Source organism: Mya arenaria, chromosome 1, assembly GCF_026914265.1.
Source record: "Mya arenaria isolate MELC-2E11 chromosome 1, ASM2691426v1".
Classification (NCBI taxonomy): domain Eukaryota; kingdom Metazoa; phylum Mollusca; class Bivalvia; order Myida; family Myidae; genus Mya; species Mya arenaria.
In genome coordinates, this window is record NC_069122.1 from 17,276,414 (window position 1) to 17,420,592 (window position 144,179).

The 144,179-nt window shown below is 34.8% G+C and overlaps 5 protein-coding genes, 1 long non-coding RNA gene and 2 other non-coding genes across 10 annotated transcripts; 4 read left to right on the forward strand and 4 right to left on the reverse strand.

Annotated features, from left to right (window-relative positions):
• Nucleotides 1–799: 799 nt before the first annotated feature.
• On the reverse strand, nt 800–12,146 carry LOC128235029 (radical S-adenosyl methionine domain-containing protein 2-like). The gene is made up of 7 exons (XM_052949716.1): nt 11,572–12,146; nt 11,031–11,192; nt 6,612–6,748; nt 5,909–6,001; nt 3,258–3,407; nt 2,876–2,908; nt 800–2,334 (listed from the first exon to the last, which is right to left on the reverse strand). Exons 1-7 carry the CDS (start codon nt 11,960–11,962, stop codon nt 2,170–2,172), a joined length of 1,131 nt encoding a protein of 376 aa, XP_052805676.1. The 5' UTR covers nt 11,963–12,146; the 3' UTR covers nt 800–2,169.
• A 1,114-nt stretch (nt 12,147–13,260) lies between these two features.
• LOC128245451 (uncharacterized) lies at nt 13,261–26,675 on the reverse strand. Its single transcript, XM_052963652.1, has 7 exons — nt 26,527–26,675; nt 24,234–24,339; nt 22,997–23,592; nt 21,897–22,086; nt 19,431–19,606; nt 16,686–16,850; nt 13,261–13,724 (listed from the first exon to the last, which is right to left on the reverse strand). The coding sequence occupies exons 1-7, from the start codon at nt 26,563–26,565 to the stop codon at nt 13,701–13,703; spliced, it is 1,296 nt and encodes a 431-aa protein (XP_052819612.1). The 5' UTR covers nt 26,566–26,675; the 3' UTR covers nt 13,261–13,700.
• Nucleotides 26,676–32,735: 6,060 nt separating this feature from the next.
• Nucleotides 32,736–42,190, reverse strand: LOC128239966 (integumentary mucin C.1-like). Of its 2 annotated transcripts, none has more exons than XM_052956444.1 (7): nt 42,103–42,190; nt 37,945–38,088; nt 36,926–37,005; nt 36,155–36,232; nt 35,585–35,690; nt 33,716–34,109; nt 32,736–33,103 (listed from the first exon to the last, which is right to left on the reverse strand). In XM_052956444.1, the coding sequence occupies exons 1-7, from the start codon at nt 42,119–42,121 to the stop codon at nt 33,028–33,030; spliced, it is 897 nt and encodes a 298-aa protein (XP_052812404.1). In that variant the 5' UTR covers nt 42,122–42,190; the 3' UTR covers nt 32,736–33,027. The 2 variants fall into 2 exon arrangements, with proteins under 2 accessions (XP_052812404.1, XP_052812396.1); XM_052956436.1 differs by having other exon boundaries at nt 37,936–38,088.
• Nucleotides 42,191–46,885: 4,695 nt separating this feature from the next.
• LOC128240339 (F-box only protein 47-like) lies at nt 46,886–71,151 on the reverse strand. The gene is made up of 9 exons (XM_052956949.1): nt 70,969–71,151; nt 68,333–68,512; nt 60,595–60,671; nt 57,811–58,000; nt 57,169–57,339; nt 56,009–56,167; nt 54,996–55,138; nt 51,799–51,949; nt 46,886–46,986 (listed from the first exon to the last, which is right to left on the reverse strand). The coding sequence occupies exons 1-9, from the start codon at nt 71,132–71,134 to the stop codon at nt 46,886–46,888; spliced, it is 1,338 nt and encodes a 445-aa protein (XP_052812909.1). The 5' UTR covers nt 71,135–71,151.
• On the forward strand, nt 63,844–64,798 carry LOC128240346 (uncharacterized). Its single transcript, XR_008262159.1, has 3 exons — nt 63,844–63,885; nt 64,274–64,371; nt 64,703–64,798. It is a non-coding gene; the product is annotated as an uncharacterized LOC128240346 (long non-coding RNA).
• A 2,761-nt stretch (nt 71,152–73,912) lies between the features above and the next one.
• Trnat-agu (transfer RNA threonine (anticodon AGU)) lies at nt 73,913–73,986 on the forward strand. Its single transcript has one exon. It is a non-coding gene; the product is annotated as a tRNA-Thr (tRNA).
• Nucleotides 73,987–74,290: 304 nt separating this feature from the next.
• Trnat-agu (transfer RNA threonine (anticodon AGU)) lies at nt 74,291–74,364 on the forward strand. The gene has a single exon. It is a non-coding gene; the product is annotated as a tRNA-Thr (tRNA).
• A 5,997-nt stretch (nt 74,365–80,361) lies between these two features.
• On the forward strand, nt 80,362–89,096 carry LOC128233657 (leucine-rich repeat and immunoglobulin-like domain-containing nogo receptor-interacting protein 1). Of its 2 annotated transcripts, XM_052947452.1 has the most exons (3): nt 80,362–80,497; nt 82,705–83,603; nt 87,307–89,096. In XM_052947452.1, the coding sequence occupies exons 2-3, from the start codon at nt 82,763–82,765 to the stop codon at nt 87,576–87,578; spliced, it is 1,113 nt and encodes a 370-aa protein (XP_052803412.1). In that variant the 5' UTR covers nt 80,362–80,497; nt 82,705–82,762; the 3' UTR covers nt 87,579–89,096. The 2 variants fall into 2 exon arrangements, with proteins under 2 accessions (XP_052803412.1, XP_052803404.1); XM_052947444.1 differs by lacking the exon at nt 80,362–80,497 and having other exon boundaries at nt 82,650–83,603.
• Nucleotides 89,097–144,179: the final 55,083 nt, after the last annotated feature.

Consider the following 144,179-nt stretch of genomic DNA (forward strand, 5'->3'; position numbering starts at 1 on the left):
CAAGCGCGCTAAACCACCAAAGATGGCCGCGGAATTCCTCTTTTTACATTACTAAGAATAAAACAAAACTGCCCAAAACATCGCGATATGAAATCGTTGGTGGACGCGACCTCCCCACTCCCATTTACCACCCAAGTGCCCGTGTACTACGAGTAATCAAATACGCCGGCGTAAAAAAAAAAAAAAAGGTTCACTATTTACGAAAAGAAAGATTAACATTTAATTCAATGTTTTATTTTCATTAACGTGTATAATATATTTAAACAGAAAAAAAACAACAACAACATAGCTTAATTTTTTTAAAGAAAACACCTTAAAATAACACTTAAGAAACATCAATGTTAAAACATACTAATTTGTAATTAAACAATAAACCATAAGATTTGTGTTTTATTACAGACATTATGCAAATATCCTTGCGTTCAAAACTTGAACTTGCAATGAGGTTCGTAATTCAGTACAGCAATAATTGAAACGTTTAAAGAATAGAGTTTGACAAAATAATGTTTTGTTTTATGCTTTTCAAGAGATTACCATTTGATAATAATATACAATTTATATCTATGTTATCATAGGTTTTTATAAGGCTGTGTATATATATGCATTCTAAAATGTATACAAGAACGCCGCGGAGCGAACACAAAACCTCGAGTTATTGGCCTTACCATACATGTGCGTTTTGTCTCTTGCAACATGAGAACCAGGTTTCAATACAAAATTGCACTGTTTTTGCGTTTAGGCAAGGGATATGCACGACGACGACGACATCTGTAGTCTTCGAAAAAAAACAACAGACAACTTTAAGCTAAAACGGACTACTTTGTTTCTGAAATCAATAATCACTTTTATGTAACAATATGATGATAGCTGCCGTAGGCATATTACTATTATATAACTGTTTATCGACAACAAGCCGTTAAACAAGCTAAAGTTCAATGTCTCTGATTGCGATAGGCACAATCTCTAGCATATATATGATAATGTAATGACAACTACTGTCTCTCAGGCTAAAACTGAATGATACTGGTCGTGATTATATAGGCGCAATAGCTAGTGTTTAACAATATAATGGAAGCTGCCGTTTCAGAATGTTTTAGTAATGTATACAGCAACAAACCAAACACGAGAAGAAAGAGCAATAATATCAATGAAACAATGAAAATGATCACGAAGTAATAAAGTCAATACATTTAAAAGAAGCTAATAAAAAACGAAATTCATAGGAAGAATAATACATATATCTCATGTTGATAACAATTATAATTATTTTGTCAAAAACAGACATTTTCACATGGGACTGTTATGAAAGTCAACGTTTTGGGATTTTTATATACATATCTTACATGTGTATAATAAAAAAAATATGTACATATATCTGACTTAGTTTGGTCGTGTTTGCATAAAAGCTAGTATATAACAATATTATGATAGCTGCCGTTTAACAATATTTTAGTAATGTATACAGCAACCAACCATACATAAACATGTACGTAATCCGATCTATGCGAATTATACTATAAAAAGAGAAAGCAATAATATCTAGACGTAAAGAATCGATATAGATATATAAAAGCCACACCCAATTTGATATAAAGAAATAACACCGAAAAGAGACCACGAAGTAACAATGTCAATACATTTTAAGGAAGCCAACAAAAACGAAACATTATTCGTATGCTGCATCTTGATAATATAGATAGTTATTTTGTCTTAATCAAAGGTTTTAAAAAACAGACACTTTCACACAAAACCGTTATGACAGACAACGAATTTTCTTTTTAAGGTTTTTCAAGGTTATATCTTGAGTATATTAAAACATATGTACATATTGACACAAGATCTCAGTTCATTGGCAAGGATGACTTCTCAACACCACATAAGATGTATATATCTTAACATATACATTAAAATTCATCGGACTTAAATTATGTCAACGGAGACTACCCCTGAAGCCTTTTTTCGGCATACAATGTTTATCTATTTGTATATACACTGAATAATCTCTTGCATGGGTGACTACCTTTCAAGCTTTATAACGGCATACATTGTTTATCTATTTGTATACACACGGAATACTATCTTGCAAGGGAGACAACCTCTCAAGTTTTATAACAGTAAAAACAGTGTTTATCTCTTTGTATAACACAGAATGATCTCTTGTAAGGGCGACTACCACTCAAGTCTCATATCTGCCTTGCTCCAAACGTATTGTCCCCCTCTCTTGAAGAACATCCTCTCATCGAATCCACTGAACAATAAGGCGTTATCTACGCCGACGTCCAGAAGCGACTTTGATGGCTGCTTGCTGCCTTTGGTACAGTCCAGGAATCGCATCTGAAATATTTACATCACGATTCATTGCCTTACAAATCCATGTATGTAGTTTTCATTGTATTATTTTTAATATGCAGCAAATTTAAATAGTATTATGCTATTTTGTATTTATGCATGCCTGTTTCAAACTAAAGATTGAGTGTTTCAGTAGACCTGTCCAACGTTGTAACATTTGATCAGTGCACGGTTTGGTAAGTCCGCACACTGTCCAAATGTTTGCATACGCATATGAACCCTAATTCTATGCTAAAACACTAAATGCCTTATTCGATGGTAATCCATCATGCTGGAACATGTCTTCAAAGACAACCGAACGTAGCAAAATCTCGTACTTTTGAACATTGTTTGCTTGAATGACGTCAATTGCTTAATTGATGGCATATACATTTTACCGCAAAAAATGTCATCTGACCGATCACTAACGCTGTTTGTGATAGATCAGATACATTTCGAAGATGTTGCGTTAAAAGAATATGCGTTAATATGATAAAGATATTTGACAAACGATTTTAAGTAAAAAGGGTAAATTGTGATGACTTACATATTCGTCCAAAATCAAATACGAGTTTTGCATCTGAAAAATAAACACACGCATTCAAAACATTTGTCGAGTTAACAAAAGAACTACAAAGCAAATTTTGTTTTCTTCCAAGAAACAACACAAACTGATTTCTGTTTTTCAAGTACGTATCGAAAGTTACCATTGAAAAATCAAGAAAACAAAGACAATATGTCTTTAACAGAGAGTGTTTGAATTCGGTTTCGAAATGTAACACAGCAAAACTATGGCAATACCTTTTCATTAGATTACCTTTTCATTAGATTCAGGTACCAGACAAAAGGCAAAACAAAGGCAAAACGTCTACAACAGAGATTGTTTGAATTCGGTTTCGAAATGTAACACAGCAAAACTATGGCAATACCTTTTCATTAGATTCAGGTACCAGACACTCAACATCCCGATGCCTCTCAAGGAAAGATTGAAACTCCTCGTCCGATATGACAAACGTCTGGGCATTCCTGATGGCATCTGCCCCGGCATTTTCTCCGTCTATCAAAAGACACTGGAAGACCTAAAATGATAGAAATGGTCTTGAATTTCTATCGACGTTCATTCGACCTGTGGATTTTATAAAAAAGTAGACATGCAAGTTATCGTTAAACGCAAAAAAAAATTTTTTTATAAAGGGCAACAACGATATAATGCCGATATAATGCCGATATAATGCCGATATAATGTCGATATAATGTCGATATAATGTCGATATAATGTCGATATAATGTCGATATAATGCCGATATAATGCCGATATAATGTCCATATAATGCCGATATAATGCCGATATAATGTCGGTTGCAGGCAAATGTTCAAATCATCGATACCATGATAATTGTTGTTGTTTTTCATACAGCCAAAGAGCCCTTTCACTCATTAGTATTTCTAAAAGAAGATGCGATCCAGGGCTTTTAGGCAAACTTACGACATATGAAACAGAAATGTAATGCGAATGGACCAACTATAGTTTCTAAGTTCTGAATTCACAAAATGCATTGAATATTTTCATTGAAGTATCCTGTATTTTACAATTAGAATGTTGTGAGAAGTTTCTCTTATACGTTTTCAAATATCTTAACACAATATAATAACATAAACATTTCGTATTTTGTGCTATGTATTACAAAGTCTATATTGAATGTGTACTCAATCATTCAAGCGAACAATAAAAAACATCAATAAACATCATTAGTCAGAATGTTTCCCTCAGAGAAAGATCTATAAAGAACAATATGAGCTTTTGCACATGGTTTCAATTTTATTTCTTTTAATAAAAATTGTACAAGTGAGAAATGACAAGCATTAAGAACGACCTAGCAAATACAATAGATAACAATAATAGCATGATAAAAATGAATACTTTTACGTACGGTATGTCAGACAAAATTAAGCAGAGAGCTTTAAAGATGCACTCTTAATCCGAAATAAGATGTACCAGAAGTAATACAAATGTTTTAATTTACCGAAAAAGATGAACAAATATCAAAAACAATGGTTCTTGTGGTGGAAACTGTGTTTCACTTGATAGAAAGGTGCAGTAAACACGGTATTTCTACCGTATGAGATGATCGTTTATCACTGTAGAGCATTTAGCGCTCACCAATCATTTAATATGTGTGCGTTTCCAGCTATTAAATACACGGTTACAATCTTGTTATCAGTTATTAATATTCTCCATAAATGCATTATTTAGTAAGTAATGAAAGGTTTATTACTCACTATTTATGAGTGTTATACATGTGAATGTATTGATTTTAAATACGAGTGTCACTTTAATTTCTCACTTCTATCATTCATCCAAACCGCTTGTGAAGATATCGTGGTGTGTGTAAACAAAAATAAGAATTTGATACCTGCATGATGAAATATAAATACAAACATATTGCAAATAGGCTTCTGGCTGCTCGGATTATTTTTAAAGTTTGATTCGCTTTAATGATACACAAATAAATGGCTTATAACAACTAAACAAGACCGCCATGTGTCCCACGCCAAAGCTCATTTGTTGTTTTTTATCGAAAACAACCTTGGATGTATGCCGGTACATCGGTAGAAGTAGTTCGTTATTTTTTTAATTTTATCATTAATTAATTGTCGTGTTTAAGCTTGTATTATTGATCTTGGTTTAAATTGATTGCCAGTGAAGTGTATTATTGCATACATAATTGAGATATCCAAGAGTTAAGTCATTATGTTTAACTGCTAAATTAAATTACTACGCGATCTTCTTGCAGCGGACTTAAACATACCGATTTCTGAGTATGTAAACCGTCCAAATACATCCGAGGTTGTTTTCGATAACAATAGCCGAGGAGCTCCGTATGATTTTAGTACACAATTATTGGATTCAGTTATTCGCCGTGCTGTACATGTTCTCATAGTCTCCGGTAAATGCGTACCTAGTTGCATTTGATTATCTTACTTTTTTTAGATATGGCTAAGGTTTGAAGGGGCTGTACTCCGTATGATAAAATAGCGAAAAAAAAAGGAGAAAATTGTCGAAAACTGACATAAACTTGGCATCTATGTGTACAATGCATTGAAACTTACTAACTTAAGTACCACATAGTTCACAATTTGTTTAAGTTTAGCAGTTATTTCGTATTTTTCCATTAAAAAAGATTACTGGGTATGTCTACCAGGTAGAATTCATTCCTTATGCGTGATTGGCTAGTCGGTGTTATCACGTGATATTACCGAGGTAGGTGTATAGCTTAATTATGTCACCCATTGTGTAAGCCGTCGTGGCTCAGTGGATACGACGCTGGACTGCAATTTTGGCGAAACAGGTTCGAACCCGGTCTCCGACACAATTTTTTTTACATTTTGTACTTTTTTTACAATTATGATATCAAAGCGTAACACATTCTATTAGGTAATTGTCCTGAGATTCGTTACAGAAAAAAACTTTTTTGGTGCCAATCTGGTGTACAGTCCCTTTAAGTTTTTGCAGAACGACAACGCAGACAAAACTATCACAAAATGCCGACTTTCTTCATCGGAAAACATTTATTTATACCTTCCATCTGCACGGGTTAAGTTGTTTCACCTCTTCAACCATGTTTTCATCCTTGTTGTAAGTGTTCACCACTGAGTTCAGCTTAAACGCCACCTAAAGCAGGTCATTTTATATAGAGTACTGTCTGTAACATAAATAAATGTTATCTACATACAAGAACAAGTGTGCACTTCATTCAGAGTTTCGCCTATTTGTTACAGGTTTATAATTGTTTTCAACTTGTAACCTAGAAATGACAATTAAATCTACTTCCATTTCAACTAAAAACATAAAATTTGTATTTTACTCATACTTATAAACGTTATTTCGGAAATGTAAACTTCATGAGGCTTCACGTGGGGAACCGCATGTATTTTAATAACTTTAAAATCACTACTGGTTTGATTTTGTGATTCCAGTTGATTTCAGTTATGAAATCTGATAAAAAAATATTTTCCTAAGAAGTATTTTGATCATTAAACAATTGAAATACACTTGCCAACTACAGATTTGGTGAGGGGGGAGGGGGGAGGGGGGTGGGTGCTCAAGAAGAACATGATGCCCTAGATATATCTTTTTTATAATGTTTACACAAAAAAGTGATTCTCTTATCGTCATCATCATTGATTTTCAATTCGTCTAGTCAGATACAATTAATGAAGTTTGCACATGAAAGTAACCAAATGCATTCCAAAAAGTAAGTTTAAACTAAACTTTTTCATACCTGGTATTCCGCACAGAGTCTTCTGACGGACCTTAATGAGCTCAAATGGTTTTTCTGTCCCTGCTGTCGACCAATTTTCTCGTTTGTGTCCGGATCAAAACTGTCGCAAGAAACAGCCAGAATATCTAGATAGGCACCTGACAAAAAACATATTACGTCTGATTAATACCTTAATTAACTATGAATGCCAATGGTTCTTAATATATGCATTATATAAAAAAACACATTTCCTGAAACTATCTAGATATATACATGACAATAATAATGGCCTGTTGTAGACTGATCGATCGACATGTACAAAGCGTATTGCCTCCCCTTTTTTGAAGGGGGGGGGGGTCATAAAAAAATAAATAGCGCAATTCTGTGACAATACAATTAGGTTAAAGAGTGGCATTTGATTGAAAGAAGGAAGGTATTTTCTAAAATCAACCGGCAAATCTGATGTACTTAAATTGTAATATAACATTATACAGACTATGGAGTAACAATGTCAAGGTGGATCAATGAACTAAGCATAACATGATATACCAGTTCTATAACCTTAACAAAGAAGTGCAATGCAGAAATGATACACGCATGTTAAAGAATGGCATTTGCTTGCGAAAAGGGCGGTATTTTTTAAAAATTATGACCTGAAGTCTTTCAGCAGGTTTCTTTTTCTTTACTCAAAGAACCCATTTAACAGTTTTTTTCAAAAATGCCAAAGAATGTCACTCTGACATTTATATCAGGGTTCAGCTAGGAAGGTTAAATGATATACTGTCTGAAGATAGTGTTACGTTTATCAGTTACTGATAATCAATAACTCGTCGCGCCAATGTTAACTTTTTGTCGTGCTTAAGAAATATGTTTACAAGACCGTACAGAAAAAAAACATTCAAAAGAAAATTGAACAAAGAAAACAATAATACAAAAGAAATAGTTTTCCACCTCATAACCAAATCATTTATCGAATATACTTCCTCCACTTTTGGAATGGAAAGTTGCTTTGATATGGATTGCTACAAATGCTACGAACAATCATCCTAAACTGCTCCATTACTATACTTCACTACTAACAATCATCCTTCACTACTCCAACATTATTCTTTACGCGTCATCAACCCCACTAATCGAACGTAAGCATTCACTACTCCAGAATTATCCTATAAACGTCATCAACCCCCTCTTATTCAACATCATCCTACTCTACTCCGCAATTATCCTATAAACGTCATCAACCTCCTCTAATCCAACATCATCCTACTCTACTCCGCAATTATCCTATAAACGTTATCAACCCCCTCTAATCCAACATCATCCTACACTACTCCGCAATTATCCTATAAACGTCATCAACCCCCACTAATCCAACATCATCCTACTCTACTCCGCAATTATCCTATAAACGTTATCAACCCTCTCTAATCCAACATCATCCTACTTAACTCCGCAATTATCCTGTAAACGTCTTTAACCCCATATAATCCAACATAATCCTACTCTACTCCGCAATTATCCTATAAATGCCATCAATCCCCACTTATCCAACATCATCCTACACTACTCCGCAATTAGCCTATAAACGTTATAAACCCCCTCTTATCCAACATCATCCTACTCTACTCCGCAATTATCCTATAAACGTTATCATCCCCCACTAATCCAAGTTTATCCTACACTACTCCGCAATTATCCTATAAATGTCATCAACCCCCACTTATCCAACATCATCCTACACTACTCCGAAATTGTCCTATAAACGTCATCAACCCCCACTAATCCAACAACATCCTACACTACTCCGCAATTATCCTATATACTTCATCAACCCCCACTAATCCAACATCATCCTACACTACTCCGCAATTATCCTATATACTTCATCAACCCCCACTAATCCAACATCATCCTACACTACTCCGAAATTATCCTATAAACGTCATCAACCCCCACTAATCCAACAACATCCTACACTACTCCGCAATTATCCTATAAACGTCATCAACCCCCACTAGTCCAACATCATCCTACTCTACTCCGCAATTATCCTATAAACGTCATCAACCCCCACTAATCCAACAACATCCTACACTACTCCGCAATTATCCTATAAACGTCATCAACCCCCACTAATACAACATCATCCTACTCTACTCCGCAATTATCCTATAAACTTCATCAACCCCCACTTATCCAACATCATCCTACTCTACTCCGCAATTATCCTATACACTCCATCAACCCTCACTAACCCAACATCATCCTATCCTACTCCGCAATTATCCTATAAACTTCATCAACCCCCACTAACCCAACATCATCCTACTCTACTCCGCAATTATCCTATAAACTTCATCAACCCCCACTAATACAACATCATCCTATCCTACTCCGCAATTATCCTATAAACTTCATCAACCCCCACTAATACAACATCATCCTATCCTACTCCGCAATTATCCTATAAACTTCATCAACCCCCACTAATACAACATCATCCTATCCTACTCCGCAATTATCCTATAAACTTCATCAACCCCCACTAATACAACATCATCCTACACTACTCCGCAATTATCCCATAAACTTCATCAACCCCCACTAACCCAACATCATCCTATCCTACTCCGCAATTATCCTATAAACTTCATCAACCCCCACTAATCCAACATCATCCTACTCTACTCCGCAATTATCCTATAAACTTCATCAACCCCCACTAATCCAACAGCATCCTACTCTACTCCGCAATTATCCTATAAACTTCATCAACCCCCTCTAATCCAACATCATCCTAATCTACTCCGCAATTATCCTATAAACGTCCTCAACCCCCTCTTATTCAACATCATCCTACTCTACTCCGCAATTATCCTATAAACGTCATCAACCCCCTCTAATCCAACATCATCCTACACTACTCCGCAATTATCCTATAAACTTCATCAACCCCCACTAATCCAACATCATCCTACTCTACTCCGCAATTATCCTATAAACGTCATCAACCCCCACTAATCCAACATCATCCTAGACTACTCCGCAATTGTCCTATAAACGTCATCAATCGCCACTTATCCAACATCATCCTACTCTACTCCGCAATTATCCTATAAACTTCATCAACCCCCTCTAATTCAACATCATCCTAGACTACTCCGCAATTATCCTATAAACTTCATCAACCCCCACTAATCCAACATCATCCTACTCTACTCCGCAATTATCCTATTAACTTCATCAACCCCCTCTAATCCAACATCATCCTACACTACTCCGCAATTATCCTATAAACTTCATCAACCCCCACTAATCCAACAGCATCCTACTCTACTCCGCAATTATCCCATAAACGTCATCAACCCCCTCTAATCCAACATCATCCTAATCTACTCCGCAATTATCCTATAAACGTCCTCAACCCCCTCTTATTCAACATCATCCTACTCTACTCCGCAATTATCCTATAAACGTCATCAACCCCCACTAATCCAACATCATCCTAGACTACTCCACAATTATCCTATAAACGTCATCAACCCCCACTAATCCAACATCATCCTACTCTACTCCGCAATTATCCTATAAACGTTATCACCCCCCTCTAATTTAACATCATCTTACTCTACTCCGCAATTATCCCATAAACGTCATCGACCCCCTCTAATCCAACATCATCCTACTCTACTCCGCAATTATCCTATAAACGTCCTCAACCCCCTCTTATTCAACATCATCCTACTCTACTCCGCAATTATCCTATAAACGTTATCAACCCCCTCTAATCCAACATCATCCTACTCTACTCCGCAATTATCCTATAAACTTAATCAACCCCCACCTACTCCAACATCATCCTACTCTACTCCGCAATTATCCTATAAACGTAATCAACCCCCACCTACTCCAACATCATCCTACACTACTCCGCAATTATCCTACATCCTACACTGCCCACTATAGCCATTCGTTGCTCAACCATCTACCTACACTTGTCCACCATCAGCATACTCTAGTCACCACACTTCCGGAACAAACCCTCTGCGGCAATGCTCCTATTTGTACTATTATGAAACAGACTATATAGATCTATATTAATACTTGTACCCTTGCTTAACCACTGGAAATCACTTGTAGAGTAAACTTAGTAGCAGACTCGCGTCTTCTGTTTGCCTTTCACTCTAGCTACAATAATGAGCGATCAGTGATACTTTTTTATTATTTTGACATTTCATGTGTATCCCTGTAACCAGTCTGCCATAGTCTAAAAATCGTCAAAAGACTCGTTGACGGCCATTTAGGTGGACTATCTTTCACTCCTATAGATTGAATACTTGTCAACCAAAACATACAACATTATTGCTAACAACCGTAATATTCAATGAATGTAGTATATATCAATTGTTATCTAAAACAAAGCTAACATGCACTTCTCACCGTATGTTTTGAACCAATTCTCCGTAACGAGACTTCCGTTGCTCACAATAGTGACACTCGGTAGTTGTAAAGACTCCTTGCAGAACCTAACTAGTTCACCAACGAACGCCCCTCTTTTCACGATAAACGGCTCTCCGCCAGAAAAGTTGATCTTTTCCATGCCTTAAACATTAACTGGAATTTTTGAATTCATGAATAATCAAGTTTAAAAAAAGAATGTCAAGAACATTATACAATAAATTTAACAGTTTGTTCTGGAATAAATTTTAATTATTGCTCTTTTATTCAGTAGTACAAGTAAAAAACAACAACAAATCATTACCAATCATTTAGTTAATTTTGTATGTACTGAGCAAGATCTACGCTCTGAATTGTTAGTTAATGGGTTTCAAATGCAACTGTAATGACCATTGTTGAGAATGTTGCACACATTCACTATTGTATGAATGGTGCTCTGACACTTTACTCGACTAAGGCAAGACAAAAGCTTACAATAATGCATTACAATCATGCAGATTACCCACAATGATACATTACTTACCGGCATCCTTTAGCAGTGACAGTCCACGTTTAGCATCCTCAAGAGGCAAAACGAATGATGTTTTAGCTGTGTGAAAGCAAAATCCACATTGATAATTGCATTTCCGCGTGAAATGGTAATTGACGCTCAATGGAACTACCTTTTCTTGCACCGGAAGCACACTTGGTACCAATCCGATCCTTCCGGAAGGTAAGTTTGTACTTTTCCGCTGTCGTACAGTCGGCAAATGTAGTCTTCTATTTTCATTCTTCCTTTCAATTGTGTCAGTTAGAATAATATCTTCACCGGATAGAAACGTCGAACTCATATGATGTTTTAGTTTTGCATAGTTAAAAATAACAAATGCAACAACTACGGAACTAAATACTAATACAGTAAACACAGGCTCCATTCTATATAATAGCGTTTAAATGATAAATAATTAAATAACCATCAAGTCAATACAATCACACAGAACGTGTTTATAAATCTAATTCGAATATTATTTCCAATTTCTCGAAAACCTCAACTTAAATACAGCGCGCCAGAGAAAACAGACGCTTAGAATAGATATGAAGCAATTGATATTTTCGATGGAAATTCCGCTCGACCTGACCTATTTTCTACTTTCGCTTTTCCACTACGAATAGCAAGACGCTATTTTCGAAAAATGATAGCAAGTAACAAATGACATTGACCTATTTTTAGATATACTTAGTGGGCTTAGATAAACTACGACTGCCTATTGTAAAGAATGCATACAAAATGCAGATCAATATAGCGTATATGTAATATTGGTTTTCCATGTAATGAAGCGACCTTGGCTGGTTTCAAAAACCTTGTTTTCTTCTGCTTGTTTACTTTCATAGTTTCAGAAAAATCCACGAAGGCCGTTTTCATTAAATAATGAGTAGTAGTACAGACGTGTTTTTTTATTTACCTGTAAAGATAATTACACTGAACTAATTCAACGATGACAATTTATGAATAAAAAAACCTAGATGCGTGATTCATGCTCATTCAATCCAATGTTATCTGCTGATAAAAGTAGCTATCTAGACTTCACTTAAATTGGTCTCTTTTCTTATAGCCATGAAACATTCGCACATGTAGAACTTTAATTTCGAGCAATTGAGGTTATATATATAATAATATTTATGGTGGCAAATTACTGCCGTAAGATAACCTGTTCACGTTCGCGAATTGTTTCGTGATATAGACTTAATTTTTTTCGATAATTATCCGGCTATCTAGTTTAAATTCGCGAAACTTTTAACCTAAGACTAAAACTGGCTTGAAAAAGTCTAGTGTCTTATTAATTGAAATTTGCAAACAATCACTAGATAAGCTGTAATTGTTGTACAGCATGAAAAGATATTAGGTGACAGTCCTGAGCACTTTTACTAGTTTTAGGCCTGTTCTGGGTCTTTTGATATTTATTTTACGGACGAAGGTTCGCCAATATAAACTAGATAGCTAGATAATTATCGCGAAAATCAAGTGGTTAACACGAAACAAAATCGTAAACCCTATCAGGTTATATTACGGCAGTAATATGCGCACCATACATATCCAATCGATAATTCATGTGCATTAATGTTCCTTTAAGGAAGATTATGATCATATGTGCGACGGGAGATTTCGGTTACTGTATTCTTTAACTTGTAGTACATTTTGAAAGCAGCAATTTATGCAAAACTGTTACTGGAGTCGATAAAAAATGATGTATTTGAGTGTTTTATTTCACACTATGAATATAATGTTATGATTTATTCAAACGTGATACTAAAAGTGCATGTGCATTGCATATCTAGAGCTTAAATCATAAGAAACACGGATACAATTTAAGTGTCACAGACAAAGTATATGTACCACAAAAAAGTGTCACAGACAAAACATTAGTGTCACCAACAGAAACCTATTTTTATCACAGACAGAACATATAAGTATTCCAGACTAACAATTAGAAACACCGACGAAACATAAGTGTCACAGACAAAACACAAGTATGACGGTGTCAAGCCATAATGAAGCCATTATAGGGCGCGGGAAGACCTTGTAAAACTCAACAACAACAACAACATAAGTATCACAGACACTAAACAAGTATCACTGATAAAACATCAGTGTCACTGGCTCCAGCTTCTCTGTCATTCTCCAGCCAACATTTTCACCTGAAACAAAGAAATAAAAATAATAAACATGTATTGTGCAAAGGTATTTGTATATGTATATCAACTATCAAACAAGTCAAGGTTGTCTATTTGACCATCTTAAGAATTTTATTCGCAAAAAAAAATGTATCTAAATGCTTATGGAATACAATAATATAAGTCAAGAGCTGTCTTAAGATGTCGTTCTCGACTATACGCGACCTTGTCTTAAAAAAGATCACAGTAATGATGTTATGTGTGCCTGTCAAAGCATTAAAAAGTAAACAAGAAACGCCGCAATGCGACCAAGTGTTCATTGATTGACAGGAAAACTTCAGCCTTCGTTATGAAATTCAGTTTCAACTGATTGTTAATAGTGTGCCTGTCAAAACCCTTAAAAAATGAAAGTCAATCAAGGGTCATAATTTGTACTAAGGGTTAATATGCAGTAATGTAACCTAAGGCCTAAAAAAATAATTGTTTGGTTAGGGTTACATCCTTTTCAAAAATAGGTAGGGTAGGTAGGCTTTTTCTTTTTTTTTATAAGGTTTGTATAAGAATGTCATTTTCATCATAGCGGAATGGTGTTAAACTAATATTTTAGATTATAATTTTTTTAAAGATTACTTTAAAACCATTATCCAATGATGAAAATGACATTCTTATATAAAGCCTAATAAAAAAAAGCCTACCTACCTACCTATTTTTGATAAGGATGTAACCCTAACCAAACTATTTTTTTAGGCCTAAGTACGCTCTATTAATTATTTATTGCATCGAAACAATGGTATTTTCTTTCACACAAAAAAAACGTACACTAAAACTGATTATATTATAAAGACACACCTTACTATGTGTTGGCCGGGACGCGGAATCACTTAATCTTATTAACAATTACCAATTCACGTAAAGGGGATAACATTTAGTGCTGAATCTAAATGTATGAAAAAATGTATTAAAAACATATACATAATCATGTTTACTTGAAAACATTTCGAGAGAAATATATATTTTATATATATAACTTCTAATTCAAATCCTAAGACAGCACATATTGTGTCATTCTATTAAACATTGTGATAATAAATAAATGCTTTCGTTCATAAAAAAACAACATTTTTACCTAGATTAAAAACACTACATCCAATTGACATTCTTATCTCATGCGAACCTCAAGTTGAGAGAGGCCAGGTCATACGACCTGTATCAGTAACTTGGCAATGAGCTTATCAGTAAATCTCTTTATAGCATATGGACGGATTAAAATCCCTCCTATACAAAAAACTCGAGATAAAAGTGTCATATAATATTGGTTAAGTTAGCATTTAAGACACGTATAACTTTCCAGGGTAGAGTTGAATAATAATAATTTACAATACAGTTTATACCGTACTAAAATAAGTATACTTTGTTGAACCCAAATAAACAGCATGTGATTGTTGCTGAATTAAGATATTTAGCAATTTTTGACTCTACCTGAGGATAATGAGCAACACACGAATACTTTCGGGGGACATCTTAAATACAAATTAAAAAAGGGCCATCTAATCAACGAGGGCCATTTAATCAACGAGGGCCATATACTCAAGCAGGGACATCTAATCAATCAGGGCTATCTTATCAACGAGGGCCAACTTATCAACGAGGGCTATCTTATCAACGAGGGCTATCTAATCAACGAGGCCCATCTTATCAACGAGGGCTATTTTATCAACAAGGGCTATCTTATCAACAAGGGGCATTAAATCAACAAGGGCCATCTTATCAACGAGGGCTATCTAATCAACGAGGGCTATCTTATCAACAAGGGGCATTAAATCAACGAGGGCTATCTTATCAACGAGGGTTATCTTATTAATGAGGGCTATCTAATCGACGAGGGCTATCTTATCAACAAGGGGCATTAAATCAACGAGGGCTATCTAATCAACGAGGGTTATCTAATCAACTAGGGATGTCTAATCAAGGAGGGCTATCTTATAAACGAAGGCCATCTAATCAACGAGGGCTATCTTATCAACGACGCCTATCTTATTAACACCGGTTATCTTATCAACAAGAAGCATTAAATCAACGAGGGCTGTCTTATCAACAAGGGGCATTAAATCAACGAGGGCCATCTTATCAACAAGGGCTATCTAATCAACGACGGCCATCTTATCAACGAGGGTAATCTAATCAACGAGGGCTATCTTATCAACGAGGGCTATCTTATCAACGAGTGATATCTTACTAGTGAGGGCTATCTTATCAACAAGGGCTATCTTATCAACAAGGGACATTAAATCTACGAGGGCTATCTAATCAACGAGGGCTATCTAATCAACTAGGGCCATCTTATCAGCGATGGCTATCTAATCAACAAGGGCCATCTAATTAACGAGGGCCATAACAGTCCCAAGGATGGCTATATCCCCCGCCGTTGTTTTTTAAAACATTTAGTTTTTCTAAATACTTACATAATGTAATTGATGCGATCCAGGAGAAATGTTTTTGTTGTCACAACAAAAGTTGCAAATAAATATGTCACCCAATGAGATCCATTTGAACCAAGTTATATGGTAATCCTTGAACGCATTTATAAGTTATAGCGCGGACACAAGCATGTGTTCTCTGACCTATAAATGGCTCGTGTGACCTTGACCTTTGAGGTATGGACCCGGATCAAGATCACTACCCATCGTCTCAATGAGGACAACATATGTACAAAGTTATGTGATAATCCATCAATACATGAGTAAGTTATAGCCCAGACATGAAATGTTACGGACCGACAGACAGATAGCCAGACAGACAGACAGACTGACAGACAGACGAAGTGCATTCCTATAATACCCTCCCCACTCCGTGGCGGTGTTAAATTACTCAGATATGTTAATTCAAAAAAGCTATCTAACTATACGTTCGTTGATTGGACGGTCCCATTTATGTTATACCATTATTATATATTACTCAGCATTGCATCAGCATCTAGATATTCACCTTTTCTATCTGTTGATGTACAGACGTTAAAGAATCGTGAACCATTGTTAATCTATTTTTCTCTTGTCTGGCCTGTATAGCAAGTTCATCATAACTCCGCTCAAAGTCCTTCTTGTGAGTAACAAGATCCTGTAGCTGTCTTTGGAGTTCAGTTATTTCTGATTCCTGTCGAAAAGAACATGAATTGTACATTAGTGTTAAGTACAGTGAAGTAGTGTAAACAAATAATACATATATACTATAAAAGAGTTTCTGCGGAAGGCCAAAGCATATTCAAATTAAGAATACAACAGTCTCAGTTTTGATGACAGCAGTGCCAGCACGGCAACACCCCTAACACACATGTAATCAGCATTCTATTTTAGAGTATGGTCCAGTGTGGGTGTTTTCAACTTTTGAGGGAATGGTGGAGTAACTTCAGCAAAAGGGGGAATAAATAATACTAACATGATTCATATAATGTTAAACCTGTTTTCATCCCTTTTATTCAACAAACCTATCGTAATATTCATGAATGTCACTATACATGTATTTCTATTATTGCTTAATGTTAAGAGGTCAATGCTCTTTCAAAAAACAAAATTTTAATGGTAATTATTCACCTGAGAAGAAGAAAATATATACTTTTTCGTGAGAGGAATGGAGCGGAATTCCAGCCATAAGAAGGCCGAAAAACACTGTATGTAGTAATTAATTTCCCATGCGCATACTGAGTTATATACCCACTATTCATGAGGACCCATTATTCCTAAATATGTGCATCCCTCACTGCGATTGTTTTTTAATATATTACTTATGCACAAGGTTATGCGTGGGACTCTCAGATTGTCGCTCAGGACCATGGTTGTGAAATAAGAGAGTCCAAAGTAATGCTCTCAAGCAGATTTGAAAAAAAGATTACTCTCCAAACAAAAACAAAACAAAAGCTGTCACAGAGACAGCACGATCGACTATTCCTATTTAGTTTAAGGACTTCAAAGTTTGGAAAAGCATGCATGGATCACTGTTAAGTTCAATTAAATAAAAAACCTTAACCAGAATTTCTAAATCGAATAATCAAGGGCCATAATTTGCATTACAATAAATGTAAAATAGAGTTATTTAACTTATTTAAGTAGATTGTATTGTTTGGCATACCTGTCTTATTCTTAAGACCTATTAAGTTTCATTGCAATACATGTTGTATTTCCTGTGACATTGACTTACATGCAAAATCGTAACCAGAATTTCCAGTTGACCAGTTAAATAACAAAGGGTCATGATTAGCATCTTATGCAAAACACAGTAATCTTACTTGATTTTTTGGGTAGGTTTGTTGGTGGATTACCAATGACTGTGGTCTCAATGAAATAAATCAAGTAGTTTCTGAGATGTTAATGAATGTGTGCTTACATGCAAAAACTTAACGAATTGTCTAAGGCGGATAATTAAGGACCATTTATATGCAAAAAAGAGTAATCTAACTTGATTATTAAGTAGGTCGTATAGTTGGGAACACATGGGTAAAGTGTCACAGAGTTCTAAAACAGTTCATTATTTTAAATATCAAAATTGATTATTTATATTTTTCTCAAATTGATTGAATGAGGATTTCTCTACAAGTCCACATGAGGAAATCATAGTTACTAATTACTATATTTTGTTATGGTCTAGTACTAATTCAAAGTCTTTGAAATACTAGTTACAGACATCTGCTTGTCTTGTTCTTAAAGATGCACTCTTACTCCCAAATATGATTTACTACAATTAATAATATTGTTTTAATATTCCAAAAAAGATGAATAAATGTAAAAAAAAATAGTTCTTCTAAAGGATATCGAGTTCAATTTGAAAGAAATTAGCATAAAACACAGTACTTCTACCTTATTAGACTATAGTAAACCACGGTAAATATTTTAGCATTCACCAATCATTTAATATTTTTTAGCTTTCTGCTATTAAATTCACAATTACAATCTTATTATCAGTAGTTAATATTTTCCATAAATGCATTATTTAGTTAGTAGATTAAGTTTTATCAATCAAAATTTATGTTTGTTAAACATGTGTATGTATTGATTTTGAATAAGAGTGTCACTTTAATTACTGGACATACTGTATCTTCCATAATCAATTGAATGAAACTTGGTAAGCAGTTGTCATTACTTAGATCAAAGCATATAACATGAAGGTGTGAATTAGATTCTTATGAGTTCTGGTCTGAAGGTAAAGACAATAGTAGGTTACATAAGGGGCTGGTATGAATGAAGTTTGATAAGTGTTTTTGTATGGTTGGTTTATAATTATATGGGCGTGGCCTAATGAGAAATTGTATGTTGTATTGTAAGTTTTAATCAGTTCTTGTTAGGGAGTGGATAGAAAAGGTTAAGAGACCTCTCACAACTTAGCGAGTGTATTATATATGAATAAAATATGGAGAATATATTTGGAGTTACGTGTTAATAAGCAATAGTTTGGGGACGAGAACCCCACCCGGTGACATAAATTTCCAATGCAATACATATTGTATTTGCCAAAATACTGACTTCATTGTGATCATATGCAAAACCTTAGCCAGATTTTGCTTAATCAAATTTGCATTATATGCAAAATACACTTATCAAACTGGATGTATTAAGTACGTTGGACAGTTTGGAACACATTAATGCAATATATGAACCATTTGCTGAGATGATAAATTAGACTGCTTACATGAAAATTAAGTTAGAACTCACTCAGGGCTATAATCTAATTTTTAGAACATACCAGATGCCTTTCTTTCTTTTCAATATTTTGGACCTGTGTTTCTTCTTGTTTGAGTTTCCTCGACAACCTGCTGATATTTCTTTGTATATTTTCTGCCTCTTCATTCAGTATTTCCTCTCTGGTGACAAGATTCTGATATTCTTCTCTATAGTCCTTCTTTGGCATTGGCTTTATTTCTAAAAAATACCAACATATGTAGTGGAATGGTGAACTGGAACATAAAGGTAGAAAAGACTCCTGAAAATAGCCCAGATTATTTTTCATTAAAGCAAGTAAGGAAACCTTACTTTAAGTCTCAATTGAAAGTACTGGTGAATAGTTAAAAAAAAAATGAAAACTAAAAGAACCAGCCAAGCAAGCAGCCTTATATTAATCAGATTTTTATTTAAAGCTGCACTCGCACAGATATACCATTTTTACATTTTTTTTATCTTTTGTCTTGGAAAGAGTAAATTTTTGCTTAAATATCTGTAAACCAATGATATAAGATTGCTGACAAAACTTCAGATCGTAGATTTTCATATTTCCATTTGAAAATTTATGTTTTATGGCTTAAACCGTTGCTAACCGTACCAGAAACACATGCTGGCACGTTGCTAACGGTTTAAGAACAAGAGCCGTCATAAGACAGCGCGCTCGACTACGCCGCTTTGACTTAGAATACAGTAACGATGTAATAATACCAAGTTTGGTCTCTTTATATCAAACCTAACTAAAATTATTCGATACATAAGGTGACGTTGATGCTGCCCTCCCACCAGCCCACCCAAACAATGACGCAAGTCATTCAAATAACTTGATTTCCCATTATGAAAATGTGGTTAAGAATATATACAAATATGCCTTTCAAACGAAATTAAAAAAAAAAATCAAGGGCCATAATTTGTATTTAGGCTTAAAACGGAGTTATGTTTCTTGTTGTAAGATGGTCGTAAATAATTTTGAATTTTATTAAGTGCATATTTAATGAACGGTATAGAAGTTTTATTTATTAAAATCCCAACTTGCCCTTAACCTTTACTTGCCTTAACACTAGTCAATCAGGGGCCATAACTTGTATTAAGGATATGGAGTTACGTAACCTAATTGGGTGATGGTCCTGAACAATTGTGTGAAGTATTAAGTCAATTGAATGAAGGGTATACAGAAGTTATTAATCAATATCCCAACCTGCCCTAAAACTTTAACCTAAGTTCCATAGTCAATCAGGGTCCCTAATTTGTATAAAGATAATATGGAGTTATCTAACCTCATTATGTGATGGCTCTGAACATCTGTGTGAAGTATTAAGTCAATTGAATGAATGGTATTGGAGTTTTAAGTGAAAATCCCAACTTGCCCTAAAACTTTAACCTGCCCTAAAACTTTAACCTAAGTCAATCAGGGACCATAACTTGTATTAAGGATAATATGGAGTTATGTAACCTCATTGGGTGATGGTCCTGAACAACTGTGTGAAGTATTAAGTCAATTGAACAAAGGATATAGAAGTTATTGATAAATATTCCAACTTGTCCTAAAACTTTAACCTAAGTTCCATAGTCAATCAGGGGCCATAATCTGTGTAAAGAATAATATGGAGTTATCTAACCTCATCATGTGATGGCCCTGAACAACTGCGTGAAGTATCAAGTCAATTGAATGTAGGGTATTGGACTTAGAAGTGAAAATCCCTACTGGTTTCCATAGATTTTCCCAAAAACTAGCTCGTTTCAAAACAAAAAATAAAAAAAGTTGTCAAAACGTTCAATCTGTGAGAGTGCAGCTTTAAGGTGCTAGGATCAAAGCCAAACAAACACCTAACAAGAAACAAAAGGCTACAAGACAATAAACATTGAACAAGTATCACTATATTGTTATTGGTAGATGATGGGGCTAATACCTTGGCATGGTCAGTGAAAACCAAGTTTTACAAAGAATTCACTGTTGTTTGAAATTAGTTTATGAGCAACATTTCCACATTTGACAAATTGACAGTATGTATCATGTGTTTCTGGAACGGATAAAAAAATCTGACCTGAGGGCACACGCGTCAGCCGGGTTTTGATTTAGACCGGAAAAACATGATTGATATTTTTCCTCGCACATCTAAAATAATCAATTTGTGGGAAAATTGACATAAGAAAGGACTTTTGTACCTTTCACTAAACAGCACGTGCAACCTAGATTACTGACGACATAAGCGCAGTCATTTTAAATCACTATTGATGTCAAATACTTCCTCTAAAAATTGCGTTTTTACGATTATTTATTTTCAATTTTAATTAAAAATCCTGCATACTTATATATTTGAACACGCTTTTTGAAATGGCATATAATGAACCTTTGCAATAAAAGAAATAAGTGGCGCGTTGTTGCGCCGGACTCATCTAACGTGTGGGTGTAAGACGGGTTTTTCCCGCACTGGTCACATGACCGGAAACACATGTCCGGTATGGAAGAATACCAATTGCCGTATGTAGATACCTGTTTTGCTTCTATGTCTGTGTGTCTGTTTGGTATGGAAGTTTGTGATGATCTGTTCCAGCATGATGTTAGTGGTACAGGACTGTACAGCACAGCCGCAAGAGGGACAGAACTTGGTCCTTTTAGCGCAGGAAGAGCACTGGGTGTGGCCACAAGGAATAAGCAGCATCGGAGACGCAGATGGAGCCATCTGAATATATATACATGTTTGTGTATAGAAAGTATTCTTTGAATGTCCTTTAAAACTGAATAGAATCGTTTCTGATCTATTCATAATATGAAGTATTTGAAGATTTGTACTTCATAGGAAGTACACTGGGTATGTATACACAGACAAGAAATAAGCAGCAGTTGGAGCAATCTGAATAAAAGAAGTTAAAAATGTAATGAAAATGTTAGTCATAATTAATAACATGTGTGTTGTTAGTTTAAACATTATATATTTTACATGGATTGTGAAGAAAGTTATGATAAGTTATACTAAGTCACTCTCGTTGGAACGATGTTGCATGAGAGTGTGGTCTTGTGTTGTCAGGGATGTGATTGACCTGGCAGCTGGAGGGCTGAAACCATTTCGGCCATGGGTTCTTATGGCACTTTTGGGGTCAAAAACACACTGCCTTAGAGGAAAAACTGGCTTTTTAGAAACTCTTTTGAGGGTTCTTATGACTTGAAATTTAAAGCACACAGGAATATCAACTCTAACAACCAAAAGTAACTCTAGTAACTTTTTTAATCAGCTAAAAAAAATGGGGCATTAGATCCAAGGAATTCCGCAAATCCGCGGACAAATCATATCCCTGGAACTTGTGGGGGAAACCAGAGTACCCTGAGAAAACCTAATTGTCCGACTTGGTGACCACTAACTAAACACACATGCGCCCAGGCCGGGAAATCGAACCCGGGTCGCAATGGGACAGCATGTGTGTTGTTAAAAAGCTTTCTTCTAAAAATATATCTGGATCAAGACCATGGGAATAAGACCAGCTGAGTAATTATTGGGTTCAAAAGTTGTAATTAAAAAATCATATATAATAATTACAAAAATTATATCAATTTCCTAAAATAAATGAGTATTCTTAAATTATATTCCATCTCACCATAAGTTTGTCGCATGTTGGGCATACATGACTGGAAAGGTTGCTATCTTGAGAATCTAGGCTGTCCATCTTATTATTCACAGCAGACACGCTCTTTCTAACCTCCTCATAAACAGATGTAGGATGAGTGGACAGTTTGAGGTCACCTTTAACTTTTGCAATAATATCATCAGCCCTTGAGTCAAAGTCTTCAGGCGACATCAGAGTAGCAGCAGTTATCTCTCCTGTTTCATCTTCAGAGTCCCAGCCTTGTTCAGGGGAGGTTACTTTGGATGTTCTTTCACTTGGGACTCTAAGTGTAGTTGCCCCGCCTGATCCTTTGTGATCTCTGTAATCAACATCTTTGTAATAGTTGTCCGAGTATTTATTACTGTTGTATTCAGATTTATGGATGAACGTTGATTCATTTTCCAAGCTTAGCCCTTCATCTTCAGCTGGTACTTCCTTTGCCTTGAGCCAACTTGCAAATTTTGCATTTGATTTGTGTGATGCTAATAGTCTTTCTGTCGAGTTATTGTTTCTGTCATTGGAAGATGATGATCGTACACCTCTTTCTATGTTATCGACTGGCTTTGACTTCTTGGTTGTGACATCATCTTAAAGAATAATAGCATGAAGCATAAAATAATTGATATTTCATTGTTGATATAATCATGTTGTTTAATAAAATTGTTTAATAAAAGTGAACATTATTTCAATTTTCAAATTATATTAATTCAATTATAAAACTATCTGTCATCATGGGATATTAATTCAATTATAAAACTATCTGTCATCATGGGCTGCTGTATCAACCAGAGATGGTGATTTTAATCCTTACATAATAACAACTGATTATCTACAAAAAAAATATATACCCGGTATGCGTTTCACCATCTCTACTCAATACAGACACCTCATGTCTGTGATGGTACTGACTGGTACAGGCTGGAGGACATTAAGTTATACAGGCCCGATAGCTACATTGGAGTAGCCCCTTACTTGCAAGCAAGGGTCGAGGGACAGTGGGGTGATTGCCTTGAGTCTGTGACATATACAACCATTTGACGTAGGCACCAAACCTATCAGACTGTACAGATTGCTTAGTATTCACAAGGCATATACATGTGGTGGATATTGAACTCAGAACACCTCAAACGGCACAACCACAAGCAGCTTAATGTGAGCTTTAGAAGATACCAAGTTACACACAGTCAACCAAAGTATCAATTTATTTCAAGAAAGTGTAGAACTGTACCTGGTGATCTCTGCACTGGGGAAGATGAATTTCCATTTGAAGACTTGCTTTCAAACTCAGCTTTTTGCTTCATCCAGTTTTGCTGTCGCATTTTCATCTCCTTAACCTTGAGAAATAGATACAAAGACACACTTAACATGTGCATTATCCAAAAATAGTTTATTTTGCTCACACAAACCTATATAAACATCCCTTTTTTAAACGAATAAGTGTCCTGGTGTTATGGAACCTGTATGAACAAATGTGCAAGCAGATACTATACAGAACTTTGAAGGGACTCTTTCACAGGAATGACCCAAATTCCCAGGTATTTGCTTTCGTAACTAGTTTCATAGAACCCCTGTACTATCACAATAATTGAGAGGAGATCCCTGAATATCCGGACTAGTAACCCAGTCATCGAAATTAGAATTTTGGATGAACAAGCCCGAACTCTTGTTTTATTGCATGGAATCATATTTATAAACAAGCCCTGCTAAATAAAATTTAGAATTTGAGCAAGCCCTGAAGACATTTTACCAGAGCAGGGCTTACGGGCTTGTGCTAATTTCGACCACTGGTAACCTTTGCCTTAACCATGATGACCCACCAGATTCCTTCTAACCATCCACACACAACAAACAGACTCGATCCCACTCCAACAGAGTTCCAATTCAGACTAACATCTCACAGTAAAACTGGCCTTATATACCTAAGGACAAGCTCAATTAAATACTATGTTAGGAACATCACTAACATTTTTTCTCTATTTTTGATTCCTTATGACCATAAGACCCTAAATTATCTCAAATGATGAACCTAAATAAAATGTAATTCTCAAAACTAAAAACACTAAAAATAATCTGACTTATTCTCATAAAATTAATATGATTTTACCAAATTGCATTCCCTATTAGAAAAAAGTGACTATTCCACAAGATCTTACTTTCTTATAAGCGTCTTGAACAATAAAAAAATAAATAAGAAAAATATAATTTTTAGGTTTTCTAAATAATTGAGATCTGTTGTAAATAAATTTATCTTATATGACTGATTTGAAGGCATTGCTACCGAAATTTGCTGATTCTGAGACAAAAACCTTAAAAAATGTCAAAACAGTCAATCTGTGAGAGTGCACCTTTATGCGCAGATATGAGATTTAAACATTCACCTGAAGAACCATAAAAAATAATACTTTTTAAACAAGCAATCTTAACAAATTTTGATTTAATTCATTGTTTGACCTTTTGCTGTTGTCCAATTTATAGCGCAATATAGTTATTTACTAACTGGAAAATGGTCTGTTGTCGTAATACTTGGGATCCCAGCATGTACGCTTTGTAATGAAAGTGTTTGCGTGCAAACCTGTATTGGTTTCATTGTTTTACTAGATTACACAATAAATTACACAATGAACAAAATGGCTTTTAAACCTACAATCTCGCAGATTTACCGTTTTGACAACTTTTTTATTTTTTATCTTGGAATGAGCCATTTTTTGTTTAATATCTGAAAATGAGAGATATAAGACTGCTGATGAAAGTTCAGATAGCAGTTCTTCATATTTCAGTTAAAAAATTGAATGTTTTATGGCTAAAAGCATGAAGAAAAATGCATAAAACATACAATATGCAATAATTGGCTTGTTCCAAGACAAAAATTAACAGAAGTTGTCAAAACGGTCATTCTGTGGGAGTGCAGCTTTAAATGAAGAAATACACATGCCCATCATGCTATAACATAAGTAATATGCACCAGTTAATTGTAACCACTGCCCCCCCAGGTGTGGGGGGATAGCGGGGAAATGGGCCGTGTGTTCCAGGTAGCCCCGCAGTGCCGGGTGAATGCAGTTTTTTTTTCTTTGTGCCAAAAATAGTGGGGAATGGACATACCTAGGGTCCCTTGGATGCGGGGGCATTTGGCGGGGATTTTACCAGCAGTTCATCTCCGCAGGGCGGGAATTTTACCCGGGCTTGGCTGGACCAAAAATCAAAGTACCCACTATTCCCCGGACATGGGTCGGCCTTGGTTACAATTGACTGGTGCATTACAACATTGAGAATTTGGCAATTGTGCATCCAAAAGTCTCGATGTAAATACATCGTAAATACATCAGTCAACGTGTGCTTCATGTCTAAATTCTGAAAGATCACAAAGATGTGCAGTCCCTGAAGTCGGTATCCGAATACTTGATTGTCCGAATATAATCCTATTTGCATTTTTAACAAAATAAAATTCGGTTTTATTTTGATTTTTTTTCGAAATTAAGCTTGCATATTATATTATAATTATGATCGGAATAAAAGTAATATACCTTTTCTCTTATTTCTTGCTTTCGTTTTGCGTTATTCATCTTTTTTTCTGTCGGTAACCTCGCTGGAATGTAAACAAACGAACGGTAACTCTGAACACGCGAACAAGAAAACCGCTACCCTAATGTCAGGTCAATAAACAAACAAATCGTCCAGAAACGGAACAAGTTTAAATTCGGGAAATATTGGATCGAGGGCACAAATTGAAAACGCTTCTTTCACATATAGGCCTTAACGTTCTGATGTGTTTTAGAATAATTAATATAAGGAATACATACATGTATGATTTAGACTAAAAAAGTCGTTTCAAAATAACCATATTACCTCCCTTATTTCCTAATTTCCATTCACCTTTTACTACTCATGAATTATGAACGGAAAGCAAAAACAGGTATTTACGTACATTTTTTTATAAATAATTAACTTACATGTTATTGTTTCAATCCTCTACAGAGTTTATTCATTTCCTTAACTTATGACTGTACATGTTTATTTATATAATCAACCTATAGACTCCAGACTCGTGTTTTCATACATGTACATCATACATGCAGTATCCAGGAATAGTTTGATAGTCAGACGATTATGTTTGCTTTTTGTTACTTTCGTGGTCAAAAGCAGCAAAGGCACAAAGATGATCTTAGATCTCTTTATAATTTCATGTTTATTTCATCATGTTTATTATAAATACTGACTAAAGTTTAATCAACTCACGCATTAGTTTAATACTGTTTTATTGCATGAATGTAAATACAATGTAACAATCAATACGACATAAACAGGTTAACATAGAACTTGAGATAAATAATCAATTATTAAGCATGCAAAGGAATTGGGCCACGAGTTATACCAACATCAGAACTTTACGGCCCTCTCCCCAAACATCAAATTAGTTACCAAGCAAAGGTTGGTCTTTTTTTAAGTAAGACAGACTAGTAATGTTTAAATCAAAGTATATTATTGAACACTTCTTAGTTCTTAATACAAGCATATATTGACATACTAATTATGCTAGATTCGTATTTAAATAAATCAAAATTAAGACAACAAGTTTTATACAAAAATGTTTGCCCACAGCTTTTTTTTAGGAACTAATTGACGTAAACTGTAAACATTTGAGCAGTTTAAACCTTCGCATTTAATGTTACACTAAATCGGATTTGCCGTTCCAGATCGAAAACACATGAACTTAACTTATATTATGAAAATCAAAGTATGTATTATTTATTTCGTAGGTTCATGAACAGAAAGTCTTAGAGCAGGAGTTAAAGTCTATTCGTAAAGGAGCCGTAAGTACTAGTACCTTTATGTGTATAAACGTTTTGCCCCTTCCAGTGGACAGTGTATGCTGAGTTTAAAAATATTGGTTTACCTCTAGTATACTTAACCGTTTGTTATCCGAGGGCCATGTTTAAAAATTATAAAGGATTTTAGTCATTACAACCAAAACTCTATAATTGTCTAAATATAGTGGGCAACTAGTTGTTGCTTTTCGGTTTCCTAAAAATGTTTTTAAATCATTCTGGCTAAAGTTACAAATATTGATAAAAAAAAACTTAATTATGACCTAAGATCCTTTTACTCGACGACTAAGATCTGACTTACGTTTACATATTACAGCATTACATACTTTAAAGTGTTACTTTTTTTTAAAAGGGCATTCTCTTGTGCCTCATGTTGGCAAACATCATTGGTAAACATACAAAGGAAAATGGATTCAAGAGCATAAATTGCACTTGTGTAATAATTTAAATACGATAAATTTGGTTTGAGATTGAGAATTAATGTAGTTTTGTGATAATGGGACGTGGTCCCTTTAGAATTCTTCATCGGTATAATCATATTGGCATTTGAAGGCCAAGCATAAACAGTCAATGCCTTTGCTTGTCCTATTTTCTTACCTACTTTACATGTATTTTTTCAGGATGTTTACAAGCAACAGAGAAACAGCCAAATCTTTTTCAAAACAACTAAAGAAAAGATGATGGCAGAATGCAAACGTATGTTCGACTTGATTTCTGAAATGTTCTACATATAAATTACATTACCATACCTTATCCTTCACTGTGAATTGTTACTATCATCACTACCCAAAATACTATCATTACTACCCAAAAAACTGCAAAAGGTAGTGAGTTAAGTTACATGTATTTCCTTTAATCATATGTAAGCCCTACTGTATTGATTACATATACTAATGTACACTTTAATAGGACTTGTTAATCAGACTTCATTTAGTACACATGTAATTAAAAAGTTGTGTCTTTGATTTATCAGACACCCATCCAAAGGAATACAGCTAGCACTACATGTATTAGTTTAGTTTCTGCTGGAAAACAGCCTTGTGAATTTAAACTGGGACTTTGTGACATGTTTTCTTACATAGCTAGTCCCTGTAGTCTTCATTGTTTTCAATTCAACTCAAAACATATTACATGTGTTATAGATTTTTTTACTTTTGTACCTCTTGTTATTGTCTATATCTTGCCTTTGAAACTTTGAGTCATTAAACATGATCACAGTGATGTATCTGGTGCCGCGGTTGTTTCTTCCGTTGTTATAGGTTATGGTGCTTGTTGTTTCGGTTACAATTGTAGTGTTTGTTTCTATGGTTCGGTTTGTGTTATAGATTATTGTAATTGTTTCGTTGGCTTCTACTGCACTATATATTATAGCTTGGCATATAGGGTTAAACCATCTGCCAAAATTTTTCATCGTGAGTGTTTATTTTCCAGACACAATGGACGACTTAATTGCGGAATACAAAGCTGCCGAGGAGCCAAAGATGGATCGAGAAGATGGCTAAATCAAAATATATTTAAACAAACATTAATCTCATTATTATAATTATTGAATAAATATGAAATTCGTTATGCGTCGGTTGACATGTTTAAAAAAACACACAATATGCTAATGGATACATACATACTTATTTAGAAAAAGAGTATAATGATGTTCAAACATCATTTAATACAAACACATATTTATGTAGTACGCTGCGCTAAAATGAGCCATATTTAAAAGGTGTACTTGTCATTTGAAGATATGTGTCTAACAAGCAAGGCAGATTTTTGCTGCTGAACATTTTTCACAGGTGTTTCTTTTCTTTTGGCAGAATAATAATGTTATGACTATACCAGTGGTGAAGGGGGTATATAGGAATCACCTTGAACCGTCCGTCCGTAGGTCCGTCCATCCTTCCTAGGACATCGGGACAAGTCTACGAGTTTCAAAAATTCCATATGGTTTTTAGGTATTGACTTAAAACGCGAAATACAATTATAATTATTGACTGTGTTGAGGATAAGCGCTGTACAAAAGAAACTTTATTTCGTGTATTGTCTGTTAAGAGTAATTGCCCACTGATTATTCTTATTCTTATTGTTTTACTCGTCTCCATATCTCCATATGTCTTAGGTATTGACTTCAAACTCCATACACTTATTGGCTGTTATGAGGAGAAGTGCTGTGCAAAAGAAACATTAGTTTGTGTTAGGTATATTTAGAGTAATTGCCCTTTGATTAATTTTAAACTTGTATTGTACTGTGACAAGTCTATTTTTCTTCACATTTCAATACGTTATTGAAATATTGATAACGCAATTCATACACATATTGACGGTGTTGAGGAGAAGTGCTGTGCGTAGAAAACATTAGTTTGTGTATGGTATCTTAAGGGTTATTGCCCTTTGATTATCTTATTACTAGTGTGTTACTTCTCTCCATAACTCTATATGCTTTTGAGGAAGTGAGTTGCAACTTTGGCTGCATAGAAAATGTTATCCGGAAAATAATGCGGATCGGCTAATCCTCCGCAACGCATTATGGGTGCAATTTAAAAAAAGGTCAATGCTGTGCGTAAAATGTTCAGGGGGCTATCCGCATTTCTTGAAAATGCAACTGCATTAGCAATGTAACCTGGAATAAAGTCAAGTGTGGGTCAGGTGTCCCTCTGCAGCGTGTTAGAAATGTTATTCGAAGAAAATGGTCAATGCTGTGCGTGAACAGTTCAAGGGACTATCCGCATTGGTTAAAAATGCAACCAGAGCTGCATCAACAATGTCATCCAAAAGATATATTTGGGGATCGGCTGACCCTCTGGATAGCATAAGGGGTCTAATTTAAAGAAAATAGTAAATATTGTGCGTAAAATGTTCAGGGGGCTATCCGCATTGATTTAAAATGTAGCTCTGGCTGCATAAGCATTGTACTCCTGTATAAAACAATTGGGGGTCGGGTGACCCTCCGCATTGCGTTAGGGATGTACTTCAAAAAAAAAGGGTCAATGTTATTCGTAAAACGTCCCGGGGACTAGCTTAATAATGTATTTTAGGCTGCATTGTCAATATCGTCCGGGATATACATTTTGGGGTCAGGTACGAAAATCGTCAATGTTTTGCGTAAAATGTTATGTGGCCTATCTGCATTGCATTAAAGTGCAATATTGGCTATATATGCAATGTAATCCTGAGTAAAACAGTTTGGAACTAGTGACCCTCCGCAGTGCGTTAGGGATGTAATTCAAAGAAAATTGTTAATGATGTGTGTAAAATGTTTAGGGGACTATCCTCATTGATTTAGAATGCAATTTTGGCTGCATTATCAATGTCATCCGGAGTATTTATTTATTTTGGCCAGTTGACCCTCCGCAGCGCTTTAGATGTGTATTTCAAAGAATATCTTAAATTTTGTACATACAATGTTCAGGGAGACATAACCGCGTTGCTTTAAAATGCAACTTTGGCTGCATTAGCAATGGCATTCGGAATCAAATATTTGGTGGACGAGTGACCTTCCGTAGCGCGTGAGGGCTGTAATTCACAAACAAATATGGATAATGATGTGTTTAAACTTTGGCTACATTAACAATGGAATCCGGAAATAAAAGTATGGGCGTCGGGTGGGTAAATTGGGGTTTTGGAAAGCCTGTGCCATGCGTCAGGGTGTAATTCAGAGCCCGTTGTCTGAGCTGTGCATTAAATGTTCAATATCGGCATTGCTTTAGAATGCAACTCTTGGTGCATGGCAAATGTTTTCCGGAATCAAAAAGGAAAAGAGTAAGCCTGTGCTTCGCGTTAGTATGCAATTCATTGTCAGAACTGTGCGTAAAATGTGCAGGGGAATTTCTGCGTTGCTTTGGAATGCAACTCTGTGTACATTTGTAGCAATTAATACCGGAATAAAACAGTTGGCGTTGTGCTTATTGAAAGAGCTGTGCGAAAACTGTTCAGGATTCTATCCGCAATGCATTAGAATGCAACTCGGAGTGCATAAGCAATGAAATGCTTAAGAGTGGAACTCAGTGCTCGTTGTCATTTGCAACTATTATTGTATTGGCAACCTAATACGGAATAGAGCATTTTGTGGTTATATGACGAATTGCATTGCTTTAGAATGCAATTTTGAGTGCATGACCAACAGAAAACGGGAAAGATATTTGGGTCAGTTGACCATCCGCAGAGCTTTTGAGTTAACACTGCCAATATTGCCAATGTATTGCGTAAAGTGAACAGGAAACTACCAGCATTGCTTTAGGGGTGCATAATTAGCGGCAAACTACGGGGAAAAGATTTTGAGTTGGTGTGACAATTCGCAGTGCTTAAGAATGGAACTCTCTCTCTCTCTCTCTCTCTCTCTCTCTCAAAATACGGGAAGAAACATTATGGTGTTCGTATGACCATCCGCAGTGCGTAAGAGAGCAACTCAATGCCGATTGTCTATGGTGTGAATAAACTGCGGTTGGCTAGCTGCAGTGTTTTAGAATGCAACTCTGATTGTTTAAGCGACACAATAAGGAGTATAATAAATTTGGGGCGGTTGACCATCTGGCGTGCATTGTTTTAAGCAGGAATTCAGTGTTCATTGTAGATATGTGCGTATACTGCAACTCAGCAACAAAATACGGGATACAATCAAAGCGCGAGGCGCTGAAAGACTATCTGCGGGCAAATATGTGAGAGTAGGCAAATTTTATCTGAAATATGGGAATAGGTGAAAGGCACATAGATAAAAGTGAAAAATGTGCCGAGGGCCAAGAGCGCTTGTGTCCACACTGGGCGACGAAACAACAATATCTATATCTATTTTATGGCGACTTGTGTCATTTTGTTTATATAAATGTCACTTCAATCGTCGTAATCCCACATCCCCATGTATTTAAAGTTATAATGCATGCCGTTATAATGCAAACTGTAGTGTGTCTTATCTGTTATCTAGTGAAATAGTAGTTTACAATTTGTTAGTTATAATTTCATTCCTATGAGTTTTCCTTCAGATAATGGTGTCACTTTTAGTCCTTAGTACTAGCTACAAGTTACTATTGCTTGATGGGATGAGCTTATGGTCTTATGAGTTATTAATAAATGTATTCAAGTCCAGAATTGACAGTGAGTCATCAGAATGTGTATACTTTTCAGGTTTGTGACTTTTTCCCAATTATAGTTTTAATACCGTAAATTCAGAAGCGAAACAAAACAAAGGAACAAACATCCAACGTGTTGAACTTATGGTTGATTGCAGGCATCCATTGCAGCATGGGAGATCGAAGGATTATCACACAGTGCCAAGTTGTACAGACACCTGAAATCAAAATGACAAAACAGCGTAAAAACTGTATTGAATGTGCAATTTCATGTCCAATATGTAAATATAGTTGTTTAACAGCAAGGCGACAATAATAAATACATGATGATCATATGCATAAATAATTTGTTTGCTTGAATACTTTTGTATGACCATTAAGATTAAGACAGCGATCAACTAAATTCAACTCTCATCTCAATGCTGTGTTAGATATCCAACGAATCGGACATGAACGTGATGCAAACGTCTTTGTTAGTAGTTTAACTTTTTCTCCATTGTTTTAAAGTTAATAATTATTGATGTATGGACAAGTGTGATGTTATATGCATCGTTACTAGTTAAACCTCGAGTTAAATCTTGTTTCAGCGAACTAGTGTTTCACTGACGGTTATACCACCATTTGTTAATCAAGCTATTTGATGCATGTGTGATGATTATATGTTTTAGTCTCTGCGTCGTTGTCGTTATAGGCTCTTTCATTCTGCTTCTCAACAAGGCTTATATTGATGTTTATTCTCTTTTGTTAGTCCCTGTAGTTTACATAGTGTATTGACATACACAATTATATGTCTTCATAAATTCATGAAAAAAACTAAAAAAATGTCTTACAAATTGTTGTAAAGCACGCCATCTGATCCGCACTGGGGATTTGACTGCTCTGTAGGACAGGAAAACGAATCTCGAATTTGGCAGAACTGCATCAACTCCGGTGATAATGTGGCTGGTGATGATGTTGTTGTTGCAGCTGTTTGTATGTATGTTGTTGTCGTGGCTGTTGAGGTCGTTGTTGTAGGAGGTGTTGTTACTTTAATTGTTGTTGTTGATATTGTTGTTGCCTTAGAGGTAGTTGGTGTTGTAGTAGTTGTTGGTGAAGAAGTGATTGTTGTCGGTGTTGTTTGCGATGACGTTGCACTAAGGGGTTCTGTGTGTGTTGTTGAGAATGTTGTTTCCGAAGTTGCAGTAGCAGGATGGGTTGGTATTTTAAAGACCATTGTAGTTGTTTCTGGAAAAAAAACTAAGCATACTCAGTTTTTATATGTAGAAACTAACCACAATTCTTACTTTAGTCAGAAAGAAAGGAAATAAACAGAAAACTGCGATCGCTCGAGGTCACCGGGGACGAGCCTAAACCTCGAGGGAACCGATGTTTCAAACGACCCGATTTTCAATTCTCCAGTCTGTCATGAAATATAATTCAGTGTATTTCAAGTATGAAGACATCGATTATGTGTTGCGTTGTGGAAATCGCTCATATGTTCAAAGGCTGTCGCTTACTATATGTATACTAAATATAAAATGTAAAAGAAATATCAATAGATCGACTTTTTTTTTCAAAAATATACTGAAAATGCGTTACTTTATATTTAAGGGTTACGTGAAAGTATAAAATGTACGGATAGTTTAAATCGTTGGCATTCTGATTGACTTCTGGTTTTTGAATCGTGACATACACGTAGTGATGATACTAGTCTTTAAAAATATATATATATAGAAAATAAATCGCAGTATTTAACTGATGGCCCTTGTCTTGAAACCAAATGCACTTGTGAGTAACTAAAAGAATGCTTTTGCAAAGCACCAAATGTATATGCGCGTGTTTAAAAAGAAAACTCAAATAGTTTGGCTGTCAGCATGGGTAAGTGTCACCCTGCTTGTGCCGTTTTACAATAATTCTAGTTTCCGAAAAAGAGCACTAATAAACTAATGAATAGGACAGAGACAAGTCCTGTTTTAGGGCCAAGTCCTGTTTTATGGCCAAGTCCTGTTTTAGGGACAAGTCCTGTTTTAGGGCCAAGTTTTTAGAACGGGGGCGGAATTTAATAAGAAACTAAGATTGAACTTAAATATAAAATTTGAATCCATACTGTGTGAATGAACTGTAAAACAAATTGACCAATAGACTGAATAGAGTTTGTAAGATATAACGAAGGATACGGATACGCGTTATACTGTATATGGCCCTTGAACAGAAAGATGATTTATTTGGGTTCAAGCAATGGAAGCGTTTCTCATACATGCACATAAATACCAAAGTAAAATAGACACATATGATCGACATTGCAATAGTTGGTTTGAAAGACCCAAACAGAAAATATTTCATATTTTATTTTTGATTAATTTCGAGTTTCAATATTTACCAAAAACAATATTAAAACATGTTTAGGTGTAATTAGGAGTTGAGAAAGAATCGAATTCAAAGATTTTATCACATTCTTGCTCACAAATCATTTACATTTCTTTCGAAGGGGGGTCTTTTAACCCAATGATCATGGTTTTGTGCGAAAATATTCAACACTACCCAATAAACAATGTATTGTGGATTGGCGAAAGCCATTCCGGTGAAATCGGGCGTGCTGAAATGCGCCACTTAGTATTCCTTTACTGCCACTGCCATCGGCTTACGCGCATACCTTCGGGTCTGATAATTTGATCGAAACCGGAAACCCATGCTCGATATGGTTAAAATTAATAAATTACCTGCAAATGGAAAGTTGCAACGATCTGTACCGCAACACGATATGTCAATGTTTCTAGTCAGCATACTGCGTCGACCAAGGACAAACAGTCCACTTCCGTCACATGTCTGAAAAAAAACATAAGTTTTATCTGAAATGATTCCACTTGTACATTGTTTGGAACCAAATTTATATTTTAATTAAATGGATGATCATTTTCCATAGCAATGAAACGCGGATAATAACCCGCTAGCCAATACAGTATATAGTTGAATTACTTTGTCTTGATAGTTGTGTAATATGTGTAGTCTTGTAGAGTTGTTTCCCTTCTTTGGTGTGTCTTGACCTTGATCCTTCGCCCTTTAAACCGCATTATTTTAACTTGTTTTATGGACTATCTATAGTATTTCTATTATTATTACATGTATATACAGGTGTCTCAAATGTTTGCAATGATTTTTGTCGTATTAGTATCCGTCGTAAGAAATGTTTGCATTAAGGTATGAAAACATATATTAAACTTTTTCAGTTCAATCAATAATTACAGGGACAAGCCGAGTAAACCAAACTCTAACACTCTATAGAGTCAAACCTTTTTAGTGGCGCATCCGAGTTTGTAATAGTGACTATGTCCATCCGTTGTTGAAGCTAGCTTTGCTGTCATACAATACTGAAAAATAGGTGGCATCGTAGATTAAGCGGGGTTTATTTCAAATGTTCTCATGTTAAAGTTTAAACTCCTTTTTCGGATACTGCAGTCCATTTTTTTGTTTTCATAACAGTTATAGAAAAACATTTTTATCGCATATTAAACCCTTGGTTTGAATGGGTCCTTGGGAAGTTGAAGAAATTGAACTGAAGCCAGTGAAGGGTTAGTAATCCTATTTTTTTGCGAAAGACCTTTATTTCTGCTATTGTGAGTACATTCTTTAAATCTACTCTAATTAATATTCCAGTTTGAAAAAAAAGCAATATTCAAAATGGCATATTTTGACATAGAAATGATAAGTATCGTGTGTTTGTTTGTTTTTTTAGAGTTTAAGGTCTACCCGTGCCCATTTGCTGCTTTATTACTCGACACCGTGTGTCACCACGACTAAGTGTTTAAATGCCATAAGTGTTACAATATATATTACCAGAGTTGTAAAAACAGTGTGATAAAGCACCGATGCGCTATAGACAAGTCTACGGGTGTAAACAGTACTGAGTACAACTGGTTTTGACGTATTTTGGTATGACAAGGTCGGATATTGAACCCGCTAATGGACACCAAAAGTTTAATTTTGACTAACTTGTAAGGGTATTATTTCCCTTGAATGGAAAAGGTTTCATCAATGAAAAGTACAACCAAGTGATTGTTTACCTCACCGATTCTGCATAACGAGGTTTCTGTACACTGTGATTCTGTGATAATTGACGTATCACAATTGTAACACTCAAGGTCTGAAACGAAAACAATTTGTGCAGAAGGTGGTCAATGAACACAATTTTCAATGATTTTATTTTTTACCAGAAGCCGTTTAGGTTATATTTTCAACTTAGTTGAACATTTCCTTTTTGACTTAAAACAAACTCAATATGTATTTTTACAAACCAAATATACGAAAATAATCACGACAGTGGTCTATATGATAAATGCAATATTTAATTAAATACTATGAAAACATATATGTGTAAGTGAATAGCGTTGTAACTTATCCGCAATAAATAATTCATGCACGGCTTGTAACCGTTCTAATATTGAAGTTAATCCATCGACGAAATCTAGGAAAACTCTCTCCAGCATTGTTCAAGTAGAAGAAGCAGTGTTTAGTTTTCTTTGAAGTCAGAGCGCTAAAAGGCTTTATTCTAAGGCTAACTTTAGTTGCTTTATAAATACAGCTTTATAAAATGTAACAAATAGCCCAGCTCTTTTATTGACTTCTCGATTTGGTCATGACTTATCGAGCTATAAGACAATACCGCATTCAGTTGTTTGGCATGAAATGGACTAGAAGGCATTATTGACCACTTGCCAGTGAAAAATACATATCTTTGCCATATGTACAGCATACTTATACATTTGCATCTTCATAAATTATGAAAAAGTCAATAATTTCTACATTTTATGTTACGAGTATATAAATTTTTAAAATAATTGTTTTATTACCTTACCTTCTTCAAAATGCAGTTTCTTTCCTATATTTTGATTCTTGAAAAATAATGTAAGTTTTTATGTTCGAAATCGACTTAAAACATAGAACCAGCACGGTTAACGAAAAATAAACATTTCTGTCTAACAGTCTGATAACCATAGAATCATTTAACACGGCTTTACTTAAAGAAGATAAAATTTCGTGAGCCTCATTATGTAAACAAAAAGTATCCACTTACGACAGATACCACATGACTTTTGACAATATCGCAACGCATAATGTCGGTCGTGACAGAGTGTGGCGTTTTGATGCAGCATGAGCTGACACGCCTCGTGGTTGAAGTCAACACATTCCTCAGCACAACTATGATATGCCCACAAGCATAGGATAACTGCAATATTGGAAGATAAATTCCTCAAGTTTGACACACAGAGACACACTATCTGCAGTTATACAGAAACACATACAAAGACAATAACTAAATATTAGCAATTGTACCTTGTTTGAACCTTGAATATGACCAAAATATATTAAAATGCAAACAACAGTCGGCACGGTCAGATCAAGTACTTTCTGAGCCATTCAGGTGAACATAAATGCCACTAAGTTCTATATTCAAATATTGCTTTGTTACGTTATCTAGTTTATCATAAACTATTATCAGTCCTATGTAGTCACCAAAACGTAATCACATAAATCTTAATATATAGAGAATATTTGTTATTGCTTCGCCACTCGTGAAAATAATTATGTTTTTCTATGACATTCGTGAAATAAAATACTATCTTACACTGAAATAAACAGATTTTCTGTTTCTTATATGTTTTTTTTCTGAGTTTTATAGATATTTTAATTTATTTTCTCAATTACCCCCTTTTTTGAAAAGGGTGTTTTTTCGCCTCTGCCCGTGGGACGCCCCTCGTATTATAGCTGATGACGTAGCTGTCAATTTTCTATTTCCAGTTTGTTGAGAACAAAAGTTCTCTGATATACTTTTTATAGTTTATTATTCTCTCGTTGTTAAGTGCAAAGATTTTATGAACAGTAATTTATGAAGTTTTATTAGTGCATCTTTGTTCTGAAAAAAATATCGAAAACCATTTTATATTAAACGGGGCATGAATACATAACCAAATTACTACGCCGCCATTTATTGAATGAAAAGTTGACATGTTGAACGTGTTAGCATTGGATATAAAACATTTTTCATAGTTTTAGAGTGTGCTCATGATACATGAGTATTCCCATTCGGAACTCCTCGGCTATTTTTTCAAAAACAACCTCGGATGTATATGGACGGTTTACATACTTAAAAAGTGGTACGTTTAAGTCCGCTGCAAATAGATCGCGTAGTAATCTTATTTAGTAGTTAAAATTTATGACTTAACTCTTGGGAATCGTAATTATGTTTGCAATAATACACTTCACTGGCAATCAATTTAAACTGAGAGCAATGAATACAACTCTTAAACACTACATTTAATTAATGCTTTTATTAAAAAAAAATACGGACTATTTCAACAGATGTACCGGCATACATCCGAGGTTGTTTTTGAAAAAAATGGCCGAGGAGCTCCGAATGGAGTATTCCTTCATCAAACTGTCAGAGACCAGTCTGTTTCGCTTGAAGACAGGTCGTTTTCCATGTAAAGAGTGAAGACTAGGTTGTTGACAAATTTTGAGGCGTGGGTGGGGTAAAAAAAATATCAATTAATCTGTAAATTGTTGTGTCATTTTTTTTGTAAGTTTGTATTACGTATTACAACGACAAACAGTTCCAAATACATTTGAATGATGATATAACATTCTATTTACATTCGAGCAGTTGTTTTCGTCTGTAATTTGTTTGGTATGAAAGAAAATATTCGAACATTCAGCTTCAGGGATAACTATTTTCTTATAAACGGTAAGTCGTTAATTTCCAAATATATCTTTATTTAAACTTGTTAAACCTTTTTTTAAATTTTAAATATTTTTGCCAACATTTTCTGGTTCAAAATTGTGTTAGAAGTTCGTAGTAGCTTTTAGAAGTTCTAAGTACTTCATAGTAGCTCCTAGAAGTTCTTAGTAGTTCAAAGTAGCTCTTAGTAGCTCTTAATAGTTCATAGTAGCTCTTAGTTCTTAGTATTTCATAGGAGCTCTTCCTAGCTCTTAGAAGTTCTTAGTAGTTCAAAGTAGCTCCTAGAAGTTCTTAGTAGTCCAAAATTGCTCATAATAGTTCAAAGTAGCTCTTTGAAGTTCTTAGTAACTCTTAGTAGCTCTTAGTAGTTCATAGTGGCTCTTAGAAGTTCTTAGTAGCTCTAAGAGGTTCTTAGAGGTTCATATTAGCTCTTAATAGCTCTAAGACGTTCTTAGTAGTTCATAGTAGCTCTAAGTAGTTTTAAGAAGTTGTAAGTAGTTCATAGTAGCTCTAAGAAGTTCTTAGAAGCTCTAAGTAGCTCTTAGTAGCTCTAAGAAGTTCTTAGTAGTTCTCAGTAGCTCTTAGTAGCTCTAAGAAGTTCTTAGTTGTTCACATTAGCACTCAGTAGCTCTAAGAAGTTGTTAGTAGTTCATAGTAGCTCTAAGAAGTTCTTAGAAGCTCTAAGAAGCTCTTAGTAGCTCTAAGAAGTTCTTAGTAGCTCTCAGTAGCTCTAAGAAGTTCTTAGTAGTTCTCAGTAGCTCTAAGAAGTTCTTAGTAGTTCTCAGTAGCTCTAAGAAGTTCTTAGTAGTTCATAGTAGCTCTAAGAAGTTCTTAGTAGTTCTCAGTAGCTCTAAGAAGTTCTTAGTTGTTCTCAGTAGCTCTAAGAAGTTCTTAGTAGTTCTCAGTAGCTCTAAGAAGTTCTTAGTAGTTCTCAGTAGCTCTAAGAAGTTCTTAGTTGTTCACAATAGCACTCAGTAGCTCTAAGAAGTTCTTAGTAGTTCTCAGTAGCTCTAAGAAGTTCTTAGTAGTTCTCAGTAGCTCTAAGAAGTTCTTAGTAGTTTTCAGTAGCTCTAAGAAGTTCTTAGTTGTTCACAATAGCACTCAGTAGCTCTAAGAAGTTCTTAGTAGTTCTCAGTAGCTCTAAGAAGTTCTTAGTAGTTCATAGTAGCTCTAAGAAGTTCTTAGTTGTTCACAATAGCACTCAGTAGCTCTAAGAAGTTCTTAGTAGTTCTCAGTAGCTCTAAGAAGTTCTTAGTTGTTCACAATAGCACTCAGTAGCTCTAAGAAGTTCTTAGTAGTTCTCAGTAGCTCTAAGAAGTTCTTAGTAGTTCTTAGTAGCTCTAAGAAGCTCTTAGTTGTTCACAATAGCACTCAGTAGCTCTAAGAAGCTCTTAGTAGTTCTCAGTAGCTCTAAATAGCTCTAAGAAGTTCTAAGTTGTTCACAATAGCACTCAGTAGCTCTAAGAAGTTCTTAGTAGTTCATAGTAGCTCTAAGAAGCTCTTTGTAGTTCTCAGTAGTTCTTAGTGGCTTTTTAGCAGGGCCGTGTTACACCGATGAATCGAGACGTTGATATCACAAAAATACACAAGTCAAATCTCGACACATTTAAGAACTTAACATCAACAGTTCTTCAATAACTTACATGTATTCACATTTTTAAAAGCGCATTCTCTCGTAGCATACGTAAATATTTTGGTCAATATTCCAACGAAAGAACATTGTACAGCGAGAAACGTAATTGAGAACAACTCGTTGTTTTTCATCAATAAATTGTTTGCTCTAAAATTAGTTTTCTTTGAAACATTTATAAAAAGTGTTTAATCAAACATTTTATGAGAAATTACGTTTCTAAAAAGAGTAAAAACATAAAAATATTTTAATCATTATATGCTTTTATGAGATAAAAATAGTTAAGATTAAGATTTAACTCACATAGTTTTGTGATATTCGGGCCAGATACGATATCATCTAATACCGAAGGCAGAAGACCGTAGAAAACGTGACTCCAGCGAAATATATCAGTATATATATTAAATAGAACTTTAAGGTTTCTGCTCTACAAATACGCTTCATATTTCACCAATCCTTTGGTATTAACGCTAAATGTGAACGCATTGCTACCCTAAATCATGGTGGTATCGTTTGAAATAGTTTTAATGTTGATAGCTAATACAATATTTTTGTATGATAAACAACAACATACAATATTTTTGTATGATAAACAACAACAAAAAAACACTAAACATAAGGCGTTAAGTTCGAGCTTTTAACGCCAAATAATCTTTTTTTTGCAATAAGGCCAGAAATGCTGGTCTATATTTTTGTTTCGGTACGTTACATATACATTTTTCTACATAAAAACCCTTTAAAGCAATACGAAAATAAGAAGGTGATAAGGCATATAAGTCACGTATTTGTCACCATGATACATTGATAATATCAGGGTTTTAATTTTTGAAAAGAAAAGAACGTACGCACAATATGTTATGGAAATTAAAACTCACCAAATATGATGTTCTTCATCGCATAATGTTGGTCTGTTTAATGTGAAAATCAACACTCCGTTCACGCCTTATCTTTGCTCTTCTTTACTGCGGTCTTCCTAATTCTATTTGTGGTTGACATTGGTTCATGGGGTTTACTCACTTTCGGTATTGTCATGAATAGCAATGTTATGTAAGTTTTTTATACACTCACTAGTCATATAAGGTTTTTGGAGTATAGTGCACAGACAGAATAAAACTTGCAAGAGCTGCCCTGGTTCTTTAACGCGCACCAGTCTATAGCTGCCACAAGGGACCCACTTTTTCACTGCGGCCTTCCTAATTCTATTTGTGGTTGACATAGGTCATTGGGGTCACTCACTTTCGGTATTGTCATGAAAAGCAATGCTGTGTAAGTTTATTTATACTCGCACTAGTCATATGAGGTTTTGGGAATATAGTGCAGACAGAATGAAACCCTGGTTTAATAGAGCTACCCTAGTTCTTTAACGCGCACCAGTTTACAGCACTGTCACACGAGACCCACTTCTTTACTGTGGCCTACCTAATTCTTGTTGTGGTTGACAAAGGTCATGGGGTTTACCCACTCTCGGTAGTGTCATGAATGACAATGTGTGTATATGTAAGCTTATTTATAATCGCACTCGGGCAAGGCCCATTCGGCGAGTGCTCCGATAAGATTGTTAGTCTTTTTTGTTTGTTTTTGGAGCTTAGTGCACATACAGAATGTAACCCTGGTGTGAGATACCCTGGGTTTTTTTAACGCGCACGAGTTTATAGCACTGTCACACGGGACCCCCATTAAACGTCCCTCCCGGAAGACGATTTGTATTATTTTAGTTGTGCGGCGGCGAATCAAACCTGCGGCTCCTGAATTGACACTCAAGTGTGTTACCACTTGACTAAGGATCCGCCACATGAATAGCAATACATAGTATGAATATATGTCTCATCTCGTGCATAAATGACGCTATTCGATTGGTCCAGAGCGATCACGCGGAGGGGGTGTATAATCCATACATCCCTTGTAATGTTATACCCCTTTATAAATCCTGGTATTTATTACTAATTTAAGATACACGGTAAGATATAATAGTTACACTGTAAGTAGCTGGGAGTGTATAGTATATACACACTCAGTGCTTTCATAACATGCGAGAGCAAAGAATGATACATGTAGTAAATACAACGTTGCCGCGGGTGTGATGTCGGTCTCCTGTGACTAACATAGAACGGGGACACCCTTGTGTGCCATGTCTTTAATATTAACTGTACTTTGAAGCAAACTAAAAATCTAATTCTATGAATAGTGCGTTTTATACTATGTCAAATACATCAAGGTTTATTGTTTGTTTCAGCGTAAGATCGATATATATTTCACCGCGTGACCACCGAAAATGAATATTTCACTCGTGATTACGCCACTCGTGAAATAAACCTTTCTGTGGTCACTCGGTGAAATATGTAACGATCTTACACTGAAAAAACAACAACATATTTTTAATATTACATGGCTAAATCAACTGTATGTGCACGTGCCGTCATTTCGGAAATGATGTTGTTGTTTAGGCCCAGCCTTGTGTGCGCTGATGTTAAACTTGGATAGCTGAACGGACAAATATTTCATAAGGCGAAATAGAACTAATTGATCTTTTAGTTCTAAACGTGAACTATTGATTTTATTTCACTGATTAATCACCTTAAAATACCGGGAAAAATACTAATTACTGAGATTCCCAACTACACGAAACAATAAGACCATTTCTGCTTGTTGCGGTTCATGACCAACCTGCCTACCAAGTTTGAGATCGAAGTTATTGATCGTAAACGGATTTCATCTTGAGGTCACCACGACCTTCACTTTTGATCCCTGACCTAAAAAAATCTGTAAGGTTCCTCTGCTGCTCATGACCAACCTGCCCACTAAAATTGAGGTCCCAGGGCCGAAACGTTCGCAAGTTTTTGATCTGAAACTGTGGAGACGTCAGGGCGGATGCAATTATGTTTTCCTTTAAAGTGCATGTTAATAATGAATAAAAAACGTTTTAAACATTTTCAAAGACAGAGCATTGTCTACAAATCATAGAAGGGTCTTTGACATGATAGAAACATGACACAAGGTTTGCTTTGATTTATTTTGTTGTTCTGAATTCATCTGTTGAAAACTGTATTTATGTAAATAAAAGTTTGCAAAATTAATAATTTCAATATGAACAGTTCATGACTTCAATTGAACACTGTGGGTTACTTCTAACAAAATTCAAAGCATCTTTATAACAAACGTAGCCTAAACACAAATAAAGGCACACAATTGTAAGGTACATTTAAACGTTATACATGTAGGAGATGGTTTAAAACAAAGAAAACGCTTTGCATCATCTCTCATAAACATAAAAGAAAAATTAACTGTATTTTTAGACTTGTGTTACCAATCCTTTTCTCTATTTTACTTGAAAAAGAATGGGAACAAGCGTTATACATCAAGTTTATTTATATTTTAGAAGAAAAGTGAAAGCAGTTATTTCGACATTATATTAAAGCTGCACTCTCACAGATCATTTTTACAACTTTTTTATTTTTGGTTTTGGAAAGAGCAAATTTTTGCGTAAATATCTGCAAACCAATGATATAAGACTGCTGACAAAAACTCAGATCGAAGGTTTTCATATTTCCGTTCGAAAATTAATGTTTTATGGCTTAGTAACGGTTTAAGAAAAATGCATAAAACATCATTTTTTGAACTGAAATATAAAAATCTTCGATCTATTTTTTTGTCAGCAGTCTTATATAACTCGTTTCCATGGATTTTCGCAAAAATTGGCTCGTTTCAAGACAAAAAATAAAAAAGTTGTCAAAACGTTCAATCTGTGAGAGTGCAGCTTTAATCACTCTCATTGGCATGATGTAACTTCAGAGAGAGATCTTGTGTTAGAAATTACTGCATAATTGAATGTAGTATACATTATTCACTGCTTACGTGCATTATTAAAGAAACTCATTAGACCTTAAAAACAATTCCTTTATGTTATGTTCCTACATTGAAGTAATTAAAAGGGTTTTTGCCAAGAAGCAAAAACATTTTGATATGCTAACATACAGCATAACATTATGTTTAAATAACAGAAAGAAGTTTCATAAACTTGAAACAATTTGTAACATAAGTAAACATTATCACAGATTGCTTAGGCATCTTTAAAAGGCAGAACAATCAACAAATAAAACCAAAACTATAGGCCAGACAAAAACAACATTTAGGTTCTGAGAACCTGAAAACTATTTTCGCAAACCGAAGAACATCATTTTCTTTAAATATCACAGAACAGCTTGGAGCATTATTACAAGATATAACATAACATTTTCAGGTTTCAAATGATCATTTAACAACATAAATTTAAAGCTGCACTCTCACAGATATACCTTTTTACAACTTTTTTATTGTTTGTCTTGGAAAGAGCAATTTTTGCGTCAATATCTGTAAACTAATGATAAAAGATTGCAGACAAAAGATTCGATCGCAGATTGACATATTTCTGTTCGAAAATTAATGTTTAATGGCTTAAACCGTTACTAACGGTTTAAGAAAAATGCATAATACATCAACTTTTGATCTCAAATCTAAAAACCTGCGATCTATTTCTTTTGTCGGCAGTCTTATATAACTGGTTCCCACCCATTTTCTCAAAAATTTGCTCGTTCCATGACAACAAATAAAAAAGTTGTCAAAACGTTCAATCTGTGAGAGTGCAGTTTTAAAACAGTAACATGTATAATTGACATCAAACACAAAATAGATTCAATTTAGAATCTTACGTGTTCACCTTAATATTTACTGGGGTATACCTACATGTATCATATTGATAAGTTAATGATAAAACTCATTCTCAATAATTTCATGTTTTGCGTAAAAAACATTTAGTCAACATATTTTACTTAACTAAAATTGTACATATATTTTTTAGTGTGAGTACAGTGTAAACAAGTTGAAAAATATCTGAACTTTCTATACTTCATACAGACTGATTTGCTATTTATAGACACTGAACAGTCAATGACAAATTAATAGTTTTAATGTTGTTGTTTTCTTCTATCGATCAGAACATAATAATAAAAATAATAAATCAGTTGTTAAGTGACTGACAAGATTACTGGTGCTTTAAACTATTTGAGCTGCTTCTTCGTGCTTGCTTATGCTGCATTTATTTCAATACTCTATACATCAGAGGTACTAACAGCTGATAATTATTGTCAATCCTGAAAATTAGCCTTGGGTGGTGGACTGTTCGAGTATGTTTGATTCATGTCCAAAGCAGAGTACCAGTAATACCATGCACTAACACCCCTTTTGAAATTGTTTCCAGTCATTCATATTTATTTCAATGCACTTCCTACTGTTTTTGATAAAAATGTCGGTGCAAAGAACAATTTTTACAACTGTACATAGCCCGCAGTTAAAAACTCTCAATCAGGAAACACTCAATCCTGATTACAGTATCTGATTTTTCGAATCCACATTATATATCTACATGTAAATCTTTTACAGACATATATTTACTTTAATTTATTGGGACTGTTTTTCCAAAACTAGTTTGAGGTTGAACTTTAAATCACTTCATTCAGTAGTTCTTTCACTTTGGGAGGATGGACACCACACAAATCATGCCAATCAATTTCCGAGTCTATCGCTTATCAGAGATTTCAGGTCTCTTGTGAGAGCCAATCGTGGCAGACATTGTTAGTTATATCATTGACCACTCTAGGTCGTTGATATATTCATGTTAGACTGTCATGACAGTGAGTCTTTGAAGGCTAGGTTGATGATTTTCTTGGTAAACTCTACCAGAGCTGTGATCATGTAGAACATGTCATCATTTGCCTGCTCTTCTTCTGAAATATATAGAACTTTAGTTAAAAGGTCATTCAGATATATATTGCTCATTCATTTTTTGAAGACATGTAACAATAGCTTATCTATTATTTTATTTATTTATTTATTCATTCGTTCGTTCATTTGTTCATTCATTTACCAACTATAGTCATTCACAAAGTAGCTAAACAAACTATAGTCAGTAGCAAAGTAGCTTAACAGACTATAGTCAGTTACAAAGTAGCTTAACCAACAAAAGTCATTAACAAAGTAGCTTAACCAACTATAGTCAGTAGCTAAGTAGCTTAACTAACGATAGACATTAATAAAGTAGCTCAACCAACTATAGTCATTCACAAAGTAGCTTAACAAACTATAGTCAGTAGCAAAGTAGCTTAACAGACTATAGTCAGTTACAAAGTAGCTTTACCAACAAAAGTCATTAACAAAGTAGCTTAACCAACTATAGTCAGAAGCAAAGTAGCTTAACCAACTATAGTCAGTAGCTAAGTAGCTTAACCAACTATAGTCATTCACAAAGTAGCTTAACAAACTATTGTCAGTAGCAAAGTAGCTTTACCAACTATAGTCAGTAGCAAAGTAGCTTAACAAACTATAGTCAGTAGCAAAGTAGCTTAACCAACTGTAGTCAGTTACAAAGTAGCTTTACCAACTATAGTCAGTAGCAAAGTAGCTTTGTCAGTAGCAAAGTAGCTTTACCAACTATAGTCAGTAGCAAAGTAGCTTAACCAACTATAGTCATTCACAAAGTAGCTTAACAAACTATAGTCAGTAGCAAAGTAGCTTAACCAACTATAGTCAGTAACAAAGTAGCTTAACCAACTATAGTCAGTAGCAAAGTAGCTTTACCAACTATAGTCAGTAGCAAAGTAGCTTAACAAACTATAGTCAGTAGCAAAGTAGCTTAACCAACTATAGTCAGTAACAAAGTAGCTTAACAAACTATAGTCAGTAGCAAAGTAGCTTAACCAACTATAGTCAGTTACAAAGAAGCTTTACCAACTATAGTCATTAACAAAGTAGCTTAACCAACTATAGTCAGTAACAAAGTAGCTTAACCAACTATAGTCAGTAACAAAGTAGCTTAACCAATTACATTCCATAACAAAGTAGCTTAACTAACTATATTCCATAACAAAGTAGCTTAACCAACTATAGTCAGTAACAAAGTAGCTTAACCAACTATATTCCATAACAAAGTAGCTTAACCAACTATATTCCATAACAAAGTAGCTTAACCAACTATATTCCATAACAAAGTAGCTTAACCAACTATAGTCAGTAACAAAGTAGCTTAACCAACTATAGTCAGTAACAAAGTAGCTTAACCAACTATATTCCATAACAAAGTAGCTTTACCAACTATATTCCATAACAAAGTAGCTTTACCAACTATATTCCATAACAAAGTAGCTTTACCAACTATATTCCATAACAAAGTAGCTTTACCAACTATATTCCATAACAAAGTAGCTTTACCAACTATTGTCAGTAACAGTGTAGCTTAACAAACCCATTGTTAGTACAAGTGTAGCTTAAACAACCATAGTCAGTAACAAAGTAGCTTAACCGACTTTAGTCAGTAACAATGTAGCTTAACCAACTATATTCCATAACAAAGTAGCTTTACCAACTATTGTCAGTAACAGTGTAGCTTAACAAACCCATTGTCAGTACAAGTGTAGCTTAAACAACCATAGTCAGTAACAAAGTAGCTTAACCGACTTTAGTCAGTAACAATGTAGCTTAACTAGCTTACGCATGTAACAACCTAGCTTAATTAACCGTAGTCAGTAACAGTAACAATCAAACTTAACTAACCCTATTCAGTAACAACCAAGCTGAACTAACTGTAGTCAGTAACAACCCAGCTGAACTAACTGTAGTCAGTAACAACCCAGCTGAACTAACTGTAGTCAGTAACAACCCAGCGGAACTAACTGTAGTCAGTAACAACCCAGCTGAACTAATCATAGTCATTAATAACCCATCTGAACTAACAGTAGTCAGTAACAACCAAGCTGAACTTACCATAGTCAGTAACAACCTAGCTGAACTAACCCTAGTCAGTAACAACCAAGCTGAACTAACCCTAGTCAGAAACAACCAAGCTGAACTTACCATAGTCAGTAACAATCAAGCTGGACTAACCGTAGTCAGTAACAACCTAGCTGAACTAACCCTAGTCAGTAACAACCAAGCTGGCCTTACCATAGTCAGTAAAAACCAAGCTGAACTTACCGTAGTCAGTAACAACCAAGCTGAACTTACCGTAGTCAGTAACAAACCAGCTGAACTAACCGTAGTCAGTAACAAACCAGCTGAACTTACCGTAGTCAGAAACAAACCAGCTGAACTTACTGTAGTCAGTAACAACCCAGCTGAACTAACTGTAGTCAGTAACAACCTAGCTGAACTATCCCTAGTCAGTAACAACCAAGCTGAACTTACCGTAGTCAGTAACAAACCAGCTGAACTTACCGTAGTCAGTAACAAACCAGCTGGACTAACCGTAGTCAGTAACAACCCAGCTGAACTAACCGTAGTCAGTAACAACAAAGCTGAACTTACCGTAGTCAGTAACAACAAAGCTGAAATTACCGTAGTCAGTAACAAACCAGCTGAACTAACCGTAGTCAGTAACAACCAAGCTGAACTTACCGTAGTCAGTAACAAACCAGCTGAACTAACTGTAGTCAGTAACAACCCAGCTGAACTAACCGTAGTCAGTAACAACCAAGCTGAACTAACCGTAGTCAGTAACAACCCAGCTGAACTAACAGTAGTCAGTAACAACCAAGCTGAACTTACCGTAGTCAGTAACAAACCAGCTGAACTAACCGTAGTCAGTAACAACCCAGCTGAACTTACCGTAGTCAGTAACAAACCAGCTGAACTTACCGTAGTCAGTAACAAACCAGCTGAACTAACCGTAGTCAGTAACAACCAAGCTGCACTTACCGTAGTCAGTAACAAACCAGCTGAACTAACCGTAGTCAGTTACAACCAAGCTGAACTTACCGTAGTCAGTAACAACCAAGCTGAACTAACCGTAGTCAGTAACAACCAAGCTGAACTTACCGTAGTCAGTAACAACCAAGCTGAACTTACCGTAGTCAGTAACAAACCAGCTGAACTAACCGTAGTCAGTAACAACCCAGCTGAACTAACCGTAGTCAGTAACAACCCAGCTGAACTAACTGTAGTCAGTAACAACCCAGCTGAACTAACTGTAGTCAGTAACAACCCAGCTGAACTAACTGTAGTCAGTAACAACCCAGCTGAACTAACTGTAGTCAGTAACAACCCAGCTGAACTAACTGTAGTCAGTAACAACCCAGCTGAACTAACCGTAGTCAGTAACAACCCAGCTGAACTAACCGTAGTCAGTAACAACCAAGCTGAACTAACCGTAGTCAGTAACAACCCAGCTGAACTAACCATAGTCAGTAACAATCAAGCTGAACTAACCGTAGTCAGTAACAACCAAGCTGAACTTACCGTAGTCAGTAACAAACCAGCTGAACTAACCGTAGTCAGTAACAACCCAGCTGAACTAACCGTAGTCAGTAACAACCCAGCTGAACTAACCGTAGTCAGTAACAACCCAGCTGATATAACTGTAGTCAGTTACAACCCAGCTGAACTATCCCTAGTCAGTAACAACCAAGCTGAATTAACTGTAGTCAGTAACAACCCAAGTGAACTAACCGTAGTCAGTAACAACCAAGCTGAACTAACTGTAGTCAGTAACAACCCAGCTGAACTAACCGTAGTCAGTAACAACCCAGCTGAACTTACCGTAGTCAGTAACAAACCAGCTGAACTTACCGTAGTCAGTAACAAACCAGCTGAACTAACCGTAGTCAGTAACAACCAAGCTGCACTTACCGTAGTCAGTAACAAACCAGCTGAACTAACCGTAGTCAGTAACAAACCAGCTGAACTAACCGTAGTCAGTAACAACCAAGCTGAACTTACCGTAGTCAGTAACAACCAAGCTGAACTAACCGTAGTCAGTAACAACCAAGCTGAACTTACCGTAGTCAGTAACAACCAAGCTGCACTTACCGTAGTCAGTAACAAACCAGCTGAACTAACCGTAGTCAGTAACAAACCAGCTGAACTAACCGTAGTCAGTAACAACCCAGCTGAACTAACCGTAGTCAGTAACAACCCAGCTGAACTAACTGTAGTCAGTAACAACCCAGCTGAACTAACTGTAGTCAGTAACAACCCAGCTGAACTAACTGTAGTCAGTAACAACCCAGCTGAACTAACTGTAGTCAGTAACAACCCAGCTGAACTAACCGTAGTCAGTAACAACCCAGCTGAACTAACCGTAGTCAGTAACAACCAAGCTGAACTTACCGTAGTCAGTAACAAACCAGCTGAACTAACCGTAGTCAGTAACAAACCAGCTGAACTAACCGTAGTCAGTAACAACCCAGCTGAACTAACCGTAGTCAGTAACAAACCAGCTGGACTAACTGTAGTCAGTAACAACCCAAGTGAACTAACCGTAGTCAGTAACAACCAAGCTGAACTAACTGTAGTCAGTAACAACCCAGCTGAACTAACTGTAGTCAGTAACAACCCAAGTGAACTAACCGTAGTCAGTAACAACCCAGCTGAATTAACTGTAGTCAGTAACAACCCAGCTGAACTAACCACAGTCAGAAACAAACCTAACATATATATATCTTATCTAACTGTAGTTTGTAATAACCTACCTGTACTACAGCATAAGTCACAACATAACTTACCATAGTCAGTAACAACATATCTTAACTAACTGTTGACAAAATTACCAAATTCATGTATGTCAATGATAAGTTCCTTGAACATATCCATGATACTGGAGAAGAATGTCTGCCTGTCCTTTACGCTGTCTATCACGGTGAGCACGTGTCGGATCATTGTTATCACATAGTTCAGATTAAGGCTGTTCTTCACACATACCTACAAACAGTTATGTGGATCATTAAAATGATACAGGAGGAGAATATCTGCCCCACTCCTTCATATTATTTATTATTTTTACTGATTCACAACTGCTGATTTGTTTAAAACGTAATGATAACAACAACTTTACGATAAACAAGTATGACATAGTCTTTTTTGATGATGTCGTTGCCATAAGTCCTGTCACCCAAAAGCGTGTGGGCTCTAACTATACTAAGAAAACTTATTCATGGCCACAAAGATTTTCTATGTAGGAATGGCCTTTCAAAATGGACATTAGTTACCACTAGGAATGGCCTCCCAAAGTGTTGGACATGAGTTTCTACATAGATATGGTAACTCAAAGTGAACACCAGTTTCCACATAGGAATGGCCACTCAAAGTGGACACCAGTTGCTACATATTATAGCCTCCCTAAAGTGAACACCAGTTTCTACATTTGAAATGGCCTCCCAAAGTGGACACCAGTTTCTTATTATGAATGGCCTTGCAAATAGGATACCAGTTATCTATGTAGATATGGCCACTCAAAGTGATCGCCAGTTTCTCCATGTATAGGAATGGCATCTCAATGTGGACACTAGTTTCTACACAGATATGGCCACTCAAAGTGGACACCAGTTTCTACATAGATATGGCCACTCAAAGTGGACACCAGTTTCTACATAGACATGGCCACTCAAAAGTGGACACCAGTTTCTACATAGGCATGGCCACTCAAAAGTGGACACCAGTTTCTACATAGGCATGGCCACTCAAAGTGGACACCAGTTTCTACATAGACATGGCCACTCAAAGTGGACACCAGTTTCTACATAGACATGGCCACTCAGTAGACACCAGTTTCTACATAGACATGGCCACTCAAAGTGGACACCAGTTTCTACATAGACATGGCCACTCAAAGTGGACACCAGTTTCTACATAGACATGGCCACTCAAAGTGGACACCAGTTTCTACATAGATATGGCCACTCAAAGTGGACACCAGTTTCTACATAGACATGGCCACTCAAAGTGGACACCAGTTTCTACATAGACATGGCCACTCAAAGTGGACACCAGTTTCTACATAGACATGGCCACTCAAAGTGGACACCAGTTTCTACATAGATATGGCAACTCAAAGTGAACACCAGTTTCTACATAGACATGGCCACTCAAAGTGGACACCAGTTTCTACATAGGCATGGCCACTCAAAAGTGGACACCAGTTTCTACATAGACATGGCCACTCAAAGTGGACACCAGTTTCTACATAGACATGGCCACTCAAAGTGGACACCAGTTTCTACATAGACATGGCCACTCAGTAGACACCAGTTTCTACATAGACATGGCCACTCAAAGAGGACACCAGTTTCTACATAGACATGGCCACTCAAAGTGGACACCAGTTTCTACATAGACATGGCCACTCAAAGAGGACACCAGTTTCTACATAGATATGGCCACTCAAAGTGGACACCAGTTTCTACATAGACATGGCCACTTAAAGTGGACACCTGTTTCTACATAGACATGGCCACTCAAAGAGGACACCAGTTTCTACATAGAAATGGCCACTCAAAGTGGACACCAGTTTCTACATAGATATGGCCACTCAGAGTGGACACCAGTTTCTACATAGACATGGCCACTCAGAGTGGACACCAGTTTCTATATAGGCATAGCCACTCAAAAGTGGACACCAGTTTCTACATAGACATGGCCACTCAAAGAGGACACCAGTTTCTACATAGATATGGCCACTCAAAGTGGACACCAGTTTCTACATAGGCATAGCCACTCAAAAGTGGACACCAGTTTCTACATAGACATGGCCACTCAAAGTGGACACCAGTTTCTACAAAGACATGGCCACTCAAAAGTGGACACCAGTTTCTACATAGACATGGCCACTCAAAGTGGACACCAGTTTCTACATAGACATGGCCACTCAAAAGTGGACACCAGTTTCTACATAGACATGGCCACTCAAAGTGGACACCAGTTTCTACATAGACATGGCCACTCAAAAGTGGGCACCAGTTTCTACATAGACATGGCCACTCAAAGAGGACACCAGTTTCTACATAGACATGGCCACCAAAGTGGACACCAGTTTCTACATAGACATGGCCACTCAAAGTGGACACCAGTTTCTACATAGACATGGCCACTCAAAGTGGACACCAGTTTCTACATAGACATGGCCACTCAAAGTGGACACCAGTTTCTACATAGACATGGCCACTTAAAGTGAACACCAGTTTCTACATAGATATGGCCACTCAAAGTGGACACCAGTTTCTACATAGATATGGCCACTCAAAGTGGACACCAGTTTCTACATAGACATGGCCACTCAAAGTGGACACCAGTTTCTACATAGACATGGCCACTCAAAGTGGACACCAGTTTCTACATAGACATGGCCACTCAAAGTGGACACCAGTTTCTACATAGACATGGCCACTCAAAGTGGACACCAGTTTCTACATAGACATGGCCACTCAGTAGACACCAGTCTCTACATAGACATGGCCACTTAAAGTGGACACCAGTTTCTACATAGGCATAGCCACTCAAAAGTGGACACCAGTTTCTACATAGACATGGCCACTCAGTAGACACCAGTTTCTACATAGACATGGCCACTTAAAGTGGACACCAGTTTCTACATAGACATGGCCACTTAAAGTGGACACCAGTTTCTACATAGACATGGCCACTCAAAGCGAACACCAGTTTCTACACAGATATGGCCACTCAAAGTGAACACCAGTTTCTACATGTATAGGAATGGCCTCTCAATGTGGACACTAGTTTCTACATAGATGTGGCCTCTGAAACTGGATACCAGTTTCTACAAAAGAGTTGCCTCTTAAACTGTACACCAGTTTCAACATACAAATGGCCTTCAAAAGAGGACACAAGTTTCTACATACTGATAGGAGTCTTAAGGCCAGCTTATATGTACAATCATCAAGCATGTTTAAATAAATTAGTATATTTAACTAAAATAAATTGTTTTCCAAACTTCTTATCAAAGACAACCTACCACACAGAAAGAGGTGGTCAGACTGGAGAGCTCTAGCATACGTCCGTTGATGGCCTTGCTGATAAGCAGCTTGGAAGTGATCACATCTCCACACAAAATAAGCAGATGAGCCATGTTCTCTGCCAGCCACTCCTCAGGGGAACCTGAATGATTAAATCACAATGGATGATACAGAAAATGACTATTGGAATGTTATAATGATAATTTTTTTCACTGAATATACAATGTTGAGTTAATAAAATTGGCATTTTTTTCAAATACAATTAAACAAAACACCACTGTTTTCTTTTAACCAAATTGTGAGCACTAACTAGCAGAATTAAGGCCAAGGCATACTTGATACTGTCTATAATGTAAATATAAACACTGTCATTAAGTGCTATGATATCAAGACTGAAGGACTAATCACCAACTAACAACTTTTTTATAAGATACTAGACTAGTGAGTTCATCAATATAAATGTGACGCCTAAATAACCACACAGAGAGGCTAATATATTTCCATGCACACACTTAATAAAATCTTACTTTTAAATAAACACATAATGCCAATATCATTTCAAGCATTTCAGATTTAAAACTGGTTTAAGTACTTCTGCAACCTATTGTACACATAGATGGTCAAACAACACAATGTGAATGATATATTCAAACTGAATGAAACAGGGCTTATTTCTAAATCATATTAACATCATCCATGTTTTAAATAACTTGTATTCATGTTAAACACATATTTCTACCAATTCATTTGTAACTTTCTACACAAACTTTCAAACTTAAAAGAAAATTGTTGAAATAAACACATCAACTGCCCGAAGCTGAATGACAGTAACACAAAACCTTCTATAATCCGTCACCTAGCAGATATTAGGCTACAATCAAATGGAAAGAAATTTTCTATTAATTTACTCATTTACATTCAAACTAAGAAAATTATATTCTCAAAAGCTAACTCAATCAAAAGTTGCCACCTAAAATACCACAGAGGTGCTTATATATTGTCAATAGCTTACTGGTGAGTTCATCTATGATGCTAATAATATCATCCTCAGACCACTCCTGCTTGTAATGATGAAGAATCTGAAGGGCACTGGCCAAGCCTCCTATATGCTGGCTGGACTGGGCAGCACTTACTGGAGTGTTCTCACTCAGCTCACACCACAGGATTTCATCTGAAAACAGTCACATGGTTTTCATCTATGAGGCAAATGCTTAATGCAGTTATCAAATGCTTTACACACTTTATCTGTGTGTGAAATTACCCTTTCTACCCTGATAGCCAAAGGAGTCTCTTGCTACAGACTTTGAGATTTTTGTTGGCCAAGCTAGGTTTCCCATTAGCCCCATTCAGAAAACTTTGAACACATCTTTGTGTCGAGTTATATGATTAAAGAATGGGTACATACAAAACTGACAGATGTACAGTTTAGTATATATCATTTATATTGTTACACATTTGTAAGATATTTTTTTTTGCATTTATCAGTTTTGAAATTTAAGGTTGAAGGTTAGAATGAAAACCGAAAATAAGATCTAAACAACACTGTACAACTCATTACGACAGTCACTTTTCTATGCTAAGCAGTATTACTAGTAGTGCTTGTCAAGGGAGATCACTGCATCAGAAATAATCCGTAACATTTGATGAGAATTTATCTACAAGTAGGCTTTCTCAATGTTTTTTTTTATAGCCCTGGTAATTTTTTCGTCGGTTTATTTCACACACCGAATTATTGAAAATCAATATACTGTAGTTATCATAAACATAAAAGGGGCTTAAGTTATGTGTTTCCCCAATAACATGTTAGATCCTCCCAAATATTCAAATAATAAGAGTCCAGTTAAGTATGTTGAGATCTGCTTAAATGCAAAATTATTGTTTTGGACTCACATATTTCAAAACCATTGATCTTGGTGTAGTTTTGTGTACAGATTACCTTAAAAATATATATCCTGCAGTGTACATGTGGAAGAATAATGGGTTCTGAGCAAATATTATGAGTAAAAGCTCTCTCGATGGCTAGCAAATTGATTCACTGCACAAGTCTCGAACCAAAATAATGAGAAAAATCATGACTCCTCAGCAAAATACAATGAGTACAGGTAAACTAATGGCCAGCATAATGAATCTCTGCCAATTCAATGACCCAAAAGGACAAAAAAACAAACTCACCACCTAGGAGAGGCCCGTATAGAAGGAAAAGTAATCGTGCTTGGTACACAAGTGGCCATGGTTTCAGAACACGCGTAAGCCAGAATGCTCGGTCCTGAAGGCTTCCACAATGGTCCAGAAATACACGCCGATAGAAACATCGGATCTCAAGCTCTAATCTTGCATGTCCTCCTGAAATAACAATTTTTATGTTTGAAATTCTTAGAAAAGTTTTTGTTATGTCAAGTTAAAGGCAAGGGTAAAAAAAAAGTGTTTTATTTTCATTCTTTTATACTTCTCAAGCATATTCAAGGGACCTTTAAGAATTTAAAAAGAAGAGTTTAATTTAAACACACTTGTTCCACGTTTTATTTAAATTCACTTGTTTGACCCACTAGCAAATGGTCTAAATTAACACGGCAGCTCATATCACAAGCCCTGCACTTTTGAACTGCTTTCTGGGCTTGCTCAAATTTTTGATTTTATATTGCAGGGTTTATTGAAACATTTTGACGCCAAGCACTAGTGTAATTATTCCGGCTTGTAAATCCAAAGTCTTAGCAAATTTTGATAACAAAATTTACTAGTTTGACCCACTACTAAGTATTGTGACATGTGCAACTATCAATGGGCAGGACATGATAGACCTTTTAAAATATATACCTGACTTCGCTCGTAGCACCAACTCGACATTTTTCATCAGCGAAGTGTGGCTGCAGATGGACTCAAAAGTTCTCACACACTCACAGTCATCCCAACCAGCTATCACAGTGTGCAGAAATTTCCCAAAACATGTCATTGCAAGGCACTTGTTCAAATCTTCGCAGCTCTCTGTTCGGTTACAACACAGCAACTGCAGTCAAATTTATAGATTTATTTTAATAGTCAATTTCCTATTAAAGGCAAGTATAAGTTGATACAAAACATTTTAGTTATATGCAATATAATGTTTAATTTGTATATAATTCTGCTTAAATATATTGTCTTTGAAGTCCACAATGTTGAAATGCATCACCAACATGATTCAACAAAAAGCTGTAGCGTGAATGGTTGGCTGACATTATCGCATGATGCTACCAATGATTTTAATTAAGGTTTATATAATCCATCAGCTAAGTAGAGTCCCTGTGGCTGAGTGTGTTAAGTATTGGTTTTCTAAGTTTTCTTAACTCTCCGCACTGTTCTCAGTAAGAACCGGCTGCCAGCCAAAATGGACGATTCAAATGGCAATAGGGCCGGTTCAACTTTGGAAAACTAAATGAATTTTCAGTAGAATAAGTAGAAGCTGGTCGTTTACTATTTGAGACGGTTCAACCAAACTTTATTGAGAACCCTGCTCCGGCATGGGTTAGCTGCCCACTACAACTAGGTTGTATGTTTTATACAAGGTTATTTTGTCTGCAATTTCGAAATCAAAGAGAATAATGTAAGTGTTTTTAGAAGCACTACAGGGGAAATTGTTTTTAGTGCCAAAACATGTTAAACATTTTTTTTTTGCATCATCCTATGCTGATGGAGCCCCTTTAAAGTTTTGTCATTGGTAATTTAACACTCAAACAAGCTGATTAAGACTGTGTGCAGAAACTTTCAAAAAATATTGTCATTGCCAGGCATTCGTTCAAATCTTCACAAGATGAAAATAAATGTAATAATGATAAGGCTATATTGATGCGAGTTTTATCTGCTAACGGGCATTTGTATGTTTGTGTCTCTTGTGCAGAGATATTTGTTCCCTTTCACTTTGCCTCTAAATGGGACTTAAAGTGAATTCTTGACAGTTGGGCTTCTCCCTGTAGTTTACATATTACTACTGGATCTTTTCCAGATAGGTGAAAACAAACTTTAACTTTTACACAGTTAAGCAATGTTATTGTGCTTTTTATTTTAGGCTTGCAAAAAAATATATTTTAAGAATCTACTGGAAAAATCAGTTTATGTGAAATGCTTAAGCGCCGCTGGAATTTACCTCCAGTCACAACGTTTTTAAAACCCTAATGGGTCTCTCGGCCTGTGTTTTTATTACTTCATGCAGAACTCCTGCTCATAGGTGTCAGTGTCAATCATAAGTGCTTTTGTTTTCATGGTATAAACATACATGTGATAATTTCTTGGGTCTATTCCGGGACACTCGTCGTAATGTCAACGCACACTAGGGGGGTCCGGGGGCATGCCCCCCTGAATTGTTTTTAAATGGGGAATGTCTTTGGTGCATTCTAGAGCATATCTGGGGCTATTTTAGTCGTTTTTAACATCGGGAAAATGTACCTATTTCGACTGCCAAGATGTATTTTTTATTTGACATGGTTGGTTTTTTTCTGCATTTTCTTGAAAAAATAAAACCTGATCAGATATTTTCCCAGGCTTTAATGAAGTGCTAACCAGGAGGATATGCAGTCTACTTTCGGTTTCAGCAAAACAGGAAATAAACAATTATACGGGCACCTGTTTTCCCGCGCTTTTGAGAACATGCAGTACAAAATATTTATTTTTTCATCACATTTAAAACGTTTGCAATTTATGACACACAATATTTTTCAGACGATCAAGAAGATTTTCCAGTCGATGAGCTTTTTTCCATTTGGAGATGCATATAATTTTGATAGAGACGTGTCAACAATCTGCTGTATAAAGCGATCATGCGACTTACCATGGTCATGTGATTAAAGCACTCTATATAACCACCTGTAAACCCCATATCGTCAGTTTTATTTCGGCGTAAAAATACACAACCATAGTACGAAAAAAAGTTCAAAACACTAAAATTCCTTATGGACGCGTAAGTTGTTTAAAGTTGTGTAAAATATACCGACGTATTGACTTTGAAATTTGAATGGAATATGGGATGTTTTCCGTGTTTTAATTTTGTTTTTTTACTCATTTTGTCACTTTCTTTGAACTTACCTTTACGCTCGTTGTCGGTAAAATGTGTGAAAAATATCAATTCATCAATTAAAAGCTATCATTCATAAGACCAAACAAATCCATATGAAAACAATGAATTTGTATACAAGAACCCTCCCCGACTCGTTAAGCACAACAATAGGCCAATAGATCAATTATCGGGTGATTAACGATGACCTCGACGACACACGTACCAATTAACGGATTAGTGTCAACATGGCCTGTGTTTTACGACCAGTGTCCCGAACAGGCAAAATAGATGACATACATTGGTAAAATTAAGATAATCGATTCCGAGACTTTTTTTAAAATTGACTTTCCAGGACAAACATGCACCCTCCGTGACTCCGTGACAGAGATACGATTTCCGGGACAATCCCGGAAGTCCGGGACGTTATCACATGTATGGTATAAAAGTTTGATATCTCATAAAGTCTTCAATATTTGTTCAACGAGTGGCAACTGTTTTCAACTGTTTGTGAATCCAAACTCTTTAAGGCATTTCCAGGTATGTGTCCATTAATTTTGTTAAATAGAATATTATACCTTTATAAGAACTTCATTTATGAATTTCAGTCTGTCTTTAGTAGAATACAAGCATGTTGATCTCTTCACAAGCAACCCTGCAAAAATTATCATATGGTTATATCATTTTAATCTCATTCACATGCATATATATATAAATCTATAAAAGAACAAAAGTTCGGAGCAAACTGGATAGATGTCTGCTTATTATTACATCAAATACTCTGAACACAGTGTGCAAAATTAACAGTTAAGCCCAATATCCCATTTAGACGAAGAAAAAATGACCTGGGCTTAGAAAATTTCTTGAACATAATAGCCTGGCTGGCGATGAAATCATTGGGCTTGTTGAACAAATTGTTGGGTCAAAGTTTACCTCAACACCCTTTATAGAATTTCTCATCGGTGCAGACATTTGGAACTCCTTGATTATTTACCATCATTTTTTTTTTTTGAAAAGTCTCAAAGTCTGTAGCCCCGGATGATTGGCTACCACTAAGGGTTAAAAGGTCGTATACTGTGGACATGATCAGTCATCGAAATTAGACTTTTGGATGAACAAGCCCAAATTCTTATACTATTGCTTGGCATCAAATTTTAGAACAAGCCCTGCTACATAAATTTCAGAATTTGAGCAAGCCCGAAAAACATTTTACCAGTGCAGGGCTTGCGGGCTTGTGCTAATTTCGACCACTGCATGATATTCAGACATAAAAGACAGCCATTGAAGTGGAAAATATACAATTTTAATGAAAATATATAATTTTAATAGTTAGACAGTCGTCCTTATTGTAAATAAACCATTTTCTAATGTTTTAAAACTTCTTATGTCATTGCCAAACACTGGACACCCAAGCTTCAGCAAAACAGATGTATTTCAATTCAAATCATTTATTTGATAAAGGCCACCGGCCCAAAATAATCATTTATAATGTACAAACAAACACAAATGAGACAATTAAAGGTGAATGGTGTTCAAACACAAGTTACATGTGAAAATTATTTGGCATAGAATATATGTAGTGATAAATGTGCATATAATACCATGTACGAAGTAGAACAACCTTATATATAGTTATGAATAAATATATATCAGTATGGTGTTTTTCAACACTGTTATGGTAAATTATCATTTACAAATTCTTCCCGTAATTTTAAGGCATAGAAGATAAACATTGCAAAGTTATTAACAGTGCTATCTGTTGTTGTGTTCAGTAAGAGATGAAATTTATGCATGTTCGGATTATTGTAATACTTGCTGGGGAGATATTTGATCCTCAGATCATTAAAAGTAGTGCATTTCATTATAAAATGGTACTCAGTCTCAACCTCTAATTGACATATTTTACAAATTCTATTTTCATAGGGAGTATTATAATATCTGCCTGATTCAACTTCTAAATTATGGGCGGAACACCTAAGCTTTGCTAAAGCACTTCGGAACTTTCTTATTTTTACATTATTTAAGTATGGTGCATGTCTATAATCCGTGTTCAGATTTCTGAATAGGCTAAGTTTATGAGATTCTGATATTAACCTTGTCCAATCTTGCATGTATTGGTCTTTAAGTCTTTGCACAATGTTGATGAAGAATATATTTTCATTTTGGACCAGTTGATCTATCCATACATAGCTATACCCCGTCACATTTGATATATGTTTAACCCGTGTTGTCCAGTTGCTGTGCCCCAGTTCGTCCATATATTTGAGCATATTATAAACAAGGCGCACAAATCTATCATTTGGCATATGTAGTATCTTAAGCCAATATTTTATTACTTTTTTCATAGTTTGTATATACATCGGAAATCTTCCACAATCACCAAGAACTGCTATGTTTGTTGTTTTCTGAGGGACCCTTCCCTAAATTTGCCACCAACTTTCACCAAATGCCACCCAAATCCATGGCAAATGGGTGGCACTTGGTGGAAAATGGGTGGCACTTGGTGGAATATCAAGAATTCCACCAACTGCCATGAAATTTCCACCCAACTGGAGGTGGCAGTTGGTGTAAAATTGAACTCAGTTTTTTTTTCATGTGGCACTTGGTGAAAAAGTTGGACTTAGTTAATTTTTCATATGGCAGTTGGTGAAAAAATGAACTTAGTTAATTTTTTGGGTGGCATTTGGTGAAAAAAGACTTAGAAAATCTCAAGAGTTCTGTAAAATGGAACCATTACTTATCATCATGGAATAATAATAGCATTTACGACAGCTGCTGTTCATGCTGCTGTTTTAGCATCATTACATATGCTACTATTTAAAACTAACTGGTAATGTTGCTGGTTATATTGATGATGATTACGATGTTGGTGGTTCTATTGATGATGATTATGATGTTGGTGGTTCTATTGATGATGATTATGATGGTGGTGGTGGTAATTATGATGATTGTGGTGGTGGTGATTATGATGATTGTGGTGGTGGTGGTGATTATGATGTTGGTGGTTCTATTGATGATGATTATGATGTTGGTGGTTCTATTGATGATGATTATGATGGTGGTGGTGGTGGTGGTGATTATGATGATTGTGGTGGTGGTGATTATGATGATTGTGGTGGTGGTGGTGGTTGATTTTGACAATTGTGGTGTTGTTGGTAGTTCATTGTGGTGTTGGTGAATATGATTGTGGTGGTATTGGTGATTATGATGATTGTGGTGGTGGTGATAGTGATCATGATGATTGTGGTGGTGGTGACAACAACAACAACATGTTGTTATTGATGATGATGATGATGATGATGATGATGATGATAATGATGTTGATGATAACAACAACAAAAATGTGATGATGATTATCATGATCATGATAATGATGAGTTAAACTAAGTTTTCTGTGTACATGTGCTCTGTTGCTATTTCCCCAAAGGTACAGGGATCCCATTAATGTTTGATTTAAACTCGGAATGACCTCTCTGCTGGAAAATCTCCTCAAAATATTTGAATCTTCTGACAGTTACTAGCATTAATTTTGTGGAACTTTGAATAGTGAGAAAAAAAATGTGCAGTTTTGTTTAATAAAATGGATTGATTATAAGGTAACTGGTTTTTTTATCATATTAACAACCAAAAAAGATCATGACTTATCATTTTATTTTATTTTTACACATATTATATAGGCTCTTTGTCTTTGTTTAAAGTTTGACTAAGAGATAAGCTTTATGCATGTACTGTCAAGTATGTTTCACTTTATTCCAAAATAATTGACAAATACTCAGTCAAGCAATGTACTAAGTTTAAAAATTATCATTCAATTTGTACACCCCCAAAACGATGACAATGTACTTGGACAAGATTCTAAGACCTTTTTGGTAAATATTTGAATATTACAATAACTTAAATGAAGACTGACCTCATAGTTTTATCATATTTTATTAGCTTACACTTATTTAAAAGTGCTAAGTGCTATGAAGGGTGAGATAAACAATATTAAATGCCAGTCAAAAAAGATGTAGAAGATGTATATGATCTAAAGGGTGTGTGTGTTTTTAAGAAAAATCGTTGAGGTATTGACAAAGCCTTGGTGTTATTCATGTTGTTGGCTGCATGATTTTGAAAAAATAAAGATATTAAAGTGAATCTTGGTGTACACATGTTTCCAAAGACATTTGTAGAACAAATTGTAGAACAAATAACATTCTTCTGTGAGGCAAACCCTGTTATATTGAACAGATTTATTAAAATGTTCGCTTTTTCCAGAAAGAAATATGAATAGAGGACTTCTATAGCAGAAGAAGTATAGCCAAACTTGCAGAAAACAACAACCGAATGACTGCATCACTAAAGAAAAGAAACAGGTTATTGACATTTCAATATTCAAAATACCAAAACCAGTAATTAAATTAACTTTTTACCTGTATTGTTATTGCTAATACAACAGACGAGTGCTCATGTAAAACATATTTGCAATGATTCAATGTATGAGGCTGAATTCTATATTTAGTTATGGTATATCATTTTGTTGTTATACTTGGTATTAATCTGGCTAGGCCCAAAGCTGAAGAAACTTATTTAAGAGTATGTTTTTAATGTTGTCATTTTATTTATGCATCTAATTTTAAAATATATTTTGAATAATGATAGCTAAAATGAAACCTCCAAAATAAATAATACTAAAACTGTTTTCAGGATTTCTCCAAATGTAGAAATGCAGACAGCTCTTCACCATCAACTGTGATCCTTTGTAATTTTGTGTACATATGAAACTAAATGACTGCAAAGAATTGTGTTTTTTGTTGTTCTTAGGTTGTTGTATGCATAAATCCCATGATTTTATTTCCACCAAGTGCCACATAATTTGCACCAAGAGCCACATTGGCATGGCATTTGGTGAAAAAAAATCAAAGAAACTGAACGTGGCATTTGATGGAAAATTGTTCCAATACTCCACCAACTGCCACGTTGGGGTGGCATTTGGTGAAAAATTTGCCACCAACTGCCACGTGGCATTTGGTGGAAAACGTTCCAATACTCCACCAAGTGCCACGTTGGGGTGGCATTTGGTGAAAAAATTTGCCACGTGGCATTTGGTGGAAAATGTTCCAATACTCCACCAACTGCCACGTTGGGGTGGCATTTGCTGGAAAATGGTGAAAAATTAGATCAAAGTCCCATTTTATTCTGTTTTTCATCGTTTTACACCAAGTGCCACCCGTTCCAATACTCCACCAACTGCCACCCATTTTCCACGTCCAATTCGTGGCAAATTTAGGGAAGGGACACTGACATATATCTTTTACACGCATATACATATTTGGACAGATTCAATTGTGTTACGTTTTTCAGTTCCCCATAATTCTGAACCATATGTTAATATTGGCGCTATTTTTGTATTAAAAATTTTAAATTACGATTTTTGGTAAAGTTGGCCAAATTTGTATAGCTTTGATAGCAACGAAATAAGTACTCGCTTCCCAGTAGTTGCCTGTTCATTTGCCATTCTTGGGAATGATAGTTGTTGACTTGTGAAAGGAAAACACCAACATATGGGAATCTGTTTACAACTAAGTAGGCTTGATGCTTATTCTAATACTTGGTTGCCCTTCGGGCAACCACCTAGCCATTTTCACTTGCCCGAATGGATTTTTTACTTGCCCAACTTTTGGGGGCTCATTTTGTTGTTATACTTCACATTAAAACCCATTTCCAGATTCAACCTGCACATCAGAGCTTGCTGTATTTGAAATAAATCAGTTGTCATGAAATTTGTAACTAATAGCACATACATTCAAATTATTAAGGATGAAATAAAATTGAATTATAAGAACCAACAGTCAACCTCTTATTATCTTAGCCTTGTAATCTTACATTTATTTTGAAGTAAATTACAATTTATCGCAATGTAAAGTGAAATCGTAAAGTTCCAAAAACCGAGCATCCGAAAATTGGAGCAGTCCGAAAAATAGCCAAAATGACCATTCTTACTGTGTCTGAGTCCAAGAAAATTGTTTCCCCAAGACTCGACCCAGCGTCGTTTTCGTTTCTTTTCATAGCTGGTCTTTTTCTCGGATGACTTAGCCTTTTTTCGTTTGAAACATTAAAAAAACTTGACAGCGTCGACTGTCAAAACATCATTTGACGATTTGTGTACATTGTGATGGCATTAACTGGAATGCTATCTATATGGATTTGGTGCAGCTCACGCGATTGGCCAACGGATCTAGACGGAATCACTCGAGCTCTATCGGAAAATATTCGGCAGTCTTTGCCATCGTAGTTTCGAATGAAAATGTCAGAGGAGCTCCGTTTGACCCGATTTTTCGAGTCAACAACCAATGAGTGCATTAGTTTCGGTTTGTTAATACTCTCCAAGAAGGAGATTACACACTACTATTTTTTACCAGAAAAGTCGCCACTATGACGAGTTTTTTTGTTACTGCCCGATCGGGCAGGTAGATTCTAAAATCTACTGTCCGCCTGCAAAAAATACTTGCCCCGGGCAATCGGGCAGTGGTTAATGTCGAGCCCTGAACTTCCAATCGTTCCTTATTCAAGTACCACTTTTCAGTCTTCGAAAGTGTGCCCCCATTTTTGTAGACCATGACTTTTGTTTTCTTAGTATTGACTGTAAGGTTAAACTCCTGTGTAAAATCTGATAGTTTGTATTCTTTGAAGGCCTACTACAGTGTCAGCCATTAAAGCTAAATTGTCTGTGAATAGTAGGCATAATATTTCTCGCCAATCAGGGAAGAGCTGAATCCCTTTTAGTTCGCTATTCTCTATTTGTTTAACAAACTCATTGACAAAGAATACGAACAATATCGGAGAGCAAAGGCAACCTTGTTTTAAACCGGTTGGGCAATCAAATTCATTTGAAATGATATTATTATTAGATCGGACTCTGGCTCTAACTTTAGTATACATTGCTGTTAGGGATTTATATAATCTACCGTATACAAGATTAGATGAAAGGATTTCAAACAATTTATGTCTACTGACTAAGTCAAATGCCTTGAGAAAATCAACATATGCTACATACATTTTACCCCCCTTTCTGCTCAATTTATTTTCAATCAAACCCTGTAAAATAAAAGCGTTATCAATTGTACAGTACCCCTCTCTAAAACCAGCTTTTGGCTCTCTTATTTTGTCAAAATATTCGCAAAAAAAGTCAATCGTCTATTAATAATACATGTATAAATTTTCCCTAACCCGTTGAGTAATGATATACCTCTATAATTGCCGGGGGATGTGCGCTCCCCCTTCTTGTATATAGGTACGATTATTGATTCACACCATTGATCTGGGAACTCAGGCCCTCCGTAAATAATTTGTTAAAAATTGTCCGTATAATCAGTAAAATTAAATCAATTGAATGAATATAGAACTCTGGGATTAATAAATCATTTCCACCGCTTTTACCCTGTTTTAGGTTTTTTACTGCAATAATATCATCAGTAATTTCATCATTAAACCAAAATACTGATTATGCCGTCAACACTATATAGGCAGATTGATCAGTGATTCAACCATTCATATGGTTATTGTCTACAATTATTCTTAAAATGAATTAATGCAACTGACAAAAAGCATACTGGTTTCAAACTATGCAAATGAATACATATAAATAACAATGCCAAAATACACCCATCCTTATTTAAACACCCATCCTTATTTTAGGACACCTATGTTGGTGATAAGTGTTAACATATGTTAAGCCAAATTTAGGAAGGGAACACTGTAAACACAAGTTTTGCCAATTCAAGGGTTATAACTCTTGGGTGACTTTAAAGGCAACATTTTACTATAAATAGCTGGTTTGGGTGATCAGAATTTATAGGCTTCTTAACGTAATTGATAGGATTAGGTAATGTATGAAATTGAAGAGCTATTTCTCCAGAGACTAAATCGATATGGCTGGTTAAGAAAATTGTCCAAGCTAATATTTCCATTTACATTCTGACCAAATTTGATGATGATTGGACAAAAGCTTCCAAGGTATGATCGAAGAAGACCAATTTTAGGTAATTTCTATATTGAAAGGGCGATAACTTTTGATTGACTTAAGTGATATGGCTGGTTATCAAAACTGTGCGATATATTATCCAAATACACAATGACATTCTGACCAAATTTGGTGGTGACTGGACAAAGGCTTCTTAAGCTATTGAGTGGACAACATTTTTATTGAATGCTGCCCGGATGCCCACTTGCCCATCCGTATACACAGGTAAAACTATAAATATGCCATTTTTTTTTTAAATGGGCATATTAAACATTGAACATTCCTATTTGAGGCAAAATAATTAAAACATTCACCTAGCCTGGAGAATAGCATCACAAAATCTGACTGCTTGCAGACAGGAACTGGTAGATATTTGCTCTGGACATGAAGTCTGTCTATAACCTCCTTCTTTAACACAGGATTGAGGGCCAAGTAACCTTCAACCAGATTTCTGAATGCCTTAGATGTGATGGTCAACAGACTAAGGTCTTCCACTGAAAAAAAATGTGATTACTTTTTCAGTTATACATTGAATCCATCTTTGATTAATCCATTACTTTTAAATTAATAATAAATTAAATATACAAATCTAATATTATCTAAAAACTTTTGTTCTATGCTTTCAGGTAATTTATAAAGATTAAAATGGTTTGTTTTAGTGCTAGACCAGTATTAGGGTAAATTTTATGTCAGATTTAAAATGAAAGAATTCAAAATTCAGCTGAGAGAATTTTAATTTTAGAAAGATTTTTGAATAATGGATCATTCAACGGTAAAACAATTATGAATAGTAATTTAATGAGTGATAATATTAACTATTGATCTAAATTTATATATTTCTTTGACTTAAATGAAACACTTGTTTTGAAAAAAACTGATGTTACAGTATTATTCAAATTACTTTTCATCATTTGCGGAAACAATAACAGTTAACATATTTTCCTGGTCTTTTTCTTTATACAGATGAATGTATAATATTTTGAAGAACAGAGATACAGATAATTTTTTTAATGTATTTGAGTATTACTCCATGCTCACTGATTTTTTTGTGTGCAATTTACTGCCTTCTAAAGGCTGTTTCCCCTTGCGAAAAAATGCCCATTTTTCCCAAAATTTCATATTTTTTTCCCAATTTGATTAATGTAGATTATGTTAATGAATAAAAAAAGCAATGAATTTCTTGAAATATAAACAAAATCTTGACAATACTTACTCTTTCATAGCATAATGTATGCATAATATTTACTATTATATTAGCTATTTTGGCCTGATTTTGTATTTTTCCCAAAGTCAACTTTTTTTCCCAATTTGCAAGGCACAGGCGGTCAAAATAACAGACATCGCGAAAACCGTCGGTCCTGACCAGTAAATTTTGACTCGGTCCTACTAAATTTGTGATGGGGTCAGTCCATCTGACAAACAGTTTTTACGGCCAGATGTAAAAAAATAATCAATTATCAAACACCACTTAAAAGTAAGAATTATTTATTTCATTCAACAGAAAATCGCATTTTAATCAATGGTATTGTCAAATAACCATTTGTTTAGAAATCAGATGTCGTTTTCCAGTAGTGTTGATGTCTGAATGTGTACTGCACTAAATCAAATACCATGCAGCATTTGCCTCCCTTACACAATACATTACCAAATAATGTTTACTACTATATATATCGTGCGATGTTTTGAAATGCTGAAATGATAAAATTTTGTAATGTATTGGAAAGTTTTAAATGATAGTTCCAAACAATAATCTTATCCTATGGAACATGGTATTCAAATACGAAACTGGTGGTACCGGTATGGTCCGAAAAATACAAATGGCCAACAAATCCACCAATCAGAATTTTCATTACGATTTATTCCAGGGCAAATTAACCTGGTTTTCTATTATTTTGTCAAATAAAGCTTCATGAACTGTTATTTGTGTTCAAGATTAACTGGTTTATATCTTAATACGTTTTTATTTCTTGTAAATGTAAAATTAGCAACAAAGGCTTTGAAAAAGCAAGTTTTCAAACATGGGCAATCAGAAATTGGGCAGAAACCATTTTTCTATTTTTAGTAACAGTGACCTTGACCTTAGTTCCACCCCCCTCAAAAGCAATCCCAAGCTAGCTCTTCCCATAAGCTACCTACACACCAAGTTTTATCAATATCTATCAATGCTAACTAAAGTTATTTGGCAAAAATCATTTTTCTATTTCAAGTAACAGTGACATTGACCATAGCCCCTCCCCCCTCAATAGCAGTCCCAAGCTAGCTCTTCACGTAAGCTACCTACACACCATTTTTCGTCAATATCTATCAATCCTAACTAAAGTGATTGGGCAGAAACCATTTTTCTATTTTTTAGTAACAGGCGACCTTGACCTTAGCCCCTACCCCCTCAAAAGCAATCCCAAGCTAGCTCTTCACATAAGCTACCTACACACCAAGTTTTATCAATATCTGTCAATGCTTACTAAAGTTATTGGGCAGAAACCATTTTTCTATTTTAAGTAACAGTGACCTTGACCATTTTTCTATTTTAAGTAATAGTGACCTTGACCTTAGCCCCTCCCCACTCAAAAGCAATCTTAAGCTAGCCTTTCACATAAGCAACTTACACACCAAGTTTCGTCAATATCTATCAATGCTAACTAAAGTTATTGGGCAGAAACCATTTTTCTATTTTTAGTAACAGTGACCTTGACCTTAGCCCCACCACCCTCAAAAGCAATCCCAAGCTAGCTCTTCCCATAAGCTACCTACACACCAAGTTTCATCAATATCTATAAATGCTGACTAAAGTTATTGAACAGAAACCAATGTTTGACGACTGCCCGCCCGCTCAACGACAACCTCATTCTAATAACCCGGTTTTCGTTGAAAACCTGGTTAAAAACATTGCTACTGAAAACCTGGGATTTTGTAGCTTCCAACATTTGGAAGTGAGGCCATGGATACATACCTGTCATATATTTCAGTATAAAGAACTTCAGCTCAATAGGCAGAACATCAAAGAATCCCAGACGAGCATTCTGGATGGATTTTTCCTTCAGTTCTTCTTTCTCTTTAAACTCCAATCTTGTGGACCTTCTGGGTTTCTTGCATGGCATGTAATGTGTGATGTCCATTTTAGGGTGACCGCCTGGGATCTGTATTTAAAAAAGATTTACATATTTCACATATTAATAATATCTTTTCATGATATGACTTTTAACATTTCCCAAAATGAAAAGGTCTTTTGTTGTATCCAATATATTTTTTTTGGTTAATCTTATCTTGGAAAATAACCAATTGTATTTATTTAATTAACAACAATATAACTAATCTAGTTTCTGGCAAATTCTTTGATGTAGAACCTATGAATAGTGGGGAAATACCTTCTGGTATAAAAAATTGCAGGATCCGATACTGGCCACTGAAATACATTAGATCTATGTTCATAGCGATTTGTTACGGAAGTGGCGATATGTCAATGTTATGCAAGTTGTACTGGTAAGTGTTAAGTTAAACAGGAATTCTGAATGTATTATTTGTTCTGTAATCCAACGCATCCTTTAATGTCAAAATCCAATAAGCGATGACATTTTTCTCGCTTTTACTTTCAGTTTAACTTTCAACTACAGTCTTTGCCATAAAAAAAATTCAGCACTTGTCCTTTCGGGCAAGTAATAAAAAAAAAAACAGTTTCCCAAAAACAGTTTTACTTGCCCAAAATAACCAATTCATGCGTTAATATACAAAAGCCAATATTTCAATATAATAATAACGTTCAATCAGGATTTGTAAATTGTTTCTGAAGAAATTATGAAAACAGAGGGATCTTAATTTTGGAAAATGCACTTGCCCGTTCGGGCAACCACCTGGGAATTTTGACTTGTCCGAAACAGTATTTACTTGTCCCGGGCTTCGGGCAACCCAGTTATGACGAAGACTCCGTCCTAAGAATACTTCCAGATATAAACAAAAAAAATTCAATGTTCCAATTGCCAATATCCCTACATTGTTTTTTTATAAAAATGGCAAAGCAATCAAAATGTTAACTTATGTAATAGAACTGAACTGTAGATAGACCACAATTTACGTCAAATAGTTTGTCTTTCACATTCATTAAAATTGACAGGAAGTAAACGTTTTCACCTGTTTCCCATGCTTTTTAGACCATATGCAGGCTATGAGAAATGTTTATTTTTTTGTTAGCATTAAAAACTTCCTAAATTTATCTGTTATTTTTAGCTAATAAACAAAATAGAATTGAATTAAATAACATTTCAAATTTTCATATTGCAGCATTGTTGTTTGTAGCCAAAGTTAATTGACATTATGGGCAAAGTTATTCAGAACATTCAGTTTGACTGCTGCTAATGAACACTGTCGATCATGATCACTTGTCATTTTGAGCTTTAATTGCTTTTGACATGTATGTGTTATATATACTTTAATTGAATAAACAAACATTCAGCACATGGTTTGTGGCCCCTTTGATCTTCAGATTCAGGACTACCGACTCTTGCACTGAAATTCTCCCGGGTCAAAGTTAACGCTTACTTGCAAACTTGAGGTCATAAACAATTCTCAAGGGAGCTTTGGCGTCCAAAAGTCCTGTTTGAATATCCTTTTCGGATAGCATGGTTAATTTTTCATCTCCAGTACCGTTCTCCTGGGACTCAGGGTTACAAAAATCAATTTGGGGGGCCGAAAAAAAGTATGGTCCGGGGGGAAAAAGTATGGTCAGTCAGGTGACCAGAAACAAGAATTTTTTTTAAGGCCTTGTGATTGACTTAATGTGTTACGCATTCCGATGTCTACACTACCGAACAAGACATTAGATTCTTGAACAAATGGTTATTTGACAAAATCATTGATAAAAAGGCGATTTCCATAAATAATAAAAAAAATAATTACTTTTAAGGGGTGTTTGATAATTGATAAAGATTAAATCTTTATTTATTTTAACGCCTGGATGTGGAAACTGTCGGTCAGATGGACTGACCCCATTACAAATTTAATCTTACCAAGTTAAATTTACCAGTCAGCACATTCGACTGTCTGCAAATTGGAGTACCTGGTATATGAGGATTTTTTAAGAAAAAAACTTGCAGGAAGTGGAAACAAAATCCCACTCCCACCCTTTCTCTGGTCCCAAAGTTGAATACTTTCTGAATCGCGTGCTCAAAACTCTAAATATATCAAAGTTCCATGGAAAATTATGCCTTTACATAACTTTCTTACTTCAACTTCTGCAATTTCCAGATTTAGTCCAAATAACTGATGTTGACGGATTTTTTTTTACGATTTTTGATATGGCAAATCCTTAACGTACAAATTGTTTTGTACCAAAAGTGGGTAGTTGTTCCGATCTGGATTCCGGGTTAAAGCATATTGCATCCATAAAATATCATAAAAACAAGAAATATTACTAGATAATGTTATTTCATATAAGTTCCGTACACAAAAAATAAATATCCAACAAATAAATGTGAGTTTGATGGGGTTTTCTTCATTTCATTGTGTCAAAACATAACACAAGGCTGGAGTTCACAGTTTTACAACAATCGTAGCACTTCGGTCATGGCCGAGTTGTTACGAATGTATTTACGAGGTCTATCACGAAGCTTGTCGAAAGTGGCGGAGTTAATACTATTGCAGGCATCGAAATTAGACTTTTGAATGAACAAGCCCGAATTCTTATATTTATTCATGGAATCATATTTTTCAACAAGTCCTGCCATATAATATTCAGAATTTGAGCAATCCCGGAAGATATTTTACCAGTGCAGGGCTTGCGGGCTTGTGCTAATTTCGACCACTGCTATTGGGTCGAGTTGTTCCGCTTGGCATAGTTGTTGTCTGTGTCAGTCAAGTTTCGTTTTATTTGAAAGTGTAGTGTGTGTGGGTAAGAACCAGCCGCCCGGTTAGCTCAGTTGGTTAGAGCGCCGTGCTAGTGTTCCGGCGGTCGTGGGTTCGAGCCCCACACCGGGCGCACTTTTCCTCCCAGGTTTACTTTACTGGTGGCAGCGGTAAACGGCAGTAGTGCCTCCGTCGGCCTAAAAGGTTAATGGGGGGAGGAGTGTAGTGTGTGTGGGTAAGAACCAGCCGCCCGGTTAGCTCAGTTGGTTAGAGCGCCGTGCTAGTGTTCCGGCGGTCGTGGGTTCAAGCCCCACACTGGGCGCACTTTTCCTCCCAGGTTTACTTTACTGGTGGCAGCGGTAAACGGCAGTAGTGCCTCCGTCGGCCTAAAAGGTTAATGGGGGGAGGAGTGTAGTGTGTGTGGGTAAGAACCAGCCGCCCGGTTAGCTCAGTTGGTTAGAGCGCCGTGCTAGTGTTCCGGCGGTCGTGGGTTCGAGCCCCACACCGGGCGCACTTTTCCTCCCAGGTTTACTTTAAAAGGTAGATCATGTATTTAATTAATGCTTGTTTTGTGCAAAATAGCTTTGTACTTACATGGTAAAATATGAGTATAAACCTTTATTATCCATTTCAAACATAAAATACTTCACTAAATACAATTACAATAATTTTCAAACCCACCCAGTTTTTGCAAAAACCCGTTTAGACGTTAAGGATTGGAAGAATCCCGTATAACACGTCTATTATTTTAGACTATTTCCAGATTATGAATGTGGATCATGTACATATTAGAATGCTTTGATATTGACAGACTTAAGAAAAGGCATGCCTTGTGACTATCTGATTTCGACATACCAAATATGGAGAAAATCCAAAAACAAACATGCCAAATTACATTGATTGTGACTTCACTTAGTGACTTCAGTTGTGTTTTTATTGTGGCAACTGTTTTCTCCGAATGAGTTTTGTTTCTAAACACCACGTGCATGTATATTGGCTCAATATAAAGTCTTAACTTACAAACCTTAAAAAATATTGTTGTTTTGCTTTTATTTGCTGTAAACTTGCAGACGACACCTACTCCAAATTGAAGATGTTGAATTTACCCCAAGGTAAAATCAATAAAAAGTGAAAGGTTACATTCGACTAATTTATCGTGAATACGTGATTGTGAATCTGGTTGGCGGAGCCTTAAATTTATATAAACTTGCCATTGTATCGTGCTTACCAAATGAGGTTTGACTCTATTTATACCGGAACTTTACTTACCTTTCAAAATATCGCTGGGGGACAGACGGACTTCATTTGGCAATTTATATTTCTTGTAATGAAAGTCTGCCAGAAAACGTATACGAAACCATCGCCACCGGTAACGTGTGACGTTGATCTTGGTCGTTCACACGCCATGCTGAGCCAGCATGATGAAATATTTCGACAACTTATCAATATATCCTAACGCGTGGCAAAGTTACAGTCCAGATAAGCCAAACTTTAAAATACATGTTACGGCAATTAAGTTAACTCAAAAATAGTCTAGATCAGATGGGGTTGATATTTAATTTATTTTGACGCCTGCACAGTAACATTTAATGATAGTTATATTAAGTTACATCAAAACCAATACATACACATGTATCACAAACATAAATTTTGAGTGAGAAACCTTTAACTAGATACTGCATATATGGAAAATATTAATTACCGATAACAAGACTGTAACCGTGTATTTAATAGCTGAACTCGCAAAAATATTAAATGATTGGTGAGTGCGAAAAGCCTTACTGTGAATTTCTATCGTCTCATAAGGCAGAAATACCGTGTTTTCAGCACCTTTCTTTCAAATTAAACTCGGTATGAAAACCATTGTTGTCGACATTTGTACATTCCCGTATGCCAGAGCGATACTACTATGAGTACAGCATATTTTATTATATTAATAAAACCACTGATGAATGAGAATGGTAATGCGCGCAAAGTTGAAGCGTTAAGGATCAGAAAATAATGAATCATTTATCGTGGAAATAACCATTAAACCTGCTTCACACTGTATATATGTATATAGTAAAACATACGTCTGAGAATATGTTGTTGATATGAATAATGGTTCTTAAGCTCTTTCTTCGTTTATTCACTACTTTCGGTGTAATCTCCCTTAGATGTCATGTGCTATTTTATAACCGAAAATATGGGAAATAGTTTGCACTAAACCGACTAAACATATCGGGAAATTATAGGTACATGTAAGTTGAATTCATTTTAATGCTTTATCATATATTTGTATCAATGTTTGTAACTTTTATGTAATGTAACAGGAACAGGGTGCTTTGTTATGACACACCCCTATGATCATGCCCCCACCCATTAGAAAAATCCCAGGTTTATTAATAATGATGGGGGAACTATTGAAAACTTATAAAAATATTCTTTTTCTATTCTATAAAGATTATAGAATAAAAAAATAACATATTTTTTGTCAGTTATCACTAATAAAAAAAATGGGCGCGTGGAAGGGCGTGGTCATAGGGATGTGTCAAAACAACGCACCCTGCCCATTTCCGCTGAAGCTGAAGCGAGAGTGAAATTTGACTCTTTGATGATGATGATGATGATGAAGATGATGATCTTGATCATAATGATCACGATGATCATGATGATGAAACATCGTGGAAGTCTATATATTATATGAGAGAACAACACACGATTTGATGTATTAAGTTTGATTTGTGAAACTTACCTCTGAAGATTGTATAACACCATTATTCAGAATCTATAGTCTATTTCTAAATTACCAATACAATCGTATATTTATAAGTATCTTAATAGACTGGCTTATGTTAACAATTAACATTTATCAAGATATGAGATGATGATGATGATGATGATGATGATGATGATGATGATGATGATGATGATGATGATGATGATGATGATGATGATGATGATGATGTATCTTGTAGGTCTATATATTATAAGAGACAAACACACGACTTGCCAATATACAGAATCTATAGCCTATTTCTAAATTACCAATACAATCAAATATACAAGTACTGGTATCTAAATAGACTAGCTTATGGTAACAATTAACATTTATCAAGATATTGCAATGATGATGATGATGATGATGATGATGATGATGATGATGATGATGATGATGATGACTGAAATGGTAATATAAAATTAGAACAAAATACTGGAGAATTTAGGCAAGGACAAAAATAATACCATGCTGCTGCAAGCTTTACTTGGCCACAAACATCAGCTTTTGCTTTCTATTTATTGAGCATTTTCAGAATCAAGTTAACAAAGGCATGATTATAAAAGTGTTTGTAGGGGAAAAGGGTTTGGTTAGGGTTACATCCTTTTCAAAAGCAGGCAGGGTAGGTAAGCTTTTTTAGGCTTTTTTTTAAGAACGTTATTGTCAGCATTGGGGAATGGCGTTAAAGTAAGTTCTATATAAAGCTGTAAATCTACATATATAAAAACACACTTTTTTTCTTTTCTTTTTACAAACGGAGAATAAAATCGATTGGGTCGGCGGGTATACTTCACCGTTACAAGTAGAAATCATTGCATTATGCATACTTATACAGAAAGCAGGTACGTGTAAAGATCTAAATTATGGTTTCAAAGGTATTGCATGGGTTTAAAGGTACTCGCTCATGTTTTTGGAGCAAAAATATTTTTCCCAGTAATGCATCTGAATACACTTATTTATCATTATTTTTTACCGCAGTTGCATAAAAAAAATACAACTATAGTATAGAAAGTATTAAGGTTTTAGTGGGGTATGAGCCCACCTTGGTCAAGTCAAGAAAAAATAGATATCCGACGGCTTAAGCACAAGGCCACCTGGCCCCAATATCACGAAAATACTTAAGTCAAATCTCAAACTCAATCCCCACTCATTTTACCATATAATACAAAATTTAATGGGAACAAAGTATGTTTTTTTTCAAATTTTTAAAACGCATTCTTTCATTGAATACGTTGATCAAAACCTTTGGTCTAGATTCCAATTTAAATCTTTTTTATAGCCAAAAATGTATCTAAGTTCAATTCATTGCCTTTTATCAACTACTCAAGTATATATTCTGCTCTAGAATACGATTTCTTTGAAATATTGTCAAAATCTTTCAATAACACATTCTATGAGAAAATAGGTTTACAAAAAGTATAAAAACATGCAAGATTTTGAATAATACTATGCTTTTATGTGGTAAAATGAGTTGAGATAGAGATTGAGATTTGACTTAAGTTTTTTCGTAATATTGGGGCCAGGGCTTATACAAAAGTGATGGATATTTTGACCCTTTAACAATACATTGATAACACATGTGATGATTTCAATCAATTAATCACGCAACAACAAAGCCATAATTACTCTAAACATTATACATTTTACAACGATTGTAAAGAAAGATAGGATAGCTTATACTTAGTCACTCTCGTTGGCACGATGTTGCGCGATAGTGTGGTCTTGTGTTGTGGGGGAAACCGGAGAACCCGGGGAAAACCCACTTGTCCGGCTTGGTGACCACTAACCAAACTCACATGCGCCCAGGCCGGAAATCGAACACGGGTCGCCTTAGTGAGAAGCGAGTGCGCTAACCACTGCGCTAACCGGACAACCAAAGCCGTAATTAACGCTAATGGAAACTGTAGTCTTCAAAGACGATATTTGAGCAAATATCAACATTTTGCTGAAGGGTTCCAGCTTTTGGTATCTTAGTTTTAACACTCATGGCGATGATTTGCCACACTTTCGTCATACAAAAACTTGCTTTTTACAAGAAACATCAATACAGTCCCTTTTAAAGACATTTTGATGCACTGCTTAGGCCACACCAATTTGATGTTTCGTTCCGCGGATTTACCGCTCCTATTTGTTTGAAAATGTAAAAAAAAAAAAAAAAAAAATTGTGCGCCCGCTCCTGTATTTTAATCGTCAGCCAAATTTTGGTTGAAATATTTTTTTAAAGGCTGAAAAAATAACCAATTTTAATTTTTCTACGTTGGTTTAAGTGTTTTTAAAAAAGGAAATCATCGATACGTGGTGTTTTATACTGTATATCGATCGGTTAAGCATTGGTTCCAAAAAAATCAATCAAAATGGCGGCTTCCGGTTTAAACACTATGGCTCGCATTTTGGAAATTTAATCTTATTTTTTACCATTAATGTGTTCTGACCATGCTGGAAGTCTTTGTTTATCGTCTCATGCACTAAAGGATCATTAATTGAATCAATAATTATGCAATTAAACATGCGTATCTGACACTGGTAGCTATAATATTGGGTAATTAGGGATTTTTTTTGGATGGAAATCGGAATGATGAACAATGACTCAATTAAGTATTATTTGATTCAAGTAAAAAAACAAGTGATCAGAATTTCTGTATGACGTCGATGCTGAAAAAGACAGATTCACTAACACGAACATGGTTCATTGTTTGGTCCAAATTGATGTATCAAAGTCATTTTTTACCAAATTCTGACAAGACAACAGTTTCAGACAACTATCTTTACACAAATAGCGATATTTATACGGATAGACCAAAAAATAGGTAAGACTAACGTAAGTTTATCACTTAATTTCTTTTATTATTATACAGCATAATCGAGGATTTTTAAAACATCTTACTGACCATAAGAGTACTCTGAACATACCCTTGTACTTTTCATTTCGAAAAGCAAATGCCATTGCATTTACAGTGATATTCAAAACGAAATAGAATCAAGAAATTTAAACATTTATGGAGTCTGATGCCTGATAATGCCAGTGTAAAATATGATTTTTTAAACATCCGAAATCAATCCTAATGAATGTTAAATACAGTTGCAAATGATGTTAGAGTGATTCAGGTACATTTATATAAGTATTTTCAAATTTTCTCCTAAAAGCAGCGTTCTTTTTTGTTATAAATAATCGTCATACTTAAATATGTTTTAATTAAATTGGAAATTTGGTTTATCCATATAATTTGTGTACTAAAAACGGAGGAATATATAGTATTTATTCGGACATTTTCACAATGTCCTTTAAATGTTCAGTTCAAGATAGCATTCAAATGGGTTTAAAGGAAATTCTTGAACAATCTCTTATTTATATTGATTATAAGAAAAAGATTTTTTTCGCTCTTCGCTCGCTTCGGTTTTTATGAAAAACTGACAAAATTGTATTTATTTTTTTTCGCTCGTTCGCTCCATTTTTTTTTTAAAATCCGAGGAACGAAACATTAATTTGGTGTGGCCTTATGACAATGTGCCTTTGTGAGTCTTTGAAATACATTCGGTAGATTGGTTTATTCTGCATTGTTTGATTGAGGATATTTTTGCATGTCAGTAAGTACAGATTATTGGAATTCTATGTTAAAGTTTATAATTTCAGGTCAAGCACCGGCTGTTCATGGAACAGATTGGTTTATTCTGCATTGTGTGATTGAGGATATTTTTGCATGTCAGTAAGTACAGATTATTGGAATTCTATGTTAAAGTTTATAATTTCAGGTCAAGCACCGGCTGTTCATGGAACAACAATCCATTTCAGCTTTGACTTTGCCAAGCACTATGAACATCAAGTGGGACTAATAGTTTTCCAAACGGCCAGGAAGTGCGGTTGCTGTGAATATTCATAATTTTTGTTGTTAGTAAGCATAATTTGAAATAATTCGAGAATTACTGGGGCACTATTTCGCATCTCGTACTTTGAATTATATTGTAAATAAATATTCACGAAAACGGCTGAATTTGCGATAACAAAAGCGGCCCAATGCAGTTTGGTCACGCTCTGGATTTTTTGTCTGCCATTCACGCGCTCGATATGATTTGTAAAAATCACAAGTACGTTTTTTGGCAAATACTAGTACACTCCTACGCACAGGGTACAGAAGGTAGAAAATTCAGCTCCCTGTTTGCTCATCAAATAATGCTCACCATGAGCCAATTTCTGACCACTGTGCGCAAGAGTGAGTAGTATTGTTGAAAGAAAAAGTTGTAATTTTATACAACGATATAGCATGAACAGGGCTGCGTTGAGCGTCGCTAAGTTATGAGCATGTATTACCATTAAACATGTGATCTTAGTAAGATATTGGCTTTTACATAATCTGTCTCTGTTGAAACATGTTACATATATATGCTTGTATGCATCTGTTTCGGTGAACAACATCATGATTCATGTTCGAAAGTACGGCGCGTGCAATATCCAGATGTCCCGTAAGTACACAACGGGGCAGATACATCCGGATTATACAAGGACTAATGAATCACAGCGATAGTCAATTTAAAATCGGAAATGCACTCTTCAATATTACGCCTAGTACCTTGTACTTATATACAGTGCAAGAGCGGATCCAGTGCGGGTGGGGGAGGGGGGCGCCCCCTATGATAGTCCAAGTTCACTTTTTTATTAGCTCACCTTAGCCGTAGGCTGAGGGTAAGCTAATAGGATCGATGAATGTCCGTCGTCCGTCCACACTTAGTTTGTTAACACTCTAGTGGTCACATTTTTGCCTCAATTGTCACGAAACTTGGTCAGGATGCTTGTCCCAGTAATTCCTCTGACGAGTTTGAATATGGGTCATCTGGGATGAAGAACTAGGTCACATGACCAAAAATTAGAAAAAAAAAATGTTAACACTCTATAGGCTACTTTTTCAGTCCAAATATCCTGGAAATTTTTCAGAAAGGTTGTTTCGTTGATTTCTAGCTCAAGTTTGAATATGGGTCATCTGGGGTCAAAAACTAGGTCACTGAGCCAAAATATGGAAAAACCTTGTTAACACTCTAGAGGTAACATTTTCAGCCCAAATATCCTGGAAATTTGTCAGAAAGGTTGTTTCGATGATTTCTAGCTCAAGTTCGAATACGGGTCATCTGGGATCAAAAACTAGGTCACATAGCCCAAGTATGGAAAAACGTTGTTAACACTCAAGAGGTAACATTTTCAGCCCAGATATCCTGGAAATTTGTCAGAAATGTTGTTTCGATGATTTCTAGCTCAAGTTCGAATATGGGTCATCTAGATGGGTCATCTAGGGTCAAACACCAGGTCACAGAGCCCAAATATAGAAAACCCTGGTTAACACTAGAGGTAACATTTTCAGCCCAAATATCCTGGAAATTTGTCAGTAAATGTTGTTTCGTTGATTTCTAGCTCAAATTTGAATATGGGTCGTCTTTGATCAAAAACTAGGTCACATAGCCCAACACTGTAGAGGTAACATTTTCAGTCCAAATATCCTGGAAATTTGTCAGAAATATTGTTTTGTTGATTTCTAGCTCAAGTTCGAATATGGATCATCTGGATTCAAAAACTAGGTCACAGAGCCCAAATATAGAACAACCTTGTTAACACTCTAGAGGTAACATTTTCAGCCCAAATATCCTGGAAATTTGCCAGAAAGGTTGTTTTGATAATTTCTAAGTCAAGTTCGAATATGAGTCATCTGGGGTCAAAAACTAGGTTACAGAGCCCAAATATGAAAAAACCTTGTTGACACAGCAGTTTAGACCGTTTAACAGGTGAGCGATCTAGGGCCATCAGGCCCTCTTGTTTCAATTTTGGAGCAAAAAAGTAATACAATACGCCCCAAATGCACCATTTTGGATAATAAGTTTTCAAATTTTCCTATTAATATAAAGGGTAGTATCTCCAAACCCCTCTACCAACACCTTAAACCAAACAAAAAATCGGTTTTGAGGACGGGTCGCAATTGCAACTCAAAAGGTTACGTCCCCGTTAACACCAAAACCTTGTACCGCCTCTGTGGTGTCCTTGACTAGTATAAACAAACCTCTCAAGATCCTTTGGAAGAACGAAGAGAGCATTTCAAAACTGGATTATTATAGCAAGATGGAAATACAACGTACAGTAACAGTTGGATTGACAATAACTATTATCTAAATCATGTTTAAGTTAAAGAAACTAAATATGGATGTTTTTAAACTGAGAAATAGACGGGACTTTGTATATTGTCTGGTAGTGCTTCTGCAAATATGCTCAGTATCTGCCTCCGACGATGAGTTATGCCCTCTTTCTTGCGAATGCACCAGAGAGGATAACACAACAGACGCTCTTAATGTTGTGTGTGATTCATTCTACCAATTCACAGGAAATATACCAGCAAATACAAAATACTTGGTTTATCAAAACTCCAGGTTTGACTATCTACCGATGAATGCATTTATGGACTACAAACTCCTGAAGAGCATTTCGTTTGTAAATGCAAGCATTGGAACGGTGAGAGCATGCTCATTTGCTGAACTTGAAAGTATGGAGAGGATAAGCTTCGAAAAATGCCAGATTGATGTTATACAGGGCAATGCATTCTCGAACTTGGGCAATATTGATGAAGTGATATTCCGTGAGGTTAGTGTTAACGATATCACATCCTTTGCATTTCATAATTTGACCCACTTGGACTATCTTACATTTGAAAAAGTATACATTCGACTGATCAACAGATATTCGTTCCAACAACTAAATAACATCAAACGAGTGAAGTTCGCAAATTCCCGTATCGATTATTTAAGGACCAGTGGTTTCTCAAAGATCGCAAACTTGACCGATGTACAGTTTTTAAATATTTCGTTTGGATCTCTACACTGCAATACACTGGACACACTCGCCGAAAACACAAACACTATGACCATGACCAATCTCCTATTCAACTGCACCTGTGGATTAGCCTGGATGTGGAAGGAGTTCAGCAATGAATCTTCTATTTCACCATTTGCAAGCCAAAATGGTATGTCTGTAATGAATGTTGTGTAAAAGTAATGCGCTATAAATGTTGTAGAGTTTTGAGAAAAATAAAAACACAGCCTTATAAACCAAACGAGCTAAACGCATCGTGTACACAATGATAGAACAGAACATGTATTGAGCAGAAGCACTGGCACCGGATTTTCAAACTCAAACATATTTTTTTTAAAAATAAAAAAAAATCTTATAATTGCTTACTAAAAATTATAATACCGAATATGTAAAAAAATATTGATTTTTTTTTTCAAATATGCACTTTGTACTGTATAATATACTAAGTTAGTATATTATACAGTACAAAGTGCATATTTGAAAAAAAAAATCAATATTTTTTTACATATTCGGTATTATAATTTTTAGTAAGCAATTATAAGATTTTTTTTTTTATTTAAAAAAAAAAATGTTTGAGTTTGAAAATCCGGTGCCAGTGAGCAGAAGGTAATATACAATAAGTGGCCAAATATAAGATATAATAGCGATAAAAACAGACATTAATCCATGTAAAGAAACCATTTTTATCAATCCAAATAGCAAACAAGGTATGCTTCATTTTAAATTGATATTATAACGTCTAGATGCTACTGAAAAAAGACAGTATGATCAATAATTATAGTATTACTATTGTCAACAATCTATGTAATAGTTGGTAACATATTAATGTTGCAAGAGAAATGCAAAGAGCTGTATACATATAGTTGAAGTATTTTCCATTAAAACATGTAAAAAAAAAATAAGAATGTCCAAACTGTTGCCAGAAGTTATGCCATATATGCATTGAATAGGGGTTGTACATTATAACATATTTCTAGTCAGTATTTAATGTAGCAATTGTTAAATCTTTCTAATTTGCAATATATAGATATGTAAAATTCCATGTTGTATTTTCAATGATACGATTTAAACATTTGTTAACCTTTTCTTTAACTATACTAAAAAATAACATGTAATGAAAGAAACGGCAAAAAGGCACATTTCATGCACGCAAAAAAATTGATTTAGCACTACCCACAAACTATATCTGGAGAGTGGTCGAGTTGTAGAGACTTCCGCCTCTTACACAGGAGGTTTTGGAGGACGCAGTACTGGGTTTTCCTCCCAGGAAATGGACTCATTAGTGATTCATAAACACTTTCATCTGCCTCTCTAATTGAGCTTACATAAACTAGAATAAATCAACTACGTTTTCTTCTGTAGTACCGCAACTAAATGTGTTTGAAGTGTTACCGGAAACAAATCATAGTAGTTTCGCGAATACGGAAGTTTTTTCTTCATAAGATAAACTATTTGACTTAAGTATATTTCAGTTTAAACTGTGCGTTGAATAATGTTTATTCTATTAATTTAACACAATGGAAACTACAAGCCCAGTATCTAATATTTAAAGATGACTCCGTTAAAGGCACACAATATGAGTTTATGCAAACACTTTTTTTTTAAATTTTTAATGCATTATGATATTGTCATGTTCAACTCATTTGACTTTTAAATAATGAACTAAACAAAAATACATATAAATTAGGTGCACATAAAAAATTATTAGCGAAATATAAGCGTGTTTTAATCTGGAGAAATTTGCGGCCATGTAGCTATTTATTTAAACAAGAGCTGCTGTCGTAGGACAGCGCGGTCGACTTCACGCCGCTTTGATTTGTCTTAGAAATAAATACAATAATGATGTAATATTTGCCTGTGAAACGTAAACAATAAACGCTGCAATGCGACGAAAAAAGAGTTTCAATGATTGCCAGAAGTTTTTTATTGTGAGATTCAGTATAAACTGTTTGTTGTACTTTTATTAACACATTTACCTTCACCCTAGGGGCAAATGCAACCCTATAGAAACCCTCTATAAATACTTTCTACATACCAAGTTTGGTCACAATATGTCAACCCTTACTAAAGCTATTCAGTACTGAACGGTTGTCTATTTCTAGTGACCTTGACCTTAACCCTAGGGGGCCTAAACGCATTTCCATAAAAGGTCTTCATAAAGTATTCCTATATATGAGGTTTGGTTGCAAAATGTCAACCCTACTTAGAATTATCAGTACCAACCGTTTTTTTCTATTTTTAGTAACAGTGTCCTTGACCCTAGGGGCAACTAACGCAATCTCAAGAAAGGATTCATTAAACTCGTTCTATATACCAAGCTTGGGCACCATTTGTAAAACCTTACTAAAAGTATAATAAAGAGAATCCCAACTTGCCTTTAAACTTTAACCAGACACAATGTGCGTGCATTTACACTTTCACCTAAGTTCCTTAGTCAATCAGGGGCCATACTTTGTATTTAGGATAGTTATATTACCTCACTGTGTGATGGTCCTGAACAATTGTGTGAAGAATTAAGTGAATTGAATGAAGGTTATTAAAATCAAATTTAAAAATCCAACTTGCCCTTAAACCAGACGCCGACAACGGGGCGAGTAGTAAAGTCTCCTAATTATTCGAAAAGTCGAGGTAAAAATCCATTGAAATGTATGTTTATAAATGGTAATTTATATTAATCTGTACCAAAATCTTTTTTTAAGTCAAATGAGTTCATCATGATGAAGCGTTAAAATTAAAAAAAAGTTTTTGCATCAACCTATTTAGTGCGCTTTTAACAGAGTCATTAGGAGTATATGCTATATTAATGTATTAGGGCACGCGAGCAAATTCCATGAAGTGCACATTTTGAATTTTAGTTCAATACAGTCAAATATTAGCAGTATCTTCTGCACTTAAAAATATGTAACTGACAACATACGTTTGTATAAAAGAATTACTGATATGTGTTATATCGTATACCATAGATTAAATGACGTCGCGCTTATTTAATAGAAGCGCAATGATAAAATAAAAAAATGACTTCATAATCCCTTGCGGCATATACAATATCTAATACATAGGACAAGGCGAATGTAATAGTTATCAATACATGTTGAGGTTACCGCCCCTCAAAGGTCAGCGAACCAGGAGTGTTATAAGTACATGTTGAGGTTACCGTCCCTGAACGGACAGCGAAACAGGATAGTTATTAATACATGTTGTGGTTACCGCCCCTGAACGGTCAACGAAACAGGAAAGTTATTAATACATGTTGAGGTTACCGCCCCTGAACGGTCAGCGAAACACGAAAGTTATTGATACATGTTGAGGTTACCACCCCTGAACGGTCAGCGAAACACGATAGTTATTGATACATATTGAGGTTACCGCCCCTGGACGGTCAGCGAAACAGGATAGTTATTAATACATGTTGAGGTTACCGCCCCTGAAAGGTCAGCGAAATAGGATTGGTATTAATATATGTTGTGGTTACCGCCCCTGAAAGGTCAGCGAAATAGGATTGGTATTAATATATGTTGTGGTTACCGCCCCTGAAAGGTCAGCGAAACTGGATAGTTATTAATACATGTTGTGGTTACCGCCCCTGAACATTCAGCGAAACAGGATAGTTATAAATACATGTCAATACTTTGATAAAATAGATTTTCATGTTTTATATATTTTGAAAGGCAATTTAATATATAATATATATATTTTTTTTTTAAATTCATAACTGTTCTTGAATATTTTATAGCATTGCATACTTATTATTATCACTGTTTCATTCATTTGGGTCGGCATACATAGAAGACTCTAGAATTGTATCATCATAAACAAAGGTTGTAAACTAAGGTTATTCTATTGTTCATTTAAAGGAAACACGTGCGCGGGTAAGGGCGACATTTCGGGCATAGGCGTTGCACAGGCGTGCCCAGATGCTGATTCACGTGGCGAAGGATGTCAGCCATTACTTCCTTCTCCTCCACATTCGTGTTCAAAGAACTATGACGAACCTTTGAACCCAGTGACCAAGGTGCCCTACCCAACGTCATCAAAACGGTCAAACACAGCTGCAACATTCAAGATCGATAAATATATTATCATGCAATTTATGTTGGTACTAGTGTGTTGTAACTATGGGATCTGAAATTAAAGCGTCTCCATTATGAACATTGACATTTTCGTGCATCAAATGCACATTGACATAATAAGTTTTGTCTTGTGTTTCAGTGTATGCTATAAATGTATTATTCATAACAGTAATCTCGAAGTAGAAAGTGGTCAAGCCCTTTATCGGTTTGCGTCAAACATTTAGGAATGTTGTGCGCCTTTTTGTGTCAAGTAATGAGTTTCAAAACAATAGCTGTCGAATTATATTTGATGTTAATTTCTTAAATATTAATTATTACTTTGTTAGATAATGATTAACAAACCTAGTGATTTCTTGGTAGTGTATCAATTCCCGCTTCCAAAAAGTTTGTATCTTGTATACTAATTGTATGATGTTTGTATTGTGTGCATACACATGTAGTTTACGTACTGATTGTGAAAATGATGTGCTTTTTTCAATCAATCACCTTGTCCTGACATATATTGCCTTTGTCAAGTTGCGGTCGATGCTTTTATCGAATGTTGTCAAGTTGCGGTAGATGTTTTCTCATATGTACAAATCAGTTCGCTACATCGCCTCCTTATTAAACTTCATACACAAAGTATACCAACGTTAATTTATGAAACACACAACTGAATAGTTGTCGACCAACTTCACGACATTGACATTTATTAAAACAACGTGTTTAACATCAACACTTGTTAACTTGATGAATTTCGAATGTGCCAGTCAGGTGCGCAAGCACTGATATTGCCGTAAATTAATTGTTTCATGTATAGCTTGGTATCGTGTTTGGAGTATTTGCTTAAGGGCCTTCCACATTTCCGATTTCAAGACATTTCAGGAATATACGAATGCTTTTTTAAAAGATCAAATCTTTCTTCATAACATTTTCTAAACTCCTTATTACAGCTACACATGTTGAAACGGATTTAAGTATTATGCTTGCTATATATTAAATCTTAAAACTAAATAAAAATGATTTTTTGAAACATTTTATTTTTTGGTCTTTCAAGGGGCTTTTGAACTGTGGAAGGCCTTTAACTGTTTACTGTGGTAAAATAAACCGATTTTGAGTCGAAATGACATAAATTTGTGGTAATGTTACCATATAGTTTGCTAAACGGAATGCCATGTAATCCTTATCATAGTAACTTTCGCGATACTTGCTTCATCTCAAAATGTTACTTCTATCCAATCAAGTGTAACTCGTAAATGATTATAGAATTCAGTTAGCGGTAAGGCATTGGTAACCTAACTTAAATCAACCTTATAAGGCGTTTTATAAGGAAACTGAATTGATAACTTTTGCATGGTTTCATTCTTCATTATTTTTTTATATTTGATTGGGAATTCATCGGCAAATTATTAACCCTCCTTCTCGAACAGCGTAGTATAGTGAATTCGTTTCGAAAATTGTCCGAGTCGAGACCTCCATCCACCTTTTGCATCCATGAAACTGCTTCTTTCTTTAACATTTAATTATATATTTGTAATCTACAATGAAGAGTTTGTTTTGGACTTTTTTTGTAACAAATAAACAGTAATCTGACAGTGTCATTGTCAAGCCTTACCAACACATTTGTATTTCCTGTTAGTATAGATAAATAGTTCCCCCCACCTCAGATAAGTAGATCCAATAATTTAACCATGCTAGATATTCTTATCTTGCCCACGGGCGAAGATAAAGTGCCCGTATGGAACTCCTTTTAAATGGTCACCACATTGAAATTACCTCCCTTTGTTGAAGACTGTCGTCTGTAGCATCATGGAAACCTTGTCTTGTGGCAATAATTAGAACGCTAATCAATTATTTCTCGCTTCAAATGTCACCATAAAACAGTTTTCACGCACCTTTCAAGAAATAATGCTTCACTCTCCTTGGAACTATTTAATGACTAATTTTGCTATTAACATAATCTGAATCACTGCGCGCATATCCATGACAACCACGAATTGTCGCATATCCATACGAAATTATTTTCACTAAGCGCAAATGAGTTCCAGCAAAAAATACATTTTTACTTAATTTTGTTTATCTGAAGTGGGAGAAAAAGCATCTACCATGGCCGCTCGTGTAAGATAGGTTCAGTCCGACCCTCGCGCAGGGTGTTTGCGGAAACTGGGTAAACCTTGTTTCCGCAAAACACCCTACACTCGGGTTGGAATAAACCTATCTTACACTCTCGGCCATGGAAGATACTTATAATATATTGAAGCAAAGAAGAAAGTTTTTTTAAACAGTGAATGAAACAATTCCTTGTCGAAAGGGGAAGAGGGGGAGTGGATGCAGATAAATTGATGCCCAAGTATGATGAAGCTATCAGCTCTTCGGATGGGATTTTTCCCAAGATGTATTTGATGTTTTTTGGATGCAGTTAATATCGCTTGAAGGAAAACAATCATCATATTGTTTGTAAAATAATGGAACAAATACTTAGTGATCTGCGTTCCGACGTAATGCACCCAGCGAAGCAAAACATACATAGTAACTACAATAACGAGCCAGTTACCAAAGTTTACACGATGTTTAAGGTCACAAGGTTTAAACCTTACACTTATGAATCTAAATTAGAATTGTCCCGATTTTAACATTTATTTTAGTACAAAAACAGCAGACGTGGCAGGATAAACAAACGAAAGGAATGTATTAAACAGAGTGGTGAAACCCACATTGCTGTGAAGTGTGGTGAACTTTAAAAAAACAATTACATGTTCCTAAGAACAGTAAAATGGATTTTACGAAAGTAACACTCCTCAAAGTACTTTATATAAGAGTGGAGAGCTTGAATGTCGCTTTGGATTATCCCCCATTGTAAATGTAGCCATCATGTTAAATTAGAAGTGGGGGTTCGACGTCAATTGTGACGTAATGAACACTAAACCAGAACAATACCTAAACAGAACTATTAAATACATTTTGAGTCCGGAAATTTAAGCTAGCGGAAATTCATAGCAAAGAGTTTTCTAACAACAAAGCTGGATTGGTCACCTTTCGGATGCTAGATATCAGGACATTCGAGCCCTGCGCGATTGCCGGGCTATCTAAACAAGCTTTATGCATTTTATAGATGTATCAATAGGTGACCGTTCTATGAAAGAGTTTCTCTTTCAAATCATACTAAAACTGGTATGGTTCGGTTCAATGGCTGTGATAACACATCATATTGACTCATTAGCATTTTACAATTCTTCATCAGATTATTTTTATACTGAGAATACAATTTTCCGCCTTTGGAACGATACGCCCTAACGCTTTATTCCATATAGTAACAAACCAAACTTACCTTTTACTTGGCTCAGTTAAAAAGGTTCTTAATCACGATTTTTCCAACGTGTCTGCTAAGAATATGCTTTTAGTTGATGACATGTATTTAGCGCAATTACAATGTGGCTTTCTGGGTAAAACGGGGAAAGTAAACTAAAAGGCGTATAAACGTCTAATGCACGATTGCAAGGGATCGCATGTAAGTGTGACTGTTACATAGCGTGGATGGGGACAATGTTGTGGGCGAAACAAACATCCTACAACACGGTCTTTAATACAGGTAATTTTATTTTTTTAGTCCAAAAACCTACATTTCTATACATTTTGTTTTAACGTCGTTATACTATATACATACACCTTATTTGGCAGTTTAAAACTGACAAGGCTTGAAATAAGAAGTTAAGCGAGTACTCGGTTTTGAAATATTAACTTCACCGAGTTTCGTATAATTTATGATTGAATCTTATCCTTTGCATTTTTTAATTATTCTGGTGCACGAATATTTTCGGTAAGAACTATTGAAACCTCTAGAAAACCGGTATAAAGTCATTAAATACTGACACTTCCTGATCATGATTGTTTTGTTGTTCTACTGTTGAAGATGTAAGATCAAAAACTTATAAAAAACAACAACAAACAAACAAGCATGTTTGTTTGATTTTATCTATAATTCAAGAATGTGATTTTTTTATATTTCGATTATCTTCAATAAAAGACATAGATGCTCACAAGCGGATTAATATCATCAAATAACGACAACCAACATCCACACTGTGTGTCCGAACAAAGCTCTTCGTTGCCCCGAGTACCACCTATGAGGCCAGATACCTGTTCCAATGCAGCACTTGCGGTTTGAACAAGTTGCACTTTCAATCATTTCGTACCGAGAGTAAAATCACCGGTGACCAGGGAACCAATATCGCTGATAGTGTCATTGATGCATACAGACCAGAAAAAGTGTCTTTGATCTAGGTATTAAAACGTTATATTTAATTTATAACGTATTGATGTGTTTAGATGCAATTTCTAAAAAGGTTTTAAAATTCCATCAGAAACACAGCTTTTTATCAAACTCAACGAGACAATTTCTTACAAACCCTACATTGTACGTATTCACTAAGTTAAGCCACAGAGTGGTGAAAACCAATCCATTTTCCTGTATACACATCTTTATAATTATAAACATGTTTACCTGTAGTTTCTTACGTTGCGACCTCAAATCCGCGGCCATGAGTGTCATTCGTGTCCCCAACGCACATAGAAATGCAAACATTTTATTTAAGGAAATATATTCATTTCGATATATTCATAAAAAAATGATAGATCCTTATAGGAATGTATTTATCATACTCAACTATGCACTTAACCAAAGTTCTAACGCATTTCTTAGGGTTTTATTGTGTCGTAAAGGCATAGATTGATGAACGCACGAAAAAAAACAACAACAAAACACACACAAAAAACGCAGAATAAAAACACACACACGACGATATGTATGTATACGGTTTTTATGGAGGCGGCTCACAACTAGATTCCCTTCTTTGTTATATGTATAATTACTCCAGTTCACCACTTAATGAATTTGCAGAAACTGTCTCAGTTTTTACACTATTTTCACACACATTATAAACACTGTCTGTTGATTTGACACCAGAGAACTATATCAATATAGTTTCGTTTTTCTGCTATCATCATTTCTTTACAGTCACCATCTATAACGTCTATGTGACACAGTCATGGCCGCATCTCAGGGGTCTTCTCTAAATACATCCATCCAAGAACGAGGTCCTGCAAAATTTCATTCAAAACCAGATTTATGTCTTCAAATATGAAATAAAGCATGTGTCGACTTGAAAATACATACAAGAATGCAATGTACACACAACCAAATGCTACCTACATTGTTTTTAAGAACTACTTGAAGGGATACAGCGACCTAGAAGCAGTTCGTTGTTGGCCGACAACATATCCGTCCTATATCGACTATTTCAATAAACTGAACAATACGGCAAAGGCTTTAAGTTCATTAATAAATCGCAAAAACTACACCGTACTAAGTACCGCAACTTTTGTCTGTACACTTGCCGTACGATGAATTTTAGGGGAAGATTTAACTGGAACGATTCAACTTAATGATTGCAAATCAATATTTTCTTATCTTTGTTAAAGCTGCACTCTCACAGATATACCATTTTTACAACTTTTTTTATTTTTTGTCTTGGAAAGAGCATTTTTTTCGTAAATATCTGCAAACCAACGATATAAAATTGCTGACAAAAATCAGATCGTAGATTTTCATATTTCCGTTCGAAAATAGATGTTTTATGGCTTAAACCGTTACTATCGGTTTAAGAAAAATGCATAAAACATCAAATTTTGAACTTAAATATAAAAAATCTGCGATCTAACTTTTTGTCAGCAGTCTTATATAACTAGTTTCCATGGATATCCGCAAAAATTGGCTCGTTCCAAGAAAAATAAAATAAAAAAAGTTGTCAAAACGTTCAATCTGTGAGAGTGCAGCTTTAAGTGTACGGCAAGGTTTGGCAATGTACAACGTCAAAGGGAAGTAACCATTGTATTGAGTAGGATTGAATGGCGCCCGGGGAAAGGAAGTAAACTATTGTCGGAAAAGGCAGTGGAAATCTTTTAACTTACCCGCCATATTATATTTTGAAGTGATTCGTATTCTCTGTTGCGCTTATATTTCTTATACCAACTACAAAATGAACATACATGGTCGATAACTATTTGACATGTAAATGTAATGCAAATTATAGTCGTATATAATTCGACTAAGAATGTCTGGTAAAGATTTTGCATGTGAAATAATTTAATGTTTTACCAAAACACTTACAATCCTTAAACTTAAACGCGTCGAAATAATCCTTGTTTTTTTTTTTTGTAAATAGTCCACTCAAAACTACTGTTAAAGTGTTTATCAGGCTGATAAAACTGACGAAAGTTTTTGGCTTACCTAAATTAGATGCATTATTATGAAAAAAACCCAGAGAAACTGATTTACTGTAGATTAATTACAGTCTTTGCCGTAAGTAGAAATGTTAAATATTTGTTTTACAGAAAAATGTATTTCAATCATTCAATTTCATAAAAGCAAATTAAAGCCACTTAAAGGATCGATTCCTGGGTTGTATAATAAAAACTTGTTGACTAAACAGTAAGCGTGTTTATATAATAAAAAGGCTGTTCAGGAAAAAAGTTGCATTTATCAATAAAATAAAACATGTCAGAAGCCTATTAGCAAATTCATTTTCCACAATAGGGTGTATTCGTTTTATTTTAATTATAAAATAACTAATTATTCACTGCGACTATTTTCTTTCTTTTTATTAGTTCCGAATAAGATTAATATTTTTTCTTTGATTGGATTTGTTGTTCATTCTTTTGTCGCTACAGTACACTGTGTGTGCGAAAATAGGTCATTCTTTCTTTGTTTGTCGTGCAAGGCAGTTGAGGTTTGAAGTTATTTGTTGTTTTTAGTAATTAATTTAAATTTAAGTTTAAATAATATAATACATTTATAGTAAGACACTATTTTGTTCTTTTATGTCTGTGGAGTGTGTTGGAACAAAGGTTTTTAACATTGAGAAAGTAATATTAGGGGGTTTCAATTTAAGTGTGTTGTGCGTATACATTATCTTTTTATGAATTGTAAGATAAATATTTCGGTGTTTTATGTCATGTTATAACTTTTGTTGTTAATTTATTAAATGATATTATATCTGCATTTCAGAGGTTCGCAAGGGTCTCATTGTGGAGGGATTCAATGATCATATTCATTTCACCGATCAAGGGAGCCAGTCAGCGTTCATTCCCAGGGATGAACATCTCTCGGCTGGCGCATCAAATAGCTGATATTAGTTTCATACAGCTCAGCTTCATTTTAATTCATTTGGGGACATATAATGTGGCTAGAGGGGATAGTGTTCAGTGCATGTGCAGTGCATTTGCTCATCTTTTAGCGGGAATTCGATGTCGCAATCCTAACATTCAAATAATAATTTCGTCAGTACTCCCTCGTCCGGTGGAGGATGTGGTGTCAAAGTCAGTTATATATGAATTAAATTCGTATCTGGAAAAGATCATCCCGAAAGATTTGAAGTTTCTATTTATTAAATCATAAAGGCCATTTTGTTTCAAAGGAAATATTAAGAAGTATTTGTATGCTCGTTTGGATAGAGGGCTGCATTTAAATTAGGAGGGGACCAATTCATGATTGAGAAACTGTTCGCTCGAGGTTATTTTAAATTGGTAACATATATAAGGGGAGATGAGTCGTGTTTTTTTCTCATATAGTTTATCTGGGGCTTATTTCCCTTAGATAGTGTGTTACATTTTAATGTGGTCTAGACTTTTTCTGTTGAAGTTTTTGAATATATATATATTCTTTAAATACATAAAATTTAAATCCGAGTATTATTTTTGTCGCACCTTGGAAAAGCTTATCAAATATCACCTTAATAAACCTTACCAACTACTTGTAATTGATTGGTAATTTAAAATCATATTCAGTGGCGAAAAGAGTAAGCGCTTTCATCTTCACATATTAAGATTATGTTTACTTCATCCAAATTCCATGCCCAATAAAACAATAAATTCTTGAGTGTAGAAGTAAAAACGATAAACATAGCTTATCAAAGTAATAAATTACACACATGTTACCCCAAACACTCGATTATATTTTAAGGTGTCCGACCAACAGATAATGAACAGTTGTGTACTCTGATCGCTCCGTTTGTTTTGATATTAAATTTTGATGACCCCATACAATTTTGATTTCATTTAAAATTATTTGCTACTGATTATTATTATGTAAGATAAATTACGGAAAATACATTATACATAAAGATATCCTAGTTTGTATTGTTGCTCCTAATTTTAACTGAAATCAAATGTAAACGACAGGTTTTTGAATCAAAGGCCAAACAATCAAATCTTTTATGTTATATATTTTTTTCAGTATTTTTCCACAAACATTTTTCTTATTAATCTGCATACAAAATTATTTCTAATTATACAAAAAAATATATGGTGTAAGCAGGCATTAAAAAACCAAGTACGTGTGGGTCAGATACCTTGCAATTGATGAAAGGTTAGTGTCTTATGATATTTCTCTTGAAAAAGATGTACCTTGCAATATAAGTGACGCTATCATTTTAAATTGTAATCGTTATAGTCGGAAAAAATATAGTGAACTAATTTACAGTGAATCGTAGGAATTATAAATGGAATAAAACATTTTCAAATACTGCAAAGTCTAAAGGGGCACTTTAAAGGTTGATGCAAAAAACTTTGTTTTAAATTTAATGTATTTTTATTTTTAACTCATTTCACTTCAATGATCAAAGCAAACGGAAAGCGTATGATTCGAGTACAGATAATACAATTTAAGAGATATTTTGGTGCTATTTTAAACAGGGAATTACTGGCCACTTAACTACGAATTCAAAACCCATTTATATAGGCTAATGTTGTTTTATCAGTACACAAATCAAATGTTTTTTTATTTTGATTATTTAAGTCAAATGAGGTAAACATAAAAATTCATTTAAAGTTAGAAAAACATTTCTCTATTGTGCGCCTCGAACCCAGTATTCAAATGATGCTAGTTATATAAAAGTGATTCTGAAGGCTGTAAAATGTGTAGAAAAATTATACTAGCAATAACCTACGTGATTTTAGTACTGAGATTTCAAGGATTCCAGGCAAAAGGGATTATTTCCGAAACGGTAGGAGTTTTTTCATTAAAGTAATGGTTGCGAATCATTTTATGTTCTCGTATATGTAGTTACATATATGTATATATAGCTAACAGTTTTAATTGAGCTTAAAAAGATTCGCTCATGTTTTGTAAAATGCACTTTTTTATGACCTCATAAAGTGCCGTTATCATAAAAAGAGTTAAATCTAAGATACTGACCGCTGGAACTCTTCAACAAATGTTGATACAAGCTCAAAATGTGTCTTTAAAGGCCATGATTTTAAATATCGTTATTAACGCGATTAAAAAAGGGCTTGAAGGTTAACTAATGTATGTATGAGTTATTGTGGGCATACGGTTTGGGTGCCAGTTTTTTTTTTTTTTTGACTGTACTGGCGTGAGTTCGCTTCAAACTACAATCATTGTTTTATTCTTAAACATTTTTTTCGCCTGAAAAAAACATTAGCGACTCCCTTTAAAATCGTTTTCGAATTTTCACGTTGCACATATACTAGTAGTCTCGCTAAAACTCGCCAAATCCCGTTGCTCGTTCTATTTTGTTTATGTCATACTAAAGTTGTACACATACTAGGATTCAGCCTCCTCATACATGCACCAGGGTAAAATCTTGGGAATCATGTTTGTAGTAATAAAGTTGGGATATGTATAATTTAACCTTTAACTATCCTCCGAAAATATCTTTTGTGTAAGACCGGTTCATCCAAACCCTTGAGTTGGGTAATCTGCGGATACTCGGTAAATCTCGTTTTCGAAAAAAAACTACGCTCAGGTTGAGATCTTTTTCCTTGGGCATAATCTAAACTTATAATCTGGAAACGTTAAGCTATGAGCAATGCAATACAGATATCTGCATTAAATACAGCAAGCTTTATAATCGTTGATATGAAAAACTTTCGCCATCATGTGGTTTTGAATTCGCGATCAGATATTTGGCTGATTATTTTTTTATCGTTTTATATCGTCTCGGGAAGGGATCAACATACATACATAATCAAGTTGTCTACAGAAATATAATCAACTATCTCTGTCTGACCAAGTTCAAGATGACCAACCCCAGAACATTAGCATAAATAACGATTGACCGAATTTCAAATGCGCACATAAACATACTTGAACTTATTCAAATCGTTATGGACCATGATAAAATACGAGAGACTGATTCGCCTAGACAATTTACATAAACAGCTACAATATTGTGAATTTTTAATACTTAGTGGCCCCATGTCATTTTGGTATCATATAAATGGGTTTACAGGAAGACTATAATAATATCAGACATGTTGAATAATCGGTCATTTCACATCCGATTTCAGTTAAAGAATATAATTAAATACAAAGTTAATCTATAATGTAGTTTCATCCAGTTACATGTACTTTGCATGTTAGTAAGCATGCATTCAGTAAACAATACCATTTTAAATGATACAAAGAATAAATGGGGTAACATGGCATAACATTTAACATTACAACCTAAGAGATTAAAACTTTAACATTGCAGCCTGTGGGATAATACAAATTAAACATTACGGCCTATGCGATATTAAAACTTAAACATTACGGCATATGGGATATTAAAACTTAAACATTACGGCATATGGGTTGATAACACTGACATTAAGTCCCATGAGATAATAACTATTTAAAATTACGACTCATGGGATGATAACACTTAAACATTACGGCTTATGGGATAATAAGACTTTGACATACGACCCGTGAGCTGTGACCTAGACAAGTCCACTGTTAGATTCCTTAATAGGTTTGGAATTGTTTTAGAGTTACCTTTTTTAGAGTTATGAACCTTTAAGTTTATAACTACTTATTTATGGAAGCTATTCGTTGCCAATAGTCCAGACGTGTATGTGTGTATTTTATGTTTGTAACATTGATGATTTACCAATGTACATTTTACAAACGCAAACTCATCGGTTGTATGTTTACATTTCACACTGTACATTTTCATTTTTTATTGTGCCGATTGCAGTTTTATTCTCGTTGCATCTATTCAACAGAAGGTTCAGTCGTGTTTATAGAGTCGTTTATGGTAAACACTTGTAATTCTGTGAAAGTCACATGCCGATTTTTACATTGCGGCTTGTAGAAGACAGATTTCAGTTCGTAGTTTTTCAAAGTACATTGTATGGTGGTGACTTTTCATTCGCAGTTGAACATGTTTACGAAATGAATTTAATTTTATTTATAGATAGCTCCGCCTTAACCATGTCTTAACTCCTCCTTACGTCTTTCGGAAATTTCCGCTATCACTCGGCTCTATTTAAACCAATTATGAATACTTTGGACCATGGACATTGCGAACCTTATTATGGACATTACGAATCATCTATATTATGACACTATGGACTATGATTTGGAAACAGGATGGATTATAAATTATTTCATGTCGAATAAAATAATATATGATATTACAACATGTTTTTGTCTGTATAATAGTAATAAATACGCACATATGACATGAAATGAGATGTATGCAAAATGATACTTGATTCAAACACAACAAAATGTAAGTCTTTAGCATTAAATTATACTTAAAGAATGAAAAGTCCCATTGTCTCATTTTTCTTTAAAAGCTGCACTCTCACAGATTGACCGTGTTGACAACTTTTTTATTTTTTGTTTTGGAATGAGCCAATTTTTGCATAAATGTCTGTATACCAGTGGTATTAGACTGCTGACAAAAGATCAGATACAGTTTTTCAGTTTTACGTTCGCAAATTGATGTTTTATGGCTAAAAGTGATACTACAATAACGTTTTAAGAAGAATGAAAAATGTCGGCAGTTTTCCAAACAATTTAGATCTGTTTTATTGTGAGTAATCTTATTATTTGTATAGAAAGTATTGCTTCCAAAATTAGCCGAGTCTGGGACAAAAAAAGGTTGTCAAAACTGTCAATCTGTGAGAGTGCAACTTTAAATTACTATAAACACTATTTTAAATTCTACCATTAGAGGACATTTTCTTGCCTTTTTGCAATGTTTAAGATTGCAAGTAATATTAGATAATTTAAAATTTACGAAGAAAAAAATCTGAATTTTCATTAAGTTGAAATTATTCACTAAGATGCCCCAGAGGTTTCTTACCTGGTAGCTGGAACTGTATGGATAAAATACACTAAGATTACAACTTCATATAACTCGTACATTATACTGTAACGAATATTGTTTTATAAGTAATTAATAAAGTATTTTAATGATGAAGTCATTTTTTTGCTAATAAACAATTATTACTTGCTGCTACCTTTTATACCCCACCCACACTCAACAGTCAGGGCTTTTTTCACATTTAGGTGAAGCGGCCCTAGCCCTTTTGGAGGGGAAAATCGTTTGTTTGTCGAATCTAAGCCTCACGGTATCTAATTTTTCATGTTCTTGAAATCCCCCACTTGATTGTTATGGTTCACAGATCCCGTAATTCATAACTGGGGGACACAAGTGGGTTGGAGGACTGTTCTTCCATCCACATGGATATTTTGTTTCAATGATGTATTGAAATTAAACGTTTACACCATACATGCTTATTAAGATAGTAAATGTATAACGCCAGACAAAATTAGGTGGATATCATTATGATGTCCATCAAAAGTTTCGTGGGTTTGCTGGAGCAGGTTTTGAACAGGGACTTGCGTTAGAGGGGTGTTACTTAGGGGCACAACTTTTTGGACATGATCCCTCGAGTGGGCATGACATTAATATATTTTTAAAATGTGGGAAGTGGGGTTTAGGGGTACTCCCCCTAGAATATTTCAAATATTTTTAGTCTGAATTGGTGCATTATGGCGTAATTAAGTACTTTTTTCTGAGAAATATTGACAATCAAAATTAACCTTTAAGTTTACTTGCGGGTCAACTGGGGGGGGGGGCACAGGCCCTACCGCCACCCCATCCCCCACTGAACGACCCGCCCATGGTCCACTTGTAACTAAAATAAATGAACAATTTTTGCTTGCTTGGGTATATAAGTAAAAAAAAACTGACAGTGGCAGTATAAATCTGGGTCCGTGAGCCCAGCTCAGATACACCCAACTGCAATTGACTAAATAATATGGTGATTTATAACCCATTTAGGAACATTGATCGTCAAAATAAAATAAGAGATGAAGTTAATTTTAGTTTTTATTTTGAAATAAGAGAGAGTACTCGGACTTACAACAGGGAATTTACAGGAGGTAGGCGAAGATGTTATCTCCCTTGCTTGATTCGACGGAAATAAACGAAAGAAAATCCAATTCGTTAGCTCCGCCCATTCACCTTTGTTTCTTTCGGTGACATTTACCATATAAGGTATAGGCGAAATCGTCTATCCTTGTAATTCTGAACTTGTCAATTCACTTTTGTAAACCTGGACTTGTTGGACTGCAAATGTGCATTTTACGATTGCGAGTGTCGACTTTAGGATTGCAGTTTTACATATGCATTATTCGGCTTTCTAAATTACATCATCATATTGTTAAAGGCAAGTTATACGATCTATGTTTTAGTGAGTTTATACAGGGTAGATCTGACAAATGTACATTTTGACTACTATAATGACAAATGACAAATCAATACGGAAAAACTGGCGAATAGAAACAACAAATAGCACGTATACATTGACAAATGTAAGAGATATTTAGTACGATTAAGAAGCACATTGTGGGAATTACAGGTCTGGACTTTTGGCAACGAATAGCCTCCATACCTATTAGATTGCTTAACACAGCCAACACTTAGTTGGGAAATATACTGCAGTAGTTAGCCTAAAGGGGTCTTATGCGAGTTTAACTCCGTTGAGGGTTGTTCAATTTTACCAAGTCCGTCTATTGAATTATGTATTCATATCATCATTGAAACGTAAATAAATCTGACATAACGTGAATTTGATTGTTGTTTTAAATAAAATTAATTTAAATTTCTATCACGTATACGAAGAGACTGTTGGTTGCTTCCCTTGCATACTGACATCATGCCAGTGATCATTATTGCTTTCTTAAGCAACCTTAGAACACATTTTATTTTTTTTTTAGCTCTAAAGATGTCTCGCAATCTGTGTAAACCAGGTCCCAAGCAAAATGTTCATTGGTACATTGTTTTGCCAAAGTGAAACATAAAGTTGAGTAAATTTAAAGAAACTTGTTATTAAATTTGATTTGAAAGGACAAAAAGAAAACATTTTTTTGTGCCGGAGTATTACATATTATACAGTCAACAATTTATTGAGGATATTTGGATGGTATTGTATTCAAATAAGAACTATATTAAACAACACAAGATTTAAATTCACTTTTTGTTACAACTATTCAAACTCTCATATTACGGTAACTGAACTGAATCATTTAAAATTGTAATTAAGCACAGCTTTCAAATACATATTAACAAAACGTGAATAAAAGATAAAGCGCAACACAAAATGAAACTCTTTTTTCTCCAAATCTTTCGGACAATATTCTCGATAGCTAGGTTCTGATACAGCATTTTAGTGTCAGCAAATGGTCAATTATACAATGGAAGAAACAGGGACAAGGATAATAGACACAACTGTTATGAAATCAATACATTTAATTAAGTGGGAAATGAATGCAGACACATCATTAAGTAACATTAACATACATTTACCAAGTTTTGGCATCCTCGCATTGCATAAGCAATATTAAGTTAAATTATTATAATTATACAATAAATTATGTATGAGTCCCTTTTGCTGAGTGGTTATGCTATTTATTTGTTCTTGACGTAACAAGCGTAGGTTCACCCCTGATTAAAACCTGACTTTATTTTCATACTTTCATTGTAATTTGTCCTGCAATTTCGGTACCAAAGAGTTAACTAATTTTTTCAGACACATTACCTGGAAAATGATTATATGGTGCCAAGGAGGTACGAGTCCCTTTAAGAATGACAAAGTGTTTTTACAATCAGCTAGATATAAACAAGTTCATTTTTTTCCACATATACAATATGATTAGCAAGTAATCATCATATGTGTGTTTTTGCTTCACTGCCATCTTGTAGGACGATTGGCTTATATACTACTATGTAGTAAAGTGACACCATGGCATTACCAATATTGTTTATTTTGTAATGCAAAATTCACCATTCAATTTTTTTTGTGCAGTTCAATTTTTTTTTTCTAAAACATATATTACTGTTTGGGGAAGGCATTTCATGGGCACATGATGCATTTTGTCATTCCAAAATGCCATCCAGCATTTCTAATGGTGTTTAGCTTGGACCAGGTGAAAACCAAATAATAGGGGTTGAAAAGTCTTTGGTTTAGGAGTCAAAAAGTCTTTAATATTGTTATTAAAATAATTCAACTAGGGGTTGAAAGGTCTTTGATATATGAGTTAAAAAGTCCAAACAGGTAGGGGTTGAAACGTGTTTGAAATACCGGGGTAGGGGTTTAAACGTCTAAGGGTTGAAAACTGAAATGTGTTCTTTTTTAGAAGGGTTGAAAAGCCTCTTGGGGTTGAAAGGTACTGCTCCCCTGCAGAACAGTGTGTATGAAATAAACTATTATCTTAGGTAAAACATTTCATATGGCTTTCCATCAATTAATTACATCTTCATTAAAAATCAAGACAATGGTACATTTTTTTTGTGTAAAGGTACTGACAACCGAAATAAAATTTTCAAGCGTAAAACTTAGTATAGCTTTGGTCCCAAAATGAATAAATTCTTAGTTGTTTGTAACCACATCTTAATCGATTAAAAATGGCGTCCGAGGAGAAGAAACTTGTGTAAAGATATTAAAAAAATGGAAATTGTGTCACTGGTTGAGTTAGAATACTTCAGGTAATTTTTGATATGATTTATTGCATTCAAATTCATTAAAAGATGCTTAAATCTTATCGTTAAGATATCGGCACAGAAATGTTAGCTTGGAATTGGATGGATACAATGTCAGGACACAGGTAAACAATAAAAAAACTTATTTCTAAATAAATAAATAACGGTATTCTTTTAAGAAATTAAGGAAAGTTGAAATGTTTTCCCATTAAAATTTATTGCCAGAACCTCCAATTGGATTAAGCCCATTGCCAATGTTACCAATTGGAAGATTCCAATGGGACAATGTTCCAATTGGAGTTTTCCAATTTCCTGATTTCTCCCATATTGAATAGTGGGAAATATCCAATTGGAAAAATTGGTCGACGGGATTTTTTTTTACAAAAAAATGATTAAAAGTACTATAAACGCACTTTTTCTAGATAACATTTTAACCATTAATGATTGTTATTTATCACTAATTTCTTTTTTGAAAATGTGGGATAATTTTCCAACAAAAAAATGTTGGGCTGATTTTCCAATTGGAAAAACCATTTTCCAATGGGAAGGCCATTTTCCAATGGGAATCCCATTGGAAAATTTTGCTTTAAATGCAGAAAAAACATATTTCTAAATCAAATTTCAGGAAACAAAAAATATCTCTTATAAGTATTACCTAACACATTTAAAAAAAAACAAAAATAAAAAACATTGGGTGGAAAAAGAAAATAAGTTTGCAAAAATTCCGGATTGGCAAACTTAATCCGGATGCTGTTAATAGCTGATGATGTTGATAGCGATAGTCTGCTTTGTAGGAAGTATATAGTTCTGCTAATGCCAGTCTGGATGGCTGGCTTACTGCCTGCCTGCCACCCTGTCTGTCTGTTTCACATATGATATCATGGTATTTTTTTTTATTTATTCCTCTTATATATCGTAGTTCAGTTAAGACTTGTTAACATTGTTATTTGCAAATGTTTCTAAAGGGTTTTTGTGCCAGTTACATGTTTTACTGCTGTTGATTTTCATGTGTCCCGAATGCGCACTCACAATTTCGATCGCACTGTTTATCATCCAGTTTGAAAGCAGCATTTCTGTGACAAATACATGAATGACTGTTGTGTCAAAACTAGTCTAGTGTTGACTGGCTACATATAGATGTTGCATGAAATTGCATATACTTCGAACAATATTGTGATGTATATTCCCCTCCTTATATGTTAAAATTTATATGTCTGCCACTACCAGTTCTATATCTTATTTGTTGCAATTTGTATATAATAGTTATTTCTGACGTTTGGCTAAGAATCACTTTACAATGTTATTGATTGCAAATTATTTTTGATTTGCGACACTTTTTATATTGATGTTGTGAAGTCGTTTGTGCCATTTATGTTCCACTTAAAATTCAACAAATATTTCTTAAGTGAAGAAGTAAACATAACCAACACAATGCTTTTGATTTCACCCATAACACAAGCCCACGGTCTCGTGCATTATCGTGCCAACAAGATTGACTAAACATAAGGTTATGTATTTCTTCACAAACGTGGTAATACAAATCAAGTTCAACAAACATACTTACATGTGATCAGATAATACGTATTTCATATAATATAAATGTCTTGTATTGTGGCTTTTAATATTGTTAATTTACCAAATGCAATGTTCTGTTTCTAATCATCTCGCAGCACATGAAAACGGGTATAATGATATTGATTAACAGATAATCAAAACTGGCCACAACCTTTCTGCCAGCGAACCAGTGAGCAATCTAATTGATTTTTGGCAAACATTTAATAGACTTGACAAAATAAATCAAGGAACTGTTTATCTGATTTCTTCTCGTAACAATTTCAAAGCGGGTGAAAATGATAATTGCAGGATGTTCACACAATGTTTGGCATGTGCTCGCTTTACATTTCTTCTTACTGTACCAACCACTTAGGCCAACCTGTTTTATTTGTATGTGTATCGTTAAATCCTTTACATCTACTTAAAAGTGTAACTGATTTCATAGAATGATGCAGATTTACTGAAGTTAAAAAGCAATTGAATATCAACTACGTATGATATCAAAACAAGTTATTTCGTCAATTAGAAATACACATCTTTTAGACATAAACTAAATCTAAAAAATACAAATTCTGTCGTCGGTCAAAATTGTCTTTGGTAATAATCTATGCGGTATCAAAGTATAATTTGGACACTCTCCGAGACCGGAGCACAGGCGGACGAGACGCATATGAATAAGGCGACTATAGATTAATTGCTAGATTTACATAAAAATGTTGAACTAGGGTCTGTATGCGTATCGGTCCGGTACTGTCCGGGAATGGCTTTTATTTAAACCTACGGTGTCGATGTTTAAAATTCACGTGTTCGTGGCTCGTCTAGAAGCACATGTATGTGGTCCTTTTAACAATAAGAAATTGCAGACACACATATTCAACGTTGAAACAGTCATCTAAGAAAAGAAAAGAAAAAAGAATATGTCATTCCCGCCAACATTTCATAAAAAAAAATGGATGAAAATCTAGCAATTAATTTATATTGACATACAGGAAGGCGCTCCATTGATCCATTCTCGGATACATTTGACACGGAACGGTTGAAAGTTTTGAAGGTATGGTACTACAATGGTCAACACATTTGTGCGAACCAAAACATTTCGTTAAAATCCAATCAAATACATTTTTAAGCAACCATTTGTTTTGGTTATAAAAACTTTTGGTCATAAGTATTGTTTGCTTGCTTAAAACTTATTAGATAATTTGTTTTATAAAAACGTGTTGACATGCTCTTAGAAAAGAATGTAACCTACATCTTATATATTTTATCAAACACATATTTTAGTTATAAAATGTCAACTCTCAAAATCAGTTCTGTCCCTGATTTCTCGATACTTTGGAAGGTAAACAGACTTAAATGGCTTATTTTTTAGCAAATTTTCTAACTTATACCTGATTTTGATAAACAAAAGTTAGTTATTCATGATTTTTAGACAGATAACTTTATTAAACAGTCATAAAAAATAAAAAGTGAATATTTAACAAATCGAAGAGGAACATATATAGTGTGCATAATCCTGTTATAACAGATTAAAATAGTTTCGATAAATTGGCCTCAGGTTATCGCTATTTATATATCGATGTGCAGTCTCTGTTTATTGCTTATTCGTTACAGGCTGCTCTGATTAGAAGAAAATCCCAGTGGCATTGAGATTTAACTCCAGAATATAATAAATGAACCTAATTCATCAATCAAATAAGTAATAAAGCACTCCCGATCACAAATGGCATTAACCTGGTAATATGCTAGTGTTGTAGCAGTAAAATATTAAGAAAAGGTATCATTCAGTTCTAAGGAATGCATCTGCTGAAAGCTATAATGGAGAAGCAATTTGCAGATATTTATCAGGCGGTGCTTGAACTTACGATTTTATCTCCACTTCTGCAAAATATGATTGCTCTACCAACATTAACATATAACAAGCAGCATCGAACGACATTCTATTAAAGATATGTTGATTGAACTGAACAAATTTATTATTCCTATTAAGCATATCATTTGGAAGCACTATCAACATCTTAAGTTGCCGTTAGCTATAAACAGCATTTGTATTGATTACACATTTTTGAGTCAAAAGTGATATTCATCACTTTATTTAGAATCGATTTATTGATATTCGTTTAAATTAAAATAAGTTTTTGTCTTAACTTTTCTTCTAATACTTTTTAAATCTGATCTTATCTAAATGCATCTATTCCAGGTTCTGTGTATCATTTATGACAGGTTATTTGATTTGCGAAAAAAAGGTGTTATTTTATGTCAACAGTCATTAAGATTTAAATGAATCGAAAGGACCAGAAAATAATTAACTCCATTGTGGACGAACAATAGTGCGACGTTTGACCTTTTTACCTCTACCTTTAATGTGCATTGATTTGTATTAACATTTATTCAAGTACACACAATTAGGACTGTGATAAAAAAGGTGGATGGGGTACAGAAATGCACCTCTTTGCCGTTATTATACAGTTCATACCAAACAACTCATCGATCATACGGTTAGTACATAACAACACACTGATTATCAAGTTCATACCAACCACACCATAAAAAGCACATTTTACGAACGGCTCGTTCGCTACGCTCATTTCGCCAATTCTTAATCATTCAGTTTTTAATTCATGTCATCTAACTATTACATAAATCACCTAAAAGCATTTGATAAAACAATATCTTTGTCCACTTGTTTGAGAATTTTCTTATTAAGGAATAATACAGTGAGACTTCTTGCCCTATAGTGACCAACAAGTCAGCCCACAAATACTGAACAGACCGAAGTCGAAGGATGAGATCGTGGACTGACTAAAAGATCACTTCATAGGTTCGAACTTAAATAAGATTTTGTTTTCTTCATGGAATGAAATCCAAATTTTTAAAAGAGGCCAATTTAAGTTCAATCGACAGTCTTGTTCATACTGGTACCCTTAAAGTAATGTTAATATGTAAATTATCAGCGGTTAATCACCACTAGTCTTCAGTGGGCATTATAAAGAAAATAATAACTGGTCAAATATCACGATGAAAGTTATACTGGTTAAAGGTGCGCTGTCACTTATCTAAGTAAAGAATGAGTATAAGTTTGTGAGCTACAATATATGTGAAAAGAATGTTTGTAAGCATACTATCAACACTTTCAATAAAACGCCAGGACACACTATTCATTAGATGTACCGGCCATTAAATGGTCAAAACATGACTCTTAATCACCTTTTTGTAATTATTTCTTGTTCAATCTTTTCCAAACTATTACAAAGGTTTATTAGAGTGAACACTCATGCAAATGACAGACAGCCACATTTCGACAAGCTTTATTATTGGCCTTGCCTTTTCAGAAGTTCATACTAGATTATATTTTTTAAATGACGTCATCCGATTCAATACTGAGCCATATAACCCTATCAACACCAGCCCTGCAAATAAATAGTACATGTGTAAGCCTTTTCCATTCCAAAAAGAGGGCCTTCCATGCAGGTGCCATATTACATTTGTGGAACATGATTTAACCGCCTCCTTCGCATTACCTACATTTCGATTTAGCGCAGAAAAGACAAGTGACCTATTTTCTATTTAGTGCCATACTTTGGCGTCGGACGTTTAGGACCAAAATGTAGGTGTTTTATGACATTTTATTATGTGTGCTCACATAGACAATTTACACAACAGTCAATGTGGTATGGAAGTATGTTTTGGTGAGTAATTACGGAACAAACCAGGACAAATCATCGCAAACATGAAAAGAAAAGTTATCCTTGCAAATTTGTCTATCACATGAGGACAGATCGTTCTAAAAACAGTTAGACCAGCTTTCAATATAAATGCTCCCATTACTAGCAATTGTTAAGTACCCAATTTTCGTCTGCATCCAAGCTTCCATTTAAGTGTTGCTCCGCTCCAAAGAAACTATGCAATAAATAGTCTTAACTTAGAAAAATGTAAATCCAACGTCAAATAATTAATATACGTGTATCTTGTGTCCAGAAATGAAGGAGTTTACACTGTCGGCCCACGCGTGCTAGCACCGGCTTAGAAAGTTTTCCATTTGAACAGTCATAAAGATAATATATTAAATTATCCCAAACAACCAGAAAAAAAAACTACATTGAAGACGAACAATAGTGCGACGTTTGACCTTTGTTCCACTAGCTTTAATGTGCATTGATTTGTATTGACATTTTAAAAAAGGTTGGGCAGTGATAAAACAAGTGGATGGGGTTACAGAAATACACCTCTTTGCCGTGATTATACAGTCCATACAAAAAAACCTCATCGATTATACGGTTATTACATGACAACACATTGATAATCAAGTTCATACCAACATCACATATTACGAACAGCTTGCTACACTCTCTCCGCCCATTCATAATCATCAAGGTTTTAATTATTGTCATCTAACTATTACATAAAAAGCATTTGATAAAACACAATATTTGTCCGCTGGTTTGAGCATTTTCATGCAGTATTTACCAATTAAGAGATAGTTCAGAGTACCTCCGTGCCCTATAGTGACCGACCAGCCAGCCAACAAATATTGAACGAGTCTAAGCCAAAGTATTAGTTTGAGAACTGACTGGAAGGTCACGAGAATGCCAGATTGCCGGAAGTGATCTGTACTATTTTTTATATTACCGGTCACTTTTTCTTTATGAGGCCCGATAAATTACATGATGAATGTTATACTGTTTAAAAGACCGCTGTGACTTATATTTGTAAAGAATGAGTATAAGTATGTGAGCTATACTATATGTGGATAGAAGGTTTACAGGCATACTTTCAATACTTTCAATAAAAAGCTAGGTCAAAATATTCATTTAGATGTACCGGCCCTTTAATTGTCAAAACATAACCTAACTTACATTGTATTTTCCCTTGCCCAACCAGTTGTTATCCAAAATAGACTAAACATAAAACAAATGTTTATAAGAATAAACAGTCAAGTAAATGATTGCCTGTCATATGCCAATATGTGTTTTAGAGTTATTGGCCTTGCCCTTCTGAAATGAGTTCTAGTCTAAATTTTATGTCTTTATTGTCTTCATCAAATTCAAAACTAAGCCATATAACTCTAGCAACAAAAACCCTACTAATAAATAATACTTCTGTTAGCGTTTTCCATCCCAAAAAGAAGTCCCTCCAAGCAGGCATCATATTCCATTTGTGTTAAAAGATTTAACCGATTTCTATGCGTAACCTATTGATAATAGGATATGTCCATCTTGTAACATTTTAGAAGATGAATTCCACTTTCTTTTTGAATGTAACATGTATACCGATATTATACAAAGATACTTACCTCGATACTATTGTCGTCATCCAAGCATGTATAAAACAATTGCGCTTTTTATGTCAAAGAATGTTAATGTAGTTAAAAATCTTGCAGTTTTTGTATTTAGAGCTTTTGAAATAAGGAACGAGTTAACTAGGTAGCGTAATAATTTATAAAGAGTTTAAGCCTTGAATTTAAACGCATATTACTTTCATTTCTTTGTGTGTATAGTTTATCTATGTGCTATACATGCTCGAATACTAAATGTTTTTACATTTGAACTATTGACTATGATCGACATAAAAATATATATATGAATATGTATCAGCTTGTGCAATGATCAAGGGTCATTTCGACTTATTTCATTGAAACCATGTATTTTAAATGTTTGAAATGAAATAAAAATTTGTTCTGTTCCTATATTTCGGTTTGGTGCAGAAAAAAGTTACCTATTTTTTTTTTGAGCGCCATACATTGGCGTCGGACGTATAAGACAAAAATTGCAGCCGTTTTATGACATCGTTTTATGCGTGTTTACGTAGACAATTTCAACAACTGTCAATATTGTATGGAAATACGGCGTGGGGAGCAATAAAGGAACAACAATGACGACAAATCATCGCGAACATGAACAGAGTAATTATCCTTGCGAATAGGTTTATCATATGAGGACAGATCGTTCTTAAACCAGTTATACCAGCCTTCAATATAAATGCTCTCATTACCAGCAATTGTTAAGTACCCAATTTAAGCCTGCATCCCAGCTAACATTGAAGTGTCGCTTGGTTCCAAAAATAATGTGCAATAAATCGAAAAATATAACCAAATTTAGCTCTATTGATATAATTCGCATTGAGTGTCACAAGAAAATAAAATATAGTTATAGAAGCAAAGATTCTCTCTGTGAGTCTCCCATTCAGTGTCTCTCGTTGAGTGTCTCTTTCGAGCCTACCTATTATTGCCTCATGAGAGTCTCTCGTTCACTGTCTCTTGGAGTCTAACGCTCACTGTCTTTTGGGAGTATCTCGTTCAGTGTCTCTTGGGAGTCTGGCGTTCAGTGGTTCTTAAGAACCTCTCGTTCAGTGGTTCTTGGGATTTCCTGGTCCAGTGTCTATTGGGAGTCTCTCGTTCAGTGTCTCTCGGGAAGCTCTCTTTCAGTCTTTCTTTAGAGTCTCTCTTACATTCTCTCTCTCGAGTCTTGCATTCGGTTTCTCTTCGAAGTCTCTTGTCCAGTGTTACTTGGGAAACTCTCGTTCAGTGTCTCTTTGGAGTCTCTTATTCAGTGTCTCTTGAAATTCCCTCATTCAGTGTTTCTCGGGAGTCTCTCTTTCAGTGTCTCTTGTAAGTCTCTCGTTCAGTGTCTCTTGTGAGTCTCTCGTTCAGTATCTCTCGGGAGTCTCTCGTTCAGTGTCTTTCGGGAGTCTCTCGATCAGTGTCTCTCAGTAGTCTCTCGTTCAGTGTCTATCGGGAATCTCTCGTTCAGTGTCGTTTGGGAGTCTCTCATTCAATGTCTTTTGTGAGTCTCTCGTTCAGTGTCTCTCGGGAGACTCTCGTCCAGTGTCTCTTGGGCGTCTCTCATTCAATGTCTCTCTCTCGTTCAGTGTCTCTCGTGAATCTCTCGTTCAGTGTCTCTCGGGAGTCTATCGTTCAGTGGCTCTCGGGAGTCTCTCGTTCAGTGGCTCTCGGGAGTCTCTCGTTCAGTGTCTCTCGGAAGTCTCTCGTTGAGTTAGATTCACATTGTGCCCGTTTAAATCATTTCAAACAAAAAAATAAGGAAATTGGTATGGTGTCCAGCTCGTGATCAAGCAATGGTAAACAACGAAAGGATTGTGTGAAATACTAAGATATTAAACGTATTCAATATTTTACATTCATGAATTGATTGTTGTCGAAGACCAATTTTACACAAAATTGTACATGTGTTTTTAAAAGATTGGAATTATTTTGTCTGGATTATACAGCTATGAGCAATGGAATACACAACTCTCCCTTGGATACTACAAGTGATTTGTTTATTTAGCCAAAACCATAATCGCCAATATTAAAGAAATTCACCATCATGAGGGTTTAAATTCGCGATCAGGGATTTTGGCTTATTTATTTGTTATCGTTATGTTATCATCGCGGGAAGTAATCAACATAAATTCATTAGCAAGATGTCTACAGAATAAAAATCAGCATACTCTGTCTGAACAAGTTCAAGATGATAATCATCATTACATTAGCATGTTATAAACAGTGAGTTTATCAACATACACCGTCTAATCAAATCGCGAATGAAAACATTAACATACTTGGAACTATAGTTAATGAAGGTAAATATTTAAGGACTCCATAGTCGTTTAATATTTGTGCGTTTTCAGCTATTCAATATACAGGTACGATTTTGTTATCAGTAATTAATATATTTCATAAATGCATTAATAAGTAAGTAGATATAGGTTTATCACTCAAAATTTATGTCTGTTATACATGTGTATGCATTGATTTTAAATACGAGTGTCACTAGAACAGTAAAGGATCCAATATAATTAAATTTAAAATGCAAGAATTTAACTATAAATATAGTTTCAGTAATTTATGTTTCATATTTGTGAGAAGTAAGCAGTACCTTTTAAAATGATACCAACAGTAAATACGGCTACATCGCATCACGGCCAATACCAGATTATTCCGCATCGGATTCCTTAATTGAATGCTTGAGAGTATGCAGACTTTAAAAAGTTTATGTACATATACTCATTGAGTGATTTTCTGCGTTTAAACATTGATTCTGTAACATGTATTCATACAAAAATATTCTTGACTGTTTTAAGTGGACTTCATTATTGTTTTAATAAAATCGCAGTCTTATAAGAAGTGTTAATGAAATCGACAGCTCGATTATTTCCCCTTTTATGCCATTGATGTTTGGATACTGCGCCATGGGAGACTGCGCTTTGAAGAGCTACATTCATAACAATGTGACAAGGATGGTGGATTTAAATACGTAATTTAGAGCTGTGTAAACCCTAAGGTAAATGCTGCTTTTAACAGCTGTTAAAACTCATCATTTTAGACGATAAAGTAATTGGATATTGTTCTGACACAAAGTAATTTTAGAAAGTGACACTTTTCATTATTTTCAAGTACAAGCAATGTTAAGTTTCAGCCACGAGGCTGAAACTACTTAAGTTAGAGTTATGAAACTTTAATGTATATCTTAGGTACAGTACAACCCTGTATATTTAAAGGTACAACCTTGTATAATGATAAATTATGTCGTATTATCTTATTTTGTTAGGAATCGTGATGATATTATTGACGCTAGATCACATGGAACTAGTTTTTTGAGAGAATTCTAAATTTAAGAATTATACATTTTATTATATGTCTTCTCTGATAATTTTCGTGTTAAAAACCGAGCATAATCAAACGCACTTTTTGACATTTCAACCAACGCAACTGGACTTTCAATGTACACGGCATTTACTGGAATGAAGTCAAAATTCCCATTAAAGATTTAGGGCGTTTTTGTTGATAACCTGCGCTGCAAATGTTTGAATCGAAACATAATGGCTCACCAAGCTGCTTTACATGAACGGCGGGCTTCCGATAATTCGTACTTGTGTGTGACCTCTTTAAATGTCAACATCTTACGTTTAGCTATATGCAGCTATAATAACTATAATGACTTATATTGCCACTTTTAAACATTGCCTCTGTCTGTACATAGATATTTCTGTACGCGTCCAAGTATATTGAAATATCGGGAATTATTGCAATAAAATACTGATACAGTTCTGAATAGATTGCGTGCATTTTGACGAGCATTGTATTATATTTTTCAAATAGCACTTACTTACCCATCACTATATATCTTAATTCGTGTAGATATTCCATGCATTTAAAAACAACCGCAAAAAGCCCATATCCGATCACACCATAACACAGAGATTTGCTTATCCATTTGTCCATAAAAACAATTGATTTGTCAAACTCCAGCAAACGTCCTGGATGTCTATACGTCTATTATTTTCCTTCTGTTTTTTCCCCCTTTTTTCATTTTAAACATTCGGCTGCTTTGCATAAAGATTAAATTTATCATAATCCTAACCTGTCTAGTCACAGTGCCTCATTCATAAATTTCATTCATAAACTTTTGACGCTTTGTTTTATAAAGGTAATCATGTCTTATTATAAAATTATGCGCTGTATAATGCCAACTATCTTTTATAAAATGTAATGACAATTTCCTAATCTATGTCAATTAAGTAAACGTCTCCTGATAATAACGCAAATAGTGTGCTGTTTTATTTTCAATATTTGATCAACCTAACACGCCTTTAATACTTATGAATACTTATATTTTAACCTATATGTAATTCTCACTGTTCCGGTCGGGATTTAACAATACCAAGTGTGTTTATGAAATAAAGTAAATTAGTTTATTGATGTCGAATCTGTGTATGTTTGTCTTGATACCCTCATGTGATTATATGAACTGTAGCAATCATTTGCTGTTGCGATATTTTGATCTTCTTTGCAATAAAGGTAATTGTTGTTGTTGCTGTTAACGTGCATAACATATTTTTTTTTGCGACTGATACGGTTTTCCTTAAATAAATAAAATTCAAATTCGAGTATTATTTATGTCGCACCTGGGAACAGCTTATCAACTATCACCTTAATAAACCTTACCAACTATTTGTAATTAATTGATAATTTAAAATCATATTAAATGGCGAAAAGAGCAAGCGCTTTCATCTTCACATATCAAGATTATGTTTACTTCATCCAAATTCCATGCCCAATAAAACAATAAATTCTCGAGTGTAAAAGTAAATACGATAAACATAGCTTATCAAAGTAATTAATTACACACAAGTTACCCCAAACACTCGATTATATTTTAAGGTATCCGACAGATAAAGAACATTTCTGTACTCGGATCGCTCCATTTAGTTTATTATTAAATTGTGATGACCCCACACAATTTTGATATCATTTAAAATTATTTGCTAACTGATTTCTGGTATGCTAGACAAGTAAAGAACATCAGATACAATGTAACTCGAGTATTTTTTTTTGCTTCTTATTTCAACAGAAGTCGGACGCAAACGACACATCTTTTTTTAATAAAGTCCAAATAAACTTTTTTTTTTATTCTACGTTTGATAATTTCTTTTACATTTCGTAAACATCTACTTTCAAAACTGATTCGAATTATACAAAACTAATACGGGATAAGTAGGCATAAAAAATATTAATACTTGTGGGTCGGATATCTTACAATTGATGAAAGGATAGTGTCTTATGATATTTCTCTTGAAAAGAAGTAGCTTATATATGTGACGCTATCTTTTAAATTGTAATCGTTATAGTCGGGAAAATATTGTGAACTAATTTACAGTGATTCGTAGGAATTACAAATGGAATAAAACAATTTCAAATACTGCAAAGTCTAAAGGGTCACTTTAAAGGTTGATGCGAAACAATTTTCTTTAAAATTTTAATGTATTTTTATTTTTAACTCATTTCACTTCAATGATCAAAGCAAAGAGAAAGCGTATGATTCAAGTACAGATAAAATATTATTAGAGATATCTTGGTGTTATTTTAAAAAGGGAATTACTGGCCACTTAGCTACGAATTCAAATCCCGTTGTATAGGCTAATATCGTTTTATCTGTACACAAATCAAATGTTGCTTTATTATATTGGTTATTAAAGCTGCACTCTCACAGATTAAACGTTTTGACAACGTTTTTATTTTTTGTCTTGGAACGAGCCAATTTTTGCGAAACTTTATGGAAACCAGTTTATATATAAGACTGTTGACAAAAAATAGATCGCAGATTTTAATATTTAAGAAAGAAAACTGATGTTTTATGGATTTTTCTTAAACCGTTAGTAACGGTGTAAGCCATAAAACATTACCTTTTTATCAGAAATATGAAAATCTGCGATCTGATCTTTTGTCAGCAATCTTTTATCATTGGTTTGCAGATATTAACGCAAAAAATTGCTCTTTCCAAGACAAAAAATAAAAAAAGTTGTAAAAACGGTATATCTGTGAGAGTGCAGCTTTAAAGTCAAATGAGTTAAACAGAAAAAATGCATGTTTAGTTAGAAAAAAATCCTCTATTGTGTGCCTTTAACCCAGTATTCAAATGATGCTAGTTATGTAAAAGTGATTCTGAAGGCTTTAGAATGTGTGGAAAAATAAAACTAGCAATAACCTACGTGATTTTAGTACTGAGATTTCAAGGATTCCAGGCAAAAGGGATTATTTCCGAAACGGTAGGAGTTTTTTTCATTTAAGTAATGGTTGCGAATTATTTTTTGTTTTCGTATATGCAGCCACACACACACACGCACGCACGCACGCACGCACGAACGCACACACACACACACACACATATATATATAACAGTTTTAAGTTGAGCTTAAAAAGACTCGCTCATGTTTTGTAAAATGCTCTTTTATTTATGTATCATTTATATGACTTAGTAAAGTGTGGTTTATCATAAGAAAAGTTAAATCTAAGATACTGACGGCTGGAACTCTTTAACAAATGTTGATACAAGATCAAAATGTGTCTTTGAAGGCCACGGTTTGAAATACCGTTATTAACGCGATTAAAAAAGGCCTTGAAGGTTAACTAATGTATGTATGAGTCATTGTAAGCGTGCGGTTTGGGTGCCAGTTTTCTTTTTTTTCTTGACTGTACTGGCGTGAGTTCGCCCCCAACCACAGTCATTGTTTTTTTCGTAAACATTTTTTTTTATCTGAAAAAAATAGCGACATTAAAATCGTTTTCGAATGTTCACGTTAGACATTTACTAGTAGCCTCGCTTAAACTCGCCAAATCCCGTTGCTTGTTATATTTTGTTCATGTCATACTTAACTTGTACATATACTAGGATAACTTAGTTTAAAAGATTACGGCTCCACATACATGCATCAGTGTATAATCTTGGGAATTATGTTTGTAGTTATAAAGTTGGTATATGTATAATTTAACCTTTAACCTTTAACTATCCTCCGAAAAAAATCTTTTGTGTAAGACCGGTTCATCCAAACCCTCGAGTTGGGTAATCTACGGATACTCGGTAAATCTCGTTTCCCCCAAAAAACTACGCTCAGTTTGAGATCTTATTCTCTTTGGTATGAACTATACTTATAGTCAGGAAATGTTAAGCTATTAGCAATGCTATACAGATATCTGCATTAAATACAGCAAGCTTGATAATCGTTGACATGAAATTATTTCGCCATCATGTGGTTTTAATTTCGCGATCTGATATTTGGCTTATTATTTTTTATCGTTTTATATCGTCTCGGGAAGGGATTAACATACATCCATAAGCAAGTCGTCTACAGAAATATAATCATCTATCTCAAGTTCGAGATGATCGACCCCAGAACATTAGCATATAACGTCTGACCGAATTTCAAATGCGCGCATAAACATATTCGAACTTATTCAAATATTTATAGACCATGATAAAATACGAGAGACTGGTTCGCCCTAGACCATTTACATCAACAGTTACAAGATTGTGAACTCTTAATACTTGGTGGCATCATTTCATTTTGGTATCATATAAATGGGTATGCAGGAAGAATATGTTAATATCATTCTTATAAAAATATTGCAAAAACTCTGTTTTTGAGTTGGACATGTTGAATAATCGGTCATTTCACATCCGATTTCAGTTAAAGAATATAATAAAATATAAAGTTAATCTATAATGTAGTTGTAATTCAGTTAATTTGCATATTAGTAAGTAGAAAGCATGCATTCAGTAAACAATACCATTTTGAATCATACAAAGATTAAATGGGTAACATGGCATAACATTTAACATTACGACCAAAGAGATATTAAAACTTTAACAATACGGCCTATGGGATATGAAACCTTTAACATTACGGCCTATGTGATATTAAAACTTAAACATTACGGGCTATGCGATATTAAAACTTAAACATTACGGCCTATGGGATATTAAAACTTTAACATAACGGCCTATGGGATATTAAAACTAAAACATTACGGCCTATGCGATATTAAAACTTAAACATTACGGCCTATGGGATATTAAAACTTTAACATAACGGCCTATGGGATATTAAAACTAAAACATTACGGCCTATGCGATATTAAAACTTAAACATTACGGCCTATGGGATATTAAAACTTAAACATTACGGCCTATGGGATGATAACACTGACATTACGGCCTGAGAGATGATAGCACTTTAAAATTACGGCTCATGGGATGAAAACGCTTAAACATTACGGCCTATGGGATATTCAAGCTTAAACATTACGGCATAATTATAGGATGATAACACTAACATTACGGCATACGGGATGATAACACTTTAAAACTTACGGCTTATGGGATGATAGCGCTTAAATATTACGGCCTATGGGATGATAACAATTTGACATTACGACCCATGAGCTGTGACCTTTTAGACTAGTCCACTGTTAGATCCCTCAATAGGTTAAGCGATTTTTTTAGAGTTAACCTTTTTAGAGTTACTTACCTTTAAGTTTATGACTAGTACCTAAAATATTGCTTAACGCAGTCAACACTTAGGTGGGATATATACTGCAGTAGGTAGCCTAGAGGGGTCTTATGTGAAAGGTTGCTAGTTTAAAGCTGCACTCTCACAGATTAAAGTTTTAACAATGTTTTTGTTGTCTTGGAACGAGCAGTATTATGCGTAAATATCTTAAAACCTGTGATAAAAGACTGCTGACAAAAGATCGCAGATTTTCATATTTCCTCTCCAAAATTGACGTAAGTAACAGTTTAAGCCATAAAACATTAAAATTGGAATGGAAATATAAAAAATTGCGATCTGATCTTTTGTCAACAGTCTTTCATCTCTGGTTTGCATATATTTACGCAAAATACGTACACAACATTCTCCATGGCTAGGTTCTGATACCACCGTTAAGTGTTTTGTTTTCCTCTCAGCAAATGGTCAATTATACAATAGAAGAAACAGGGACAAGGATAATAGAGACAACTGTTATGACATCAATACATTTAATTAAGTGGGAAATGAATGCAGACACATCATTAAGTAGCATTAACGTACATTGACCAAGTTTAGGCATCCTCGTATTGCATAAACAATTAGTTAAATGATTAGAATAGCTGATGATGCTGATAGCGATGTTCCGCATTGTAGAAGGTATATAGTTCTGCTTATGCCTGTCTGTATGGCTGGCTGGCTTGCTGCCTGCCTGCCTCCCTGTCTGTCTGTTTCACATTTAATATAATGGTATTTTATTCATTCTTCTTTATTCTTCTTATATATCGTCGTACAGTTAAAACAACATTGGTATTTGCAAATGTTTCTAAAGGAAGGGTTTTGTACCAGTTACATTTTTACTGTTTTTCTTTCATGTGTCCCGAATGCACATTCACAATTTCGATCGCACTGTCTATCATCCAATTTGAAAGCAGCATTTCTGTGAGAAATACATGAACGATCGTTGTGTTAAAGCTGTTAAAGTGTTGATTGGCTAGAGATAGATGTTGCCTATACTTCGAACAATAATGTAATGTAATGTATATTTCTCTCCTTACATGCTATACATGTCTGCCAATGCCAGTTTTATATATTATTTGTTGTATTTTGTATAAAAAAATGTTGTTTGTGACGTTTGGATAAGAATCACTTTACAATTTTAATGATTGATTTTTTTTATTTGCGACACTTTTTATATTGATGTTGTGAAGTCCTTTGTGCCATTATATTTCACTTAAAATTCAACAACGAGTTCTTAAGTGAAGAAGGTAGCCTAGCCAATATAAGGCTATTGAATCTGGTCTGATTTTTTGTTAATTATGGAGTACAATGTTCTAGCTTAATCGTAGGCGGTATCAATGGACGAAAGAACATCTGTGCTGTATTTCATTCATGTTTGTGAAGCATAGGCTACATTTTCCTAGTGTCAGTAGGCCTACACGTACAATAACATATGAACAAATGACATACAATTTCACCTATAACACAAATCAACATTCTTGCGCATTAAAATATCATAAGTACAAGAGTGACTTAGCATAAGGTTGTATATTTCTTCAAAAACGTGGTAATATAAATCGATTTCAACAAAATTACTTCCATCTGATAAGTTCATATTTTTAGCTGTATGTTTTATTGTATCGTATGCTATACGTCATTGCTGACCAAAGCCTTGGTCTTTACGACAATGTGTTGTATTGTGGATTTTAATATTGTTAATTAACCAAATGCAATGTTATGTTTGGAAACCTTTCTAATCATTTCGCAGCATATGAAAACGGATATAATGATATTGATTAACTGACAATCAAAACTGGCTACAACCTTTCTGCCAGGGAACCAGTGAGCAATCTAATTGATTTTTGGCAAACATTTAATAGACTTGACACAATAAATCAAGGAACTGTTTATCTGATTTTTTTCTCGTAACAATTTCAAAGGGGGTGATGATTACAGGATGTTCACATAATGTTTACATTGCTTCTGACTGTATCAACCACTTAGGCCAACCTGTTTTATTTGTATGCGTATCGTTAAATCCTTTTGCACCTACTTGTAAAGTGTCACTGATTTTATTGATGTAGATTCACTGAATTTAAAAAGCAATTATATCTCAAATACGTGTAATGTGTAATTTCGTCCATTAGAATTCAAAATACACATCTTTAAGACATAATCAAAATTTTAAAAATACAAATTTTGTCGTCGGTCAAAATTGTCTTTTGGTAATAATCTATGTAGTATCAAAGAATAAATCGGACTGACACTCTCCGAGACCGAAGCGCAGGCGGACGATACACATAGAAATAAGGCGACTCAACTCAACTTTATTCAGTACATAAAGGCCTCCGGCCCAAAATACATACTGTAATATATACATCATTAATTACAATACAGTGGTGTCATTGCTTAATACAAATTGTTTACAAACTTCAATCTGCTATTTTTAACAAGTAAAAAATAAATATTGCCACTTGTCCAATAACAAAACTATTATCTGACTTTAGGAGTCTGTAAAAGGCATGTAGGTCAGATCGACCCGTGTACCAGCTAAATAAAAACTGATTTCTTACAGTAGAGAACCTTGGGCATATGAAAAACACATGAAATTCATCTTCTAATAAAAGCCTGTTCTCGTTGATTAAGCAGGACGCACATATTCTGTCGTTTCTGTCTATGTTAAGATGTCGGCCAACTTCGATATTTAACCGGTGACTTGAACACCTAAATCGCGCGAGCGCACGGACAAATTTATGTGACAAGTTTATGGAAAGATATTTTTCCGGATTTAGTAAGGATTTAACATGTTTATAGAGATCGCATCTTGAAGATGAATTAACGGTATCGTGCCATCCCTGAGTCATACAGTCGATTAAGCGAAGTTTAAATTGCGCGTTGAAAGTATTAATGTCGCCTACGTCTTGCCATAGCCAGACGTAGCCAAATCCATACTGAAATAATATTTCTCTAACTTTTGTTACCCAATTTATTCTTCCAATATCTTCTTGACGTTTTAACATAACGTAACAATGTTTAGGGTAGCGATGGTTTTGCATATGCAGAATTTTACACCAGTATTTTATACATTTTGAATAATATATCACGCAAAGTGGAGCACGACCACATTCACCTAGTGCCATACAATTATTTGTACTTATATTTAGACCGAGACTTTTTTTACAGAACGAACTTTGAGCTCGTTCGATTTCAGAGGCGTAACTACAACCCCAGATTTCCGCTCCATATGTCATAATGGGGACCACCATAAAGTCAAGCAGTTTAAAAAGTTCCTTGTTATTAAAACGACCAAACGGTCTTTCATAAGATTTGATAGCGAAAACTGCTTTCCTGGCCTGCAATGTTAACTGGTGTTTTGCATCTGACCAAGAAAGTTGGGGGGTAAAAGGTAGACCCATATATTTATACATAGAGGTTGCCTTAACATGTTGACCTTTGTATAACCAAGTTTCATAATTTCTCAACGGACCGACGTTTCGAAATACAATGATTTTTGTTTTCTTTAAGTTAACAGTCATTTCAGCGTTATCACAATATTCCGATATACGGTTAAGTTGCAATTGTAAGTTAATCGCGGTTTCTGCGCCATTTGCTACGTCGTCAGCGAATAGCAGACTTATAATGTCGGGAATATCATTTGTTATGAAAATTCCTCTATTAAAATTTTCCCTTAAATAAGAACAGAGGTCGTTTATATATAGACTAAAAATTTTCGGCGAACTCAAATCTCCTTGTCTGGTACCGATTTTGCAAGTAAATGCTTCTGATAAATTTCTCTTTTCTACTCTAACACGCGCGGTCAAATTTGCATACATTGATACAAGAACATTTAATATTTTTCCACTAATGCCTTTGCTCATCAAACTAGTAAACAGTTTTTGATGAACTAAAGAATCAAATGCCTTTTTAAAGTCGACAAACAATACGTAAAACTTCCCCCCAGGCTTTGATGTATGTTTCGTTATCATTGATTGCAAACAGAAAATATTATCTATAGTAGAATAACCCGCGCGAAAACCCGCCTGCGCCTCGTCAATTACGTCGAACTCCTCCGCCCAACGTGTAAGTCGGTCATTTATTATACCAGAAAATATTTTATACATGACATTGATGAGAGAAATGCCTCTATAATTAGATGGATCGTTTCTCGAACCTGACTTGAAAATAGGCACTAAAATGCTTTCGCACCAAGCATCTGGGAATGACCCTGTATCTAAAATTTTATTAAAAAGTATCAATAATATGGGTGCTATTTGGTCACACGTGTGCTTATAAAACTCTTCCCCTATCCCATCAGCGCCACATGCCTTGTCCGTTTTAAGTTTACTGATATTCCGAAACACTTCTTCGTAAGTAATAGGACAATTCAATACTGAATCCATGTCTTGGTTATATATACCATCCGTGTTTATATTTAACAAGTTAAACTGACCATCTTTAAATAATAGGTCTTTAAAATACCTAAACCACTCTTCATTCTTAATATTACAAGGAATTGGATAAGTTTGGCGAGCGCTAGACATCAGTAATGACCAAAACTGCTTTGGATTGTTGCTAGCTCGTAACAGTACACTATAGATCAATGGCTAGATTAACCTCCCCGACCGCCTCCTCTTTTCCCGCCGCCTCTAAAATGTTATTGAATAAAATAAAATTGTTGAACTAGTGTCTGTACTTGCCTATCGGTCCGGTACTGTCCGGGAATGGCTCTTGTTTATACCTACAGTGTCGATGTTTAAAATTTAAATATTCGTTGCTCGTCTAGAAGCACATGTATGTGGTCCTTTTAACAATAAGAAATTGCAGAATCAGATATTCAACGGTAAAACAATCATCTAAGAAAAAAAGAAAAAAAAACATGTCATTCCCGCCAACATAATAAAAAATGGATGAAAATCTAGCATTAATTTATATTGACATAAAGGAAAGCCGTTCCATTGATCCATTCTCGGATACATTTGGCACGGAACGGTTGAAAGATTTGAAGGTATGGTAGTACAATGGTCAAAACATTTGTTCGAACCAAAAAGTTTCTTTAACATCCAATCAAATACTTTTTTAAGCAACCATTTGTTTTGGTTATAATAACTTATGATCATAAGTATTGTTTGCTTGCTTAAAACTTAATAGAGAAAAGCAAACAAAACACGTGTTGACATGCTCTTAGAAAAGAATGTAACCTACATCTTATATCTTCAATCAACCAATATTTTCAGTTCTAAACAGTCAACTCTAAAAATCAGTTCTGGCCCTGATTGATCGATACTTAAGAAGCTAAACAGACTTAAATAGCTGATTTTGTTTAGCAAAATTCCAAACTTTTACCTGATTTGGATAAATAAAAAATAGCTATAATTCATGATTTTTAGACCGATAACTTTATTAAAGAGTCATAAAAAAATAAAAAGTAAATATTTAACAAATCGTAGAAGAAAAATATAATGTGCATAATCCTGTTATAACAGACTAGAATAGTTTCGATAAATTGGCGTCTGGTTATCGCTAGTTGTATATCAATGTTTTCTCTTGTGCAGTCTCTGTGTATTGCTTATTCGTTACAGGCTGCTCTGATTAGAGGAAAATCCCAGTGGCATTGAGATTGAACTCCAGATTATAATAAATGAACCTTGTTTGAAATCATCAATTAAATAAGTAACAAAGCATCCCCTATCACAAATGGCATTAACTTGGTGAAATTCTAGTGTTGTAGCAGTAAAATATGAGAAAAGGTATACATCATTCAGTTCTAAGGAATGCATCTGCTGAAAGCTATAATGGAGAAGCAATTTGCAGATATTTATCAGGCGGTGCTTGAACATACGATTTTATTTCAACTTCTGATTTTGCAAAACGTTCAGAAGGACTAACAACATCTGAAGTTTCCGTTAGCTTGAAACTGTCCATTGACAGCATTTATATTGATACAACATTTTTGAGTCAAAAGTGATATTTTTAATCATTTGTTTAAACTAGATTTATTGATAACATATTACAAATGTTTATATTAAGATTAAACTATTATGCAAATATCAGCTGCCATATGTCAATTTGCGTTTAAGATTTATTGGCCTTGCCTGTCAGAAATGGGTTCTAGATTAAATTTAAAATGTCTACATTAAATTCAATACTGAGCCATATAACCCTAGTAACAAAAAGCCTACTAATAAAGTATACTTGTGTTAGGGTTTTCCAATCCAAAGAGAGGGCCCTCCAAGCAGGCGTCATATTCCATTTGTGTTAAAAGATTTTAATTGCCTCTAATGCGTTACCTACATTTCGGTTTAGTGCAGAAAAAACAATTTACCTATTTTCTATTGAGTGCCATACATTGGCGTCGTACGTATAAGACACACATTGCAGCTGTTTTATGACATCGTTTTATGTAGGTTTACGTAGACAATTTCAACAACATTATTACAATTTTAGTTAAACGTTTGTCGCATGCGTAGAATAACAGACATATATTGGGCAGGATGTGCGACTTCTCGTTTTCGCCGCGGTCACTATCAATACTAAACTTAGTCACAGTGTTAAAAGATGGAATATCTAGATCGAATTCGACTTAATAAATCTTGACAAAGCTTATGAAATGTCCCTTTCATTGTCAAAAATTGACCCAAATCAACGTAACGTTCCTTTATTGCATTATATTTAGTAAACTGCGTATATCATGCAGGCTTCTTACGGTTAGGCTTTGCGAATTCAGTCAGGCTAAATGCCATTTACACATTTCATTAATCGTTACATTAATTTATCCGCAACTGAAATCCAAACAAAAAAGTTAATGGCACAATGAATGTGTCGGCTGCAGATCAAATGGTACAATTTGTGACGTCAGAGCACGAGCGGTGATAATATCAAAGGGGCATGGCTATGGTTTGAATTTAATTCGGTCAGTCGGATACCCTATAATCCCATTTGATTGCCATGATTTCGCCTAGGCTGGTAAGAAAATACCATACGATCGAAAAAATAATTGTCGTTTGGGAATCTTATAACAATGACCGAAACGTTTTAATTCACTATAAATATGAATGAAACTTTGATTGTACCAAAAAAAGATAAGTAAAATAAAATCCATATCCGCGTTTACTTGTTCTATTTTAAACCCACCTCCTCTTGAAGGCCTAGTTTAAGGAGCTCACAGTTGACAAGAAAATCGGTGATTTTCCTCAAGCAAATTAACAAATTTAGTTGACAATTGACTGTTTGGGTAGAACATTATCACAGATCTGTAGAAATTGAAGTGCTTGATTTGTTGTAAAAACCGATCGGGACTTATAAACGAGTATTGTATACAAAAAAACACACCAGATTTCATGGGCAAAATTGGCGGGAAAATACAGTAGTCGAAGGTGAGGAAATAATTTCAGACATTAAACAATGCTGTTCTTTTCTGACTTTTTGTAAATAATGAAACGCTTAGATAATTGATTCAACAGAAAATTGCATGATATGGAAACTGTAAAAAAAGAAAAAAAAATCCCGACCGACCGACCCTTTTTTTTCGCCATATAGCTGGAAACACAGGTATTTTTTTTGGCCTAAAACACATCAAGTTTACAATTTCAACCTTACAACATATCGCGTATACAGTTTAAATACCAGACACAATATTGCATATACAGCTAATACCAAACGATACATCGAGTTTACAGTTTATATAAATAAAAAAATATCGAATATATTTGAATTTCCTTTACGATGAAAATTGCAACAGACGAAGTCTATTTGCATAAGTATAAGTAGTAGTTGAACTGTTTATTTACTTTCAGTCTGTGTTTTGAAGGAGTATAAATAAAAGCATCTGTTCTTTCGTATAAACTGTTTATGAGAGGTGTTTACATTCCTTTTTTATTCAAAAGTCATTGGTATGTTTGGCAAGTCGGGGAAAAGGTATCTGTCTTTTGTCTAAATATTAAACTTGAGTTTGAAAACTGACATAATGCCAACCATAACTCAGTATGTCTGATGATTATGATGTGCAAAACAGTTTTGCCTGAAAGAGATAGATGTCCCACATTTAAAAAGAATATATATGATGGTGGTAGAATTTTAAATTTGGGCCCTCGCATATAAGCTTAATTATGGGCGGACCCCATCGCATCCCTTGTTCCCTTTAAGAAAAATGATTGTGTGATAACGATGAGTGACATCTACAGCGCAACAAAAACGCGACAAAAGAGGGGCCTGCCCTGGCTAAATGTTAGCCGTCTAGACTCTGTGCGCGACACATTGGTCCGATCTTACGAAGGCTCATAGCCTTGACGTTGACTATTATTATATCCGATGATAATTAGAGGAAAGTGACCCGGGTCCTTAATCACTATCATATTGAGTCTAAGTTTTATTCTAAAGCTCAGAAAACTGAATTCTCCACTGTTTTAAAATATTTATAATAACACTGACAAAAATTGTGTACCTGATTATTAAATCGATAATTTGTAAGACATACATACTCTTTACCATCTTTGATCTTATAATTGCATCTTTAACAACAATATAAAATTTTAGCTTTTTATGAGTCTGAGTCTGAAACTCAGACGCAGGACGTTAGTGAATACGGGCCCAGAACTTAACGTGCTACTTACACATGTAATGATCTCCGAAACCTATTGCCTACTAGGCTCAGATCTTTAAGAAATACTTTAAAAGGAAGAAACTGAGTAAAACTGGATTCATCGGGTTTCAATTTATATATCCAAATTCTATCAATCCGTAAATAAGGTAAACTTTAAAGATGACGATGCGTGTGTATGATGGATGGAACGTTGTGTGGGTTTAGTGATACCTTTTTGTTTTCGTGTAGTAACATTTCGGTTGTTAAAGTAATAGTAGTAATTACTCATGCATTGTATTTGACACATAATTTTGTACAATAGTGCATTAACACCCAATTTGTGATTGTTGATGGCTTAGTAAGTTAATAAAGAATTGTTACCAGTTGCCTTTAACGTCACATCACGTTTTACACAATTTGATGTTCGAAGTTTTGTCAAGCCTTTGAAATATATTGATGCCATATACATTTCAATAGTGCAAGTAAAGTGTTAACTTTTCCGTTGCGTTGAACCGAACGCATGTTACCAGGGTTATTGGTTTATATATGAAAGAATCCGTTTCAAATTAATGGTTATAGCGTTTTAATATATTGATTTGAATGTTATCTTTATACTTTATACTAAGCTATTCGATTGGCCTCCGATGAACAATACTATGAGTACTGATCCCGCCAGGGTTGATTTCGTATTAATTTACCATAAAGTAGAAATAAGGTAAAGGATTCAGGATCGAGCGCCATTTTGTCAACTAAGATCTTTTGTAACAATCGAGCTGAAATAAATTAGAACAAATCCATTTGCATTCCAAATGCATTGTCCGTAATATATCAGAGTCTGGCATCATTTAAATCAGTCAACCTTTTATTGGTCAATCTTCACCCGTTTCATCGTTCTTCAATAACTAAATTACCTAGCAAAATATTTAAAAAACACACCATGAACCAATATGCCCCGTATTAATTGAGGGCATAATTGTGTCGTTTTCCTCAAAAACCTTACTTCTGACATAAACCAATAACACCGTGCTTCTGATCGCAATTTATTGAAACTTCATATGAATATGATAGATCTGTCTAGCTACAATCTGTCATCATTGCCATGTTTTGCAACTAGATCATTATACAAATACATCATTCCCTGTGTTATTAAGTTACCAACTTGGACATTGTCTGTCGATTAGTTTTGTATTGCAAAATGTGTAAGGAACTTCGACGATTGTGTTATATCAACCATAAATTAAAACTAACCAAATTTTAAGAAATCCAGGATTCCAATGTAAAATGTTTAAAACGGACTCCAAATTGAACCGTTCAGGGCAAAGGTTCTTACATAATTGGATTGCCTGTTCCCAAAACTGGTTTTACAACCGATGGACAATTAATTACAAAGAGAGATATTTGATCCAAAGTTAAATGCAAATATAAATGATGACTTCGAATCTCACTGGGCGATATACATACAATAATTCGCAGTAGGATTTTGCTAACAACCATGATCGTGAATGCATGCTAAAAACCGTTACAGATATGTTTTTCACGTGGTGTATGTTTATCCTCTCTTATCAATAAAAGTAAAAGATGTGTTATAGCTATGTGCGTATGTGTCTGGATATGTTATGTGTTATGCTATTTATTTTGGCTACTTCATAGCATGTACCAAAACTAATTTACGGATTGGTTATAAGTCTGTCGCATGTGCAGAAAAACAGATGTATTGGGTGAACGGTGAACGGTGTCCGACGTCGTTGTAGTTGCGGTATTACATTCATGCCCACTGTTGTATTCACTGTTTGCCTAAACGTAATCACAATATTTAAAGGTGTAATACCTCGATCTAGTTCGATTTTAAGCAATCTTTACATATCTGTTTTACCCTTATCTCTGTACATTCAACGTTCCTCAGTCATTTTGCCTGATGTTGACCAAATTGACTACCAAAGAATAAGTCAAACTTCAATTGAAGCCCTGCAAAAGAGAAAAATGCTCTTTAAAGAGACATGCTCATAATTTGTTAAATACACTTTTTTTACAAATACAAGTAAGACAAATCATAAGGATTATTAAAACTCCCTAATTGTATGAAAGAGTTCTCATGGGTGAGCGGTTTTGTTGTCAGTGGTCTATTCTTTTCTTCATTCTACCGGCGTTTGTTTGCTCCCCACTAAAATCCGGTTTTTAATCCTTTAAATGTGTTTTTGTTTTGCAATAACGGTATCAAAGGTTAAACTAAATTTATAATAATAATAATAATAATAAGAATAATAATAATACTACTACTACTACTACTACTACTACTAATAATAATAATAATAATAATAATAATGTTTTCAGAGCGTTACCATTAACAAAGAACATGAGTGAGTGCCATTAAAGTAAATGCCTTTTGAAAAGTTAATATCATATTATTAATTTTAAATTTCTTCAACAAATTTAGAATCTCAGCCATATCACGCAAGAATCACCAGCTCTACTAATAATTAAATTTGTTTTAGCATTTTCCATTCCAAGTAGGTGACATTCTCAATTTGCCGAGCACTAGTTATTTATTTAACCATATAGGCTTTAAATGCCTCCTACGCTCTCTATACATTTCGGTTTAGTGCAGAAAAGACAAGTTACACATTTTCTTTCGAGGGTCGTGCATTGGCGTCGGACGTATACGATATCATATTCTATAATGTATTTTTATGTAGGCAATTTGCTCATCTGTCAATATAGTATTTAAATACGGCGGGGGGGTAATTACGAAACAATCAACGAAGACCAATTATCGCGTAACAAAACAAAGAAGCTGTCCTCACAAATCGGTCTATGACGTGAGGACAGATTGTTCCAGAAACAGTTATACCAGTCTTCAGTCTAAATGCTCTCATTACAAGCACTTGTTAAATACCCGTTTTAGACCTGCTTGCATTCACGTTTCCGTTGTATTATCGCTCTGATCCAAATAAAATGTGCAATAAATAAATTATTGTCTAAACTAAGAAACATACATATATAAAATGTAGTTTTAGAGCGCTTTTGTTAGAATATGTCTTTATTGTTGCGATCAACAATATTCTTTAATAATTTATGTCCATGTTCTGTTTATGTAAATACTCAATAATTGAGGAATAAAAATATATATCTACCACCACAAACCTCTATCCTCTTTTTCGTTGTCCATGAACCTTAACGTACCCTTATGCATGGATTTGGTTTACATTTGTGGCTACTGTGCTTGTCCCTGAATATGTTTATCTATTACCACCGTGAAATAAAATATGATCTTACACTAAAACGAAACATTTTTATCACTGTGTTACTAGCCGCCAATGTAAATCTCATTGCCAGTAATTGTTAAAATCCTAACTCATTGAAGTTTTCATTGTATCATTGTTCGGTCCAAAAGCCAATGTTTAATAAACTTGGAAACACAAGTATATCAAATGTTGCTAATAGCTTCATTTTCTTCATTTCTATGATAACCATTCCTATGTCATAATTATGACATTGTTTTATTTACGCATTTGTAGCATATACTTTCTAAATAATTGTGTTGTTCACAAATAAAACTTAGTCTACCAAAAGAATGCTAAACAGATGATACAATTTCGAATTCATCTGGCTGACCGATGCTAAAAGGTCAAGTTCACCCTTCACTGTATCTGATATAGTATAGCTTAAGCCTGAAAACGTGAAACGAGTTCAGTATCCGAAAACAATATTAAATTCATTTCTTTTTAAAAAAAAATATGTTTTGCATTACTCTTCTTTTTCTATATTCATTAAAGGTTTACACTTAAACCAGAATATATGTTGTCAATATTTAAACCACCTGCGAACACAAGTCAACCGCTGGTTTACCATGACCGAGTATTTTTTCTTGTTTACAGTAGATACATTAAGAAGAAAAGCCTCAAGTACTAATGAAATGCGTATGTTTATAATAAAAAAAGGAACTTATTCATAAAACGAGTAGATCTTCACGATCAAATAAATCATCTTACAGTATAATAATTAAAGTTAATAGACGATGTCGCTTTATAGACATGTTGATTTCTTCGTATTCACAATTTCGCGCCTAAATGACGTGAGAAAATGCGAACATGCGCCACATAATTATTTTCCGTTTTTACCCTGCCACCTGGTGTATTTTTGCCCCGCCACTTGGCCTGTTTTCGCCCAGGCATGTGATGAATTTAAGCATTTTTCGTGAAAATACGAAATTGCGGAAATCAGCAATGTACTTGATCAAAGAGAAGATATTTAAACTGCATCTGACATTATGTTCATGTTCCATTAATCAGAGGGTCAGATTTCTAGATTGTCCACTAAACATAGTCATCATTGCTTGAACACAAATTCCACGTTCTTTAAAAATATAGTTAATTTCGATTACAGAAACACCCACTCGTTTCATTTGAGTTTTGTAATCAAATTTAGAAATAAAAATCCTTAATCACGCCTTTGACTAAGTATGTAGAACAGACAGACCCTTGATGTGAATATAGTTGTTTATGACTGACGTATTGAATTGTCTGTGATGCGGGCCTGGTAATTGGTTAATTGAATATCTTGTTTCATGCTTTAACAGCCAATACCACGTAAATATCCAAATGTTGCCTCGTGCAAGGTGATTGTATCTTCAGATAGTCACGTAGAGTTGATTTGTTTGAACGTATTTGGGATCGGGCGGATCCTTGCTCAAGTTGGCAATGTTTAAACACGAACAGAAGGTCGCAGGTCTGCACCATGACTAACACAATGTACTAATGTCGCTTCTAGCCACTTGCGAGCTTTAAGAATAATGATCCAGGTACAATTTTGTTAAAACATACACAGTAAAACGAAATTAAGTTTTTGTTTAATTTAGCCTGCTTTTTCGCTGAAACTTGACTTTTCGAATCGACCCTACATAAACTAATACTGACCAGCACTGAGTACTACAAATTGACATGCTATATAGAATACTTGAATGTCAAAGTAAAAAAAAACACCCTGATATTTGATCAAATATTTAAATCTAATTACAAATTTGAAAAAAAAGTTTAGAAAGAATTGTATTTTTTCACTTTTATTCATTTGTCGTGAACATACCATTTTCATTTTTAAAGAGTCAACAATTAATTAACAATTATGCATAAAGCCTCATGGAAACGCCAATTTTGTTTGGTACCATGTACTTATATGATAGTATATACAATGACCAATTGTTTTATAAAAATCATATTCTAGTCACTTTAAAGAAAATTAATTTTTGAAATATTTATGATTACCAGTTCAGCAGCCATTTTGTAACCAAAAGTCTTATAATTTCAAATTTTACTATCGATTTTTTTTATTTTATCACGAATTGGGATCTGTAGTTTATGGGGCGTTAATGGCGTCTTGTGTCGATCGGGATGTTATTTTGCTTTCTCAAATGATTTTTTTTATCTTGCAAAATTTGCTTTATAAATACTCTCATATCACAAACCTGCATCCCTTTGCATAAAATGAATAAAATTTATTCTTATTATATACCTGTAATTATATTCACACTCGAAAACAAATTAATTTTATTTTAGCCCCGAAAACAACGTTTGAAGAGGGTGTATTCGAATCACTGTCATAAAATGTGTTGGATGTGTCATCCTGAGTTACGACCCATTGATAAGAATTCTTTCTTCTTTTGGTACGATAGAGTTAATAGTTTACTACTCCTACCGCTCTAGGTTTATATCTCTCTGATACTTGACCCGCATTTTAATCTCTTACGCAGTGATCTCCTCTGACAAACAGAATAGTTCTTTGCCACCATGATTTCAGCTTAACAAAAGTTTTTTTTTTAAATGTTTTATTTTCTTCTCTCTTTTTTTGGATAAGTTTAGTTTTAGCAAATTTCCATTCTTCAAGATCATTACGGTAAATTACATTTTTTATTTGAGATTAAAGATAATCTATAATCTTTACCAATATCATATTTATACAGCGGAGTGAGTTTCTAAGGTCACGTGATTTGCTTGGTGGCAGTGAAAACTGTAGTGGAAAGGAAGAAGCACTGCATCGATGTTGCCATATTATGTCTGTGAAAAATATTAGTATCTAGCCTGTGCAACGGTCATCTCGTCTTGGAGTTGCTTGCCATTGAATAGGATGTTAAAGGAGTAGAGCTACAACAAACTGTCATCGCTGAATAGTTGTTTAAGAGTAGTACAAAACAAATATTGTTGTTTTTGTTTCTTTAAATGGACAATCTATATTAAAAACATTCTAGGGCCCAGGTGTTTAACAGTCTAAATGAAAAAGGGAAACTATAGAGACAATTCATGAAATGCTACAGCGTAATTAATCATTGTTGGTCTATTGAATTATTCCGATGTCAATCTTGGTTCAGGAATTACTTTAGAACATGACGGAAGAAACCAGATGCGTAGATTTCATTCGATTAACAAAGCACTAAGTATGATAAATGTGGCAATGTTACTGATTATAATCGATGGTTTGTTCAACAATAGAATGTTTAAGCGAACATAATAATGTCTGGAAACTGAATCGCCCGAAACCTTTGGTGTTAAAATTATACCATAAGAATTTAAAATTTGCGAAAATATGTAAACGTTGTTGTTTGAGCAAGATAAGAGCTAACCTTATCGATATTCATAATAAATTATCCAGTAGACACAACAACGTTTTAAGCCATTCCCCAGCATTGAAACGTTGGTGAATAATAGTTGGTATAGAAAGTGTCGAAGACGTTCTAACGAATAATGAAGTCAATAATTTCAAAGTAAGATACTATTGCAGAAATTCATAAGTTTCTATTGATTTAGATAGTTACTAAGCTGAACACCAATATCAAAAATCTTGCGGGTAAGCAGGAGATTTTCAATTGTAACAATATATAAGTAAATCAAATACCTGAGACAGTAATCATAAAAGAATACTAAATCATTTCGTTTCTTAAGTCGTTTAGGTATCTCACTGGTTAAATAGTGATGCTTGTTATTGTATACAGGGTACTTGTGCATTTTAGTTTAAAATCGTTTTTGATTTCATAAGTATCATATATTTTTTTTAAATTTTATATAGTTTTTTTGAAAACAGAAATCTAGTACGACCTTATACTGAAATCAACATTTCTTTTAGTTTCTTTTATGCTTGTTTTTCGAGTTTTATTAATGTTTTGATTTCTTTTTCTAAAGACCCCCCCCATTTTTTTTAAAGAAACACTAACGTTGAAAATCTAAACAAGAGCAGTCACGAATTATGAACACTACTTTCATCGGATACTTGGTCTCGAACTAAGATGAGAAGTGCGGCATTTTAAGTCTTACAATGATAGTTTACGGAATCATTTCAACTTATTTATCACACTTTTCTGTGGATGTTTTCAAAACAAATGCGATAGGTATTGTATTTACTAAGATAAAAAAGCCAGGCTTCTGTACAATAAAATTAATATGAACAAAGGTTTGTCCTGCATACGCATTAAGCTGTCGTTTTCACGTGACGTTTTAACGACTTGCATTTCACACCTTGTATTCTACACTTCAAAAGATAGAGAGAGAGAGAGAGGTCACGCAACACTACAAGTCCATAAACATGTATCTACACGTGCAAAAATATATCTCCATCGGTTGCTGGAAATAATAAAATGTTTCTTGATCCTTTGTTCTACTATTTTATTAAATGTACCATATGTATGGACTGATTTTTTTTTCTAAAAAAAAGTCCTCTCAATGTTTGTTCTCAAAAGTAGTACACACAAGGATGTATCCATGCATGCATTTGATATTTTGATTATTTTCCTGTCTTAGGAATATCTTGGTATTTCAGTGCCAACAGTTATTGGCAATTGAAAATATTGCAAATCGTGTTCAAAGAACTAACACATCGTTTTGTCTTCATGTTTACGTATTAGATGTATGAGCATAACCTTTTTGTCCTCGTCGTTGATGGCGTCGTCGTGCAAAATGATAATTTTCGTCATAAAAACCGCGTTTAAGAAATTCCAATTAAAAGTGGTACGCATGTCTCCAGCGGCAATGAGCACATGTGAAGCAAGGCCGATAATTCTGGAATAAATGTTAAGCTATATATGCTTTATGATAGTCTGAGAAAGACGGGCGATGTCACATGCCCGCCGTTTAAATCAATGCTTGTCTTGAATTAGGGTCATTGTACAACTATGTTATTTAACTCGCTTATGATAGATATAAAAAAAATATATTGAGTGTTTTTTTACACGAAACATGAGTGCTCCATTAGAAATTGTTGTAGTTGTAGTTGTTGTTGTTGTTATTGTAGTTGTTATTGTTGATGAGGCTAGTACAGTACAATCGCAGCCTCAACAAAAGTGATGCCTATGGTTGCGATTCATGCTATTACCAGAGACTGTGAAACAGTATCTTCTTTTTTATTTTACCACCCATTTTATTCCAAATGTATGGATAGTATTTTCTTAGTAAAATGAAAATTGTCAAATCTTACCTCTAAATTATACATGTATACATTTATGGACTATCCGTGCATTGCAATCGTATTTTCTAGTTGAATCATGCATCTTATGCACGCGCTTTCAATAGCCGAACAGACAGCTGCGTAAATCAATGTTTTCTTTTGAAATAGCAAATAAGCGGCAGACAATTAAACTAATTTTCTGCCAATATTGGATAAGAAGAATTTGCAAAGAAATGTATTTCTTATATTCCGAGCGTAAACAACAATGAATTGTCCAAGTTAACGCTTATTTATTCTAAAGATGGTTTGCTATGCTATTTACTAACTTGAAATGAATATCCGCGCAAAATTGACAGATGAGTAAAATAAATATTTTCATATACTCCCCCCCCCCAACTACACATGTACATATAATCCCCACACCAGAAAAGGTTTTAAGTGCCGTTGTATTTTCTTCAGACATATGCTAGAGGAAGTGGATATATGACCAACTTATATTGTCGACGTTTTTGGGCAAAATAAATTTGGATGGGCGCGCGAAATGATACCATGAATTATTTTATATCAAAAACAGGAGCTTGTGAAAGGCCGACCATAACTTCTGATAGTAATTAAAGTAAGAATGAAAAACCTGAAAAAATGTGATGAAAATTGAATGAGTATGTTTCAGCCGTCTCAATCTTGCAAAAAAAACAACAACATTTTGCGTGTCTGTTACAATATAGGAAATCAAGAAAGCATTTGTCTTGCATTTATAGGCGCAGAATATAGTTTGATGCAAAAACAATGTTTAAATTCATTATCGTGTTTAACTCATTTGACTTTGATGATCAAGACAAAACCGTGCATATGATTTAGGTACAGAAAAAATATTTTGTTGATGTGTTGTCGTTTAAATGGGGAATATGTGGTATGGTAGGTATTAAATTCTAACAAACCATTCACAAAGGCAAATATTTTGCGTCAGGGTTGTCCTACGGGTAGCGGCGTAAAAAAACTCTTTTTTCAAAAAGTAGGTATTTCGAAAAGTAATTAATTTCTAATAAAAATCCAAAAATAGGCCTATAACAAAACAAAGAAAAAGTTTATTTTAGTTCTAGATCGTTTTTAATTTCACTCGTGATCATATAAAAACTATATTTCCTTTGATAATTGTGAAATACTATACAATCTAACACTTCAATTAACATATATCGTATATAAAACGGAACATCACGCGGTGTGACCTTAGTAGAATCAAACGAGCTTAACAGTCTTATTTTGTAAATGATTGTGGATTTATTTAATAATAACTTAAACTCTTTTGGGATCAAAGTCTTCACAACTGCGTCTTCTGTGTTACCTGCAGGATAGACAAAAGAAACAATCTGTGTTGGTATAAATAAAACACCAGAACACCAACACAATCAGTTCTCTAAAATTGAGAAATAATCAAAAAAGAACTAGAAATATAGCTATAAGTACTATGAGTTAAAGAATGTGATATTGGGAAATTCTCATTCTTTGAACGTTAATATGTGAAATATAAGTGTAAACTTATCTAAACAGTTTCCGCTTCTGTTTAGATTCGATCATAATTGTTGAACGTTATTGTGTTTTTAAGTTTATGTCTGGGTTAAAGGTTTTTGGAGAGATTCGCCGTCGAAAATGTTTTTCAAATCAATTTTGAACAATATATTATTGTTTGCATTGAATTGAATAACTTTTGCATGGAACATTCTGTACTGAGTCCTGCTTGAAAGAAAACGCTTCACTCCTGCACTGTAATATTTCCCATTATAACGTTCTTTCATAACAGAAAATGTTATTGACACTCAACCAAACATGACAGACATGCCAATACAAATATCAATTGAGGTGTTTAAAGGGGCTAGACACTAGATGATGCCATTTTCCGGAAATAGAAAGTTGTAAGAAATTTGAATAATATATATACCGATGTGTAGAACGCATTCAATCTTACCACAGATGTAACTCCCGCAGTTTTTGCGAATTTTTCCAAATCGGAATTTACGGGGTGTATCTACCACGTAAAAAAACAACGCCGGTTTATGTATCTGTACTAATCCAATGTTATTCACATGCTAAATATACACTATTCTAATTGGAAAGCCATTATGCGCTACATTTAGAAGAGTATACTCTTATACTGGGCCATATAACTCTAGTAACAAATACCCTACTAATAAATAATACTTGTGTTAGCGTTTTCCATTCCAAAAAGAGGGCCCTTTTAAGCAGGCGTTATATTCTGTTTGTGATAAAAGATTTAACCGCGTCCTATGCGTACCTACATTTCAGTTTCGTGCAGAAAAAACAAGTTACCTTTTTTCTATTGAGGGCCATACATTGGCGTCGGACGTATAAACCAAAAATTGCTGCTGTTTTATGACATCCTTTAATGTGTGTTTACGCAGACAATTTCAACACCTGTCAATAGTGTATGGAAATATGGTGTCGGGAATAATGACGGACCAACACTGAAGACAAATCATAGCGAACATGAAAAGAGTAGTTATCCTTGCAAATGGGTATATCACGTGAGGACAGTTTGTTCTAGAAACAGTGTACCAGCATTCAATATAAATGCTCTCATTAACAACAATTGATTAGTACCTACTTAACTCCTGCATCAAGTTTCAATAGGACTGTTGCTCCAAAGAACATGTTTAATAAATTGTATTTACTAAGACAAATATAACCAAAATCCGCTCTAGTGTCAGAATACGCCTTCAGTGTCACAATCATGTGTATGTTATGATTAATGTCATTGTTTTAAGAATTTGTTTTTTCTGTTGTTTATATTTTGTAAATATGATTTGCTTTCCAATAATCGAGGAGAAAATTAAAAATACTTCTAGTAGCAAAGTATTCCGTTCAGATGAGAGTCCCGCGTTCATTGTCTCTTGAAGTATTCCGTTCAGTGTCTCATGAGAGTCTCTCGTTCAGTGTCTCTTGGGAGTAACTCGTTTAATGACTCTCGGGAGTCTCTCATTCAGTGTTTCTCGGGAGTCTCTCGTTCAGTGTCTGTTTTGGGTCTCTCATGCAGTATCTCTAGGAACGCTCTCGTTCAGTGTCTCTTGGATTCTTCCGTTCAGTGTCTTTTGGGAGTCTCTGGTTCAGTGTCGTTTGGGAGACTCACGTTCAGTGTCTCTAGGGAGTCTCTCGTTCATTGTCTTTAGGGAGTCTCTCGTTCATTGTCTCTTGGAGTCTCTCGTTTAGCGTCTCTCGGGAGTATCTCGTTCAGTGTTTCTCGGGAGTATCTCGTTCAGTGTCTCTCGGGAGTATTTCGTTCAGTGTTTCTCGGGAGTCTCTTGTTAAGTGTCTCTTGGGATTCTCTCGTTCAGTGTCTCTCGGGAGTCACTGCAATAGCCAGAGCAATAAACGCCAATATTAAAGTTCACCATCATGCCGGTTTAAATTTGCGATCAGGGATTTTGGCCAATTTATTCGTTTTCGTTATGTTATCATCGCGGGAAGTAATCAACATAAATACATTAGCAAGTTGTCTACAGAATGAAAATCAGCTTACTCTGTCTGACCAAGTTCAAGATGATAATCATCATTACATTAGCATGTTATAAACAGAAAGTTTATCAACATACACCATCTGACCAAATCGCGAATTCAAACATTAACATACTTGATTCAATTCCAAACTTCTAGACGATAATAACATACGAGTGTAATTCGCCCTTGACCATTTACATAAAAGATGCACTCTTACTCCAAAACAAGATGTTTCATACTCAAGACAATTGTTTTAAATTACCGAAAATGATGAATACATATAAAAACCAATGGCTCTTATACAGAAAACCATGTTAAATTTGAACAAAATGTGCAAAAACACCGTATTTCTACTTGAAGGAACTATAGTTAATCACAGTTAATATTTAAGGACGTTTAGTATTTGTACATGTTCAGCTATTCAATACACAGGTACGATTTTGTTATCAGTAATTAATATATTCCATAAATGCATCATTAAGAAAGTAGATATAGGTTTATCACTCAAAATGGTGTTTATTATACATGTTTATGCATTCATTTTAAATACGAGTGTCATTTTAACAGTAAAGGATCCAACATAATCATATAAATTGGTTTACTATTTACGATAATAACATGTGTAACTATCACACAGATAAGAATATTCCAAACAAAATGCTTAAATATATTGTCAATTTACGCAACAACTTGAAGTTCATTATATGTCACAAAACACATCTACTTGTATCTCTGGCTACTATATTGTAATCTATATGGTCACCGGTGTCGAACTTGAATTCGCGTGTTTAAAATCTCTATCGTTAGCCATTTAAATTCTTTTTTCTTCTACCTGTCGTACATTACACATATGGAATTTAATGTCAAAACATGACCTTGATGTTTGCTTCCTAAAAGAAACTATTGATGTACTCCTTTTACCTTTTCACTGGTATTTTCATTCCATATTTAGAGCATTCTCGAACGGCATCCTATGAAACTGTATCTGGCGCAGTGTTAAGTATTGTTAGAAATAGACAAATTAATCATATTGTCAGGTGTGATTAATTGAAGGCGCCGTTGAGAAGGTGTCATTTGGTTATAGTGCATTTATTTTTATTTCTTTGAATAGGATCATATTCAACCTCAACTTTGTGTTAACATGGCATTCAACAGTCTCTTTACAAACTATATAGTTGTCAGTTGAAAGTCGGTTAGGTTGTTGACGTTCTAAATCATGCGGTTCTATGAAATATGAACTATTAAAAAAGGAATACTTTCATTCCCTTTTCAATTTTTTTCTCTTATTAGTATTGTGCTGGAAAACATTTCACTTTGTCAATCGCCTTTATCCGCCTTAACAAATAATGACATTGTTAGCCATCCATAAACATCCAAGGTTTATTTTCGTTGGGAAATAGCCAACGTGTTTCGATTTGGCTATGAATGTTGTAACTTCTAATGCTATATAAGCCACATGCTTTGTTTGGCCAAGGTTCCAACAAGAAAACGGGTACAACGATATTGTACAACAGACAATCACGACTGGCTACAACCTTTCTTCTATCGAAACAGTGTGGAATCCATTCGCAATCTGATGGGTTTTTGCAATGTTAAAAGGTAAACAGTCAATAGACTCTTCTCGTAACAATTTCAAAGGAGGTGCCAATGTTAATTACAGGAAATTCACATTATTGTTGGCATATGTGCAGTTTTTTACATTATTTCTGAATGTACAAACCACTAAGGCAAACCTGTTTTATTTTTATGCGTATCGCCAAATTCATTTTCAGACCTGACTGAAAAGGTGTCACTTTTTTATAGCCGATGTTAATAAGCAGCTTCATCAAGTACGAATGATGTTAAAACAAGTGCTTTTCATTACAAATCAAAGTACATAGAAACTTTTACCATAAATCAAGTAAATTTATTTCTTCTTATACGCAATTTGTCGACTGTCAAAATTACCATTGGGCCTCGATAAAGTATCTTCGTACACACTCAGAAACCAAAGCAGAGATCTTTTACACATGCAAATCAACCAATATGACGTTGAATTTATTTATCAGAAAAAAGCCGCTGGTTTGATTTGTAATCGGATACGTGTGCTACGAAACATTTTAATTACCAGTTTTGGAAGATTAGACAGGAGAATGGGCAAAACATTTGTTTGATCACAAATACAATCAAATATTTTTGTAAAGAAATCCAAAGTATCGGTTAGTTTATAATTGTTTATTGACTGCAACGAAAGAGGGTCACACTGACAACTACCTGTAACACCAGCCTAGGTAGTTTGTCATTTTCAAAAGTCATTTAAATACATTACGACCCCGGTAGACCAAAAATATATAACTACACTCAATTTCCTCAAGTTTCCATTTAATTGTTGCTCCGCTCCAAAGAAACTGTGCGTTTAAAGGTCTTAACTTAAAAAGATGTAACCAAATGCAGCTCCATTGCTAGAATGTCACGATCCCCATGTTTGTTATCATTAATGTCATTGTTCTGTAAATGTTGTTTTTGTAGCATTTATATATTGTTAGTATGCTTAACTTTCCAATAGTCGAGGAGAAATTAAATTATTTTCAGTTCTAAAAAGTCAATTCTCAAAATCAGTTCAGGATATCATTAAATTTATCGTTGTGTAATTCTCGTAAAAAGTATCCCGTTGTGTCCCTTTAAGCAAAATGTAAATGATGCAATAAACGTACCAGGGTGTTCTGATTCTAGGAAACCCTCAATGGTATTAAGAATGAACTCCGGATTTCAATAATTAAAACATGTTTTAATTCATCAATAAACTAAGTCATAAAGCATTCCTTATCGATTTTGACAGAAAACTGGTGAAATGCAAGTGCTATAGCAGTAAATACAAAATACAGACCTAAATTATTCGATTCTAATGAATGCATCTGTTGATAAATATACTACTCAAAATTTGATAAGGATCACTTGATTAGTTATTTGTGAAAACTTAACCAAATAAGCATGCTTATTTAATTTCAAAGCATTAGTTTTATCCCTTCGTAGGCCTCTAGAATGTTCGATGATTTTGATTGTATTGCTACCAGCGCGTGCACGGGCGGCACGGAAAACTGCATACCCACGAAATAAGGCTTTTTGGCATACATGTAACAACTTAAACATGTGGTCATTTCTTGTTTTTCGCTTCGTGTATTCGATTTTTACTCGGATCATCTACCACGTTGTGTTCAAAATGCCAAACAGAAGACGTTTAACTCCTGATGAAATGCATGTTGGCATTGGAATGCTGGAGGCAGGGTTGTCTCAGAGGACTGTGGCAGAACACCTGAATGTTTGCATGATGTGGAATCATTATCAAACGAATGGAAATGCTCAACATCGACATGGTGGTGGTCGTGCAAAGGCTACATCTGACGTTCAGGATCGTTACATTACAGTTTTAGCCAGACGTAACCGCTTTCGTAACGCCACTTCGTTACGTAATGACTTCCAGAACGCCACAAACGTAAGAGTTTCAACGCAAACCATCAGAAATCGTTTGCATAGTGCTGGCTTGATGGCACGACGACCGGCAATTCGCATCCCATTGACCCGATACCACATCCAGGAGCGTTTGGACTGGGCACGTCAACACGTTGGATGGACGTTAAACGAATGGACCACAGTGCTTTTTACAGACGAGTCAAAGTTTTGTATTGACTTTACAGATCGACGTTCCAGAGTGTGGAGGGGACGTAAGGAACGTTTTGCTCCTGTTTGTGTCGCCGAACATGACCGTTATGGCACGGGCTCAGTCATGGTATGGGCCGGAATCAGCATGCACGGGAAAACAGTCTTACACGTAATTGAAAACGGTACGTTGACGGATGTTCGTTATTGTAACGAGATCCTGGACGTTTATGTTCGACCGTATGCGGGTGCAATCGGTCCTGATTTTATTCTCATGGATGATAATGCGCGCCCACACAGAGCAAACATCACAAACCAATTTCTGAAAAATGCCACCATCGAGAGAAAGGACTGGCCAGCTCGTTCCCCCGACATGAACCCGATCGAGCATGCCTGGAACATGCTTCAGAAAGCTGTTTCTGATCGTCCGGTCCAGCCAACAACGGTTCTTCAGCTCAGAACAGCGCTGCAGGAGGAATGGGCCAGACTCCCTCAGCAACAGCTCCGGAGGCTTATCAGCAACATTCGGAGGCGATGTCAAGCTGTTATTGACACTCGTGGACATCACACACGCTACTAACATTGATTTAAGAAAAGTTCAAAGGTATTCTGTTGGCTTTCCAGATTTGTTGACAACCTGATATACGCCTGCTTTTGACCCCAATCATGTTTAGGAGTCCGTTAGGCTTGAACGGAATTGGTTTGGTACTGATATCTTATGACATTTGAAACCTGAAAAAATGCCATTTGATAACATTTAGTGTTGATATATCGTTTTCTTGAAATACGTATGTACTTTATATTAAAAAACATGATCCCTATCAAATATTGAGTAGTATATAATGTAGGAGAAGCAATTTTCTGATATTTATCAGGCGGTGCTTGAACTTAAGATTGTATTTCAACATCTACAAAAGCTGTTTGCGGCAATGCCCTACCAACAATTATATTTTACAAGCAGCCTCGAACGACAATATAATAAAGATATGTTGATTGAACTAAATATTTTTATTATTCCTATTTTAAGATTTATTATTATCTTCCAGATTCTGTGTTGCATTTTTGACATGTTAATTGATTTGCATTTTGTGGAAAAATAGCTCTGCGAGCTAGTGATGTTATTTTATTTAAATCCAACGTCAAATAATTAATATACGTGTATCTTGGAGGAGAAATGGATGAGTTTACACTGTCTACGCACGTTAGCACCGGCTTAGAAAGTTTTCCATTTGAACAGTCATAAAGATAATAAAATTATCCCAAACAACCAGAAAAAATAACTACATTGAAGACGAACAATAGTGCGACGTTTGACCTTTGTTCCTCTGGCTTTAATGTGC

Coding starts and splice junctions, on each gene's coding strand:
- LOC128235029 (XM_052949716.1), bottom strand. CDS start 11,962: ATGGAGCCTGTGTTTACTGTATTAGTATTTAGTTCCGTAGTTGTTGCA. Junction 11,193..11,571: donor GTCACTGCTAAAGGATGCCG/GTAAGTAATGTA, acceptor TTAATGTTTAAG/GCATGGAAAAGATCAACTTT. Junction 6,749..11,030: donor GAATTGGTTCAAAACATACG/GTGAGAAGTGCA, acceptor GTTTTTTGTCAG/GTGCCTATCTAGATATTCTG.
- LOC128245451 (XM_052963652.1), bottom strand. CDS start 26,565: ATGAATAACGCAAAACGAAAGCAAGAAATAAGAGAAAAG. Junction 23,593..24,233: donor CCCAGTGCAGAGATCACCAG/GTACAGTTCTAC, acceptor TTATTCTTTAAG/ATGATGTCACAACCAAGAAG. Junction 19,607..21,896: donor CAGACATAGAAGCAAAACAG/GTATCTACATAC, acceptor GGTATTTTTTAG/AAATAAAGCCAATGCCAAAG.
- LOC128239966 (XM_052956436.1), bottom strand. Junction 37,006..37,935: donor AAAGTCATGTGGTATCTGTC/GTAAGTGGATAC, acceptor TTTTCGTTTCAG/ACCTTGAGTGTTACAATTGT. Junction 35,691..36,154: donor TCGGATGCGCCACTAAAAAG/GTTTGACTCTAT, acceptor GTTTTTTTTCAG/ACATGTGACGGAAGTGGACT.
- LOC128240339 (XM_052956949.1), bottom strand. CDS start 71,134: ATGGACATCACACATTACATGCCATGCAAGAAACCCAGAAGGTCCACA. Junction 60,672..68,332: donor GATGCTATTCTCCAGGCTAG/GTGAATGTTTTA, acceptor TAATTTTTGCAG/GGTTGCTTGTGAAGAGATCA. Junction 58,001..60,594: donor TAAATGAAGTTCTTATAAAG/GTATAATATTCT, acceptor ATTTGACTGCAG/TTGCTGTGTTGTAACCGAAC.
- LOC128233657 (XM_052947452.1), top strand. CDS start 82,763: ATGTTTAAGTTAAAGAAACTAAATATGGATGTTTTTAAACTGAGAAAT. Junction 83,604..87,306: donor ACCATTTGCAAGCCAAAATG/GTATGTCTGTAA, acceptor GTTCATTTAAAG/GAAACACGTGCGCGGGTAAG.